This window comes from Silurus meridionalis, chromosome 10, assembly GCF_014805685.1.
Source record: "Silurus meridionalis isolate SWU-2019-XX chromosome 10, ASM1480568v1, whole genome shotgun sequence".
Lineage (NCBI taxonomy): Eukaryota > Metazoa > Chordata > Actinopteri > Siluriformes > Siluridae > Silurus > Silurus meridionalis.
The window spans coordinates 3,370,546-3,502,015 of NC_060893.1; the positions used below are offsets into that span (position 1 = coordinate 3,370,546).

At 40.0% G+C, this 131,470-nt stretch overlaps 5 protein-coding genes across 5 annotated transcripts; 2 read left to right on the forward strand and 3 right to left on the reverse strand.

Moving 5' to 3' along the window:
- Positions 1-15,771: 15,771 nt before the first annotated feature.
- On the reverse strand, positions 15,772-27,171 carry caprin2 (caprin family member 2). Its single transcript, XM_046860153.1, is given in 22 exon segments — positions 15,772-16,698; positions 16,787-16,853; positions 16,937-17,034; positions 17,931-18,122; positions 18,245-18,416; positions 18,489-18,614; positions 19,916-20,005; positions 21,197-21,310; positions 21,386-21,426; positions 21,498-21,579; positions 22,328-22,462; positions 22,535-22,576; positions 22,655-22,909; positions 23,048-23,085; positions 23,157-23,294; positions 24,222-24,304; positions 25,254-25,489; positions 25,573-25,659; positions 25,739-25,801; positions 25,876-26,009; positions 26,012-26,118; positions 27,028-27,171. Coding segments are annotated over 22 exon segments (2,838 nt in total). The 5' UTR covers positions 27,033-27,171; the 3' UTR covers positions 15,772-16,165.
- A 3,485-nt stretch (positions 27,172-30,656) lies between these two features.
- sinhcaf (SIN3-HDAC complex associated factor) lies at positions 30,657-37,820 on the reverse strand. Its single transcript, XM_046860209.1, has 6 exons — positions 37,665-37,820; positions 35,290-35,417; positions 35,076-35,175; positions 34,861-34,984; positions 34,150-34,300; positions 30,657-33,100 (listed from the first exon to the last, which is right to left on the reverse strand). The coding sequence occupies exons 2-6, from the start codon at positions 35,415-35,417 to the stop codon at positions 32,836-32,838; spliced, it is 768 nt and encodes a 255-aa protein (XP_046716165.1). The 5' UTR covers positions 37,665-37,820; the 3' UTR covers positions 30,657-32,835.
- A 4,333-nt stretch (positions 37,821-42,153) lies between these two features.
- On the reverse strand, positions 42,154-86,689 carry dennd5b (DENN/MADD domain containing 5B). The gene is given in 25 exon segments (XM_046859171.1): positions 42,154-44,526; positions 44,614-44,788; positions 45,418-45,544; positions 45,624-45,706; positions 45,783-45,970; positions 49,299-49,417; positions 49,831-49,872; positions 50,699-50,844; positions 51,708-51,829; positions 53,051-53,179; positions 53,365-53,446; positions 55,328-55,406; positions 55,530-55,682; positions 55,831-55,962; positions 56,894-57,001; positions 57,299-57,389; positions 58,559-58,709; positions 59,058-59,289; positions 59,396-59,736; positions 59,739-59,949; positions 62,568-62,755; positions 65,102-65,801; positions 70,951-71,060; positions 75,406-75,465; positions 86,343-86,689. Coding segments are annotated over 25 exon segments (4,050 nt in total). The 5' UTR covers positions 86,440-86,689; the 3' UTR covers positions 42,154-44,342.
- A 3,658-nt stretch (positions 86,690-90,347) lies between these two features.
- pkp2 (plakophilin 2) lies at positions 90,348-115,865 on the forward strand. The gene is given in 14 exon segments (XM_046859625.1): positions 90,348-90,662; positions 96,201-96,265; positions 96,342-96,615; positions 96,617-96,926; positions 97,023-97,158; positions 99,072-99,279; positions 102,277-102,454; positions 102,548-102,665; positions 103,358-103,528; positions 104,614-104,790; positions 105,009-105,162; positions 105,530-105,716; positions 111,838-111,925; positions 113,158-115,865. Coding segments are annotated over 14 exon segments (2,352 nt in total). The 5' UTR covers positions 90,348-90,445; the 3' UTR covers positions 113,227-115,865.
- An 810-nt stretch (positions 115,866-116,675) lies between these two features.
- LOC124392462 lies at positions 116,676-119,181 on the forward strand. The gene is made up of 2 exons (XM_046859534.1): positions 116,676-118,588; positions 118,684-119,181. Exons 1-2 carry the CDS (start codon positions 117,791-117,793, stop codon positions 119,116-119,118), a joined length of 1,233 nt encoding a protein of 410 aa, XP_046715490.1. The 5' UTR covers positions 116,676-117,790; the 3' UTR covers positions 119,119-119,181.
- The last annotated feature ends 12,289 nt before the right edge of the window (positions 119,182-131,470 follow it).

Below are 131,470 nucleotides of genomic sequence, written 5' to 3' on the forward strand. Positions count from 1 at the left end.
ATAGACCCTTTTAACAGTATACACACACATATACACACACACACACACACACACACACACGAGGCTAAACATACAACTAAACGCTCTGACACACGGAAGCGATGAACTAGACTAGAGCTGTCGCAATTCTCCTAAACAAAGATCATGAGTGCAGGATGTTCTTGCTGAATCAACACAGGAATTATCTACAGGGCACTTTTACATCGCTTTAAACGACTCATGTTTTCAGTTTTTTCAGGTTTCTTTTGTATGCAGACTCTCACCTGGCTCATATTGTCCTTCACAGCGATAACGAAAGGAAATGAGAACACGAGAGTGTGTGAGAGAACAATAATACCCCTATTAGATTGTAATGTTTATAACAATAATTGCTGTCCAAAGCAGATGTGTAACACCAAATAGGAACTAAAATGTGGAATGGGATGTTGAAAAAGCTCATACGAGTCTTTCGCTCAGGTGGCCACAAACCTTTGATCATATAGTGTCCGTACAGAATGCAAAAAAAAGTCTTTCAGACATTTCTTCTGTACGTGGTTCATCGTCTTACCGTACGTTAAAATCCTGCATGCCTACGCAATCATTTTAAACAGTAAAACAGACATCGTGGTATTGCCCCTGGTCTAATCCCTGACACGTGCGCTCGTTATAATCGCCATAAGAGGTGTATCTGGGTTATTGTTACAATAGAGGAGAAGGAAAATACTAGAAAGTCCTCTTGGATTTTCCTCCTTGGGTTTTAACACTCTCTGAATTCACTTCTGCAGGAGAACACTCCACAATCGAGGTGGCAGCTCAAAGTCATTAGACTTTGAAACAGGAGGTCATGAATTCAAATCCCAGAACCACCAAGCTACCACTGCTGGGCCCTTGAGCAAAGCTCTTTATGCTTAACTGCTCGTTCTGGATAAGAAAATGTCGTCTGCCAAATGGCGTAAATGTAAACCGTGCATATTCTTTCTGAAACACAGAAACAAACCCAATCGCATACACACAAACTATGTATACAATGTTACCATGGTGTACGATGTTAAAATGGTATAAAATAATTTGGAGACTAGCTCTATTTACAAGAAAGTATAATATTTACCATACGTTTTCACACTGTCACCGTCACATTCATAATAGTCTCCTTGCACAGAAATACAGCATTTCCAGTGTTCCTGACACTTCTGGAATGTGTCCTGGAAGTTTTTTTTTGTGTGTGTGTCAAACACCTTCTGCAATTCGACCTGGATCACCGAATGGGGTACAAAAACGCCAACCTTTAAGCTGGATCTTTATCTTCAGGAAGCGGGTGAAGTCAGCAGGAGGTATATCTGGTCATTGGGGTGGGTGCAGAAGTGAGATCTTGTTGTTTCCAGATAGAAACTCACGGAATCAGAATTGCACCAGATGCACAGCCCCTGATGTACACAGGACAATGTCTTTTGGCACAATGACTTATATAAGTTGGTGTTCCCTGTGACTGTGCGTGCAACCTTGTGCTGCCATCTGTTGGCATGTTATAAAACTAGTCTTAAATCTTTTTGATATCATCTAATACTATCTTGCTTGCTTACTTAATAGTTAAAATAGCATGAAAAAAATATATAGAATTGACTAATGGTTCAAGCCTTCATTCCCATAGCTGGAATTTTTTAGGAAAACTGGCCTCATGGCCAGAGAGCTAGTTTGTGTTTGGCCTTTGTCAATCATGTTATAGCCACTCCCCCAAACGTCACTCAACTCCACCCCATTATTTGCCACATAATTTCATCTTTACTTCAGTGGGAAATGTGGGGAGGGGCTTAGTGTATATGGGCAGAGTTGGGCTAAAAAAAATGAAGAAATAATATTAAACCCATCATATTCAAGAGACCTAATTTAGAAAACTGTTAACAGATCTTAAATAACACACATTTATTTGACCAAAGTGCACATTTTATCATCAGATAATCAAATGCCGGGGCTTTGACCGAGATTTAGACATTACAGAGACAGTCAATATTTATTCAGCACCATCAGGAAAAACTGAACTACGGTCGGTTTTCTTTTGTCCCTGTGAAACCCGTCCATATCTTCATCTCTGTCTGTTTTCTGAGCTCGAGTTGGATATAAAGCTGATGTCATTCACTCGACAAAAGGCTCGGTTTCCGTCCTTCTCACTAATGTGGACCGTTCGATTAGTGTCTTTCAAAAGGCGGACTGGATGTAACCCAAACCTACAAAAGAGATCTAGACTGAAAGCAAATCCTTAAATGGTCTTCCACCAGCAAACAACCACACACACACACACACACACACACACTCACACACACACACACTCGCACACGCACACACTCACACACGCCTCACTCCAATGCTTCTGAAAGGTCATGCTCGGGAAATGCACGCATGAGACAGTGATGTCACTAACAGGATCGATATGAGGGTTTAATGTAACGCTGCCTCAATGTACACACACACACACACACACACACACACACACACACAGATAAATAACCAAAGGAGTTTAAAGGACAGTTTCTACTTCAATCAGCATTCTATCTCGTACATACATAGACATGTTGAAGCAAAGGTTTGTGGATTAGAAGCAGTGTCTACACACACACACACACACACACACACACACACACACACACACACACAACTTAATTAATGCTGCATTTAAAGGTCATAACTCATTTCCTGATTTACAACCAGGGAAAAAACCTCTAAAGGCCTTACTGGTAAAACAGAAATTGCCATCAAATCAACATGGCTGCTCACAACATCAGCAGTAAACACAGCAGCACTTCTCACTTTAAAAAAGGGACATACTGTAAAACACAGCCTCGGCCAATCTCATGTTTATCTTGAGTAGCTGTAGAGTAGTATTCTACCCTTCGTTATGCTTCTCTCTGAAAACTGCCGATCTCCAGGAGGTGTGGCGTGGGTGGCGCTAAAGAGTCACAAACACGTGCAGATTTTGTGATGAGATTGTCTGTGAACGTTTACATCGCCACAAATAAAACAGGAACTTTATAGGCTTAAATTAACCACGACTAACAATCAGATCCAGTCACATATATATACAGTACAGACCAAAAGTTTGGACACACCTTCTCATTCAAAGAGTTTTCTTTATTTTCATGACTATGAAAATTGTAGAGTCACACTGAAGGCATCAAGGGCTATTTGACCAAGAAGGAGAGTGATGGGGTGCTGCGCCAGATGACCTGGCCTCCACAGTCACCAGACCTGAACCCAATCGAGATGGTTTAGGGGTGAGCTGGACCGCAGAGTGAAGGCAAAGGGCCAACAAGTGCCAAGCATCTCGGGAACTCCTTCAAGACTGTTGGAAGACCATTTCAGGTGACTACCTCTTGAAGCTCATCAAGAGAATGCCAAGAGTGTGCAAAGCAGTAATCAAAGCAAAAGGTGGCTACTTTGAAGAACCTAGAATATGACATTTTTCAGTTGTTTCACACTTTTTTGTTATGTATATAATTCCATATATAATTCCACATGTGTTAATTCATAGTTTTGATGCCTTCAGTGTGAATCTACAATTTTCATAGTCATGAAAATAAAGAAAACTCTTTGAATGAGAAGGTGTGTCCAAACTTTTGGTCTGTACTGTATATCTGATCCAGAATCGGACCCTGAGTGTGCATTTGAACATCGAGAACATTGAGAACAACAGCAGCTACGACAACTACAAACGGAAGTGTCTATGTGGTTAGAACAAGGTTCTCCTCCCTTCGCATTCAAAAACTTCTTTGGAGACCAGCGAGTCCTGTACAGTGGGCGCTCTCTTGCTCTTACTGTGGTTTGCTGTGTCTGGGAGAAGTGCCCATACAATGATGTCTTGAAGGGCCACACACACAAAAAAAAAGATTGTATTTTGCATTAGAAAGAATGCAATCATATTTCTAAATCCTATTTTGAAACTTTGGCCATGTTCACGATTAGCACAAGAATCCAACACTTTAACAGTCAATAACTCAGATACATGAAATAACATTAAACCCTCTCCCCCTTTAAATGAGTTATACTGTCTGTTTTAAAATACAAGTAGTCACCAAGTTATGATGGTTCAACTTTACGATCTTGATAACTATGATGATAGCGACGCGACTAAATTGTAAAATAAAAAGTTTACAGGCAAGCAGCACATATTCTGTACAATATCTTAGGATGCTGTCAGGATGTACGCATCTCCTGCCTTGTGAGATGTTTTACTTTCGCCAGTGGTCAACAGAGTTCAGTTGTCTCAGTGTTTAAGCTAATTTTTTTTTCTGTGTTTTTTGTGTTTCAAAGCTCTTGTCTCTTCTTGGCATCACCAGACACAAAAAACAGAGCACATCCAGCTCCACCTTCCACTCGTTAACTGGTGCTCATCTACTCGTCCCCTGTCACATATATATCTACTATATTAGATGATATGGATTATGCATTACAGTACTGTAAATTGCTGTTTTTGACTAAATAATTCGCTGTAATATATTTAATTATGAACAAATTACAGTATACTACCCCACACTGATCGCAATTCTTTAAGATTCCTGGGTAAGCTAGGCCATGTCTTGACTCAACGATAATTTGAAGTTGCATTGGTATCATCAGAACATATCTCCATCATAACTCAGGCAATGCCTGTATTAGAGTCCGATCGAAAAGAATATAGACATATTTACTCGACAGTGTGCTGTTTCTTTTTCACAGAAACGTAAGTCGCTCATCTCATGGAATTTCTCGCAGTTTATTCAATTGTAAATTGTATAATGCTTCTAGCTAACAAGGGCAGCTAAAGACGCTTAGAGGAAGCTGGCTGATTGTTATACACTTGTGCTAGTCATGGTTGCATGCTAGCCTGAACCGCCATGTTTGGAGTCAAAAAGCTTGGAGTTGTTGACATCTGGGGACAGCTTTTTTCACTGTTGTCACAAGTAATCTCGTTGCATGAATGTGGTCTTTCTTATTTTGGATGGGGGCAGGGTGGTCGGGGGCTGAATGGGGCTGTATTTATATTACCTCATTCCACTTTTTTGTCGAAGTCACATTTGGCCATTGGGCATGACCAGGCTATTAAAAATGCACAGGGTCAAAGAGTCCAAGCTGCAGGGGCGAGGACTCCTATTGACCAGCAAGTGCAGACAAAACAACAATGGCCGTCTGTGAGTTGTACTCCATCACGTTACTGCTCCATCTCATGCCAGGACTCATCACAGACTTTTACTGGCATGAACAAAAAACCGAGACAGGCAAAACAAACACAAAAAGCCACACAAAGTGGGCTGGAGAAATTCCAGCCTAGAAAACATGTGACCCACATATAAATGCTGTGACTGAGAAAACAAATCCGATTCCATTACGCAAATGAAGTTTATTACGGCTTTACCATCATACAGTTATCGTATGATGGGTTTCAAAACCCATAAAACTTTTATTTCCTTCTATTATTAAACTGGAAGATAGGGTATGTGTGTGTGTGTGTGTGTGTGTGTGTGTGTGTGTGTGTGTGTGTGTGTTGTCTGGCAAATCTCCGAAAAGCTTGTGCAATACACCATCAACCAATATGAGGAAGTATGTCAGATATTTTCACTTCCTTTCTGAAGATCAAATATATATTTATATATAAAAACAAACAGTCAGCACTCAAACATGTCCGACAGGTGATTTTTATGTTTTCCATCTCCACCCCCAGGTGTGTCATGTAGGTGCATTCAGGGCTTTTGCATGTCTGATCTTATCAGAGGTGTTTGCAGGATAAGTAATCCCTTCCCTAATAAAAACAGGAAATCAACCATAGGCCAAACCTACTTTTATAAAAGTCAGCCAGTGTCTGTCCCCAACCACACACACAAACACACCCATACACATACATATACACACTATTACCACTACTACTTCCTCTCCCAGTGGTTTTGCTGTGCCTATTTCGGGGGTCTTTAGTCCACACACACACACACACACACACACACACACTCCCATAGACACGAGTGAAAGCTGACAAAAAGCAGTGACACAACAGAATGTCCTCACAAATCCACCATTACGTGCTCCAGTAAGCATTATATAGACGCCAGGATAACAGTGAAACCAACAAACCATGAACACATACATTCGCATTCATCCATTCACCCAGTCCACCGGTATGTTTTTGTAAGGCAGGAAGCAACCCGAGCACCCAGAGGAAATCCAAACAAGCACAAGAAGAACATGCAGAGAACATGAGCAGAAAATTCAGCTGAAGATCGAAATAGGGAATCTGAAGCTTTGAGGCATCTATAGTTAAGCCTCACAGAATCTGGGAAAACCAGTCTTCTCCCTCATAAAGAATTTCCCCTTTGGCTTGTTTGACTAACACACAAATTCTCCATTTGTGTTTATTGAAGTTTGCTGAAATGTTCAGGTTGTTGATGAGTTCCATGGTGGATGGCTTACAGCTAAGGGTTAACCCTAACCCTAACCCTAACCCTTTCTTTTCCTGAAGGTAAAGAATGAGCAATGGCTGGTAAATATGGTGGTCTTTAGATGGTCAAATGCAGTGGTATTAGGTTAGATCACAGCTATAAAATAGACAAGCTAGATTTCACGTTTTCATAGTCAGGCATTTGTAAGAGACAATAGATACATGAGGAGCTACGTAAAATTTTATTGAAGAAAAATATGTCTATTGTATATATTCCTCTTGGCAAAATGTAACAATATATCAAATATCTCCCTGCAGTATTGCGCAAAATGGATAACACTCTGATTCACTTAGTAAAACATTTAACCAAATTTAATTGATAAATTGGGTACATTTATACTAGTCACACCAAGATGTAATGAATCTAAACATCACTTGGAACCTAGGAGAAGATTGCTAAAAGGTCTCAACACACAGTGAGGCGATTAAAATAAAAAAGAAACATGGTGTCTGTAAGTTGAAAACAAAGACGTTTCTGAGGTTCTGGGTCTTTAGTGAATGCACAAGAAGAGCCATTATATCCATAATCTTGGAATAGAAGTGGTTGAAATTCTTCCACGAACTTACAGCAGATCCTAGTGGAACATCTAAAAGAACTGCAGGCCTCAGATAAGATCAGAAAGAGACTGGGTAAAAATGGTATTAATGGTTTACAATGTTACAATGGAAAAATAAAACACAGAAACATAAATCTACTCAGATTTACCAGAAACCTTGATGGTCACAGATGTTTGGTGGAGTGATGAGTTTCAAAAAGTCGAGCTTTTTGAAAGAAGTTGGTCCAGTTACATCTGGTGTAGGGAAAACACAGTATTGATACTAACAGTGAAACATGGTGGTGGTAGCTTGATGGTGTGGGGAAGCTCTGCTGTTTCAGGATTGTCAGAATGACAGGTTAACAGTTTGTGAGCGAAAGCTTAAGCACAATTGGTTTAGCACCTTTGAATGTACACCTGGTTTAGGAAAAACTCTGAACCCCAATCAGATGCCACCACAGGCATGTAATTCATACTCCAATGTCCTCCAATGCAAAAAAGATTTTCCAACCATGAACAAAGGGTAGGGGTTTCACAATGCACTGGCATTGTGTTCGTGTGTGTATTTGTGTATGTGTGTGTGTGTGTGTGTGTGTGTGTGTGTGTGTGTGTGTGTGTGTGTGTGTGTTTGTGCTGTTTTGTCACACAATGTATGGCTCAGTAACTATGCCCATGTGACAGACAGCTATTTTACTCAAAGCTGCATTGTCCAGTGAAGCTCCTTAATCCATTCTCCTCCATCTGACATACACACACACGCACACACACACACACACACACACACACACACACACACACACACACACACACATATACACACATAGTGAAAAGGGAGAGAGAAAACTAAGCTGGACCTTTTCTTAGTCTCTGCTACTTCATTAAAGTTTGGCTTGACTCAACACACACCCATGGCCCTGAACATAGACTCGCATTCAGGCTTGTGTGATTACACTGACCTGTGACCTTTGACCTCTGTGCTCTATTCAGGCAGTTGCAACAAACTGGGTCCATGGGTCATCACCATGGAGTCCAAAATGTAAAAGAAATAATTTGTGTGATGTGATGTAACAAGGAGGGGAGTTTATGTGGGACTTAAGTTTCGCCTAATGCACGCACACACACATAAACACACACACACACACACACACACACAATCGTCACCAAGATGAATCATGAAACATGTTCAGACTTTTCTTTTGCACTCGTGCTGATGTAAACATTCTTCCTTCTCTTTTTACTTCTCATTAAAAGTGTGCTCTCAGCATTTTACATCTCTCACTTGGGTGTGTGTGTGTGTGTGTGTGTGTGTGTGTGTGTGTGTGTGTAAACGAGTTTGTGTAACTGCTTCTAGTATTTTAACTTTACCATTCAGGCACCAGGCTGTTTTTTTTCTTCATGACTGATTTATGATTCATGATATTGGCTTAGTATTTACACACAAACACACAAACCCCGAGCATGACCCTTAGTGAGAGCACTGATGTGAATGCACACAAAGCTTTGATGTGTTTCCAGCATTTTCAGAGTGTGTTTTCTGTGTGTAACCTGATGATTGGGTCAACATTAAGCTTTTCCTTGTGTCACAATTTTAGAGTCACATGTCCTCTTTGTTTTGCTTCCTAGTCCACATACCCCCTCCCAGTGCTGCCATTTTCACGTCACCTGATCCCTGCATCCAGCTGTTTCATGTTAGCTCTTAAACATTTGTGCAAACAACTTTAAATGACCTTTTTTCACCATACATTTCGTCACAGGACTGCGAGAACATTTGAGCCAGAACTAATATTCCATGCATTACATGCAAATGCAGTCAATTCCTTTTTATTTGTGCAGCACTTTAATCAATGTCCAATGAAACAATGACACTGTCCCGAAGCAGCTTTACAGAGATAAAGAGGTTATAAAGTTGGAATGTTTGGAAGCGTTTAGTGCCTGTAAGTTATTTATTTATTAATTTAAGTTATTATTAAATAATTATGTTTATCCCTATGTGAGTGAGTGATCCAGTGGGGACTGTGGTGAAGGAAAAACTCACTGAGACTTAATGAAAAAGGAACCTTGAGAGAACCCAAACTCAAAAGGGAACCCATCCTCATTCTCAACACTGATTGCCTATTCATTACAAGTACAAGTACAAACTGCAGTCCTGAGCCATTGTATCAGTTCATTCTGTGCATTACATATAAATCCATCCTCAAAGTTCTTGAGTTGCAAAATTACATGCCCATCTACCCTTTATTAAGTTACTTAATTTCACACCACTTTAATAGGTGTAAATGCTGCTGCATGTTTTTATATCCTGTATTTTCTATTTTTATTTTTGGCCAATGCAACCCTATTCTCTGCTAATTTCGAGGTTGTGGTCATGTCATCGAAAACTCAAACTTTGCAAGCAAAAGTAATCTAAAAAATCCAGGCCGTTTCTGAGAACACATCGGTTTTAAAGGGTACATGAGAGGGTTTTCAACACTGAATCAGGAAACCACTTGTTGATTTGAGTTGGAGGTAAACGGAAGGCGATTTGCAGTAGTCAGCATGTCGGTGTAGTGAAAATAGCATGTATGCTTCAAAAACACAAAATCCATTTCATATAGCAATATTTTGAATAATTTGTAAATAAATCAATAAATATCATGAAACACTAGAAGAGACTCTGAGTTTCCCCTGTGACACTATTAGGACATCACACGACACAACACCCAGTTTGAAAACTCTCGCGTTCGTTCATTTATAGGAATCAGGTTTATTGGCCAAGTGTGTTGACACATGAGGAATTTGGTTCCAGCCATTGGTGACTTTTAAAACTAAAGACATAAATAACAACACAATACATTTAGCTTATGAACAAGACTATAAAAGACTATACAGACAATACAGACTATACAAGACTATATTATAAAATAATAATTCGATAATAAAAATGAATAAATAATAATAATTTCTATTTAGCCTACTTACACTGTGCATGTAAGCCTACTTACACTGTGCACTTTTTTTTTTCTTAGTCTATCATCTATGGTTTTTCTATTTTGGACTGGGGATTGGTGACAGTTTTTCAGGATTTCTGATCATACGTTCAAATCCCACCACCACTGTTTGAGCAAGGCTCTAAATCCTTAAATTCCTAGGTGTGTAAATCGTAAGTCGCTCTGGATAAGGAGGCGTCTGCCAAATGCCGTAAATGTAAGCTATTAACCGTCGAAGCAATTTACTGTAACACATCTGCAAGCACATCTGGATAACAAGAAATGACATGTTCCAATGTTTTGGATCGGTCTTTTCAACAGACCTGACCTTGCTGTTCCAATCATTTTGGACGAAACCACATGTACTTGGCCTGGTGTGGTTTTTTTTTCATTATTTATTTTATAATAATGTTTTGTAGAAATCATTATTGTTCATTATTGTACACTTTACACCAGTTAAGGAAGTATGGTCTGCCACAGGAGCTGTTGAAACAGTTCTACACTGTGCACATCCATCACCATTTGGTTTGGAGCAGCAACAAACCAGGACAGGACAAAGACTGCAGCAAATAGTAAAAAAACAGGAAAATAAATCATTGGTGCTTCCCTGCCCACTCTCCAGGACAAGAACCAGGAAACGGGTAGGAAAAATCACTACTGACCCTTTACACCCTAGACACAACCTCTTTTAAATCCTCCCTTCTGGAAGGCGATACAGATCTATGTTCACCAAAACTGCCAGGCACAGGAACAGTTCTTTCACCCTCATTAACAACTCACCTTCATTATATGCCCTGCTTCATATCTATAAGTACTGCATTATAAACAGTCACTTATCCCTTCATCCCCATATGTGACACACAACACTGCTATTTGCACTACCATGCAGTCTGTCTGTCTTATACTCTGTATATTGTGTTTTTCTTTCATCTGTATTGGCTGTATTGTCTCACATACTCTTAAATAATCGAAGCTAAATGTATAGTGTTATTTATGTCTGTACTTTTGAGAGTCACCCACAGCTAAGACCAAATTCCTTGTGTGTGTCAACACACTTGGGCCAATAAACCTGATTCTGATTCTGAAAACCAGGAGTGTGAACATGATGATGTGCTCACACTACATGTTATGGGATATACACATGAACGAGTCCTGAGATTGTTTTACGTTTTAGGTGCTTTTAGTGTGTTTGTTTAGTTTGGTTTGATTCTGCTTTGGGTGCGCGCGAGTGTGTGTGAGTGTGTGTGTGTGTGTGTGTGTGTGTGTGTGTGTGTGTGTGTGTGTGTGTGTGTGTGTGAAAAACAAAACAAAATCGTCCACACGTCATCATCATCATCATCATCATAATCATGTGCATCATTCACTTTTTAATATTATGCTGACTTAGAACGTCTCGGTGTGAAATTAACGTGCACGGTGAAGTGTTTTGCATCACAGACATCCTCCGCAATGACGAGCTTCAACGTGAGTCAGACACATGTACATGTACACACACACACACACACACACACACACACACACACACACACACGTTCACTTGTTGCCAAGGACCAACCCATTGAAAATATTTTTGAATGTTGATGGTGCAAACATTCACTCATTCCCTAACACACACACACACACACACACACACACACACACACACACACACACACACACACACACACACACACACACACACACACACACACGTAAATTTGGCAGATTTTTATTTTAACAGCCAAATCACCAGAACTAGATCTGCCTGCTGGGTTGCCGTTACACCCTGAACCACACACACACACACACACACATACACACACACACACACACACACACATCTCATTATTAACTGTTACAAGTTCTCCGAATCCATATTCCATCCATGGTACTTCTTGGAGCTAATCATATTGTAAAACAGAATGTGGAAAGCAGGACCAAATGGTTTTGTGTTTGTTCTCCAAATGAGAATGGAGAAGTAATGACGATGATGGTGGCTGTGTGCTGTACACACACGTCCACGATACACGTCTGTTTCTCAGCGTGATAAGTAGGTTGGGGTGATCAGTGCATTTGATTACAGGCTGCAAAGCCACCAATTTAAAGCATAACAACGCAAATCTGGCCAGCTCTGTATGAGCACAGCACACAGAAAGACTACTTATACACGGAAAGCAATCATGAGATTGTTATTGTGTGTGTGTGTGTGTGTGTGTGTGTGTGTGTGTGTGTGTGTGTGTGTGTGATGAGAACAACAACAGGAAATAAAACACACAATCCACATTTAGACTTATCACAAACTCCACTTTAAGCAATGCTCATGAATGATTACAAGGATGCTGAAAGTGTGTGTGTGTGTGTGTGTGTGTGTGTGTGTGTGTGTGTGTGTGTGTGTGTGAGAGAGCAGAAAAAAAGTTCTGGATCATTAATACATGATAAATGCATACAGTACACACCCCAGATCCCTCGATCACTTACACACCTTCTAAGGGCTGTGACATTTTTAGCCACCAGCAGGCCACTCGAGTTACATAAGACCAACCAGACGCAGGCGTGGAATCTAAAACAGGTCTCAATATGTGAAGCTTTAACATGTCTCTGGTTTTGGAGGCAACAGACTTAGAGATGAACAACCAACCAAATGAGCCTGAATGTTTGTGTCTAGGCACGAACGATTGAAGAAAGACCAAAAAGAGATTTTATTGTGGAGCATTCATGGCCTCAACCACCTTCAGGGACCCTGTTTCGAACATAAAGCTCAGTTTCAGTTCCTCCTTTCATGTCCCAAATATAACACATTAAACACAGTATTCCAGTTAGAGTCCTGAGAGGACAGGAAGTGGTATCTCAGCGGTTAATCAATGGGCTACTGATTGAAAGGTCAGGGGTTCAAACCCCAGTACTGCCAAGGTGCCACTTGTGGGCCCTTGAGCAAGGCACTTCAGAGGTGCAACCTTATCCAGAGTGACTTACATTTATCTAATTTGTAAATGTTAAGGGCCTTGGCAGGTTGTTTTGGCTGGGATTTGAACTCACGACCCTCAGATCCAAAGTCCAATGCCTTAACCACTTAGCTACACGACTTAATAATTTTAACACACAATTTAAAAAACAAAGCAATTTACAGTACCACAATGTATAAACTTCAGTGTATGTGCCAACAGGAGCGTGGGCAACACAGGTTCACGAGTGGAGGGCGGAGCCAGACGCGATCTGTTTCAGTGTCCGACAAAGCTGATAAAAAGGAGAAATAGCGTTGATAATGTGGTGATAAAAATGAATAAAATGTTCTTTATAGTTGTAAGTTTGTCCCTGATGAGCGAGCTGGAGGTGACTGCAGCAAGGAAAAACTCCCAGAGATGACATAAGGAAGAAACCTTGAGAGGAACCAGACTCAAGAGGGAACCCATCCTCATCTGGGTTGCACCGAATGTCCATTTATTACAGATAAACGATGTTGCGGGGTGCAGTGATGGAGATCGGAAGCGAACTGTAGTCCTGAGTCAGTGTAGCAGACTGTTGACATTAACTACAGTCCAAATCCATCCTCAAAGTTCCCGTTCTTACTCTGTAATTTCATGCAACCACCCGAGGCGTTGATGAGAAACCGTCCCAAGCTGCACAGAGTGGCCTCCAGTCGAAGAGAACATTATCCAGAGGCAGGCCTGGACGAAGTGGGAAGATCCACGGAGGGAAGAGGGGTGACAGGAAGAAGGATATGGATTATTATATACACAGACAGTATATACATATACACTGCCCTCCACTTTTTTGCTGAATTATGAACTGTACATTTTTTAATTAATAACAAATTACAGTATACTTACTTAAAGACTCTCCTTTTGAAAGTTCCTTTTTAAGGGGAATTGTACATGTACTGTACTGTAAACACAACAACAATTGTGAATTACTTGTCACAAATGTTTTATTTGCTACTTTAAATTAATAATACAATAATAAAATACTTTCGAGCCACTCACGGCTTCTCTGTATATATACATAGGAGGTGTATATGTGAGAGTGAGACAATCCATGCAGAATCACATCTACAATTTACAACAGGCACATTTCGGAGGAAAGTGATATAGACCCAAGAAAATACATCAGATGTTTTGACATCCTACTGTTACTCCAACATTCTTAAGTCTGGACACAGTGTGGAAATATTTCCCTACAGACCTCATCTCCGCTCCACACATACGCCACCCATATGTTCTCCATCCATATACACAAGTGTTGAAGGGACTTATGGGTAAATAAGGCAGCTGCACATGATCTTTACTTACCCGTGAGGTGCCAGACATTAGAGGAGCATCACTAAGATCAGGTACTGATGTAGAATGAGGTGGGGTTCAGTCGGTGTTCCATATTGAGTTCTGAGGAGGTTATGGGTCGGCCCAGACACTCCAGTTCTTCCGCTCCAACTTTCACACCAACAGACATGTCTTAATGGAGCTCGCTTCGGTCGTGCTGGACCAGGTTCCAATCTTTTTCTTTCAGTTTAAAGTGATAATCTATTCAATTTTAAACTTTCAAGTTTGTAGGACCATTCTGGGGAATAAATAAAAGGTGTGATGGACAAAGGAGCACATGGGTCAGTTCCATGCAGCATTTTATCGTTAACTAGATTGAAGACATCAGCTGGGACTCAGTGTGGGTTCAAACTTATGATGTTATGGGACCTGAAATTGGTTAATCTGAACTCAAAACCTCCAACCAGATGTTACTATCACTAATCATATGTTAGCTGATGATCTTTAGCTCCAAACAGGACCAAATAAACTTAGATTTCAAAAAGACTCATCTCGCACATTCTTCTCTACAGGAAGTGATCTAGTAATGAAAATAAATACAAGAAGAATCTTGAGATCCGGTTTGTGGTGTCTGATCATACCAAACATCTTCCAATGGTTTGGAAGATGCCTGGTCATATGCAAAACTCTGAACAGCCATTTAAGTCGCTGACGTGAGACGTTCAACATTAAGCAAACGGTTTTTGTGGAAACGGTGCAACGAAGGACATAAACAAACCAGATCTTTAGTTTCTCAGGTCCACCATATTATTAAAGCATTCCTACAGGACCCATTACAGCATCTCAATAATAGAAATGACATTTTAGACACTGGACTGAGTGACCATTTGGCTTTATTAGTACAGGAAGAAGAAATGGACCATTTGGTTAAGTACCAAAACAGTAAAGTAATTATGTTAAACATCTGTTCAAACTCAATTCAAGTCAAAACACACATTGGACACATTGACCCAAATGAATTGGGGATGTGGTAGCTCAGTAGTCAAGTCTGTGTTGCTCATTAGAAGGTCAGGGGTTCACACCATGATATTGCCAAGTTGCAATGCTTGGGGCCCTTGAGCAAGGCCCCTAACCCTCCGTGCTCTAGGAATGCTGAATCATGGCTGACCCCAGCTTCCTAACATCAACATAATTAAGCTGGACTTCTGTAGCGCACATTTGCTTTAGTGTTTGATGCTGCTGCCCCCTGGTGGACATCACCGATGACTAACATGAAGCGTTTCCAGAAAAAAAAAAAAAAAAAAAAAACCCAGTGGTTCTCAAACTTCTCTCCCATTCGCTTCTTTTTTAATATGCTTATTTAAGCATATGCCAAATTCTTAGAAATCAAGTTTAATAGATAAAATAAAATTGTATTTGGTAGTCAGCTGTTTTAAATGTACTTGCGTTAATGACTTAAATTGTGGTCGCTTTAAGTGTATAAATTATCAATGAATAAATAAACGAATAATGAATAACAAAAAATAATAAACTGCCGTCCAGCCCCTAGTCTATTCTCCACTAGAGGGCACCACCAAAAAAAGAAGCAGCACAATGGACCATAATTTTGCACATCTTTTATTCAGGCACAAAGTAGGAGCATTTGGTTCAGCATTCACAAGTCATCCACCACACACACAGTCACAGTGCCGCCATTTTTTAAAGTGCTCAACGTGTCAAGTATTCAGATAAACTACATTATTTTCAAGCGATTTCAAGTGCTCAGAAACCAAGAAAGAAAAAGGCACAAATCAGCAGACATGGCTTCAAGAGGACGCCGGGATCCAAACGAACGTAAACCGGCTCGGAATTAGCAGACATGAACCTTATCACATTGAGTGCTAGTGTGTGCGAGGAGGATCGAGAAGAGGAGATAAAGTGCGGTGAGTGATTAGCAGGGAAGCCTCAATTTCCCAGTGTACAGTATGTGCCTGTATAGGAGTGACAATATGGAAGTCAATCCATGTAGAGCAGGAAGCCTGAGAAGGTGCTGTACTTCCAGCTGCTTCCGTAGATGGCGCCACGGTGGAGACGAAGCCAGATGTGATCGCCGACGTGCAGAGGCAGAACGGCGTGGTTGCTGGCCGTCTCGTGGTCGGGTGCGCCATCGTTGGCGTATGCCGAAGCCATCACCTCGTCGTTGCGCATCAGATTGACGTACAGCGGGACGCTGATGGCCAGCTTGAGGATGTGGAAAAAGAAAACGTAGGTGCCAGCAGCCGGGCAGGAGAAGTGACCAGAGGGGGCGTCAAACGCACCGCCGAGGTTACTATGGAGCAGGTCGAAGGCAATAGGCTGGTCCAGGGTACCTGGTGCCAGGTTGGTGGCACGGGCGGCTGAAAAGGCCACGCGGAGTTGCGGGTACACGTGCATCAGGGTGTGAGGAGGAGGGCCGGCGATCGACATGGAGTGAGTGTCACCCTGAGCCGAGTCGATGATAAACGTGCCCTCCCGGTCTGGGCTGCTCACCTGGGAGGAGTCACTCCAACCTGCTGAAGAGCAAAAATAAATATTGAACCTGCAATTCACCTTTGATTAAAAATCTCTACCAAACAAGAGGAATTACGCAACACGTACCAACTGAGCTGTTCCTCCGAGGTGCGGTTCCTCCAGGACGTTTATGACTCGGCTGATACCCGTTCTCCTAACAAGCAACAATAATCGATATCAAGTCATTAATTATAAGCTGTGCCACCAATAAACAAAAAGGATGTTTTTTTTTTTTACTTGGGCGGTATAAGGAGCAGATCCAGTCTCACGATGGGTTTGGGCAGCAAAACCTCCTCCTGGAGCACGGATGTTTACCCTGTGCACCTCATAACCACCTGGGGAATGGCCAGAAATGTGACTTGCATCAAATTCAGGGATGGAAAATATCTCAAAAGCATCAGTTTTAAGAAAAGACAGCACCACTGACCGTAAATGAGGTGGCATCAAAAAGATTCGAGACCAAATCCATTTACAATGAAGTATCTACGTTTACGCATCGCCTTCAAAACGATCCGTGTGCGCAGCAATACAGCGCGTCTAGCGTTCCTGCCCCTTCCGGAATGTGTCCTGATGTCTTTTTAAAGCATGTCAAGCACCTTCTTCGAAATCTGGCGAGTAGGGTGGGTGCAGAAGTAAAATCATGGATCATATGGTGATGACAGCTCGGTATAAAGGTGGGCACGTGGTCAGAACAGCACCGGTTGTACACAGGATGATGTCTTATGAAGGTCGGTGCTCCCTGTGACTTTGTGTGCAGCCTTGTGCTGCCCTCTGTTGGCATGTTACAAAACTAGTCTTGAAACTTTTTGATACCGCCTCATTATTGACTTCAAGCAACAGAGGATTGAACAGAAATTGTGTACACTAGGGGTGGAGCAAAATATCGATACACTGAGGATCGCGATATTTTACTGGATAGATTCTCAAAAAATTAATAAAAATTCATTACTTTCCTCTAGAGATCACTAGAAAGATTGTGGTAACTCTCTGAACTTACAATGACAGGAAGTACTACCATAAGGACACGGCCCAAATGTTAGCGTAATAATACAGCGTTAATCCCTTAAGAAATATCCCAATACATCATCTTGCTTACAGTACAATGAATCATATCGCAACCCATTGTATTGCCAGACTCCTGCTGAGACCCAACTCTAGTGTACACCAAAGACCGAAGAGAAGTCCAGGCTTGAGGCACATGCTTAAGGCGGAGAAAAAGAGGAGGTTGTACCTCTGGAAGCCCCAGGTGAGCGAAGTGAGGAGTGGAAGAGCCCTCTTGCACCGTGTGTCATACCTCGAAGTGTACTGCGTGGGTAATACTGCTGGACCAGACTAGACTGAAAGTGAGGGGCTGAATTTGGACCAGGAGACGAATAAACGTGACTGGAAGCACTGATATCACTTTCTGACAGGTATGCACTCTCTGGGAAGAAAAGCAAGAAATGCATGCGTAATTGATATTAAATGTATGATAGCTTGCATTATCTCGATCACGTCTCTCACGGCCAAGTTACTTCATATCGGACCCTTATTTGTTTGCGTTACCCATCTGCAGGTCATCCTGCGGCAGGCTGAGCTCCGGTGGCGTCTGTGTGCTCGCCGTGCTGTGGCTCATGGTGCTCGCTGTACTGTAGCTCAGACACACAGACTCTAAAAAGCCGCTTTCTTCGGTTTTCAGCTCCGAGCTTCTGGTCATAGGAACCTCACCACTGAACACCTGCACACAGCGTAAACGAGTCGCTCGAAAACATGCCCGTGTCAAACACCGCATTTATCTGGGGACACTCACAGAGTGCAGGCTGCTGAAGGATGCGGTGCTGGTCGGAGGTAGAGATCTTCTGTTGGGTGGAGTGGTGAAGGTCTGGGCCAGGACAGGTGTGGGAATCTCTCCATTCGAAAGTGGCTGCTTTCCTGCCTGGAATACGAGACGCGTCAGGATAATTTGGCATCGTTGATTGGATTTGATTTAATCCAAATGCAAAATATGTAAAATTTCTCTTTTTTTTCCCTGTCTGAACGGCTACAGGAGTCCAACACGCATGTTATTCAAAACAGGGGGAATCTCATTTTTTAAGTACATCTTCATGACGCTTGAAATATAAACTAATGAGACGTGTGGATTTTAACCGATTGCTTTTCTGGCTTGCTCCAGGACCGATTTCATGTATTTGTATATGAAAAGTTTATAACATCGGTTTGTCCATGATCATATAATATAGTTAAACCTATAGTTTCCTTTCCAAAGATACCCAAAATTGTGTATGTAACAGTCATTAAGAACTGTTAACATTTTTATTTAGGTAGGTCATTCAGATGCAAGTCCCAAAAGTGGATCATTGCAATTATTTGCAAACCAGAAAGTGCATTTCTCAAAACAGTGTACAAACAGCAACACAATGGATTTCCTGTCAAAGCCTGTTCTTAATCCTCAGTTAATCTCTCAAAAGTATTGGGTCAATGAACATCTCGTTACAATCAGAACATGGTCATTGTTTAAAAAACGAAATCGTCAAAATGGGGTTTTAACATTCCCCGATTTGGTTTAATAAAATTTCCAGTATAATATATTGAAGAACTAGCCATGAGACAAGTTCATCTTGCTTACAGAGCCTGCTAAAAGCTTGGAAACACCTACTCAGATTAGAAGAAATGTGTATGATTCCATGCGAAAGTTCTGTACATGAAATAAATATTGCTCAAGTAAACATTCCTGATTACATCATGTACCTGTAGGTTGAATGGTGGAAGGAATCCTGAACCAATATAGCTACCATTCCATAACATGCAACCCACTACACCATACAAGCAAACATACAAGCAAACGAGGAAAAAGTACCACGAAGTCAGCCAGCTCATAAATGCTGAAGAGCTGTACGGTATAGATGAACCCATCCTCTTCTGATTCCTCCAAAGTGTACATGGTTCATGTCGGAGCAGTATAAGAACTCTACAATATACAACCCTGATCATGACCTTGCTCACATTAAACAGGTGAGCAGATAGACTCATCTTTGCCTTTTAGAGTCATTTCTCCAGCCAGAACACTTAATACAGAGAGCTCGTCCCAGGCCTGGACTGCACGGACGGAGACGAGCAGAACTTGGAGATAATCTTTCAATTAAAGTGTATATAAAATGTTTAGAGGAAATTCGAGATTGAACAGATAATTGAGAAGACAGCTTGATAGTAAGTGGTCTTGTGATGTGAAACACTGACCTGTCTCGTGTTTTTAGTGTCGTGAGTTACGGAGATGCAGGGCTCTCTGCAGTACAGAGGTGGAGACGTGAAGCCTTTATCTTGAGTCACCTAAAAACCAAATGGCACTTCGATTACACCAAACCAAATCCTCATTCAGGTAACTCTCTCTCCTCGAATCAGACGTACATCTCCATTATGAAGGCAGTTGTACACAGGAAGTAAATGTAATTAGTTAGTGTACTTTACTGAAGTATTTCCATTTGGGGAGACTTTTACTTCACATTTCAAAATCAAATATTCCTTTCAACTTGTCTACATTTTGCGTAAAAAAAAAACTTAACGTTCAAACACGACGCAAACCACCAATCAGGGTCGAGCGTGTGCTCTGTTTTGAACTTGCTTTGATTGGCACTTGGTGTATCTACTGATCACAAACCTACATCAGTTCAGCAGCAAGCAGAATTTTTTTTTATATATAAAAGTTGTAAAGGTTTTAGGCTCATGATATTTCATAGATATCCATGTTTGACTCATTAATAGCACAACAATCTATTAATAGAATGATGGGTGTAAAAGTCTTCACATAAGTCAGGTCAAGTTTATTTGTATAGCGCTTTTCACAACGGACATTGCCTCAAAGCAGTTTTACAGAATTTAAGAGTTATGGTGAACGATGTGTATTTATCCCTGATGAGCAGCCATGACGACTGTGACAAAGAAAAACTCCCTTAGATGTTATGAGGAAGAAACCTTAAGAGGAACCAGACTCAAAAGGGGAACCCATCCTCATTTGGGTGACATCAAGAGTGTGATTATAAATCTTTCAACACTACAGAACACTGGAGAGTGAGAACTAACATGAGCACTGGAATGTAAGATGAGTAATGATCTTTCTACAGTCTTATACAGTCATTTGTGGTTATAGAACAAGGAGCTACTGAGCAAATTAAAATAGTTTAACATTTGTGATCATCACAGATCCAACACCAGCTTCTCCATGCCAGAGCCTTTAAACACTCAAAAAGGTCCAATGTCCAACCTCCAATTGGCACTGGTTCGGTTTAAACAGCTGATGAATCAAATAGGAACATTAAAGCCATAGTACTTTAATACTCGAGTACATTTGAAGGCAAATACTTTTGTACATTTACTCAAGTGAAAGTTTAAAAAGGAGCACTTTAAGTTTTACTAAAACAGTAACTTACCAAGTAGCTCCAACTCAAGCATGTGTACTTTGTGCACCACTACATGCAGCTCACGGAAGCACCGTTGTCCTAGACCACGCATAAAACCACTTACATGCAAGCTGTCTTCAGCGTGCAGCTTCAAATCTGAGGTGTCCGTGGGCTGATCTCCATTAGCCAGAGAGCTTTGGGCATCTCCAGGACACTTGTGGCCATGAAGAGGAGTTGACTGGCATATGAAGGAGGAATCAGAATACAAAACAAAAAGAATAACTTTCAAAAGCAAAAAAAAAAAAATCCTTACATTCTGGGATGGAGGCAGGAGGTCAGTCGGGATCGTCTGAGCTGCAAAATTTATATTTCGGTTATACAAGGCCACTGTTCAGTCAGATACAAGTCAAGTCATTATTCTTTACCCAGGGGAGAGGAGCCGGGAGACAGGCGCAGACCTCTGGTACGGCCGTTCCCAGGCGTGGCTTCTCCATCCAGCAGAGAGTCCTGGTGGAGCATAATGACAACTGACTGTTCTTTAGAATTCACATGAAGTGTAAATGTTCACATGAAGGATTTACTTACTCATCATATCCATGTTCGACCTACAGAAAATATTCTATTCTGCTAATAAATTTCATGTATATAATATTGAATTGTATTGTATTGTATAAAAAGAGAATGAAAAGAGAAAAGGAAAGGAAAAGTAAAGAGAAAGAAAGATCACAGCATTACAACATTACAGCACATTGAAATTCTCTTTCCATATCCCATTGATGTTAGGAAGTTGGGGTCAGAGGGCAGGGTCAGTCATGATGCAGCACCCCGGAGCACCAAGGGTTAAGGGCCTTGCTCAAGGGCCACCCCAAGAGTGGTAGCTTTGCCCCCCTGAAAGTCCGATCAGTAACCCAGAGCCTTACTCACTTTTACCTTAATCCAACCACACTTTTTTTTTAGTTTAAAATAACATTTTCTTCTTATATTTACTATAAAAGGAGTGAATAAATTGTGGAAAAACTAAAAATGCAAGAGTAAAAGAAGGATTTTTAATTGGTTCTACATGGAACCAATAAAAACATTCAATATTTGCAATAAAACCAAACAGAGAGAAGACCTGAGAGGAATAATATTTCTATACCAATAAAAGCAGTAATTATATACGACAAAATGCAACAATTTAAAAAAAAAAAAATGTATAAAAAAAAAAGAGGAGGAGGAGAAGGAGGAAGAGCGAGCTCATTGTGCGCTTCTGTACCTGAATAAAGCTGAAGGATCCCGTGATCTGATCCATCAGGTGATCGAGCTGTTGTCTGCGCAGGGCAGGATCTTTAGCCAGAGAGGATGGAGAGTTAAACACCTCCACAGGTACGGCCTTCTTGATCTGGACATCCTAGCGCAGCAAAACGGATTAAACATGTCCAAGCAAACCAAAAATCAGAGCACCAAGAGAGGAAACACCTACAGATTTAAGGCCATGGCTTCCTTTATTTTTCCTTTGACGTTTCTAAAAAAGAAAAAAAAAGATCAAGATCAAGCACAGTTGAATATCGTAATATGAAGTGAAACAACATTAAAGGGCCACCTGTTTAGTCTCGACAGCAGGCTTCAAGGTGACCATGGACTTCGGGATGAATCCTGCAGCTCCTTTCCACGGTTTCTGCAACACCATTTTGGAGGACGCTGGCGGATCTGTAAGCTCCATGTCCCAGGAATCGGGTGGTTCCTGTTCTTTCAGAGCTAAAAACTCCCCTTTCCAGGTGGGAGGCTCCACGTTGAGGTTCACGCCCTGACCGGGTGGTGTGGGGTCACGCTCCTTGACGTAGCGTCTGTTTGAAAACTGGCATCATTCAAAAGTTACTGACCCACTTCAGTCCAAAGACCTGACATTTATGTATTGGAACTGATGCAGAAGCTGATTCAAGAAGACATTTCCAGACTAAAAAAGGCGAAATCTTTGGACATAAGCAGTTCCTACCTGCCGAGAAGTCACGTCCGAGGTCGAACTACTCACAGCTGCAACACAAAAGATCAGATCACACATACATGTGCATACACAATTCTTCTGAATATCCAGCGAGGCTCACCATTTAAGGAGCTTGGTTTTGATGTAGAAGAGTCAGGTTTTTGTACTTCATCCTTTTTTGGATTTTCTTCAGGTTCTGGGAGGTGATCAAATAAACCCGAGTCCACCAGCCTGAGGAGCTTTTCCTTCAGGGATTTGTCTTGGAAAAGGAGGGAGGGGGGAAATAAGTTACAAGCTGATGCATAACGATTTTACAATTTACAAGTTAAGGAAAATTGAAGCTTGGAGGAAAAAAAAAAAAATGTGCACTACAGAATTATTGGTACCCTTCATAAAAACAGGGAAAAAAGGAAAAAAAAAAAAAAGGGTAAAGCAAAAAATGATTTTTTTTTTTTTTTTTTACTTATGTATAAAATTTTTGTTTATTTAATAAAGATTAAATAATCCGTATTTTATCAAATTCCCAGACAATCGCAAAAAGGACACGACATTCTTAAAAAATTCTGGTTTTTGTATTTATTTTATTTGGTCTCAATCTACAGAAGATTTTCCAAAACTTGCTTTTTCCTCCAAAAGATTCAATATAAAATACAAATATGGTGGCTCCAAAGAACCTTCCAGGAAGATCTGAAATGTGCTCATGTGCTATTAAAAAGCCGTTAAGGAAAATTCCGTGCCTGAATGCATTGTGTGCTTCCTAAGATCTAATTTTACCTCCTGCACCATGTTTGGTTAACATGATCAGAGAAAAAAAGCACCAGATACACCACCTGAAAACAGAGGTGGATTCATTGATGCTTCATGTCTGAAGGTTTAGGGGCATTAGGAAAAACAGAAAGCAACCTTGAATCCTGCTGTGATATTATAGCTTAGAAAATCTGGATCCTAGAAAGTTCAGACATGATCTATGAACAAGATGAGCCAATCATCAGCCTGAATAAATAAACCTGTACTCTAAGGAACATCCACATGCACCAGTATGGAAAAGCGGACAAACATCTCCAAGCTTGCTACACAAAATCAGTTTGGTAAAAAAAAAAAAAAAAAAACATTTTAGATCTTCACAAATGGTGATGAGAGTGCAGCAGAACCGACATCACAAGGTGTGTTAGGAGTGTGTACGCACATGTCGAGCCAGCAACTGGTTTGTCTTTGCCATCCAGTAGGTCCATGTAAACAAAAGAGGCCTGTTCCATTTGATCTTCCAAACTGCACACATTTTTTTTAAATAAAATAAATAACTCCATATTTTATTATTCCTTTGACACATGAAGGTGAAGATTTCATTGCTTTATATTACCGTAATTTCCGGACTATTAAGCGCACCCATATATAAGCCACACCCACTGAATTTGACAAAGATTTTTATTTGGAACATAAATAAGCTGCAGGTGTCTACACTGAAACTAATGAACTTTACACAGGCTTTAACGAAAGACAGTGTCTGTTACACGGTGTAACGGGTGAAATATGTTGTGGCTCCTTTAGAGCATAGCGGTATTTTGGGAATAGCCTGCCTCCACATTTTTCCGCTATTACTGCATGTGTGCAAGACCGAGGAATATGTCCTTATCATCTTCTGATGCTCATTTCTAAGTTTCTCTGACTAACCCGTAATGCTGTTGCCAAGAAAAATAAAAAAGCAGGAGTTTTGGAAACCTATCTGTGTTTATATGATTTCTGTTGCAACTGGAGTTAGCGAGCTCTCCCTTCACCCAGACTCAACGCGTTACAACGGCTTGTATCTAAACAGTAGCCTACCAAGAAAGTCATTGTTCACTGCCTTCCTCCTTCCTTTCACAACTATTTCTCTCTGGAGTTTATCTTTTGGCATCGTCGTGCGTTTAAAAAACAAAAAACGTTTTTTTCTCCCGATGCTGTGCAGCTCAGAACACAGGTGAGGTGCGTTTTTTCGTTTCCGTTCGGAAATTTGTTCGGTCTATGTTATGGGGTTCAGTTTTTTGGTTTGAAGTTTGTGAAACCGGGAAAAACCCAGGAAAAAATAATAAATAAGCTTTTTTAAGCTGCGGGGTTCAAAACGTGGGAAAAAGTAGCGGCTTATAGTCTGAAAAATACGGTATGTATTTAATTATGTTTATTTATTATTCGGCATTCAGACGTCCTCACGGCTTTCAATATATTTCCTGCATGTACAAACCTCATCCTCTCGTCCCTCTTGCAGGCCAGCATCGTCGCGAGGTTCAGCAGCTTCTCCACTTCCTGCATGCTTAGGTATCGAGCCTGTTCGCACGTGCTGAAGGTTTTCCTGACGTCGTGCCTCTGGAGACTGCGCAGAACGTATTGGACCTGCAGCATCGTACTGAAACGCCTCTGTTCGCTCTCGGATCTCTGAACCTGCTCGTGCCGCACGGCCTTCCTCTGGGCCTTCAACAGCTTTAAAAAAATAATAATAAAAAAAAGGTTCTGACACATTGAGGAGGGAAAAGAAATGAAGAAAGAGCGAGATCTGTTCTTACATCCTGAGTGAGAGCATGAAGAGTCATCTGTAACTCTTTGGCAAACTTCAGGTTGTGAATCACTTCTTCATACCTCCCAACTGCCTCCTGAAGTTCAAGAGCGAAGACTGCATTATAGCCATCAAATCTCACACTGGTTTAGGAATAGCTCAGGTAGTCTACTCACCAGTTGGTCTGGATTTAGCATGTCCCCGTTCTTTAATCGCGCTTGATAGCCTTCCAGCTTGAGCTGCAACATGAAAACAGCATTTAGCAAGAAATGAAAAACCGAACAAAGCTGAAGGAAAAGATCACGATGCGCACCTTCTTCTTCTCAATGTTGCGGATCTTGTGTCGGAGGCAAAGGAGCCCCTCCTCGATGTAGGTCTCGTATCCATGGTAGACCGTCTCGGATGGGTTCAGGGCCAGCTGGAGAGCCGTGAGGGTGCGAGGAGAGTCGGCGCCGGGCTGCCGTCCAGCTCAGCGTCCCTCTCGTCCATAGACTCGGAGAGCGCCACGGCATCCGAGGCTGGACATGGGAAAAGCTGAACCATGGTTCGTGTCTCTCTGAAGAGGAAAAGAGGAATTTGAGATTTGCGGACATCATGAAATCAGTAGAAACAATCAAAAGGAGAAAACCATCTTAAAGGTCTGGATGAGTTACATCTTAATGGTCCCCCAATTAGTACCAACTGTGCCAAAGGTGTTCATGGAATTTTAAATCCCATTTGTTGACTTCCATTGGTGGAGCACCGTTATGGAGCACCAGAACACTCCTGGCAATCTACTGGTCTCCAGTATGACTCCATATTCTCACCATTAAACGTCCAGTTTTAAAACTGGTTTCTTGGTTTTGATGAACACAGAACCACAAGGAAAATGCATCTGGTGATTGTAATAGTGTTTGTAGTGGAAACCATTAGATTTTCTGTAAATTCTCTAAATTCCAATACTGATGCCTCCAATAGAAGGCAATAATTGACCAGTAGAAACCACCAGGAGCAATAAGAGCATCCATTAAACCAATACAACTTCCATTCAAATCATTAAAATCCATTACGGAGACCATGAGGATTTAATCTCGGGTTTCACTCCTCCTCTTGATTTGACCCTAAAACCCAAAAGGTGGTCCAGTGCATAAATAATGGCACCCAAAACCTGTGCTTTTTGGAAGAAATTGAAGCTCATGGCTCATCAGCTACCACAAAGCTTGGACAATTAGGCAAGAAAGGTAGAAATGTGCAACTTTCTGTGCCTCTGACTAAGCAAAAGTGTGCAAGCTCCTGAAACCTCCATCAAACTGCAGCCCACATGCACACCAGAAACAGACCCCAGTGCCACCGCCCAATGTGCAGGAAAAAAGAAACTCAGAGCTCAAAAGATCTGATCAGATCAGAAGATCTCTGCTGCAGATCATCATCTGCTCTCTGACTGCACACCATAATAAACCCCTTATAAATAAAAGCATGGACTGACCTCATGCGTCTCCCCTGCTGTGAACGCAGCCGTGCAGATCTGCAAAAAAAAAAAAAAAAAGGAAGGGAAAGAAATAGAGTGATTGAGAAAAGGGAAAAGGAGCGAGCGAGAGAGATAAAGCAGGTGTTTGAAAGGAAGGCCCCATGTGAGGCTCCTCTCACCTTTTTATGCACTCTCATCAAGGGAACCTCGGCAGCTGCGAGGGCAATCATGACGTCATCACGCTAATGGAAGCAGCGCGCGACCGCCTGCGTGCGCGCGCGCGCTACACAGCCTACAGACCAGAGGGCGCTATGTGGGAAGCCCAAAAGGTCAGAACCTTCTAAATAACTCAACACTTGGGTGTGAATACACCAGCTTGATGATCTAGAGCAGGGGTCACCAACCTTTTTGAAACTGAGAGCTACTTCCTGGGTACCATTAATGTGAAGGGCTACCAGTTTGATACACAGTTTTCAGTATGATCTGAAATAACAAATTTGTTATTATATGTTATTATTAATAATTAATGATATTCATCTATGTGAAGACACTGATCATGTTAATGATTTCTCATAAGTATCAACAATGATTTAACAAAGTAGGAAACAGCTATTTTTTGAAAAGGCCTGCGGGCTACTCATGTGGTCCTTGCGGGCCACCTGGTGACCCCTGATCTAGAGTTAGGCTTAGGGTTAGATCAAATAATGCATTCTAAACACTGATCAGCCTTCATATTAAAACAACTAACTGGTAAATAACGCTGATGTTCTCGTACTCTGGCTCCGGTGTGGGATATGTTAGATAGCAAGTGAACAGTCAGGTCATGGCTACACAACTGGAACAGAACATGGACAGGCCGTTCCATCATAGATGACAAATGTTTGCTCTCTAATTAACGCTTACAGAGCTTAAACATACGCTTCAGGTCATACGGTTCTAATGTGACTAGTCGGTTCCAATGAGCCGCAGTCCAGAAGGAATTCAATGTGTCTGGACAACAAGTTCTTCTGTTTGAGACGAACATTTCCCATTTGGACTCAACAGAACTTCCTTCCACTTGTTTACTTTCCAATTCTTGTGTTTTTGCCTTTTACTGAATTTGTTGCATAGAAACATGCAGGTGTCTCAAAATCCATACAAATATATATATTTATCCCATAGCTAGTGAACCTTTTAGAACATGTCATAACCTTCAGCATTCCTGCACATTGGCGACTTGTCACTGCTTAACATTTGTAGCGTTTAGCGGATGCTCTTATTCAGAGCAACTTAATAATTATCTTATGCTTCTCCTCTGTAATTCACTGATGATGCATCCAGGACTTCCTACTTCAGTTCCTTCATTAGACTTACCTCTGAAGTGGGAAGTGGGAACTCAACTCCATGCACTTAAACAAAAGTAAGGAGTTGATCTAAAGCCAGAATGTGTATTTAAATGTAAGTAATGCTTCAATGTTGTACTGTTTACTGTTAAACCATCCTCCACCCTCCAATCATCCACCACATGAGAAAAGTGAGCGCTGTGTATCACCGTTTGTATGTTTCAGAAGGACCTTGTTGTTGGTAGTCGATCGGTTGGCGTGATGAAATGCTAGCGGTCATCACATGATTGCTTTATGAGCAGGTGCAGAGTGAAGAGCATTATATGGTCAGAAAGGGGGAGTGGCAGCAAAGCCCTGAGCATGGGTTTTAACAGCTAGCACCAAAAGATTCATCTCTTCTGAAGCTAAATGTTTGTATAATCTCAATTTCATTCACATTTTATTTATTAGAGATCAAAGAAGTAAGGTGAGGAATAAAAATGTATTTTAATATATTTGATAATTTTCTTGCAAAAAAAAGAAGAATTGTAAGATGTATATATATATATATATATATATATATATATATATATATAACTGGACCTCACATTATATTAATATACTGATATAAAATAATTAAATAATTTGTTATCTAGTGAATGTATCCAGACTGAACATCCACCATGTAGAACACAAGCAGAGAAAAGATGATGATGATCATGTGATCAGGAAAGTCTCTGTTCTCAGTCATGTTTACGTCACTGACTCCCTCTGTCTCATCAACGTTAACCACATACTTCTTGTTGCCTTCTGCTTGTTCATTGTTAGCTTTAAAAACTAGCCTACCTGTGGTGTGTGAGAGCCAGGAAATGATAGTGGTAGATTAAAAAAGCTGCAATGAAAGAAAAAGGTTGAAGGGCTCAAAACGACATGCAATGAGAAGAATATTGATCATGTCAACAAATAGATTAAAACTGAAGTAACGAGCCTGTTTTGAAAATGTAAGAAGTAAAAAAATACAGATATTTGTGTAAAAAAATGTAATGAGTGAAAAGTAAAAAGTATAAACAGTGAATTAAAATACTGATACCAGAAAAATCTACTTTGTACTTTCCACCTCTCATCTTGCATCTACTCAAATCTTTTCATTTTCATACATAGATCATATATATATATTTTTTACTTTTTTACTATTAAAGCTTCTACACATTTTCACTGTTCATAGCTTATTGATTTAATGTACACACATTCACGTTTACCTGCACTTTGTTTTGCTATTATTGGCAAACTAACGCACAGCACTAATAACGTCGCAAGCTGTTAATCATCATCCTGCTCAACATATACAATTAATTTCTTTATTTGTGTAGCGCTTTTAACAATGAACATTGTCTCAAAGCAGCTTTACACAGATAATGTGGTGATAAAGAATGAAGATGTTCTTTATGTGTGAGTTTTTCCTTGGTGAGTGAGCCAGGAAAAACTACCCAAGATGGCATGAGGAAGAAACCTTGAGAGGAACCAGATTCAAGAGGGAGACCAGTCCTCATCTGGGTTGCACCGTATGTCTATGTCTATTTATCTATCTATCTGTCAGTCAGTCAGTCACTAAAGCATTTGCTCACTGAATGTCAAATCCCAGAGTTCACCATCAGACACTTTGTTCTCTTTATGGAAAATAAAGTCTTTCAGCTCCAGGTGTAAGTAGCTTGGTGTCATTGATGTAGCGCTCAATAGTTGAATTTCTATTTGACATTTGAGTTGGTTCTTTTTCCCCCCACTAAGATGTTTGAAAAACCATGACATTTTCTGGCATATTTATGACACAAAGGTTTTTTTTTTTTTAGGGTGAATGAACTGAGCTGGAAATGAACTGATCACTGTCCCAGTAGCTCAGAAAAAAAAAACATCTGTTAGCATTAGGGTTTGACACACATTCATATGTTGAACAGGACAACCGAATATCAGCTTGCAATGTGTGGTTTGTTATACGGCGTTTAGACAACGGACAGCACCAAAGCGTAGAACCTCTTCAAAAGGTCATGTTAGGAACTGTATTTGAATTGTAATGAAAATGCTTGTTTTGATGAGGATTGGTTTCCTTTTGAGTCTGGTTCCTCTCAAGGTTCCATCTCAGGGAGTTTTTCCCTCACACCAGTCACCTCTGTGTAGACTAGGACTGATTTATGACCTTAAAAATGTATATGTTTTAATCGAATTATCTCTGTGGCTCTTGTGGCTGAATGAGCAAATCTCCACGAAATCGAGTAGAACATCTTCCTGGAAGGGTGAAGGATATAACAAGAAATTTCACACACACACAAAAAAAACAGCGTACACATCCAATAACATCACAAGCTACATTTATTTAGTTACAAGTAAAAAGTAGAGTATGTAAAAAATTCAAAAAATTAATTTGTTTTTAATCCTAATAAAAGTTCATACAAAGTGCATAGCTACAATACATGCCTGTAAAGAGAACCACCTACTTAGAGGAGAAGAAAACCGAAGCGAAGTAACAGGCAGGTACCGGCATCACGTGACACGATTAAATACAGCCGTCACGATGTGCTTGGAGTGTGAAATCGGAGTAAAAGAACCTCACGGGTTGCGGTGCGATGGTTTTTCCTTAAACGTTCCTAGTTTTTTTTTTTAACTTAAATGCGATGTGTTGAAAAATAAATACGAAATAAATAACAAAGAAATATTATAACCATACAGTTCAAAATATCTTTGATTATGTACAGAGAGACGGACGAGCGCAGAGTCTGGGTAATGAACATGATGAAGGAAAACGTCACGCAGCTGCCAACAGTGAAAGACAAAAACAAAAAATTTTTGTTAATGGAGTGTTTTTCATTTGAAGAAATAAAGAATGTGTTTCTTTGGGGAACAAAAGAAAGAATAAACCGTTCCTTTTGAATCTGAGACATGAAACATGACCTGCAGATGTTTTATTGCTTCTGCTGTACACAAGTTGTGCGATTCTTTACTAGTTCTGATTGAGCTCCAAATACTGATATCACAATAAATGTTTATTATTGATAGACAATTTTTTTATCCATTTTATAGCAAATACTAAACGGACGCATTGATTTTTGACGTCATTCATTTCTTTTTTCATCATGAATCACCATATAATTTTTGGTCAAATCCCATGGACTGCTATTTAGCACCAGCTTTGTGAATAAATGTTTTAGGGGGAGGAGAAAAAAAAAAAAAAAACATTTTTAAACCCTTGTTGTACATTACATCAGAGTGGAATTTTTTTTGTTTTGTTTTGTTTTTTTTAACAGAAAATGTTCAGCATTTTTGATACAAAAGGAAATAAAATAGACAATGCCCTTCAAACAAAGCAAAACAAAAAAGCAATCAATAATCAGAGTGTGAGCGCAAAAAAAAAAGCAAAAAAAAAGCCACGAGAAAATGGATATCGTTCAAACCGTTCAAATAAATTTCACCCACGATACTATTTACAGACTGAAGACAGGAGGTAACTGTATGTTAGAGCGAGTGTCAGTAAATGAGCGTAAATAAATAAAACTTGATATTTTCTTATCAAATTCAAAATCGCTTTTAAAATTAGTTTGACTTTGAATCAAAAAAAAAAAAAAAAAAAAAAAAATTACATCCACAAACACGACGGTGCCATAATTTCTCTTTTTTTTGGTATTTTTTTTTCCCTACAAAAATATATATAGTTATTTATATATATGATTTATTTATTCATTATTGTTGTATCAAAAACTGGCGGAAACAAAAGCGCAATCGATCTCTGTGGCTTTTCCCCCACACGGCCGTGCAAGATTCATGCGGATACTCGTTTTCGGGGTAAAATTGCTTTGCGTGGAGAGCTCATGCAGGCTATGGATATTGCTGGGAAGAAAAATATGAAGATTATAAAATATTAACACATGTACATGTGGTGGTCACTGGGAATACCCCACTGTAATAATGTGAGCACGTTAATGTGAGATACCTGAGGGCATCACAGCTGGGCGACGCAGATGTTCACGTGAATACGCCTGTATATTGCTCGATTGAAAGCGAATATTTTTAAGTATACACACAAGTGCTGCTGTGTCAACTTTGACGCCACTTGCTGGACTCGGGGAGCGTCTCGAGTTGAGCACGAGTTCTAACAACAGAGCGAAAAAAGGGATCGTTACTTCCCGGCTCAGTCGTGTCACTAAAAAAACCCAAAACAACAATAATGACAATAAGAAGATTTTTCTCCACTGACTTGAGCACCTTCTACTTTTTCATGCTGTCCAGAAATCCAGCATCTCGATCAGAAGCTTAAAATAAAAATAAACGCAACTCTTCCCACACACACACACTCGCTAAAAGTAATCTATATGTTGAATTACACACAGTAAGCTTGTTCATTCCACCGGCGAGAAAAGGTTCCAGCTGCTCTTGGATTAAATAAAAAAAAGAAAGAAAAAAGAAAATTGAAAGAGTGAGGACTTCTTTACGAGCGTCTGAACACTTCAGACCCCGTAATTGTCCCTGTGAGTCCGAGTCACCACTCGTCTTCTTCGTCTCGCTCGGGTTTTAGAGGCGGGGGTGGAGATTCGGGCGGAGCGAGCGGAGAAGCCAGCACGCTCCCGTTCTCCTGCCCTTCCTCCTTCTCCAGCTCGGGCTCCTCTTCCTCCTGCTCATCCTCCTCCTCCTCTTCCTCAGGGCTCTGCTCCTGTTTCTTTTGGCAGCAGGGTTTATAGAGATGGGGGTCGATGAGCACTTCTCCAAAGCGACCCTTGTAGATGATGCCGCAGCAAACGCGCTGCCTGAAGAGACATGAATCACATCGTGAATCACATGCTGATGTAGTTGAACAGTTCATACATTTACAGCATTAACCCTTATCCAGAACGACTTAATCACATTAAGCGACAAGGTTAAGGGCCTTGCTCAGGGGCCCTGGGATTTGAACCCACAACCTTCCAATAGAAAATCCAAACCAAAAAAAACCCTGACTTCCCCCCCACATATGCACATATGGACTTTAAGAACACCCTTTAAGAACAATGGACAGCATCAGAACCTCTTCAAAGGATCGTATTTAATTTGTATAGAAGAGATGTTCTGTGATCAGGATGGGTTTCCATTTGAGATTGGTTCTTCAAGACCATCTCAGGGAGTTTTAACTTCACTGCAGACATCACTGAAGAGATGAGGACTAATTTATGGTCCTAAAATACGAGGTGGTAACCAAAAAGTTGAGACTAGCTCTTTGTACAAGAAAGTACTTTATTCATCTACATTTAGCTCCCACTTCTGGAATGTCTCCTGGAAGACTTTAGCACCTTCTGCTATTCATGCCGGATCTCCACAATGATGTCAGAACGGTGAACTTTGTCCTTATCCCGAAGATGGTAGAAGATCCAGCTCAAAGTCAACAGGAGCCAATTCTGGCGAGTATGGTGGGAGCAGAAATGAGAGTAGTTTCCGGTGAGAAACTCATGTGTGAGGAGAGCTCGGTGACAGGGTGCACACGTGGTCAGAATAGCTGCTGCTGTATACAGAACAGATGTCATACGGCACACTGACTTATGAAGGTCGGTGCTCCCTGTGACTGTGCGTGCAGCCTTGTGCTGCCACCTGTTGGCCACCTCATATATATTTTTAATTGATTGAATTATGTTAAGCTGCTTTTCACCAAAGTCCATCATTAAAAGCGAAATATATATAAACAACATTGAACACAGATTGAGCAAACAAATCAGGTGTTCAGGACGCATGTCTGTTACATCAGACAGAAATTACATCATCAACAGTCATTAGTTAGTTAGTAACACTATAATTTCCAGAAACAGTCGTAACAAGGGCAACACACCTTCTCCAGTAGGTCAGGTCCAGGAAGGAGAAGACTGGAGAGCGAGCAGAACCGGGAGCCAACTCGGAGTCCGAACCCTCGTCTGATTGGTTGCTGTAGCTGGGAGACTGGGCGGGACTAGCGCTGGAGGTGGTGCTGTGAGCATCCGAATCTGGACAGAGATATTTACAGACAACGTCGCAATCACGTCTACAGCTTCACAAAATCAAAAAGAAGAAAGAAAGAAAAACGCCTCCTTAAGTCTGAAAAACTAAAACTAACAAGAACTTTAGAAAAAAAATAACCTTTACAGCTAATTGTGAGAGACAAATGTTTACGTATGATTTATTATTAAACGAAAAATACAATTAAAGACTGGCATAATTATACAATTATGGGAATCATTTTTTTAAATATTACATCAAATCATTAAGTGCATTTTCTGCACAAACTTCCCAGTTACAAGCTTAAAATTGTCAATCCAGTGGCAGATTATTTAGTTTCGTTTTAAAAATATATTGATATTATATAAACTGATTTGTAGCATCCAGTGAGTATTTAAATATAAAACGTTCAAAATATTAAAAGAAATTATGATCATTTAAAAACGTAAAATATCGTGGTATTGTTTATCACGATACTAATGTTATGTTGTGGTATCGCCCGGCCCCAAACCCTGACCTCATTCTTGCAATGTATTTAAAAAAAAAAAAAACAAAACCCAACACTCACTGTTTCTCTTCAGCTCGTTCTGCACTCGGTGGATCTGACTCGGCCGGATTCTTCTGGAAAGAGGCTTCACCTTCTTAGACTTCACCGTCATCTTCAGGCTGGGGCCACCTCTCGCATCCACCACCTGCAGATCGGAGCAACGGACGGGTCGCAATCAAACGACTTAACTTTTGTCACATGGTTGGGGTTAGTAATCGTCACGTTAGTGATCTTACGTGATTCCAGTTCTTTTTGGATCCGACAGGAAGCTTCTTCCAACGCTTCACCAACAGCACGCACGCGTTACAGATTTCTCCAGAGCGTGTTTCACAGAGGCTGCAAGAACGTCATACAACAAAGTGAAACCCTGCCCATCTCTGGAGGTCAGTGAACCATCACATCTGGCTCTGAGTTTTAACCCGTACAATCAGTTTAGAAAGGTGTGCTTACCCGAAGCAGCTCTGGAAGTCTCGCTCGTAGCGTTTGCTGTCCGTGAAGCGTGAGCTGGAGGACTTTGCTCTGCAGATACAGCAGCCGTTTAGACTGCGGTACATCTTTGGTTTATGGAAACCAAACATCTGCAAGGACAGGTAGAACAAGAAAAAAAAAATCAAATAAAAATCAATGACTGAAAATGCTGCATTTAACTCAAGACGCTTAAAGCAAATACAAACAAATACATGACAAATTTAAATAGGAATAAAACACTGGTTCGTTAAAACAATTTCAGTCTCAGGAGCAAAGTCTGTCTGATATCTTCAACAGGGTTCAGTCTAGTAGACTGTTTTCTAGATATTAGAGATGTACAACTCCATAACTGAGGAGGATGTGATCCTCATCTCGATGCGTTGTCAAAGATGCGCTACAATAAAGACACATAAAGCAGCTACCAATGCGATTCGCCCCTTTTGCGATGAAGTGGGATCCGATGTAACACACTCTTGAAAGACAATCAACACAAAACACGTATGAACACACTCGGGTAAGAGACCTACACGGGACGGATTTTTCAGTCCGGCAAATATAGTTTTATATTACATTTATTAATTGCGATGCACTGACCGCTTCCTTCAGCTTTGTTTTTGTTTCACTTGCTTCCTATTTGAATACGAATGAAAAATAAACAAAAATTTGGATGTTTCGTTTGATTCGAGTGTGACTTTTGTGTAAATAATTGTTGTGTTGCATGTTTCTTTCTGTATCTTGATACTGGCAATATAGGAAAAAATTTTTTTGCTTTACTTTAAAACACACACACACACACACACACACACACACACACACAGTCACCTTACGTTCGTTTGAAAACCTATTCACCTTACCCTTAGTAACCAATATTAACCAAAAGTGCCACATGGACCAAATAAATGTTTTCCAAAGGGCAAAGTACAGATTTATTATATATATTGGCATATATATTATGGCATCCCGTTCACAATAATCACACGCGCGCGTCCGAATGACCCCATTATAAACGAGCTCGCGCGCGCGCGCACACACACGCGGACAGATCGCGCGCTCGTCACTCGGGGTTGGTGACGTCAATCCAACATGGCGCCGCCCTCCAGCGGACAGAGAAAGGGAAGGAGGAGATGATGGAGGAGCAGGAGGAGGAGGGGGGTTCTCTGTGGTGCGGGCAGAGCGACGGCACAAAGTCCGCGTTCGAAACTTTTTTTACACGTTAATACGTTTCACCAAACGCGGCGTACGGATCCAATATGCTTGTTTTTTTTATTATATAAATTTATAACGCCCTCCCCACACTACCATCATTAGCACTGTGGCCGCCTGAGGGAAGTGAAGTGCATCACAGTGCTCCATTTTGGCTCCTCAGTGCGGAAGCGCGACTCAGTAATCGAGAAAGGTTTCCGGCAGATTCGTTAAAACGCTTGAAATCCGGCGCTAACGACGTTTTTGCGGCGGTATATTTAAAAAAAAGGAGTTACGGCGACGCTCGCGCCCTCTTTTGTCTGTGCGCGCGCGTGTGCGCGTCGCCGACTCCATGCTGCCCCTCTCGCGCGTGCCGCACGCGAACACTTACTCCATCTCACATAACACTAGTTTCCATGCACGCGTCCACTCAAGAGTGTGAACATCTAACTGCACCCTGATCCTCAGAAATAATCAAAAGTTTAGAAACACACTGGAGCGTGTATAATTATATATAATAGTATATAATAGTCTTTTTTTAACCCCAATATCAGTTAGTGCACTGCTATGGTACCGTGAGCGCGCGCAACAGAGATCACAGAGGAGGCAAGTTTGTTTTGAAGCACACCCACCATTAGGAGCAGTGTGCGTGCGCGCTCAAAGTGCGTGCATGTGATTGACAGACCGACCACACACACACACACACACACACACACACACAGAGTTAAAGAGCCGTATGTGCGACATCAAGATTAAAATAAGACCAGTAAAGTGTGAACTTTTCAGTCGCCTGCGCGAGCTTTCGAGACCGAAGCCCTCTGAGAAACATCTGACTCGAGTGAAGTCTACACAATCAGGAGAAATAAAGTCACCAGATACAGGAGAGATGCGCGCGCGTTAAAAAAAAAAAAAAACATGGCACCGCCATGTGCCCAATGCGCAAAAATTAACACCCCCCGAGATGCGCATGTTTTCTTCTGCACGTGTTTAGAAAGTGATCTCCGGGGCAGGGGGTCGCAGAGCATCGTCACAACTACAGGACATGTAAACTTATACCCCCCCCAAAAAAGCGGCCTGATTCTTTTTTTCAAAAGGACTTAAAAAAACACGCATTGCAGTCTTCGACACCTCCACGATTTCGTGTCCCACCCGCCCAAAAAAAGTGTCCCTCTTACCTCGATGAAAGTCGATCAGTTGAACCTAACGCGCTCCGAGGGTTCCTCCTCATTAAACAATGCGCCACCGCTCCACGCACGCCTTCACGTCTCACTTTCCCGTCGCGGCGTAGTAAACGGGGTTGCGCATGCGCCGCCACTGGCGTCCACCATTTTCTGAATTTCTTCAATCAACCTAATTTGCATAGCACCACTGACGTCAAACTGCGTCTGCGTTGTGTTGCCCATATAAGGACGAGAAAATTACGCGGGAAAAGATGGGCGGGGTTTGGTTGCCATGGTGCCTCTTCTGTCTGCCTTTTAAAATCTAGGAGGCGAGACACCCACTGAGCGAGGGGGCGGAGCTACAGGGCTGTAATGCAGCTGCGCGGAAGTGTGTGTGTGTGTGTGTGTGTGTGTGTGTGTGTGTGTGTGTGTGTGTGTTTTAAACGGTATTTTGACATCCAAGAGACTATGAGACCAATATGCTATCTATCTATCTATCTATCTATCTATCTATCTATCTATCTATCTATCTATCTATCTATCAATACACATAAATAAAGTGCAGATGTATGTAAGGAAAGAGATATATAAATTACAATATGCAATGGAGTTGGTCAGGATGCTCTTGATGATGGAGCGTTGAAATCATGAGATGAACATCTCACTCCATTCCACACGTGTTCCCCTCTTTAATGTTAAAGCTCCATTCTCCTGGGAAGACCTTCCACTAGGTCATTCAGCTACAAGAGCATCACTAAGATGCTGGAAAAGAGGAGATTCCTAGTTTCTCGTACGTTTTCCAGGCCATCCCAGAAGGTGTTTGGACTCTGGGCAGGACGTTAAAGTTCTACCAACCTGCTGGCTTTAATAACAGGAGCACCATTATGCTGGAACAGTGACTGGTCCTCCAAGTTCCAGTGAATCATACAGAGATATTGTGTACAATTGTGTAATAATGACTTTGTCGTCACAGTTTTAGGAAGGAAAATACACGGTTGTGCTGGTCAGGGTTGCACATACATTTTATAGAAACAAGGTCATGGACTACATTTCCTTGAAACTATAACACAGGAGAATATGTTCTTACATTGTCACAAAACCAACAATATCTTTTTTAATCTTCTTTAAAAAATTGTTTTGAATATATTCTAATACAAACTATATATATTATATACTATATATTGTATATAATATAATATATATAATAAATAAATAAATAAAACAATAAATAAAATACAAATAAATAAATAAATATAATACAAATATATATAATATAATATATACTATATATTAAATAGAATATAATATATATAATAAATAAATAAAATAAATAAATAAATAAAATTTAAATAAATATATTCTAATATATACTATATATTAAATATATAGTAATATATATTAATATATACAGGACATCCCTTTTTAATCCTTATGTTGACATCCATAAACACCTGTTATGCCCTTTCTTTTGTTTTCTTGTGTTTAACAGAAGTTTTATTCTTAAAATCTTATCAATGACAATAAGAAAACGTTCCTCATCTCCTGCCTGAGCATTTCTTAATGCCCTTATTCAAATAAGTAGAAAAGTGGCTAATAGAGAAACGGAACAGAAATCATAATGTCAGAATAACAATAAAAAAAATACACAAACAAAAAAAACCCAAATATAAAATATCAGCATTGCACAGCAAACTATATCACACAAACAACTCCTTCACTTTAATATTCCCAAAACCAATATATTTTCCTCTTCCCTCCGTGGATCTTCCCACTTCGTCCAGGTCTGCCTCTGGATAGTGTTCTCTTCGACTGGAGGCCGCTCTGTGCAGCTTGGGACGGTTTCTCATCAACACCTTGGGTGGTTCCATGAAATTCCGGAGTAAGAACGGGAGCTTTGAGGATGGATTTGGACTGTAGTTAATGTCAACAGTCTGCTACACTGACTCAGGACTACAGTTCGCTTCTGATCATCATCACTGCACCCCACAACATCGTTTATCTGTAATAAATGGACATTCGGTGCAACCCAGATGAGGATGGGTTTCCCTCTTGAGTCTGGTTCCTCTTAAGGTTTCTTTCTTATGCCATCTCAGGGAGTTTTTCCTCGCCACAGTCGCCACCGGCTCACTCATCAGGGACAAACTTACACTTATAAAGAACATATTAAATTTTATTCACCACATTATCTGTGTAAAGCTGCTTTGAGACAATGTTCATTGTTAAAAGCGCAATACAAATAAAATGAATTGATTGAAATTGAATAATAACTAAACAAGAAATCAGAATATTAAATTGGCTTTTAAACTTTTTCCCATATAGTATAGAATCAGGAAATATACAGAATATTTTAACAAATAGATTAGACCTGAATTCTGTTCGATACAGCAGAATAAAAACGATCCTATTTCTTTCACATCACTGCTGCGTAAGATCTCACTTCCCGTTCCGGTTTTCAGAGATCCAAAATCCGTCCTTGCTTCAGCTTTGTCAGTTTTCCAACTGAGAAATCAGGTAACTAAAACTGACCAAAAACTAAATGCCCTGTCTCTGAGAGAGACAACCATAAGAGTGACCACATTATTCTTTTTTTTTTTTTTTTGCAGTTAATGATAACTGTATAATAATAACTATACAAATAGTAATAGGATATTTTATTGCAGTTGCAATATCACCATATCAAGAACTTCTTATCTGAAGATCAAATCCCAGCACCACTAAGCTTCTGTTCTTGAGCCCCTGAGCAGGGCACTTAACCCTCAACATGCAACAGATATATAATGTTGGTGTGTTTCACATATTCGTATTTAAACAGGAGTGGACATTCAATAAAATTCAGTTTTGTTTGTAGAATTATTTAAACAATGGACATTGTCGCAAAGCAGCTTTACAGAGATAAAGTGTTTATAAAAATGTGGAAAAGAATGTATACATTTAGTGCCTATAAGTTTGTTCCTTATAATTGTAAGTTTGTACATAATGAGTGAGCCAATGGTGACTGTGGTGAAGGAAAAACTCCCTGAGACTTCATGAAGAAGAAACCTTGAGAGGAACTCCAGACTCCAAACGGAACTCATCCTCAACACCGAATGTCCGTTCATTACAGTTTCATCATTGTTGAGGTGTTCAGTGATGGGTGCTGTTCATGCAACCTGTGGTCCTGAAGCACTGGTATATTGTTATTGATATTAATTACAATCCAAATCCATGCTTAAGTTCTTGCTCAATTTGCTCAGGAACCTCACTGATCTTTAGGAAGTTGAGACCATCCCCAGCTGTAGAGTGAAAAAGACAGGATCACTGGTACCTCAGGAACATACACTGCTCTGTGCATTAGTACTTTGTTGCTATACACACACTATTTTGGTGTATTTATATTTGAAATTATTATTATTGAAATGGAATATGTTTAATTACATTTCAATAAACACATAGAAATGCTACACAACTGTAGTTAGCACTACAGCCATTCTGTACATTTGCATTAGATAAGGCATGGGCGGTCAAAGCCTTCTCCACTGGCCCAAACAATATCAGAAGCACTGACCTACATTTACAACCTACATTTAAATATTTGTTCCATGAAATTGTATTAATTTATTCCCAACAGTTTATTCTCTTCATTTTGTAGTGTTTCTCTTGGCTGCACTGCTTCCAGTACGTGTATGTTAGATTTTTTGTCCAATCAGATTCCAGCCTCTATGTGCTGCCATGTCAATCTTATCTGCCCAGGGCCTTTACCATCAGCACTGCTGGCCTTTTTACCTCAGTCTCTAAGGTAAGAGCGGCCCACCACTGAGGCACTGTGCTGTGGAAGGTGAGGAATTGCCCCCCAGACCCTACCTCAGTAAAATGTTTTAGTATGCAGGAGTAAACAAAATATAATTACATGCAGATTAGTTATGCTAATTTGCAAGATTTTGCATTAATTGACTGGTTTCTTCACTTCTCTATGCTAATTGACGGTAAGTCTAGCATCAATTCCAGTAGCTAAGATTTCCTGCTAATCAGTAAGTTTTAAACTTTATTTATACAAACACCACTATTCTAAAAATGCAATTATTAGAGCTAATGTGCACATTGCATCTGAAGAATTGCTCTGAAGCATTGGGTTAAAGACAACATGTGCATATGGTTATTTCATAAAAAGGTACTAGCCTAGACTAGTCCGGTCTCCATTTACTTTTATTATAAGCTCCACTCTTCTGGAAAGAGGTTCTACTACATTTTGTAAAGTACTGATGTAAGTGGGGTAGAGAGGCCTGGGGTGCAGTCAGCATTCACATTTAATAGGGTTGGAGCTCTATAGCAGGAGATTTTCCAACCTTTGGAAAGCAGATCTTAATGGAGCTGGCTTTGTGCACAGGTGCATTGTCATGCTGGAACAGGTTTGGATTTCATGCTACCGCATCCGAAGACAATCGTGGAGTAACCGAATATGGCAAAAAACGTGTCCTAATACTTTTGTCTATATAGTGTTAAAAAATAGTGAGTTCAGAGACGTTAGGATCGTAAACACAGTGATTTTAATGAAAGGTTCCAGAAACAGTATGAATACAGCAGTAACTTCTGACAGATGGGAAAATTAAGTTGCTTCTGTAGATCCAATGAGAAGCATTCACTCTGCAGCAATCAGAAAAAAAGCTCAAAAAAATCACTCAAAAAAAAAAAAAAAAAAGAAAGTGGTCAAGTTCCTGGTCAAAATCAGGACCTAAATTTCAACAAAATTTTCCTAAAATTCCCAGCTTGAGCATGCAGAAGCATTAAGGCCAAGAGGGAATGGATCCAGTGTTATCGCGTGTTTGCGAGCTCCTTTAATGCCTTTTTTTTTTTTTTTTGAACGGAAAACAAAGCGGATTTTACACAGGTAAATATTTACCGATATCACACACAGTCAGAACCAACCAACAATGAGTCGGCAAACACGCGACGTCAGGAAGAGACGTCTCAGTTAAACGAATCGCTTGTACATCCGGCGCTATACACAATTCAACCAGTGTCGCAAAAAAAGCTTCGTTTAAAAAATAAATAAATATACAGAAGTGATCCTGAACGTTAAAAAAAAAAGAAACTATACATCACACATGCTCCTTCCGGCAGATGCACACCATAACAGATTCGAACACTGTATAATGCGAGCTCACTTCCCTGCAGCAAATATCAGTCCGTACATGTCATTAAGCTCTTTCTGTAATACAGATATTACAGTACTGTACAAAGGCTGGGAAAAGTGTGGAGTCTTTTACGGTTTTTCAGCCACATGAACGTTCCTTTAGTTTCTATGCAACAAATGTGAGATGTTTGTCTCTACCAGAAGAACTTGAGTAAGACAGAGAACAGGAGAGAAGATGTGATCAGACTGCCTCACCCCCACAATCCAACATGGAGGTGAAAGCCTCTGGGTTTGAGGTTGTTTTGGATTGGGAAGGCTCCAGGAAGTAAAAAAGAATCCTGAACCAACACGGCTCCCATTCCATACAATTCAGTCTGGACTGCGGTTAATTGGAACCGACTTCAACGTACAACAAGACGATGAGTCTGTAAGCTCTAAAAGCGTCATTTAGAGAGCAGACAGTCGTCTGGAGTGATATCTAAATCCTATTGAACTGCTTTGGGATGAACAAGAAATCTCCAACTAGTGAAGAACATCTTCACTAGTTGGAGATTGCTTTGGGATAAACAAGAAATCTCCAACTAGTGAAGAACATCTTCGAGGCACGGCGAAGTGTTTCGGCTGAACGTTTGGAGAATGCTGAGTGTGTGTAAAGCTGTTTTTATAATAAAAATAAAGTGTCGCGAAGTAAATGTTTGGTGCATAGAAAGAAATCGAACGTGCATGTGTGTCTCACAAACCCATAAAACACTCCTTAGGAAATGAGCTCCAATGAGCAATTGCAGCAGGTCAATTCGATAAATTACAGGGGCTTTCAAATAAGCTCAAAATGTGGGAAAAAAAAAAAACCCTTAAAGAAAAAAAGCTGGTAATTTCAGTGGTTACATTTTTCGTCCAGAAGAAAAATATCATATTATTGCTTTTTCTTCTTCCAGTGTTTCTTTTTTTTTTGTTGATAAATATACGTTTTCTTTCGTCCAACACACAACTCAAGTTAATACTGACCGGCAAAATAAATCACATGCTCCAATTCTCGTCACATGACACTGGAATGTCAGTCACTAATGCAGGTTCATCTAAAAAAAAAAACAAAAAAAAAAGCTGATCCAATCTGTTCACTTTCTTCACTAACTATCCACCTGCCGGAAATCTTCTCACCCGAATAATATAAGATACAGAATCAATCATTTGGTCATTGACTGCACCTGTTAACACGTGTGATTTGGTTCTGATGCTGGTTAATACGAAACTTCTGTAATACTATACAACATATACCTTTTCTACAGGCTCGCATGAAAGGTGTGTTGAAATGCCGTCAGACGTACGGGCGCGGGAAACTGTCCGACCGCAAGCAGGATTCAGAAACCGGGTCAAGGTTCTTCTTTAAAATGCAGCAACTCTCCAAAAAATCTTTCAAAAAAATCTTTTCCATCCTCCCTCGGTGATGTCAGGAGCAGCTGTGTCAGTCTGGAGCAGGTTCGTGTCCCGAACTCCTTAAAAGCAGCAGAGGCAGCAGAGGCAGAAAGATCAGAAGTGGTGGATGAAGCTAGAGATGGAGACATGTTTTGAACTTTTCTTTGAGGCTATAGCTCCACCCCTTTGGTGAGGGAGGTCTCTAGAGTTATGCGGAAGTCGTGCAGAGACTTGAGGACGCTGATGAGAAAGTTGGCGGCGAGGTTGTCGCGCAGCAGCGCCGTCTCCTCGTACATACGCAAGACAATGGGACAGTCGAGCAGCAGGGGGAGCCAGTGAGGCAGCAGGCGATCTCTGAAACAAAACATAGTGTGTAAAGTGAAAACTGGGAGCTCTGCGTGCCTGTGTGTGTGTTAAAACATGCCCATGTATCGTCCCTACCTTGCCCCTAGGCAGACCAGAAGCTGAAATTTGCCATCTTTGCCCAAGTTGCGTGACGTGTTGTTGATAGCATTGGCGTAGCGACAGAGTGAGTTGCGGCTCGACCCGATGGGTTCGGCTAACCGCTGCAGTTCTCCCATCTGATCAGAACTCTCCATATACACCACGGTCTTCTCTGTATAATACACAAATCGCACATACACAAGTCCATAACTATCCGGACATGACACGTTTTCATATTTATATAAAAAAATTTTTTTTATACAATTAAGCAGGTGAGGGTTAAGGGCTTTGCTAAGAGAAACAGCAGTGGCAGCTTGGTAGTGCTGGGATTTAAACTCAACCTTTCAATCCAGCAGTCAAACATCTTGACCACCGAGTTCCATTTTTCCCTTTATTTTTGCCTTCTTGAACCACCAAAATGAGCCTGGCAAAACATCTCAAGATGAAGAAAATAAAATGTCCAGGATTTCCAGACTTGGACTTTCTGATATAAGTTCGTATTAAAAAGTTTCACAACTAGATTTGAACCACGCCAACAGATGGCAGCACAGGGCTGCACGCACAGTCACAGAAAGCGCTGACCTCCATAAGTCAGTGTGCCAAAAGACATGGGGAGCCGTGTAACTGGTGCTAATATGACTACGTGCTCACCCACCCTACTAGCCTGAGGAATTTCTCCCTCTTCCCGAAGATGAAGCTCAAAGATCTGCATTTTGACACCATTTCAAAGATGCAGTGCAAATAACAGAATGACAGACAAAAAAAAATACTTAAATAGGATAAATTCACAGGTGAGCTCACCTATAAAGTCCCAGAGAAAGACGCTTTTCTGGAAGAGACGAGCCGTACGGAAGCCGTGGTAGAAGAACTGCTCTATTGCCCCCACCAGACCTCCGTCTCCACACAGCAGCACGGTCAGACTTCCTCTCTAAACACGAGGGAGAGAAAAAAATAATAAGTCCTAGTCAATTATAACCATCAAAAATAAGTCATGTGTACACACATACCTCCTTCTCTGGTTTGTGGAAATGCTTGACAATGTTGTTGACGGCTTCACTGATGGCTTCCTGAATCTGATCTGCTGTTGGTTCTAAAACGAGGCAAAACAATCGCAGGTTACGGGAAATCACAACAAGTTAACAAGCTAAATTTTGACGGACACTTACTGCTGCCTCGGCCGGTGATGGAACTAATACTGATTCGGCGGATTTGCGTGGGCGAGCGCTGAGGGGGCGGAGTCTTGGACCCTCGGCCCCCCTCCTCCTCGTTGCACGGAGACACCAATTCGCCTATTAGAATTCGCTCGAGACTGCCGTCATCTACACCTTTCCCCAGCCAACGCCCGCACGGGAATCTGGGAATGACATCAGGATCTGAATCATGTATTTATGTCAAACGGGCGAACGGACGTAAAGATACTATACGGTACACGTATTCGCACCAACCCATCTCGGTACAGAGCTTTTGGTACGGTGCATGGGTACCTTTTCCGCGCGGAACATAGTTACAATCAGAGTTCGCTCACAAACGTTTACAGTGGCGGACTGCAAGTTTCTTTAGTCTCCGCCTTGTCCTTTGAGCTCAGGGTCACTGGTTTTTTTTTTAAATAACTATTAAACTGGAAAACATACACAACAATGCCAGGGGTATCAAAAAGAAACTAAAGTTAGCACAGTGTCAATGTGGCTACTCACTCCGTACCAGAAATACGATTTGTTTTGAACATGCACAAAAACTCGGGCGCTTCCTGTGTTTTTACGACAATCTAGCGACATGGATTCGTTAGCGTTTATTGTGGAGCTTGAAGAAAATCCTGACATAATTGGGGGTGTGAACGAAAGAAGGATGAAAGGAAAGAAGATACGCTGAAATAAGTAGAACAGTTAATAAGTAGATCATATCTTAAGAAAATTACATTTTAAACATACACAGTTATACACTTCTGTATTACCAAATTGCAGAGATGCCAAAAGTACACACATCCTTCACTTAAGTAGAAGTACAGATACTCATGGTTTCAAATACTCGGGTAAAAGTACTGAATATACTTTTTTACTGAAGTAAAAGTAAAGAAGTTTGGGCTCTGACATGTACTTAAGTAAGTAGCAGTTATTATTACCACCTGTTTTAGTGTCACACTGGTACCTGAACCTCACATCATATTAATATTAGGGCTGTCAATTGATTTAAATATAAATTTCCATTAAATCGCACATTTTGATCTGCACTAAATGTACCTTAAATTAATACTTTTCAAGTTTTTAATACTCTAATCAACATGGCCAGGGACAAATATTGCTTTATGCAAATGTATGTTTATTATTAGTAAAACCAAACTTAACATGGAGCATGAAAACAAAATATTCTTGTAAATGTTTTTAAGTAATTATGGTGTTTTAAATCACGTAGACATTTCAAGCTTTCTATACATATACAGTGGTACCCCTCTTATCGACCCTAATCCGTTCCTTAAAACTGGTCGAAATGCGAAAAGGTCAAAGAGCGAATGTAATTATCCTATAAGAAATAATGAAAAACCAATTAATCCGTTCCCGACCTATAATACAGGTACATCAATAATACTGTATATAATTGTTATGCAGCATAATGAGCGGAGGCAAAGCCGGAGCACAGTTCACTTTGGTTTAACGAAAACACGGAGAGTTTAACAAAAACACACACACACACACACACACACACACACACACACACACACACACACACACACACACACACACACACACACACACACACACACACACACACACACACACACACACACACGGCAGTCCATAAAATCCTGACAAACAAAAGAGAGATATACGTGGTACGCCCTGGAGGGGAGAGGTCCACGGGCGAACGCACGGGAGGAAAAAGGTAATCCGTGGTGTGCTTTGGAAAGAAAGCGCAGCCGTGGAGAGCGCGTGGAGTCCGGAAAGGAAGAAACGCATAGGAATATGTGTGACAGGGAAAACACAGACAAACATGCACCAAACACCTTCACATACCAACAATAACCGAGTGTGGATGAATGAGGGGTTTATATAGGAGCTGGGGATGAGTGAATAATGAGGCCCAGGTGTGCATTGTTGAAGCTGGGGGCTTCAGGAAAGGGGAGGTTTTGACTGCCCCCGAAGAGGGCATGGCAGGTGGATTTTTGACAATAATACATTAAAAAGTATAAATTAAAAATAATCCAAAAGTAACAAAAAAAAATGCTCCACGTGGGTCGGGGTAAAAAAAAAAAAAAGGTCGATAAGCGGGCATTTGGTCGTTCAGCAGGCGCAAATTTCGCTAAGCGAAAAGGTCGATGTCCGAGACGGTCGATAAGCGGGGTACCACTGTACTTATGTCTGTGAGGCAACATTCACTGAGATTCATGCTGTTTTATTTGTGTGTCTGTGAAGAGAGTTGACAGACGACAGAGAGCCCCCCCGGTGTTTTCTTTATTTTACAAAAGCACAGCGTTTTGTTGTTAGTATGTGTGTGTACAAATAAAAGTAGGCCCTTTACAGATTCGAATGATGTATTGCTCTTAACTGTATGATCATAAAAAAATTATGAGAAAAAAAATGCCACAAAACGCACGGGGGCGTTTGTAGACCCCCAGAGGGCAAATTGTGCGTATCACTGAGTTGATTTCAGTGCTGATTTGAAACTTGGTGCATCAATAAAACAAATATTTAAAAAATATTTATTTATTTATTTTTTATATCTGAGTGAAGAAAAGAATACATATGTTGTGTAAAAGGTTTAAATTTCGCCTCTTTTTATATTTACTTTATATTTTTTATAAAAATAGTCAAACAGAAATGTCTGCATTCATCACACGTTAATGAAATTAGTGCCGTTAAAATTTTTTTGCGTTAACGTGTCAATTTTGACAGCTCTAATCAATCTATTAATACAAAATTTGTTATGTTTGTTATGTAATCAATGTATTCAGGCTGAACATCCTCTATATAGAACACAAGCAGAGAAAAGATGATGATGATCATGTGATCAGGAAAGTCTCTGTTCTCAGTCATGTTTACATCACTGACTCCCTCTGTCTCATCCACATTAACCCCAGAATTTTTACTGCTTTGCTCGTTAATCGTCATCAAATAGATTAACACTGAAGTAACGAGTGTGGATTGAAAATGTAAGAAGTAGAAAGTACAGATATTTGTGAATGATTGAAAAGTAAAAAATTGTCCGTAAAAATAAACAGTGAAGTAAAATACTGATTCCAGAAAAATCTACTTAAGTACAGAAACAAAGTATTTGCACTTCATTACTTCCCTCCTCTGCCCAATTGGGGTCTAATAAATATGTAAACCATTTAATCAAATTTTTCTATTTATTTCATTTTATTTTTTTGAAAATATAATATAATTTATATTAATATAATAATTAATATAATTGTATTTAATCAATATAATAAGTGTATTGCATTAATTCAATTTATTATATTTTATTATTTAAATTATATAATTTTTAAACAAGCATATTCAAAATTATAAAAAATGTAAACTGTTGATGTTCACAAATGTTAATAAAAAAACAACAAGCAATTTTAAGTATTGCATTTCTTCCCCGTAACTGTACCGAAATTGACCCGAACTGTGACTTAAAAACCGAGCTACGTGCCGAAGCATGAATTTTGTGTAGCGTTACCCCTTAAAGACACTGATACTTACTTATAAGTGTGTCCCGTTATCTCGTTGCGAACCATCACGCAGTCCACCAGCCACTTGGCCAGAAGTCCAGCGTTATCGTGGCCCAATTGCACAGTGGTCAGCTTCCCCAGGTTCTGACGCTGCAACAATAAACCACAAACGTCTTCAGATGAACAGATTGGGAAAATCAGTCTATTTTATAAGGAGCACGACACCAGCTAAACCCCAGGAACATCATGCAGCACTCGGAAACTACCCAGCTAATGCACGAAACCTCGCAGTGCTCCAGCAAAAACACTACGCTGGACTTTAATGTCATTTTCATGTACATTCAAACCTTCTAGAATGAAACGAATGGAAGCAGCAGAAACGCCCGGAGAACGGCGTTAAAGCTTATCAAGTTTTCTCAAAAACAAAAAAGAAGCAGCTGCATGAAAATGACAAATGTTGAGCCACTGAAGGAGTGAGGAAAGAAGAGAGAGAAAAAGAGAAAGAGAGGGATGGATGAAGTGAGTAAAAGAGAGAGAGTGGTATGGTAAGATGTTCTCCTGACCTTGAAGGGGATGGAGAGGTGCGTGTGAGCCCTAAAGGCAGACTGGAGAAAGAAACATGATAAGGTTAGGATACACATGACTCAGAAAAAGGGAGTGAGAGCGAGTGGCGCTCCGGAGACTTCTGTGATCGAGCGTGTGATCGAACGCTCTCGTCTCAATCCTCACACTCCCTTACAAGATGTTAACGAGGTCACACAGGTCATTCGTGTAGTCCTTTTGGGCCTGAGACACACGGAGACGATGCTGTGGCTGAAAACTGACCAGCAATGTAGGGCTAATAGTTGGACACCTGAGCAAAACATCATATTTCACATTTATTCTCCATTTACTCTTATATTAAGCTCCACCTTTCTGGGAAGATTTTCCACTAGATTTTATGGAGATTTGTGTTCCTTTCAGTTACAAGGGTGTAAGTAAATTTAAAAATTGATTCATGCAGGAGATCTTCCACATTTTCCAACCCAAGTAAAGCAGATCTTCATAGAGCTTCATTGTGCACAGGGGTATTGTCCTGCTGGAACAGATTTGGGTCTGAAAGTCCAACTAAAGGGAAAATTTCATGCTACAATATCCAAAGATGTCTGATACGATCATGTGTCCCCAAATTTGTTTGGGGAAGAACCACATAGTGCAAGTGTCCAAATACTTTTGCCCATATAGTGTAATGAAGTCATTTATTCAAGGATTCAGGATTTGATCAGATGAAAATTCAATTCCTCTTTGATTTTTTAAAATGTCAAACCAAACCTGCTAAAGGATAACGCAGGAAAAAAAAACACATTCCCGATTGAGGACAGTCATTTTTCAGAACTATTATTAGCACCGAGCATCACGTTGCCGTTAGCCGGTTCTTGTCGGGACACTCACGTCAAACGTCATCTCTAGAACGTTCTTCGGGATCTGCATGACGCCTGAGTCGCCGAGTTCCCCAGAGACGCACACCCAGGGGTTGGATGTGGTCATGGCGTTGCTCAGCTTCTTGATGGGGATGATGACGGCGCGGTACGGAATCACTAAAGAGAAAATCAGAATCAGGTTTACTGGCCAAGTAAGTTGACACACACAAGGAATTTCTTTCCAGCTGTTAGTGACTTTCAAAAGTACAGCTATAAATAACACAATATATTTAGCTTGGACTATAAGACAGACTATACGAGACAATACAGACAATGTGAGACAATATAGACAGTACAAGTATTAAAGAATAAATAGTGAACGACTGATGCAGGGGGTTTGACCTAAAAAATAAATAAAATAAATAAAATAAAAAATTGGTAGAATCATTGTACTGAAAAATGAATTTGAAGAAAAATAAAAAAAATTAATAAGTAAGAAGGTGAAGAAAAATCATACAAGCATGATTTTCAAGGAAAATCTGACATTTGTCATTTGTAACGTCTATTGGGGAAACCTGGGCATTTTCTGGGCAGAATCTATTGATGTAAAATACAATGAATTTCATTTAGAGGGAGAAAAAAATTAATCCCTGGAGATTATTTGTATGCCGTTTCTATGGAGATGCAATTTGACGATTGCATGTAAATCCGTGATGTATTAAATGTTCTAGAACCCTGTGCTAGATGTTGCTGATTGGTTGATTCTCATGTGACATTGTGTAGATGGTTTCCTTATAAGTGTGTGATGCAGGAGGCTCCTGACCTTGACCACAGTGGACACACACACACACACACACACACACACACACACACACACACACACACACACACACACACACACACACACACCTTGAAATTCACAACCTGACCCGGAAAACCCAGGAACCTGCAGGACCTTATTGTAGCTAAAACATCTGGCCAGATTTGGGGTGTTTTAGCACATGTGTGGTGCGTTATCGTGTAGTGCGGTGTGAACGCACTGATTGTGGTGAAGACGCTGGTGAAGCAGAAGTAGTCGACGGTGTTCAGACTCAGAAGGTGGAAAAGAAACTGCTCCTTCTCTTCTTCACACCGTAGGAAGGCATAGCGCTTATACAGCTTCCTGTGGACGAGATACACACTCATTTGACACGCGACAGAATTATTGGCACCCTGCACAAAATTGATAGTATGTGATGAAGTGGTTTTGATCTTTGTTCCAATGAGTAAAACTGGCATTAGATATACTTTAAAACAAAAAGAAATATGTATTTTTTTGACAAAAGTGCACAGCCAATGATACGATACAATAAAGATACATATAAAGGAGCTACTGACGCAGTGCGATCTGATTTCCATTCGATTCAACACTGTGATTTAATGCAAAACAGAAAATATATGATGCTCTGCAATCCAATATGGTGCAGAAAACTCGCTTTTATCTCTTTGGCTCAGACAGACAGCAAATCATCAATGTACTTAAGTGCTTTCTGACTTCTAATGCATGGCCCTTTCACAAACACGCCTTTGTAGTGCAAAAAAGAAAAGAAAATTTTTAAAAAAGGATGTTCTTTTCCTGTACTGTCTCCAGGAAGTTACAGCTCTACCTCTGCCATGTTAATCTGTATTCTATGTGACACGCCTCGGTCTCTGTAGTGTTGTAATACGTCATTCACGTAGCAGCAGTGGTGCTGAGAGAAACTGTTTAGCGAGAAGAAATCAATCTACATATCAAATATTAGTCACAAATTATTGGTCACTTTTTAAATAATAAAAAGTATAGCGCCTACACTAATAATCGTAAAAATGAATCGTTTTTTTTGTGATGCTAATATGATGCAAACAATGCATCGCAATACAAAAGACCAACCTGCACACTTTAAAACGTTAACTTCTACGCGGATGCAGCGATACAATTAGGTGAATCTTACAATCACTTATACACTGATCAGATATAACATTATGACCCCCTGCCTAATATTGTGTTGGACCCCTTTTACTGCTAAAACAGTCCCAACCCGTCGACCATCAACAGCATGAACTTCTTGAGCAGTTTGAGCTACAGGAGCTCGTCTGTTGGATCAAACCACACGGACCAGCCTTCGCTCCTCACGTGCATCAAAGAGCCTCGGCCACCTACGACCCTGCCGCTGGTTCACCACTGTTACTTTCATGGGCCACTTTTGAAAGTTACTGACCACGGCAGACTGGGAACATCCCACAAGAGCGGCGATTTTAGAGATGCTCTGATCGATATCGATCTATCTATCTATCTATCTATCTGAGGGTGATCATTAGTTCTTGAGGGGACTGTATTTGGCTGTGTGTGTGTGTTTTATTTTACTTGGTTATAGCCTGATTAAAAAGCAACTCTCTGAGGTGTTGTGAGAGCAGCTTCTTCTCTAATGACAGACGAATCCAGGCTCGTGCTCTCCCTACATCAGTCTTGATCTCGCCCATGCTCTGGATGTGTCTGTCCGGGAGAGAGAGAAGAGATTTTACAGTCCATCTCCTTGATGGTGCACATGACCTTGTTTTGGTGAGTGTGATCTGCATTGTCTAATACACTTACATTAAGTTTGAGAAGAACACAATAAAGACTGTTTAAACGCAATAATAATGCTTAACTGGTGATCAGACTGGTGTGTGTTCGCTCACCTCATGTCCTGTACAACTGACACTCGCAGCACTGACAGCCCCATACAGGAGTCTGACCTCCGCTTCTCCTGACCATTAGACACTAAAGTAAATGAAACGCACATTGTGATTCATTAATTACCCAATTATGCTGGAAATCCCTCCGATGTGGCTGAATTAAAACAATTCAGCAAAGAGTGGGCCGAAATTCTTCAGCAGGGATGTGACGGACTCATTGCTGGTTTTTGTAAATGCTTGATTGCAGTTGTTGGCACGAAGGGTTGCACAACCAGTTATTAGGTTTAGACAGCTATTACTTTTTCCTCACAGGTTTGTACAGCTTTTTTTGATTAATAAAAAATCATCATACAAAAACTGCATTTTGTTTTTACTCAGGTTATCTTTGTGTAAAAATGTGCTTGAATCAGCGATATGACAATCTAGCACTATGGATTCTTTTGTCCAAGTTCAAGAATTTATCTTAAAAGGAGAAAATTCTGACAATTCCGCATTATTACGCAAATGGAGTCAAACAAGTGCAAAATATTTCATTTCTATTTTCCATTGATTTAATTTTATTTCATCAATTTAACTCATGGCAATTAAACTGATTAATACTTTTTTAAATATAAAAAAATATTTAATAAAATAACATTATTTATTCTATTTTATATTATATAATTTTATATAGAACTTAACCAAGCAGGCATTTAATTTCAAACTGTTTTAAAATGTAAACTGTTGATGTTCACAAATGTTAATAATGAAAAAATAATAATAATAAAAAGGCGTAAATAAGAAACAACAAGCAATTTCTTCCCCCAAACTGTACCGAAATTGAACAGAACAGTGATTTAAAGACTGAGTTACATACCAAACCATGAATTTTGTGTACTGTTACACCCCTATATATACACACACACACACACATATATATATGTACACACAAACACATTCACATTTCAGCAACCATTGTAGTATATCTTCTCAAGAGACAATACTACAGAAATTAAATTTGGATATATTATAGAGTAGTCAATGTGCAGCTTAAACAGATTTATTGTCCTCTAAAAATAACTCAACATACAGCCATTATTGTCAAAATAACTAGCAAAAAGACACAAAAGTGTCAACAATTTTATTTTGTTATCCAGCACTGCCTTAATCCTCCTGGGCATGGAATTCACCAAGCTACACAGGTTGTTGCTGGGAACCTCTTCCAATCCACCATAATGACAACACAGAGCTGCTGGATGTCAGACACATGGTGCTTCTACACCTTCCAGTCGAGGATGTCCCACAGGTGCTCAATAGGGTTCAGGTTTGGAGACATACTTGGCCACTTCATCACCTTCAGGTCCCTTAGCAAAGCAGTTGTCATCTTGGCATTGTGTTTGTGGACATTACTATGTTGGAAACTGCCATTCTTCCCAGTTTCTGAAGGGAGGGAATCATATTCTGCTCCAGAATGTCATAGTACATGTTGAAATCCATGTTTTCCTCAATGAACCGCAGCTCCCCAGTACCAGCAGCACTCATGCAGCCCCAACTGTCATAGAAAACCTCTATATGACCCTGGCCACTGTACTGTAACTTCGTTTCAGGGTGTTACCGATATTCTTATAGCATCATCCATCTTTGTGGAGAGCAACCATTCTAATTCTTAAATCCTTTGAGTTCTTTGCCATGAGGTCCCATGTTCAACATCCAGTGGTCAGTATGAGGGAATTGCACTCAAAGCACCAAATTTCAACTGCTCTAATACAAGATACAAAAATGTATATTGTCTTGTCAAGCAGACAAAAACATGAACATGATGAATAGAATGTGTGGCTTTGCATGGTTACACGATGTTATACTAAAACAGCTGCTGAAACGTGACTTTTGTGAGATACTGTATAAATACACACATGCACACACACACACACACACACACACACACACACACACACACACACACACATATATGTATGTATGTTTGTACCTGATGGCTCCACCTGCTGCTCCATCTTCTCCACTCTGTCCTGGTAATGCCTTAAATGGGACCATAATGCAGACTTTCCCTGCACACATACAGCAAACCTCAACCATAAAGATTACGCAATGAGACATTTTACTCTTTATGTCGCTGTCAATTATTTGTACAAAGCACATAACTGAAACTCCACCAGAGCGGCTCTACTCACCTGTTTGACCTGCAGGCCGTGGCTCCATATCCTCTCCAACAGGTCACACAGACTGGCAATAAGCGTGTTCTCCTCCAGACCGGTGATGTTCGCCTCGCCGTGGCCAAGTTCCACGGCCTCTCGACCCATCTTCTCCACCAGCATGCGCTTAGTCTGAACATGACAAACATGTTCACACAAAACACATCATAGGGTTAGGGTTAGGGTTAGCACAGGGTCACAGTATGTGTGTGTTTGTGTGTAAGAGAGAAAGGAAAACAGAGAGATACTGAATGATCAGTCTACATATATCTATACAAACCTTCATTTTGCATTCCTTCAATAAACCCTCCACAAACTTAGAGTTGGTCTGTGCAATGACCGCAGGAGAAAGGTCAGACAGCTTGGGTTGCCTCAGGTTTTTCCCAAGACTACGTGCCTCCTGCAAGTACTTCTACAAAAGACATATACATGTGTCAGTCTCCCTGATTCTTCTCAAGTGTGTGTGTAATGTAGAAAGCAATGTAGAATTGTAACCTGAATAAGACTTCCTGACAACAGCTAGTTTTACATTGTATGCTATTTAGCCTAGCATGCAAAATCACACTTCACAAAAGACAATACTTCTGTCTGTGTCATTAACTTTTAAATGCTTCTAAAGCCATGTCCACACTAATGGATCTTCGCTGAGCTCCTGGCTGGCTCACCAGGGAAATATGTTTTTGGCCTTCCGTCCACATTGTCAATGAAAATGTGCTTTTTAAAAATGCTCTCCAAAGTGCATAAATTTAGAAACTTTTAGAGTTTGGACTGTAAAACTGGAAGTGTTTTCAAAAACTATTATGGATTTTAATTATTTATTATGATTTTAATCATAATCAGATTAGTGTAGACATAGCCTAAGGGACCATAGTATAATGTCATAATCCATGGCTGGGTGTGAGGCCTTACAGCATTATAATGCTCTTCACTTCACTTCAGGTCGTTCTTTACCTCCACAGAATGCACTAACATTCTGTAATACCTCACACCTCCACCTGCATTATCACTGATTTATAGGTTGCTAAATGCAACTGACAAATCCCATCATCTGGATCATGATCATTTAGTGTCCGTTTTGAACAAAAAATGTATATAAAGATTTTCTGTAACTGATTTCCTGATTGCCAGCCATTTTCTCAAGAAGAACGATGCTGTAATCTGAAAAATTATATTTGAGATGTTTGAAAGCTAAAAGGATAGTGTAGATGATGATCCAGTGAGAGATCGTGTCATCAAAAGGTTTGCTATTTAGGAAGCACTGTCCATGACGCCTTGTGTGAAGGTTGTGTTTGTTGGTCAAACAGGTCACAGGTGGTCACAATGTGACCAGACCAGAAACATACCATGCTGCTGGTCGAGAAGGCTTTTTTTGGTGGTTTTACATGATGGGTTGACACCTTGACCACTTCCCAGGAATCCATAGATCTCACAACCAAACCCACATTGACTGGCTGCGCAGTGGTACAGCCCACAACCCACAGCGTGCAAACGATGGAGGATGCAAACGAAAGAACAATGAAATGGGAATGAAGCAAAAAAAAAAAGAAAAACCCAGCAACATGCAGAAAACACATTTAAACAATATTAGCCATGCAGGTCAGACACTACTGGAATTTATAAGAAATGAGAGAGAAAATTATAGGATCTACATTGATGAAAAGTGATGTCAGAGTGAAAACAATGGGAAAAGGAAAATCAAACAAAGACGACACAGATGATGATGATAAAAGGAGGATGTTGTACTGTACCTCTCTAAGGTCATTGTCCAGGCCTTGGTGGTCTGGTTGCTGTCTCTGAAACTCCCTCCGTTTCTGAGTGGCGCCCGTTCGATTAGACCACCTGCAAACAGAACTGCACGTGAAGATCACAGTGACCTGAGAATGTGCCAGAAAAAAATTTGTAGCTCACATCAAAAGTCGGTGTGCAATTTATAATAATATCATTAGGGTTGCAATACAGAGTATTGGATCGTACATCGTTTGATACGTCTGGGTATAAAAAAAAAAAATTCTTCAGATATTACGTGATTGTGCGAGAAACGAGTTTAAAAATGCCCAAACTCGGTTTTAATAAAAATAGAGATCTTTTTCTACAGGGCTTCTCTGAAGAACACAGATTTTTTCAATGTAATGCCAGCTTCTATGGCTACGTTCATAGCGGGCTCAACCAGAGGTTTTCCAAGACAGGTTCCACTAAGAACAGGCCTCGCAAAGGTCCATCAGAGAATTTGAGTTAAAAAAAAAAATTAAAATATATACTTCCACGAGTCCTGCAGCATTGCTTTAAAGGTTACAGAAGCAGAAGGTCCGCTTGTCAGTGCTTAGACCAGTTCATTAAGGAAAACATGAACTCCAACATGTACTATGACATTCTGAAGCACAACATGATGCCATTATGAAGAAGCGATAAGGATAAGTAGCGGGAAGAGGATCCCAGCAACAATCTGTGCAGCTCTAGTGAATTCCATGCCCAGGAGGATGAATGCAGTGCTGGATAACAAATGGTGCTCACACAAAATATTGACACTTTGGACACAGTTTTGACAGACATACGTTTGTTCCCAGTTATTTTGACAATAATGGCTGTATTTTGAGTTATTTCTGGAGGACAGTAAATTGTTACAGCTGTGGCATCCTTAGAAAAATTTGGATAATTATTAAAAATGCTGGATTAAATCTATTAGAAATATAATAAACCACAATAACGTGTTATTATTATGAATAAGAGATAACGAGATCGAATACACAGACACTCAGCTTTAGCTTTAAGCTTGTTTCACTGTTTAAACATTTAAGGGAATAAAGCAAAGATCGCTGACGACACAATCTTTCTTTCACAATCATCAGCTCCATTCAGGTAATTTGATCCACAGTTAAACTAATTCAACCTGTCAGCTATTCCTCACGCATTCATTAGCGTGTGCTGCAGAGAAGCAGAACAAACAACGTGGGTGGACCAGATGCATGAAAAAGCTAGAAATCCTGGATCTGGATTGGGATCGTACTCACTTGTTGTTAGTGGGCCCTGAGGCCAATACGTCCGACTGGAGCTTAGGGAAGAAGCCCTGCTGGTATTTGCCCTGGCCGATCTTCATGTCTAACAAGTGCGGATGGATGGCAGCATGATCAATTTTCATTAGCCGCTGCTCGATGGCCTGAGCTGGAGAGGAAAATGAAGAGGAAAGAAAAAGTAAATGCTGTAAAGCTTCGTGCCAAAACCCTAAGCTATTAATCTTCTTTGAAATGCTTTAAAACCGCAATAAACTATCAGATTGCAAATAAAATAAAGTGATGCTTCAGTCCAGGAAGTTGACACAATCAAACTTTCTCTCTCACACACACACACACACACACACACACACACACACACACACACACACACACACACACACACACACACACACACACACACACACACACACACACACACAGTTCAACGGGTTTACATTTATGGCATTTGTAGGTGGCTTGTAGGTTTGTGGGTTTACATGAAAGCGTGACGGCTCACCGGATTCATTGAGGATGGTGCACCTCTGGTAGACGGAGGAGCGTAGGCTGGGAGCGCGTACGTTGTATAGGCGGGCCTTCTCGATGCGTCCGTCAAACACGCGCAGCAGGGGTTCCTTCTCCTCCCACTGGGACAAAATTTTATTGTCGATGAAGGTGGCGAACATCTGGGTCTCGATGAAGCGACACAGAAAAGGCAGGTTCGGCTCCGGCTGGTCTGACAGGAAGGAAGCCTAGTGAAAAAAAAAAAGAGAGGAAAGCGTTAGGGAAGGACAAATGTATGTATAAAAAGGTACGTCCTGCCACTTTGACAAGTAATGTAAAGTGATATTTGGTCACCTTGTCAAAGTTGTGCATCTGCTCCCGATTGGACAGCCATGACTCCAGATCTGGCGAGTTCTGAATGACGAACGCCTCGTAATCGGCGAACATCGTGACAAATCGAGCCGCGAACACCTCCCTGAGCTGCACGTTTAACTTGGCGTTTCTTAGCTCCTCTGGCTCGATGCCAGTCCTCAGTGCCCCTGTGTTCTCCTCTGCCAAAGCCTTCTGCCCGGCCACCAGCTCCTCCAGACGTGCCACCTTCACCCCTGTGCGCTTAGCCAGAGCCTGAAGACGCTCCAGAGTCGGGTTTCCCTGCAGCACATCAACGACGTCTAGTGGCAGATTTCCATTCTTCCGTCGTCCACCAAGTCTCTCAGAGCTTCCGTCCCAGTCACGTGTGTTTGAACGGTGGTGGGTGGGGGCGACACCGTGCCTCCTTCGAGAGGCAAGCCATAGCTGGACAGCAGCTCACTCAGCTCCTGGATGAACTCAGCCTTGTTGGGGAACTGTGGAAAATCCTCAGGCAGCTCCAGGCAATGATTGTCAATGTCCACAAAGCAAAGGTTTGCCTATAATGAGAGTGGAAAAAAAAGCTTAAGAATCTTTAGGAGCCTAATAATGTGGTTAATGCAATCATCACATGACCTTTCAGCATGACAATGTCTCTGTGCACAAAGCCAGCTCCATGAAGAGTGAAAGATCTCCTGCTATAGAGATCAACACCTTTGGGATGAATGTGAATGCTGTCCTCCCAGGCCTCCTCACCTCACCTCACCTATCTTCCAAAGCACACTCCAAAATCTAGTGGAACATCTTCCCAGAAGAGTGGAGGTTATTAAAACCGCAAACAGAAACTAAATTTGGATTACAGTGTCCCCAAAAAAACACCATTCATCGATATAGTGTATAATAAATACATACATATTGAAGCTTCCTCAGCACAATCGCCAACTTCTGGACTTCTCATTTATATATTAGCATTAAAATGTTTAAAAGGTGTGTCATAAACATGCCCAAAACTTTAGATAAAATGTTGTCACCCCTGCATTCCAGAGGATTTCTCCTCACGATGTTCAGCCTCTACTGCTTCACAACAGCATGTGAAACTGAGCATGTGAGCAGGTGTCCTTGTCCTACCAAAGTATAAATAAAACACTAGGGCAGAGCAAGAGCATGTCCTCCTGGGATCGAGTGCTGCTGAAATTCACTAATTCACATCATCATGGTTTCAGGATGTACTGTATCTACAAAGAACGCATTTACTCTGAATCATCTGCATGTTGTTTTTTTTTTTTAAACATAATGTTCCTTCTGGAGCTGCTGGAACAAATCACATGACTGAGACATCATTCAATGCAGAACAGAACAAGAAAGGGCATGAGAAACAGAGGAAGGTTGTGAGAGCAGCAGCAGCCATGTTCAGGGTCTGTAAATATTCAGACTTATTAGGGATGACCTGTTTCTTTCTTGTTTCATGACAAATAAGCCAAATCATCTATTTTCTGCATCAATAAAAAAAGGAAGAATGCACTAGGGAGCTCAAAAGGCCTGGAAGAACACCAGAGACCACTATAGTGGATGAACACAATTCTGTTTTTGCTACAGAAAGACCACTTCGTATTTAGGATGCAAACCACTGAAAAACAGAATGGATGGAAACCAAGACTAACTTGCACCAGAATTATACAAGAGTATGAAGAAGGAAAGGAAGGGCTTATGATCCAAAGCACATCACGTCATCTGCCATGCATAGAGGAAATGCTATGGCATGAAGAAAGACGATTTATACTTGTCACACTTTTCTGCACAGTGAAATTCTTATCTTCGTGTATCGTAGTGATTTATAGGAATCTGGGGTCAGCAATGATACAGCATCCGTGGAGCACAGAGGGTTCAGGGCCTTACTTAAATAGCAGCTTGGCAAAACAAAGGCTTGAACCCCCAACCTTCCGATCAGTAACCCAGAGCCTTAATGAATGAACTTTTACCCCATGAGTGGCTAAGATTACTAATAAAACTGAGTTACTGGGGTTATTATTGCGGATGTGGCTTCTGGGGGTAACAAACTGGTTTTACATGAACAAGCAAAACCAATGTGTTACTTTCCTACATTAGCACATCAAAAAGTCCTCTTAAACGAGGGGCGTTCAAGTCCAGGACTTTTGATGTTACAGGTATAAAGATGCTAGCATGGTGGTTAACATTTCAAAGATGGAAGTCAGTGATGGTCCCGATGCAGGTCGTGGTGGTTCCCTAGTGATGAAGTGAAGCAGGCTTTCCTGAAATAATTCGGACATACAGACAAATCTTTCTATGCAGAATTTTTCCAGCCGTTATTTAAATGCTGGGATGAGTGTATGAATGTGGAGTATGTCAAAAGATTAATGCAGTTTCCACTCCCTGAAATTAATTTTTTTTAATTTTATAAAATCAAAAGTCCCAGTTAGACTTGAATGTCCCTCGTATAATGATTACATTTGTTCCTTATTGCAGACAAGAGTATAAATTCTGCTCCACATCACTTTCAGTGGTCACAAAGATGTATGGTTTCTTTCATATTTACCATCACACCTGTAAATTCGAAAATCACTTAATGGTTCACCATATTTTCACTGCATTTACATGCGGAAGAAACTTTTTGCCCAGATTTATATCATAGCCAGAATGAAAAATTAAACACACAGAATGTAGATGCTTGATTTACGTGTGACTTGTATTGAATTTTTACATCCATATTTATGCTGTTTGGTAGATGCCGTTATCCAGAGCGACTTGAGGGTTAAGGGCATTGCTCATGGGCCCAACAGTGGCAGCTTGGTGGTGCTAGGATTTGAACTTGTGACCTTCCAATCAAATGCCTTAACCACTGAGCTACACTCTTAAATGTGGCTCTAACATAAGTTAGAGGTGGGGATGTGGTAGTTTAATGGTTGAAGCATTGGAATGTTGATCCAAAGGTTGTGCGTTCAAATCCCAGCCACACCAAAATGCCACTTTTGGGCCCTGGAGCAAAGCCCTTAACCCTCACCCGCTCAGTTGTATAAATGACATCATTCTTTATTCCATACATTGTGTAGTTTTTCCAGACAAAAACCCTTCTACACAGTGGAAACTAAAGGGAAAGGAGCAGAATGCATGTCTGTACTGAACAATGTGACATCACTGTAGAGTAGTGTAGCAGAGTCACCTCTTGAGGCAGTTCAAGTTTGGAGCGGTCCGTGCCCTCTTTCGACTGCAAGCCCATGACGTAGGGAACAGGGGCATCCAGGAAGTGCAGCAGGGATGCAGGGAGGATGGGGACATACACATGCTGCCACTGGAATGGAAAGAGGAGCGTGGTGATCCCCTCTGCTACCACCATCAGCTTCTGATAATCTACAAAACACACACACAACGTCTCAGCATCTAAACAATTCGACGGAACACTATTCAATAAATAAAAATGACATATTCCAGCATCTAGATCAGGGGTCACCAACATGGTGCCCGCAAGGACCACATGAGTAGCCCACGGGCCTTTTCTAAAAATAGCCGTTTCCTACTTTGTTAAATCATTGTTGATAATTATTATGAGAAATCATTAACATGATCAGTGTCTTCACATAGATGAATATCATTAATTATTAATAATAACATATAATAAAGGGTAAATTGAGCAAATTTGTTATTTTAGGTCAAACTGAAAACTGTGTGTATTAAACTGGTAGCCCTTCAAATTAATCGGTACCCAAGAAGTAGCTCTCCGTTTCAAAAAGGTTGGTGACCCCTCTTTTAGAGCTTCATATTTAAATATCCAGTACAGCAGGATATAATTTAATTAAATGTAATAGAAATGAATGAAAAGTGTGGCGTCTTTTATGGTTTTTAATACACGTTTTCTTTTGTTTCTATGCAACAAACTTGGAAAAAAGTTAAAAACCCATAAGAACCAAACAGTGAATGAATGGAAGTAAATTCTGAAATGGGACATTTCTGTCTCTACCAGAAGAACTTGTGTAAGACGGAGAACAGAAGATCAGACTGCCTCACCCCCACAATCACACATGTAGGTGGAAGGGTAATGGTTTGAGGTTTGTTTTGGCAGGGAAGATTCCAGAAAGTCAAAGGAAACCAATAGGGCTCCCATTTCATACTTCAACACCATTGAATTTCATCTAGAGAGTTCCATCTTTTTCGTCCTGAGTGTTATCCATCATGGGATTACCTGCCCAGTCACCGCACCCAAGTATTATTACACTGCTCTGGGATGAACAAGAAATCTCCAACTAGTGAAGAACATCTTTGAGGCATGGAAAAGTACAGCTAAACCTTTGGAGAAACAAACTGTCCAGATGTTGCATGTGTAAAGCTATTCATCATGCTAAGGGAGGATTTTCAATAGAAATAAAGTGGAAGCATTTTTTTTCCTAACACTTGCACTGCAAGTTAATATCAAGCTAACACTAAGCTAACTTTAGAAAGCATTTTCTCAAAGGAAGTGGTTTAGACAGCAAGACATGCCAACAGATAGGTTAGCACAATTCTGCTGCAACCTTGCAACCTGACATCTACACGTGATTATCTGAGTCAAGAATCAACCAATACCAGTCAAGATGTTAAAAATAATAATAATGAGAATATTTTTGCTATCATCATTATCACTGAAAGATGATGAGTGCTAGCCAGCCAAACAAACATGATCAAATGGTGTCACTTTGTTTTGGTCAGATTGTGGTTTGTCTTCCTGTCAGTGGCTAGATGATGCTAAACAGTGAACTAGCCAGCAATGACTGGCCAAATAAGTGGTGTTATCAAAAGGTTTTGAGACGAGCTCTGTTTACAAGAAAGTACTTTATTTATCTATGTTTACACACCATCATCTTCAAAAAATAGTCAATACCCCCAGTGTTCCTGCCACTTTTAAAACATGTCCTGATCTTCTTTTCTAAACATGTCAAGCACCTATTAGTGTTGGATCTTTGCAATGGTGTCAAAACGGCGACCTTTGAGCTGGATCTTTATCTTCGGGAAGTTTGCAGGTCAGAAGGGCATGTGGAAGTAAGATAATATGAATTGTTCACCGACGATCATCATGCACTAGTTACCTAATGGTTGTGAAATTTTTGGGGGTTAAGCACGTTGAACGATCCGATCTCTCGATGTCTTTCAGTGGTCTTCTTCTGTTCTTGAAGCATGCATGCCGCTCAAGACACCTCGAATGACTCGCTTCAGCATCGGCGTATGTCAAATGTATCATGTCAAATGTGTCTGTGGCAGATTTGGCCAGTTTCCTGCAGAATTTTACATGTGCTCTTTATTCTAACTTGCTGATTAAATCGTAGACGTGGTAATGTCACATGGTCATACGGTATACACAAACACACGTGGAAATCTGTAATATTATTGTCCATTACGAACGATTTATTAAGAAGTTTCTTTGTTAAAGCAATATAAATTAGGCAAATTTTACTAACTATAAAATTTGATCCTTAGTTAACTGATATGACGATTAGCTAATCAGCCACAATTAAATTAATGCTGCAGATCCAGAGCTACTCAGACCTTCAAATTTCCTTCGTAACAGTCTGTATCCATAAACATCTTCATTTCACTACATTTCTTCTAAAGCCTAAATGAGTTGTGTTTGTGGCTTTTCCTGAAGCATAACCCAACCCAGCTGCTGTGAAATCATGGAATATCTATTTAAAAACGACCTTTGCTTTTTATTTATTTGACTCTCACCTTGCGAGTAAAGCAGAACCTGCATCTCGAGCAGGACGCAGGTGAAGAGCTGCACCAGGTTCTCGACGCCCAGCAGCCGAAAAGTCTCACCCAGAGGAAAATCCGCGAGCGGGAGCTCGGCCGGTCCGGGCCGCTGGCACACGATGGGCTCGTAGACACCGTGGAACTTTAAGGACCGTCCTGGGGGCGGAAGCGGGACTTCATACAGCACGTTGTGTACGTAGCTTTCTAACGGCAGGGGCGGGGGTTGCTGGGCTGCGACGGCTCTGTGCAGCTGCGACAGGAAGCGGCGACACGCGTGCATGAAGGGCATGGGCGTGATCAGACACAGTGCTTTTGAGACGTACAGCGTGTCCTGTTCGGCGTTGTAGCTTGACGAGTTACAACAGCTCGGACGCACTGAACACGACAGAGACTCGGTTTCGTCTGAGCTGCTGGTTAACGAGTCCATGCTCGAGGAGGAGGACGAGGACGAAGATGATGATGAAGGGCAGGTGTGGGACGAGGCGTGCTCTGCGTGGTGCATCTGGTGCAAAGTCTGCATGGCTGAGCGGATCTGAGTGCTGGTCACCTCCTCGTAGAAGGTGTGGACGAACCCGTAGGTGCGCGAGCCATCCTCACGCGTGATGAGGAACGAGTGGAACTTCGGAGTCAGGGGGTCCTTCTGAGTGCGGAACGACAGGCCTTTCGGCATGCAGAGCTGGAGAGTAAGTGAGAGAGAGAGAGAGTGAGTGAGAAAGAGAGAGAGAGAGGGATGGGGACATGGAACAACATAACATAAATAGATAACCGAAAACACACATACACCAGATGACCAATGCCCAAATACACTCAAAGGATACACCAAATGTGTTCACTTTTTGGCCATATAGAGAAAGCATGTGTTTTTGGGTACATTATATATGAAACAGCTACCGATGCGATGTGATACGGTACGATTTACCCCTATTACAATGAAGTGATTCAATTTCGATTCCATGGGAAAAATATGATTATGCAATTCAGTATGGTACAGATAGTTCACTTTTAGTTTTTTGGTTCAGACAGTCAACAAATCATCAATTTACATTAGGGATGTCAATTTCGACAAATTCTCATGATCGATCGTCGTTTAAATTAACGATCAATTAATCGATTAATCGTTAACCTTCATACTGCAAGATGCGTCTACAGTAGTTATCGCATGAATTGTTGTGCAATGACACTAAAAACCCAAGCGTCCTCCCACAAAGGAAAGGGTTTTTACTGTAAATAAAAGGCTAGTAGGATTATAAAATGAATCGATTGATCATTTCATATAATTATTTAATTCAAATACAATGACTAATATAACGCAGTCTCAGATGCACTCTGGCATATGAGCTGAGCGAAGCGGAGTGCTAATATTTCCTTAAGAGTGCCTTTCTGAAGATTCCACTCCGCTCGCTCAACCCAGTTCATAATCCAAGCGTTCTAAGTGCATTTTATCTTGTGTGTGCTTTTCACATGCTTTATAATCCATGTGTATTTTGTAAAGATCTACGCACATTTCATCTCGTGTGAGTGTGTGCGTTTGTGTTTTAATGAGCCTATTTTGAATATTCTATTGAACAACAACGGCAGCTATTTTCACGGAAATAAAGTGAATGAAAATCAAATACACTTTTTCAGTTTTTGCATTTTAGGAATGTTTGCTAAGGATAGATTAATATACTTAATACATTTTAATTAATACAATTAAGAAGAATTAAAGAAATTAGTTTGGAAACATAATAATTGCTATTTATCAGCATGCATAATTTTAGACAATTATAAAAGAATTTTGGTACAAACAGTAAACAATTAGGCCTACTAGAAAAACTTTATGTCGGAGCTGGAACTGGTTTACGGCGAGCGTCAGCGGAATATTAACGGATCGCTTGCTCGGGCGGTTAGCGACTGAGTGGGCGCACTTCCATAGAGCGGAAATCGTGGCGGCGTGCGTCCATGTCAGCAAGTTTTTGTTACGGTGACGCTTATAGGCAACATGTCATTTGCAATCATTTTGCACAGTCGTTCTGTTATTTCTTCTGCCTTCTGAGTTCCTACCTTTTTCCCGGCTACAATGGAGGTTATCGTTGGCTGTGTCGAATCAAATCCTGTCCCGGAAACCGCTGGATGCACTTTTTTCAAATATATCATGGTGCTCGTTGATGTATTATATTTTAAAACACAGGCACAATGTTTGCAATTAACATTATCACCATTTGAAATAAAATGATCCCAAACAAAACTCTTGCGTGCTCGCTTCATTTTCCTTCACAACTGCTGTACTTTACATGTTTTGGCATAAGCCGCGGGCGTCGTCCTCTTTTGGCGGTTGGCAAACCAGCTAGCTGCCTACGTCTCAAACTATGCACGTTAATGGTGATCATGCGTAATCGACCGTCGATAAGGTTTATCGATTAAAATATTTATCGACAATTAATCGATCATCGATTAATCGTTGACATCCCTAATTTACATAACTTCTAACGCATGGCCCTTTCACAAACACGTCTTTGTAGTGCAAAAAAAAAAAGATAGAATTAAAACCTTTCCCTGTTCTGTCTCCAGGAAGTTACAGCTCTACCTCTGCCATGTTAATCTGTATTCTATGGGACTCTCAGAACACGCCTCGGTCTCCGTAGGGTTGTGATATGTCATATTCGCGAAGCAGCAGTGGTGCTGAGAGAACGCGTTCTTGTGAAACTAAGATCAAATATTGTTCAGAAAATATTAGTCACTTTCTAACTAATATAGGAACAGCACACTAACTAATAATTAATATATTGAAATAAATCGTGTTCTAACGACGCAAATATGTTAAGAACTTGTATCCGATGCACACTTTTTAAAATTGATCCCACACCTCATGCGAATCGGTGGGTATTTTTATATATATATATATATATATATATATATATATATATATATATATATATATATATATATATATATATATATATATATATACACATACACACACACACACACACACACACACACCTACACACACACACACACACATACATATACAGTACAGACCAAAAGTTTGGACACACCTTCTCATTCAAAGAGTTTTCTTTATTTTCATGACTATGAAAATTGTAGAGTCACACTGAAGGCATCAAGGGCTATTTGACCAAGAAGGAGAGTGATGGGGTGCTGCGCCAGATGACCTGGCCTCCACAGTCACCAGACCTGAACCCAATCGAGATGGTTTAGGGGTGAGCTGGACCGCAGAGTGAAGGCAAAAGGGCCAACAAGTGCCAAGCATCTCTCGGGGAACTCCTTCAAGACTGTTGGAAGACCATTTCAGGTGACTACCTCTTGAAGCTCATCAAGAGAATGCCAAGAGTGTGCAAAGCAGTAATCAAAGCAAAAGGTGGCTACTTTGAAGAACCTAGAATATGACATTTTTCAGTTGTTTCACACTTTTTGTTATGTATATAATTCCACATGTGTTAATTCATAGTTTTGATGCCTTCAGTGTGAATCTACAATTTTCATAGTCATGAAAATAAAAAAAAAAACTCTTTGAATGAGAAGGTGTGTCCAAACTTTTGGTCTGTACTGTGTGTGTGTGTATATATATATATATATATATATATATATATATATATATATATATATATATATATATATATATATATATATATACACATACAGTATATAAATAAATAAAATATGTGCTTTTCTGCTTGTGTCTCCATGTACACATCTGAACATTAAATGAAAATTTAAAGTGTAACAGACACTTTAGAGGTCTGGAAAGAGATAAAAAAAAAAGGAGAGAGAGAGAGAGAGATGCTCTCCAGCCCAGTAGATTAAATGTACAAGAAACACAAAAACTGGTTCAGATCTTTCCTGGTGTTCTGACGTCACTTACGGAGAAACATCAGCACTCTGTTCAGGTGTTGTGTTCTCAGTGCTGACCTAAGCACAGAGAAAAGCCTGAATAATTAATGCCTTCATCAGCAGCATCAGGCTTTTGTCTATGTTGCTTATGGAAAAAACAACCTTGCAGCAGGTCAGGGAGTCCCGTGACGTTCGGCAGTAAAGCGAGCCCTCACTCAGACTCTGAGGCTCTCTCGACGGAGAGCATGGGTTTATAGGTGACGCGTAAAGATCGGGAATGTGCACTTTAGCGTCGTCTTATTGAACACATAAACACGGACTTTTAAAAGCTGAGAGTGAGCGGACATACACAATTCACGTCGCTGGATAATTATGTAATATTATTCTGAATATGAGTCATCTCCAGACTGGTGTTTAGCTGTAGCGGAGTTCATGAAAACTGGAAAGAAGGACTTCATATCCAAAGGAACTGATTAATGTAACTTAATATAGCTAGAGACGAGACATTTATCATGACTAGGGTTGTAAAATTATAGGGATTTTCAAGACTAGAAACCTTCTATAGGAATGAACAGGGAAGGGGAAAAAACAAACAAAAAAAAAAAAAAAAAAAAAAAAAAAAAAAAAACAACACACTATATTGCCAAAAGTATCCAGACACCAGGTCATCAGTATTGTATGTGCCTTTTGAGCATCGCATTCAACATTTAGTCCTAATTTACTCTTAGAATTCCCTTCAATCTTCTGGGAAGATGTTCTGCTAGATTTTAGAGTGTGTTTTTGAAGATTTGTGAAGAATTCATTCAGCCACAAGAGTGTTAATAAAGTCAGGTCCTGAGGTTGGTGAGGTGAGGAGGCCTGGGGTGTTCACATTCATTCATGTTTAGAAGGGTTGGATCTCTATAGCAGGAGATCTTCCACTAAAAACAAATGCAAAGCAGATCTTCATGGGGGTTTGCTTTGTGCATAGGGGCATTGTCATGTTGGAACAGGTTTGGGTCTCCTGGTTCAAGTGAAAGGAAGATTTCATGCAACTGCAGCCAAAGACATCCAACACAATTGTATGCCTTGAAGTTTTGCAAAAACATTTTGGGAAAGAACCACATACGGCTGAGAAAGTCAGTTGTCCCAATACTTTTGTCCATATATTGTATTTAAAATTGTTCTACTTACAATCATGTCATTTTTTTTTTTTTTATCTGAATTAGTTTGCATCCATGTCAGCTTATGACCAAACAAAATTTTGTTTGTATATGATAAAGTTTATATAAATCCCCATAAATTTCTAATTAATTCAAATAAATTCCTGGTAATTTTCCAAATTTTGCAACACACTTGATCATTATGACACACTTAGATGTCAGCTTGGTACAACTATTCTGAAAGTCTGAAACTGTTTCATAAACTTGGACATGAAATATAAGGACAAAAGTATTAAAACACCTGACATTTCCAGCCATATGTGGTTCTTCATCAAAAAGTTGGAGACACACAATAATATAGGATGAGTTCACTTAAACGAGGAGATCCAAACCTGCTCCAGCACAATGATGCCCCTGTGCAGAACGCCTGCTCCATGAAGAAGATCTGCTTTCCATTGGTTGGAGTGGAAGATCTTCTGCTATAGAGCTCTTATGACTGCATCCCAGTCCTCCTCACCAACATCACTACCTGACTTTACTAAAACCCATGTATCACAATGAATCTTGACAAATCTCCACAAAATCTAGTGGAACATCTTCCCAGGAGAGTTTAGCTTATTATAACAGCAGATGGAGACAAAATGTAGAATGGGACGTTCAAAAAGAAGCACAAACCAAACAAAAAAATACTAACTTTTGACCATACAGTGTATCTCTGCAACATGTTGACATTTCCAAATCCTGCTTAACTCCTACACTGAAGCTCTGATCAATGTCCTAAGTTGTCGTCCTGGTTAAACTGAATGCAAAGCATTATGGGATACATTTGGTACGGCACAATTTACCCACCATGTTGACGGCATCCTGGTCAAACGGGTTGCAGTCGACGCTCTCGGGGTAGTGAGCCAGCACTTTGGATTTGAAGGTCCGTTTGAGGGGACTCTGGTCAAAGTTCTCACCTAGAAAGGTGGGGGGAGAAAAATTAAGATAAGTGGAAGATGGGGAATTACCTTCTCAATCACTGTGCTAAACAGTCCTAAAGTGTCTGGAATATCGACTAGAATGATTCAGTTCTTTTCAGACCTTCGGATAAGAGGAGGGACTTTCGAAGCCAGTGGTTTAATGCCCGCATAAATTAGGGTGGAGTCAATGCAAATGAGCTGTATATGAGAAACTGAGCATGTGCATATGAAAAATAATTAGATAATACAGAAGCTTGTTTCTAGAGTATAATTATTCTAAAATACTCACATAATTTCAGTTCATACACTTGTTCATCATTATGCAATCGTTTCTATGGACCTTTGGTAGGAATAGACTGTGTATTGCAGGGGTCCCCAAACTTTTTTCTGTGAGGGCCTCTAAATATTTTCTTACTTTAATGAAGAGCAGGTCGGTCCATAACAGAAAATGAAATGGGCTGGAGTGTCTACCAGTATTATTGGGAGGTTTTATGATGATTTTAAATTATTTTACTTCCTAATTCTAGATTAGTTTATTACATTGTTCGGCACCGTACAGACAAATGAGCTTTACTTTTCAAGAGACATATATATTGCCTGTTAAAAGAGCATTATTACTATCATAATGAAATTTTTTCATATTCATTGCTATTGAAATCAAAACATTTACTTCCTTATGGTTGGTGGGTGAATCTAGCAAATAATTTGGCTACGTTAATAACTAGAGGTTTAACTAATTATACAGCTAGCTAGGTCAAATCGTATTAGCCTATAACTGATTAATCAACTGATAAAAAAAACAAATATATCACTCCATGTAAAATAGTACTGGAGTTTATTTAAAAAATGTAAACAGTACTGAATCATGGAAATGTGCTAAATGAAATAAATATGAATATATTCATTAATAAATATAATTTTATTTATTATTTACAATTTATTAATTATATAATATAGAGGCCGGTCTCATAATGACAGCAGAACCCGGAAAAACCATCGTTATGGATTTTTGCCGAAAGCCAATAGTTCAAGCAATCAAATATCAGTGCCTTTACCTCTATTAATAACTAATATTATTATGAAAGCCAACCTTTATTAACCAATACAGGTATGATATGAGTAAAGCATATATTTAACATTACATTTTCAAAATATGACTCTGGCATGGTTCAAAGGGCCGTTCCAATTGCGGGGGCGTAGGGGCCGTGTTCGGGGACCCCTAGTATATTTGATGTTGCACAAAGTAGAGGAGTTCATTAGTTTGAATGAAATGGAAAGAGACACAAAAACACCAAAAAAAAAAGAGCAGACTGGACAAAATGAGAAGATCAAATTGGAAATGGTGCTAAGAAGAACAGAGGGAATTTCCGGAACATAAAAAAAATAAATAAATAAAAAGAAGAGTGATCTGTCGAGGGTTTCTGGTCATGCTCCAGAGCTCTTATAGAAGCTACTGTTACTGTTGGCTAAAGGAGGAGAAGGAGAAGAGAAAGATGTCTACAGAGACAGCAGGGAAAACAGAAGTGAAAGAGAGAGGAGGTTTGGGTGGGCACTTTAAATGTTGGCACTCAGAGTTAGCTGATATAATGGATCGGAGAAGGGTAGACATTCTGTGTGTTTAAGAGACCAAGTGTAAGAGGAGTAAGGCCATCAACATTGGAGGTGGCTTTTAGCTGTTTTACCATTGTGTGGATAGAAAGAGAAATAGTGTAGGGGTGATCCAGAAGGAAGAGTACAGTAAGAGTGTAGTGGACATGAAGAGAGTTTCTGATAGGTTGATGATAAGTGTGATGGAGGAGAAGGAAAAGTGGAGTGAGTTAGATGACGTGGTGGAGAGTGTACCTAGGAATGAACGATTGGTGATTGGGGCAGATGGGGGAAACTAAAGGAGGAGGACTGTAGTGTAAGGTTCAGAGAAGGGGTCGGATATGGGTGGTGATGAGGTGATGGATGATTGGGCAACTACTGCAGAAATGATAAAGGAGACAGCTAGGAAGGTACTTGGTGTCACATCTGGTAAAAGAAAGGAAGACAAAGAGACATGGTGGTGGAATGAGGAAGTGCAGGAAAGCATAAGGAGACAGAGGTTGGCAAAACAGAATTGAGATCAGCAGAGAGACGAGAAAAGTAGGCAGGAGTACAAGGAGATGCGGCAGCAGGTGAAGAGGGATGTGGCGAAAGCCAAGGAAAAGGCATATGAGAAGTTGGACACTAAGGAAGGAGAAAAGGATTTGTAGCGATTAGCCAGGCAGAGGAACTGAGCTGGGAAGGATGTGCTGCAAGTTAGAGCAATAAAGGATGCAGATGGAAATGTGTTAACTAGTGAGAAGAGTCTGTTGAGAAGATGAAGGGAGTATTTTGAGCAGCTGATGAACGAGGAAAATGAGAGAGAGAGAGAAAGGTTGGATGGTGTGGAGATGGTGAAGCAGGAAAAGGATATAATTTATAAAGAGGAAGTGAGAGCAGCGATTAAGAGGATGAAGACTGGAAAGTAAGTTGGCCCAGATAACATACCAGTAGAAGCGTGGAGATGTTTAGGAGAGATGACAAGATTGTTAAACAGAATTCTGAAAGGTGAGAGGATGCCTGAGGAATAGAGAGGGAGTGTGCTGGTATCAATTTTAAGGAATAAGCGAGATGTTCAGACCTGCAGAAACTACAGGAGAATTAAGTTAATCAGTCACACCATAAAGTTATGGAAAAGAGTAGTGGAAGCCAGGCTGAGAGAAGAGGTGACCATCTGTGAGCTATAGTATGGTTTCATGCCGAGGAAGAGCATATAGATGCACTATTGCTTTGAGAATGTTGATTGAGAAGGTCAGAAGGAGATGCATTGTGTGTTTGTGGATTTAGAGAAAGCGCACGACAGGGTGGGGAGAGGAGTTGTGGTATTGTTTGAGGAAGTCTGGTGTGTCAGAGAAGTATGTGAGGGTGGTGCAGGACATGTATGAGAACAGTGTGACAACAGTGAAGTGTGCAGTAGGAACGACAAACTGGTTCAAGGTGGAGGTTGAATTGCATCAAGGATCGGCTCAGAGCCCTTTCCTGTTTGCAGTGGTGATAGACAGGCTGACGGATGAGGTCAGACAGGAGTCTCCATGGATGTTTGCGGATGATTTGTAATGAAAGTAGGGAGCAGGTGGAGAAGAGTCTGAAGAGGAAGAAGAATGCTGCGGATGGAGCCACCAGGAAGGAGAAAAAGAGAAAGACCAAGGAGGTTTATGGATGTGGTGAGGGAAGACATGCAGGTAGTTGGTTTAAAAGATGAAGATGAAGAGGACAGGGTGGTATGGAGACAGATAAACCGCAGTGGCAACCCTTAACGGAAGCAGACAAAAGAGGAAGAAGAAGAAGAAGACATCGATAGAGAGACAAAGACAGAAAGAACAACCCAAAAAAAACCTGTTCATTGTGGGCAAAAATCTGGCAACCAAGCTCTACATAGGTCATTAGAAACATGTAACCATATGTGTTTCTACTATTGTATATACACGTAGAAGAAAGGAAAAAGAAACAGAAGGTAAATATGCAGCAGAAGCATGAGCAGGTTTACAGAAACAAGACTGGAGCAGTAATGACCCAGATTTGAACGCCGCACCTCATTTAGGAAGTGTAGGAAAAGAGGGAAGGAGAGGTGGAACAATAGAGACTACCGTTGCGTTTACACTTGCAATTTAGCAGGAAAATCTGCCCCAAAAACATAACCTGAAGCACAAGATTTACCAAAGTATCTAATTTATCCATCTTTATAATGCTGTACTGGGTATTCGCATGTATCAGATTAGCAATCCTAGCTAATCTATAATCAAACACCCACTGGGCCTACAGACAGAAAAGAAACCTGGATGAACTTCCATCTTTTACTAGTTAATCACAAATTTCAGAATTTAAACTATACAATAGTCAATAGGAAAGTTCTTGGTTATTTGGTGTACATGGATTGTTGGCTTTGTATTAGCTAGCTATTAGCTGCGTTAGCAGAACTAAGATAACTGTAAACACTCAAAGACAACAGCGATCGCTGCTGCTTCCTAGCTTTTGGTTTCTTCATTATTTCTCTTCACATATTTAACTGTATTTAACAGGTTCGAAAAAAAGACGAATATTTCACATGTGAAAGGATGAATGACAGTTTGTTTGTAGCATTTGTCATTCATCTCATCAAATTTGCAGTACACAGTGAAAGATGCACGCTCGCTGGTGTGAATGCAACATAAAACGAGAGCAGAATTACTTCACTTTAAAAAATAAAAACAAGATTAGAAAGGGGTTAAAGAGAAGTTAGGAGATTAATGGATTAGTAGTGTAGGTTAACGATGGTGATGATGATGGTGGTGGTTACCTGCTGTCACTGCATCTGGGTCTCTGCCCTGACGTTCAGCCTCGAGCCACTGGTACAAAGCTGAGATGAAGCAAAAGCAGACAAACAAAAACAAAAAAAATGCACGTCAAACCAAACACGGATGAAGAAGCAAAACCGAACACATGAATCTAGTGCATTAAAAACAAGTCGACATGAGTGTGAGTATTAAAACAAAAAAGAAAATGGAAGCATGACGTTGCTAAGCTTTAGCTGGTGAGTGAAGTGTTAATGTGGGATGGACATGGACAAGCAGTTTAAGAAGACTTTTTGGGGGAATGGTGATGAGAGGTTCATAAACACATCTTCAGGAAACTGACATGCATGATATATACACACACATACACAAGTTGTGTATTTGTATCACAATGTGTCTTTTGCGTCTGTAAAAAAAAAAAAAAAAAAAAAAATTATCATCATATACAGTGGAACCCACTTATCTCGACCTCGGTTAACTCGACAACCCTATTAAGTCGACGTTTTTGAAGTGGAACCGCCAAATTCTCGCTTTGTCTAAGCATTTTTTATCGGTTATGTCGACTTTTTTATGTCGCCGAACCCTAATATCTCGAGCACAAGGGGGGAAAAATTTGCCATTTAGCGTCAGTTATGTCGATCGGCACTGTGCAGCCGCAGAAGAACTCGCGAAAGTTGCGGAAAAATCCAGCCTTACAGATGTTACAGGTGTTGTATTGTATACTGGTGAATCTCTGCTGTTAGTTAGTGCACATATGCATTTTGTTGTTAAATGTTATGTGATGAACGGGAGGCGAAAGCTGCGCTTGGTAGGGGCGCGGCGCGGGGGAATCCGCGATGCGCATTGGGAAGAAAAGCGCAGCCATTGAGAGAGTGCCGGTGGGAAGACACGTATCGGGATACGCATGTGCGATAACAACGACCGCCGTGAACCAACATATACCAATAATAACGGATGGTGAGAGTGTGGAAGTTTAAATAGGAGCTGGTGATGATGCTAAACGACCACCATATGTGCGCGATTGAAGCCGGGAGCTTCAGAGAAAGCGGCCAAGAAAGCACCTGACACGCTGAAGGGGGCCGTAGGGGCGTGGCAGGTGGATTCCTGACAGTTAACAAACATGTATGTATTTTTATAGCATGCCTTCATCAAACAAATCGCGGCAACGCTGTTGTGTAAAAAAAACCTCCAAAAACACGTGCATGCACATTCTCATTTATTAACGCACATCATGTACATAAAGAAATTTCAAGCACGTTAATATATTGCCGCCATATTGATTCTCGATCATCGGTTATCTCGATGCTTTTTGGCAACCCCCTAGGACATCGACATAACCGGGTTCCACTGTAATTATTAGTAGATACACTATAATTAATTTTTTTTACCAATAATTTGTGACCAATATTTAATAAATATGTTGATTAATTTCTCTACGATCAATTGTTTCTTGAGTGCGTTCTCTTATCACCACTGCTGCTAAGTGAATATGATGCATCACAACACTATGGAGGCCGAGTCTCACATAGAATACAGATTAACATGGCAGAGGTAGAGCTGCATCTTCCTGCAGACAGAACAGGAAAAGAACGTCTGGCTTTATTTTTATCTTTTCTCTTTTTTTTGCACTACAAAGGCCTGTTTATGAAAGGACCATGCGTTAGAAGTCAGTAGGCACTTAAGTAAATGGATGATCTGCTGTCTGTCTGAACCAAAGAAATAAAATCGAACTCTCTGTTGCATTGAAACGCATCGTGTTGAATTGAAATCGGGTCGCACTGCATTGTAATAGTTGTGAATTCCATCACATCGCTAGACACAAGTCTACATGATGCTCGGTAAATTGTATTGTTTATTTAATAGTATTTATAGCTCTTACATCATTAGGAGATATGCGTAGTCAATAGCAAACACAGTAACAACTTGCGAATAAATTAATGGCACGGTTGTTCGGAATGTAACTTGTTCGTAAGGTTAGTGGCGTCTGTATGTGTGTGTCAAGTCAAGTCAAGTTTATTTGTATAGCGCTTTTCACAACAGACATTGTCTCAAAGCAGATTTACAGAAATCAACAGTCAAGGTGAGTGTATGTGTGTGTGTGTGTGTCGAAATTAACGCGTTAACGCAAATTCATTTTCACAGCACTGATTTTATTAATGCAGCATGCATTTCTGTTTGACCATTTTTATTCAAAATATAAATAAATACATATAAAAGAGATGAAATGGTCAATAATGGCTGTATGTTAAGTTATTTTCAGAGGACAGTAAATCTATACTGCTACAAGCTGCACATTGACTACTCTAAAATATATCAAAGTTTTATTTCTATATTATTGTCCCTTGAGAAGATTTACTAAAATGGTTGCTGAAATATGAGTGGTGTACTCACTTTTGCAAGATTCTGTATATATGAATGAATCATTTGTACTTATGAACATGTTTGTACAGCCTTTCATTAAACGGTGACTCAGACCGTGTGTGTGTCTGCTGACTAAGTCGTATACAAAAGCCACTAGGACTAAGTCACTTTGTCCTCGCTGGGAAACTCGTACCAGCAATGTCCATCACATTAACTGTAGGGCTCATTCTTATGGCAGGAGATGTTTAACCAGTGGTCTATAGATCCATAGACTTTAGAGTAGTATGTAGACATAGTAACAATGGTGGTGGATATAGGTATTAAAAAAAAAAAAAAGAAAAGAAAACAGAATCCCGACTCATCAGGTCCTCATGTAGTGTTGCAAAACATCAGAAGACCAGTTTCCAGAAAGCCACGTTCATGCTGGGAAAATTGGCTTCCATCCACCGAACACTAAACACCAATCTGCTCAGAATGTACAAAGCTGGAGTGTGATCAGCGAACATAGTGGGATAAACACACTGAATTAGCATCCGGCTCATATTCACATGCACACCGAGACACACACACACACACGCACACACGCAGCAAATCTAAGAATTTTTCTAATCTGACCCAGAACTCGTGTACAACCTCTTTCAACAAAAGAACGTTTGGTGTAAATTAGAGAGTAAGACGTAATTACTCATCAGGGTATTGATTTCAGTTTCAGACAATCGCTTGATTACAGAGGGAGGAAAAAAAAAAATGTCTGAACGATTTCAATAACAAATCAGTGGTATGTAAAGCAACATGTGGTGTTTACGCAGCCTTATCTGAGCACGATGAGCTGGAGCTCACCAAGTATAAAGAGCAAAGTCGACACAAACATGCAAGTTCACACACGCACAATGACAGAACGTGGCACTACACAACCTTTGACCTTTTGCTTTACTCAGAGCAATCTACAAACCAGGAGCTCCAGAAAGACAGACAAAAAGAAAGAAAGAACGAACAGACAAACAGACAGAAAAAAGCCAAAAGATGACCGATAGACAGAAAGAAAGAACAAAAGATGAGACAGACAGACAAAGAAATCCAGAGAAATCCAGCAAAAGATGAAAGAAAGTTGCTTTATACATGTCACAAGCACATTACAGTAAAAAAGTTTAAAAAATTAATGTCAAGGCTCTGATTTACTGATCGGAAAGTCAGGGGTTCAATCCCCGGTATCGCCTGGCAGACACTCTTGGGCCCTTAAGCTAGGCCCTTAACCTTCTGTTCCAGGGGTGCATATCCCAGTGATGTTAGGAAGCACTGAGGTTTAAGGGCCATGCTGTCTAAAATACACGAACACAATCACAGCGAACGTCCAGATGGACAGACGTCTACGGTCGCGTTTTTTTTTGAGCGTCGGTGCGTTTACTCAGACACACCCAAAGATCAACTGGTCTATCATTATTCCAGTGCTTCATTGCATTCACAGCTGGTATCTGCTTCTGAATCATGCAAACTCATGAAGCAAAGCCGTAAACATCAGCGTTGTGCCAACAAGAACGTCCATAAACGCATCATCATGGTCTTTATTACAGGTATAGAAGAAAACTGAAATTTCTGACAAAAATAATGCATGGAACTGACTGACTATTTATTATGATTATTATTAGGGGGGGGGGGGCCCAAACACCAAAGGTGTGTAGGGACCTGATGGATATTGTGTGACCATCTTTTTCTTCCTAATAGAGGGTCCGTGGAAGACCATGGTAAAATTTGATACACTGCTCAGAACGGACCAATTGCTTCCACAGTTCCAGAAAAATCATCAGGTCAAACTGGGGCTTAATTCACAATTATGTATTTCAATTCAATACATTTTTATTTGTGAAGCACTTATAACAATCGACCTTGTCTGACACAAGCTTTAGAGAGATAAAGTTGTATAAAAATGTATAAGTTCCTAATAAGTTTATTCCTTAAGAGCGACCCAGTGGTGAAGGTATTTGGTCATAAGCTTGCACCATGTTAGAAAAGTAGAACACTCTGGATTCCAGGGATGAGACGAGTTCAATGCGCCGTTTATCTTTTAATCTTGGATTTAAGAGTCACCCAGTGTGATTGCTTGACCCTAAAAATGTTGTTACCATGCAGCAAACTCAATGTTAAAACAGCAGAAAATGAGGCTGAATCCCCAAAGTGTAGATTGCAGTGAGCATAAACTCTTCTGTCCTGAAGACTTTCCTGCGATGGAAATCTTCTGGTCATTAGGCGCCGACACCCGAGACACCTTCTATAAATTATTTATTATTAGTCGTCGGTTATGTGAAGCCTTTCCCCTCAATCCCGGAGTATGGGCTTTAACTATAGAAACCATACATTTTTAAAAACCTATGGAACCGTTTTCCGAGGTTTTCTTTTATAGGAAACGTCTACACTAATTCGGATAAATACAAAAACGCTCCAACACTTTCCTGGTCAACCGTTTACCCAAAAGTATCCGCCGTTTATTTCCTTTCCGCCTCTTTATAACGTTGATTACCAACAATGCCGTCGTTTTCTAATGCCTTCGTTTTCACGCACTTTGTTTAGTCCACACTAAATTTGCTGATGTATGTGTGTTTCACTTCAGTCTTATCAGTGTTCCTCGTGATTCTAACTCTGATATAATAATAGTGGAAAGCAGCTGTTTGGGGAGGTGGTAGCTTAGTGATTAAGACACTGGACTTTGGATACAAAGGTCATGAGTTAAAATCTCAGCCACACAAAGCTGCCACTCTTGGGCCCTTAAGCAGGGCCCTTAACCCCAATAGCTGCTCAGCTCTACAAAACAGATAAATGTAAAGAAGGATAAGGAAGCGTCTGCCAAATGCCGTAAATGTAGAAACGACCGTAGACGACCTGTAGATCTGAGAGGTGTGAGAACATTAGCATAGTCTTTGTAGTCTTTTTAATTCCCCAAAATTCTGAGGCTGAAAGTCAGGCATATAGGACACTCCTGTTTGCTTCACATCTTATACACCGGATGTCCAAAATATAGGGACACCAGACATTTCTAGCCATATCTGGTTCTTCCACAAACTGCTCAGGTGTATAATATATATATATATATATATAAAATAAATAAACAAATAAATAGAAGAGGGCGTTGATGCCGTCAATGCAAACGAGAGCAATAAAACAAATCTCACGGAGCTACTGTGTCTACAGACATTTTAGAAGAGGCGATGACGTGGTACAGGCTGGGCCGAGTGACAAAGAGTCTCAGAGGCGTTCGAGGTGTGAGAGATGGAGACTGTGGATGGAGACAAAAGACCTACCAACTCTGTAGCAGCGTTTATGAGAATGGACCAGGTGTGAAATGGGGAAATGAAAGCAAGGCGAAGAGTCAAATAGTGCAGAAAGTGTAAAGGAAACTGGTGCGGACGGATGGAAGGAAGGAAACCAAATAAGCAATAAAGAAAGAAAATAATGTAATGAATGAGAGAAATCCAAAGAAAAAAAAAAGGAGAAAAAGAAAGAAAGAAAATAAAAAGTAATGATTGAGAGAAATCCAATCGTTACATTATTTTCTTTCATGCTTTCTTTCTTTCTTTGGATTTCTCTCAAAGAAAAAAGAAAGCAAGAAAGAAATCCAGCAAAAGAAAGCAAAAAAAAATCCAGCAATCAAAAAATCCTGCAAAAGAAATCCAGAAAAGCAAGCTATCCAGAAAGAAAGAAATCCAGAAAAAGAAAAATAATTCCAGCGAAAGAAAGCAGGCAAGAAAAGAGAATTCCAGAGAAATCCACAGAAAGAAAACAAACAAACAAAATAAAAAAGAATGAATGAGAAATCCAGAAAAATCCAAAGAAAGAAAGAAAAAGAAAAGAATGAACAAAAGAAAAGAATAAAGAAGAATTAATGAGAGAAATCCAAGGAAGAAAAGCAAAAAAGAACGATCCAGAGAGCAAAAGAAATCCACAGAATCACATCAGTCCCTCAGTGGTGAATGAGGTTTTGCTGAACTTCGTCACCGTGTGTTTTGGTACAAACTCGTTAAAACCATCATGAATATAAAAGCGATCGATGTTTTAGTTATCGATCACTCAACAATAAAACGTTCTCACAGCACGAGAGCTCTGGGAGACTGTATTATTCATTCTGCCTAATTCTGTACGCATGTGCAGCTCCAGTAAGAACACCAACCAGAACGTTCAACTTCTCCAGACGTCACAACGTGTATCCGGTTTCCAAAGACGTCACGCACAGTGACGGTAAAACAAGCGCAGAGGTCAATCTCTCCATGAACTCACTGCTGACGTGGTGATTGGGGTCATGCAGACGTTTTTAGAATTTAAAACCTTAAGCCCTTAAGCCTGACGGTTCCACTATTGGAACCTCCGTCTCCCAGGATGTTGTATTTGTTCATTAACCTGACGGAGAAATGCAGTACAGTTTTGGTGCGAAACGCAGGTGGTAGAAGAGCGTAGCGTATTTAGATCCTGAAACTGAAACTCAAGCGAGCTATGAAAAAGTGAGCAGGTGTGTGATGCAAATGTTCATAGATTTCAATGTTGAAATCAGAGAAACGTGTTTCAAAACACCTGCACCGTAAGTCAAGATTGTATTTTTTTTATATCCTGTATATGCAGGTGTTTTTCCATTTTATAATGATGTTGTGAAACACTTGTGCAGCTACACAGCTCCAGGGCGAGTCTGTTTACGTGAAGCGTGAGAAAACTCCTCCACAGAAATCGGCACTGATTTTTTTTTTCTTTTCTAAGCAAGATTTCTTGTTCATCCCAGAGAAGTTCAATAGGATTTAGGTGCGGTGACTGAGCAGGTCGTTCCACGATAGATATCACTCCAGACGACTGTTTGCTCTATAAATAACCATTAAAGAGCTCCATCGTCTTGTACAGTGAAGACGGTTTCAATTAACCGCAGTTGTTGGAGTATGGAATGGGAGCCATGTTGGTTCAGGATTCCTTTCACTTTCTGGAACCTTCCATGCTTCAAAACAACCCCAAACTATGAGGCTTCTGTTTTCCGTCTTACACAAGTTCTTCTAGTCGAGACAAACATCTCACATTTGGACTCTTGCAGTCATTCACTGTCCAATTCTTGTGTGTTTTTGCCTTCGAGTTTGTTGCATAGAAACAGTCCAAAAAGCCAGAGTGAGATAAAGCGTGTGTGTGTGTGTGTGTGTGTGTGTGTGTGTGTGTGTGTGTGTGTAAGCCCTCTGGTATTTAATGCACGTGTTCAGTCATGCAATGCAGCAAATTGATCAACAGGAAATGTGTGTTCATGGTTTAAACAACGAGAGCAGACAATAACTGCAGTCTGCCGGACAGGAAGGCATCAGGAAATCTCTCTCTCTCTCTCTCTCTCTCTCTCTCTCTCAAGAGGAATGAAAGACTCAATTCAATTTCCTTTAAAAAAAACAAACATCAGTTGAACACATATATACTGGGAACATCTCAATATTTCTTTCAATAATGATATAAAATCATCTATAGACCACAGGTCTCCTGAAGACAAAGAGGAAAGAAACCACCACATGGAGCCTAGAAATAAAATAATAATAATAATACTAATATAATTCATATGCATGTATATATTTATCTTATTCTTCGCCCAGAGTCTTTATATTAACTCACTGTACATTTGTCTACTTATATATTATTCATCTGCACAACTGCGACTATTTGCACTTCTGGTTGATGCAAAGCTGCATTTTGTTGTTGTGTACATGTACTATGAAATTTCAAAGTTCTCTCTCTCTCTAATCCGGAATCAGAGTGAAACTAACGCTTCAACACTTGCGATACGGTTTCAAATTGCACGTAATTCGATGAACCAAAACACACGCGCACACACCCCGAGCCTGGTGATAAACTATTCTGTGCATCACATTACAACCCCTTCATTTTTATTTTTTATTATTTTTTGTTTAGCACAAATATTCATTTGGATCAGCTTGTGTCTCACGTGTACATGAAAACGTCAGCAGGAATACACGTTTGAGGATCAACCGGGAGTCACCCGGACAGAGTCCATTATTTGTCACAGAACAGCACTGTGAAATGTATTTCTTTGAACATCCCAGTCTGGTGGGTAGTTGGTAGGTCAGTATGCAGGATTAACCATGATATGGCGCCCCTGGTGCGCCAACAGTGATTTGAACCCACGACATTCTGATCAGTAACACAAAACCTTAACGGTTGAGTCACCGATCCATAGTAAAACCGACATGTGAGAGATGCAGTGTTTTGGTAGCACCCAAATTTCTCCTCATCATAAAAAAGTATACAATCTCCTAAAAATAACCGGTTTTGTAGTTGTTACTTCCTCTGCTCATATACAGTGTGTACGAACGAGCCTCGCTCACACACTCACAAAGTCATGAGTTTTAATTTTATCACAGAACAAGACACTCGTCTAAAACAAGTGGGTGTGAATGCATCTTGAAAAACAAATGTTTTTTCACCTTCGCACACACACACACACACATACACTTTGAGACTTTGTCTGTCTATGTGACTGTTACAGTTAAATATCTCAATCTATCAAGCCTTAACTTGTACATACCTTCTCTCACACACTCACACTCTCTCACACACACACACACAGTCATGTCTGTACTTATCAGCTTCATCTTTAATTTATTTAATGCCGATGCCAGAAAAGATTTCCGTCAATGAAATACTCATTGAGATTGTCCACATTTGTCCAGATTTTTCTCATTCTTTAATATATTTGTTTATAATCTTAAATATTTCCACTTAAAAACATTCGATGCTAACGCTCAAATCACTCGTTTCTAATACACGTGTTCAAAAGCGCGGTTTGCAGGCCAAGCTTTGTGTAACTGAGGGAAAACAGCGGTAATGGCGCTCAATCTAGAGCGTTTATATAAACAAAAGTATTGAGACACCCGTCTTTCCCACCTGCATGTCCTTCTTCCTCCCACAAACTGTTACCACCACTTTGGAGACACACGTTCCACAGCAAGACTCAAAATGAGCTCCATGAAGATCTGCCTTACATGGGTTGGAAGATCTCCTGCTAGATCGAGCTTCAACCCTATTGTAGAAGAATGAATGTGAACGCTGACTGCACCCCCCCCAGGTCTCCTCACCTTCTCACCTACATCAGTATCTGACTTTAACACCCTTGCGGCTAAATGAGGGCTCACAAATCTCCACAAAATCTACTGGAACATCTTTCCTGAAAAGTGAAGCTTATTATAAGAGCAAATGGAGACTAAATGTGGAATGGGGTGTCCACAAAGTTTTGTCCATGTACGGTACAAAAAAAAAAAAAGGCACAGCAGAAGGTTAGAAGTCCAACCTCCAGGCTAAAGAAAATAATTGGTCTTTGGAAAGCCCTTGATATCTCTGGTTCAGCATGTGATGTTAAATGAGTATGGCTGCTTGTGGCATGAAGCGTGAACACAGCAGCATTTCTGACCTTTTCCTTACTTACATACCAGATCTAATATTCAGGAGACCACAAACTGTGCATTTACAGGCCACCAAATGATCTGATTGAACAGCTTTCGATTAAGCACCTCTAGGATCAGACTGGACCCGAATTGAATTGCGATCAGACTGAAAGGAAATAATACGATAAATATGCAAATAAATAAATCGGATCTTATTTGAAAACTATGGAATCAACCTGTAAATGAATATATGCAATATAAACAATTGCAAGTGATTTTTTTTTTCCTAGAACAAACAAAAACCCTGCACTTCTGGAATCTGAAACGGATTCAATTCATTCAGACTGAAACAGTTGCATGCAAATTATTGAGCAAATAAATAATTATGCATATAACATGAATCCTCATTTATACTCCATAATATTGCATCCAGACTGTTCGGTGTTATGCAACCAACATCTCTTTTTGTGCAATCTCAACATATACTTTCAACCATAACTTTTGCACTTCATTTTAATTTTTAGGGTACAAAGATTTATGCATTTTTTTTTTAAACAGTTTTTATGTTCACAATGCATTTCATTTTTAATATCAGTATTATTTAATGCACAGGCCCTACAGTATCTGTGTGCATGTATAAAAATCCAATACTTGACATTAAAAGCTATTTGTAATGTTGTAAAAAAAAAATGTATATTTTGCATCCTTTTTTGGCTAGATGTCATATTTCAGGGTTATTTACTCCACACAGAGGAAATGCATTTCATGTTTTAATCTCAGTGACATGACCTGTGAAAGTGGAATTTCATGAATTATATCATGCATGTCGTTTTTTCTCAAGCGGAAAAAAAAAAAACATTTAGAAGACCTAGGGTGTGTTTATAGAGTCATTACATTCATGCATATAAACATGGGGAATAATTAAAGGATGAAGATGAAAAATATGAGGGGAAAGGAGTCGCTGGTGCACTCGGAATCCCGCACTGATTTCGTTACCGTTTAATAAATAAATAAATAAACAAACTCCTTTACAAGCAGAACATAAAGCGACCAGCTGTGCACGAGTGAGTGCGCGCGCGCTCGCGTGGAAAGGAAACCAGAAAACCCTGATGCGGCTTTAATCGCGTGCTCCGCGGTTACATTGTAACAATAATAATAACAATAATGAGATAAAGTGTTACCCGTGAGAGTGTCGGGCTCGAGGCCCGTGTCCGTGTCCAGTCCACATAACACGAAGTAATGGGCGAAGCGACACGACGCCGTTGTGCTCGCGCTCATCTTCTCGGCTCGCTTTGTCCGGCTCGCTCCCGTGATCGCGCCGCTCTTATGGGCCGCAGTCCATCCTCACAAACGCGGCTTGCTTTATCAGGGGGGTTTATTATCTTTGGTTTTTTCCGGGTCGTAACAAAGATCAGATTTGCACAACAATCCCAAAAACAAAATCTCACGAGCACGCGAAGCCCCTTTAAGCCGCCGCCACCACCGTTGTGTGTGTGTGTGTGTGTGTGTGTGTGTGTGTGCGCGCGCGCGTGCCTGTGTGTGAGATACAGAGCTCCTCTTACTGACAGCTCGGTCGGTCGCCGCCTGGCGTGAACGCGCACGTGCGCGCCACCCCTGACACGCCTCAACCAATCGCGTTCCACGCTCCGAGACGAAATCACTGCGTGATCGCCAACATACAAACAGACAAACAAACCAAAGAATACATACAAAGATTTAAAAAACAAGTAACAAACAAACAAATCAATATACGAACAACAAACAAAACATGCCAACAGCTAAGCAAAGAACAAACAAACAAACAAAGCGTACGTACAAAGATAAAAAACAAGCAACAAACAAAAAACTATATACGAACAACAAACAAAACATGCAAACAACTAAGCAAAGAACAAAAACAAAACAACTTGCGTACATGCAAACAAACATACAACTAATAAAACGAACAAAAACATAACAACAGCATGCACGCATACAAACAAACAATTACAAATTATACATACAAACAACAACAACAATTTGTAAACAACAAAACGTTTGTAAATGTCATGTGTCCTGGACCTTTAACTTCAGAAACCTTTATCCTGATATGTGGATCTAGAGCTTATAATGTGGGCACTGGTAACACACACACACACACACACACACACACACACTATCCTGGGAACACCATGTTTTAACACCTAGACCACAGGTCCCTCCATCAGCCATATATCCAAAGAACCGACTCTGGTGTTTTCCAAAAACATGAAAAACTGTTTAAAAACCCAGTGATCACCAATGTGGGAAATCTGACTAAAGGCAGGAACTCTGGGTTTGGCCACAGGATTAATCTCACTTCATCTCACCCTTAGAGTATGTGCAAGGTGGACTTATGGCCCAAACAAGCATGTCATGAAGAAGCTCTGAAGTATCTGATATCTTATACTGTTGATGTTTTTCAATTACTAGGATCTCTATGACTCTCATGAAAACAAGTATGAGACTGGACTTTTGAGGGAGAGCACAATTGGGTCTCCTTGGTAGCTTTTTCTGCATTGCCAATGTCACACAGGTTCTTGATCAGATTGAGATCTGGGAAATTTGAAGGCCGGGTTAACACCTTGAACTTTTTGTCATGTTCCTCAAAATGTTCCTGAACATTTTTTGTGGTGTGACGAGGAGCTTTATTCTGTCCGTACAATGAACTTTGAGAACCTGCTGTCTAAATCCCACCTCTTAACAGGTGCCAATGATCACTTCACCCCACAGTGGTTTTAATGTTATGACTGATTGGTGTAAATAGCTACTACTGGATCTAGACTGCACTGCTGCCCTCTATTGGCCAAACAAAAAAAAACATTACCCTGCAGACAGAATATGGTGAGCTCTGTGGTATGAGTGGAAAATCACCAAGATTATATTCTTATAAGTGCATTTGCGAAGGATTTAGGAATATCTTTGGATGAATTCAGATTGATAACTGTAGTCTGGTGTGTCCTGATCTCCACACAGATTTTTATCCACACAGAAAATAAAATGAAATCCTCAAATAAATGAATATTTAACATGCAAAAAAGTTTTTATAACAAAAACTCTCGCTTTCTGAGATTAGGGTCAAACATTAAAATCAGGAAATCTTACAAATGGATGTACTTCAATCAATGAAAGTTATATGAGTGTCCTCCAGACAGCACTGATATGTTTCCTCAGGTTTATCAGAGGGTCTTCACAGCTTGAAAAGCTCACCTTAGATCCTTGGGATCTCTTTACAATTTTATTGCATGGGAATGGAGTTTTTTTTCCTCTAAAAAGAACCAGGTAATTTTTTTCCTGATCTTCATCTGTCCAGGTTTTGTGTTGGATCGCTCTCTCTCTCTCTCTCTCTCTCTCTCTCTTTTACCAGACTTAAATCCAGTTTACATGGTTTGAGATGAGTGGACCAGAGAGCGAAGGAAAAGCAGCTAACAAGCACTCAACACCTCCGGAAAATCATAAAGATAATATTATCTACTTAAAATTATTCCCCTTTTGCTGCGAAAACAGTTTTGACCCATCAAACATTAACATCATGAACTTCTTTGAGCTACAGGAGCTTGTCTGTTGGATCGGACCACACGGACCAGCCTTCGCTCCTCACATGCATCAATGAGCCTCGACCTCCCGTGACCCTGTCACTGGTTCACCACTGATACTTCCTTGGAGCACTTTTGATAGATACTGACCACTGCAGACCAGAAACATCCACAAGAGCTGCAGTTTTGGAGATGCTCTGACCCAGTCGCCTAGACATCACAATTTGGCTCTCATCAAACTCGCTCAAATCCTTTCGCTTGCCCATTTTTCCTGCTTTTAACACGTCAACTTTGAAGACAAAATGTTCACTTGCTGCTAATCCACTGCATTTCATTGGCTCTGTACATGTACCCTGCACAATGACAATAAAGTTGAATCTAATCAAATCTAATCTAATCTAATCTAATCTAATACATATATACACCCACTAACAGGTGCCATTATGAAGAGATAATCAGTGTTCTTCACTTCACCGCTCATAATGTTATAATGTCATAATGTTACACCTGATCAGTGTATATATAGTAGGATGGTTTTATATATCTTCTTCTTTTTCTTCTTTTGGCTTCTCCCAATAGGGGGCACCACAGCAGATCATCCGTCTCCATCTCCATACCACTCTGTCCTCTACATCTGCCTCTTTCAAACCAACTACCTGCATGTCTTCCCTCACCACATCCATGAACCTCCTCTTTGGTTTTCCTCTTTTCCTCCTTCCTGGTGTCTCCATCCTCAGCATTCTCCTACTGATATACCCCATGTCCCTCCTCTGCACATGTCCAAACCATCTCAATCTCACCTCCCTCACCTTGTCTCCAAAACGTCCTACATGCGCTGTCCCTCTAATAAACTCATTTCTAATTCTGTCCATCGTCGTCACTCCCAGCGAAAACCTCAACATCTTCAGCTCTGCTACCTCCAGCTCCACCTCCTTTTAAGTCTTTTACTCAATGCCACTGTCTCTAAACCATACAACATCTCAGGTCTCACCACAGTCCTATAAACTTTCCCTTTCATTCTTGCAGTGATCACAAATCACTCCTGCTATCACTCTTCTCCACCCACTTCACTCTTTTCTTCACTTTTCTAACACACATAAATGAAGTCATATGGATAATAATAAATTGCTCAAATTTTAGATAATATTTTCCCTTTACGTTTAGAAACTATGAGAAATGCATGGTGGTGGAAAAATTATTTGAAATCTAAATCTAAATATAAACAAACTAACCAAAACATTTTGATTATTAATAAATGTATAATTCAATGCATTTTATTGTTTGTTTAGTTTTTTGTTTATATCTGCATTTCATGTATTTAAGTTTTGGTCTGGTTTATGAAGGTCACTTCCACACCTGTGCAGGAGGTTCTGACTCGTAGCTCCGCCCACTTAAGTGGTTTGAAAATCGTTCAGGTGGCAGTGATGTGCGTCTACACGCTTCAAAAACACCTGCCTGATGTTTATACAAGTGCACTAGATCGTTTCATCTAAACCCCTATGTAGGTCTCATATTTAGGAAGTAAGGATGTGTTTGGAAAGTGTCCAGGTGTCTTGTTCAGGTGACGCGGTGGAAGGAGGCCACGCCCTTTGGTAACCACAGGACACTCCCTAAACAGAAAGAGAAACACCTGACGCACAAAGGGACGGAGCTCGGAGAGGTGAGAGAGAGAGAGAGAGAGAGAGAGAGAGAGAAAGCGGCTTTGTATTCCCCGATAAAACGTCGACGATATGGCGGCGGACGAGTCCATGTTCGTGAGGACTGTGCTGGGGCTGAACGAGGCGTTAAAAGCCGAGGATTCGAGCTTGGCGCTGCCGTCGGAGGACAGGCTCACCCGCGCCGCGGATCGGAACCGGGACGAGGACGGAACGCAGCGGCGCAGCCGAGTGGAGCAGCAAGTGCAGCAGCTCACCTTGTCCCGGAAAGCGAAACGCTCCACGGTGAAAGGTAAGGAGCTCTGAAGGAACCCGGTTTATCCACAGGGAACCTTCAAAAGAGTAAGTTCTCTTTTCATTAACTTCAACTTCATGCAGTTTGTGTGTTGGTCCAGAGTCTGTCTCCAGGCCTTCACTAGAAATGGACCAGTTCTGGGATTGTGATTATCTCCTCCTAGTTCTAACATCTCAGAAATCCATTTGGGAAATGACTAAGATGTACTTGTTCAGTAGAGGGAAGTTTCTGAAGGTTGTGGTTTCGAGCCCCATCATTACCACAATTGGGCCCTTGAGCAAGGCCCCTAACCATTTGTGCTCTGTATCATGGCTGACCCTGTGCTCTGACCACAGTTTTCTAACTTCACTGAGATATCTGATGAAAACATTTCAATGTGCTGTAACGTACTTATAGAGTCTATCATTAAAGCTGCAATAAGCATTTTTGGGGCCATGCTTTCAAACTAACTCGGTGGTCCCCAAACTTTTATCTGTGAAGGCTGCATAATTTTTTCTTTCTTTAATTTTGGGTTGATCTGTAAGAGAAAATGTCGTGAGCGGGAGCGACTACCTGTATTATTGTGGAGATTTTATGATTTAAAATTAATTTACCTTTGCCTCTTAATGCTTATTTTTTGTTATTTTGTTTTCAAGAGACGTATCGCCTAATAAAAGAGCATTATTACGATCATAATGAAATTTTTTCATATTGCAATTGAAATAAACAGATTTCTGATTGTTTTTTAAAATAGATATTGGAAAAAAATTTACATTCCATGTAAAATTGTACTGAATTTTATTTAAAAAATTTATTAAAAGGTGCCAATGGAAAAAAATATATTAATTAATAAATATAATTATGAGTAAACAATTTTAAATAATATATATAATATAGCGCTCTCCGTGCAGCGCACAGTCTTGTGTGTTAAAACAAACAGCGCACAGTGTCAGTGATTTACCTCTAGAGGGCGCTTTCATAATGACAGCAGCCCGGAAGCCAGAAAAACTGTCTGTGTGGATTTTTCCGAAATTCGGAAAAGGACTAGCAAAAAAGCAATGACAAAACCAAGAAGAAGCAAATTAAACAACAAAAAAAGATTCTTGCATTGAACTGGAGGATTTCTTGGATTAACAATGTTCAAAGGTTTGGATCATAAAATACCACCAAATTCAGCCCAATGGTGGCGCTAGAGTGTTTGCAGCACTTTGCCCAGGTTTGATCAGAAGGTTGCTCAGGGTCTTTGCCAAATTGTACCGTTCTATGGGTTGCAACTGGCAACACAACCTGCCGAATAATAATGATTGATTCTGATTGGATAGTCTTGTCTTCTCACTGGTAGCCAATGATGTAACAAAACCCAATTCTATACAGATACAACTAATTGAATCCATTTTTTGAACATGTATTATATAGAAGTTTGTGGACACTTTTACACATTTAGTCTCTATTTACTCTTAGGATTATGAACCTTTACTCTTCTGAGAAGATGTTCCACTAGATTATATGAAGGTGCTTATTTTATCCACAAGGGTGTTAGTATAATCAGGTACTGAGGTAGGTGAGGAGGCCTGGGGTGCACTCAGCGTTCACATTCATCATGTCCAATAGGGTTGGAGCTCTATAGCAGGAGATCTTTCAACCCATGGAAAGCAGATCTTAATGGATCTGGCTTTGTGCACAGGGGCATTGTCATGTCACAGGTTTGGGTCTCCTAGTTCAAGTGAAGGAAACATTTCATGCTAATGTGCTTTTCAGTCATGAATCTTATGTAAATTTGCATTTAATTTAGACACAGTATTTCATAATAAAAGTGAAAGCATGTTAGATGTTTAAAAACAAAACCCATGAGATAAGGTTTAATTTTTGTATTTCTTAACAATGTTCCTTCAGTTCATTGAGGTTTGTGGGTATTTGTTTCTGCACAGCACTTTTCATTGTCCTGTTGCATCACCCAATTCGGCCAAGCTTTATCAGTCAGACAGATGGCCTTAAATTTGACTCTAGAATTTGACTTCGGTATACAGAGGAGTTAATGGTCAACTCAAAGTTTACAAGGTTCTCAGGCCCTATACGGTGCAAAACAAGCCCAAATCACCACCCCCTCCATCACTCACATCACTGTGAATCATGACCAAACATCTCCACTTTGGTCTCGTCTGTCCAAAGGACATTGGTCCTGTCTTTAGGTTGGTTCTTTCAAACAAACTATACAATCATGCACATTTAACATGAGGCCTGTAGAGTCTGAGATGTATTTCTTCAGCTTCTTTGAGCTTTGCGTTATCCGACTGTGGGGTGAATTTGCTTCGACTGGGAAGATTGACAGATGTCTTGAATGAATAATGTTCTTTACTGTATGTTAATGGACTTGTGCAGTGAACAATGAACAGTGGCGTTGAGGATGGATTTGGACTGTAGTTAATGTCAACAGTCCGCTACATTGACCTCAGGACTACAGTTTGCTTCTGATCACCGTCACTGCACCCCGCAACATCATTTATCTGTAATAAATGGACATTCGGTGCAACCCAGATGAGGATGGGTTTCCCTCTTGAGTCTGGTTCCTCTCAAGGTTTCTTCCTTATGCCATCTCAGGGAGTTTTTCCTTGCCATGGTCACCAGGGACAAACATACACTTCTAGAGAACATAATTTTTTAAGAGATAAGATAAGATAAGATAAACCTTTATTCGTCCCACAGTGGGGAAATTTCTATGTTACAGCAGCAAGACAAAGAAATAAAAATAGATGCAAATATATATAAAAAAGAAGAATATACAAAAAAATAAAAAACAGAAATAAAAATAAATAATAATAACAATAATAATAATAATAACAAAAATAAAAATAAATGCAAATATCTAAAAATAATATACATATACTACAATACCAGTATATATACAGTACAATGTAATAATACGAATAGGAGAAAAAACAAAAGTACGCTTTTAAGTCGTTTTGAGGTAGTATTGCACGTAAATTGCACGTAATATTGCACATAATATTGTACCTGATTTGTTTAATAATATTTCACACAGATAAAGTTATTGCACATCTTAAAAAGTAATAGCAGTGTTGTATGTTGGTGACTGGTTTTACTGGGAACAGCTTTGGTTGTATAGTCTAATAGCAGCAGGGAGAAAAGACCTTCTGTATCGCTCCTTCAGACACTTGGGATGTATTAGTCTGTTACTAAAAGAGCTGTTTAGCGATGTAACGGTTTCATACAGGGGGTGGGAGGCGTTCTCCAGCAATGATGATAGTTTTGTTACCATCCTCCTTTCTCCCACCTCCTGTACAGTGTCCAGGGGAATCCCCAGGACAGAGCTGGCCTTCCTGATCAGCTTGTCTAGTCTCTTCCTGTCTGCAGTAGATTTGCTGCTGCCCCAGCAGACCACTCCATAGAATATGGCTGAGGCCACCACAGAGTCAAAAAAGGTCTTCAGTAGCTTGGTGATAAAGACCAAAAAAGGTCTTTATCACCACATTATCTGTGTAAAGCTGCATTGAGACACTGTTCATTGTTCAAAGCGCTATGCAAATAAACATGAACTGAATTGAACTTTTCCCAGATTGATGGACTGCAATAATTGCTTCTTAAAGATTTATATCTGATATCTATGGCATTAACACACGCCTGAATACTCCAGACCAGCAAACTACTAAAAAAAATGTAGGCTTTTATTGCTGATGATTAATGAATTCAGTGCATTTAATTGAAGTGCCTCTTAATTCCTATTGAAGCAGTAAAGGTATATGCAGTTATTCACATCTGGCTTTTCTATTTTGGGGTTTATTTTTAGTAATAGCATTGTTTAGTATCTCTTGTATTGTTGTTCTGAGGTTGTATTTATCTCATGTTAAGACCTGAAAAGGACCACCCAATTAATTGTCATGATGTCCTTAAAAACCCTTGATTTCAAAGAGGGTGTACTTTTATTTTCACATGTCTGTAGATTGATAGGCAAAACAATTTATTGTTAAATGCAATCAATTTAAATTTAACTCAAGGGGTCTGAATACCTCTAACTTTTTTGGTTTGTTTCATTCGAAGCATTTTCCAGCCTGCTATTGTCTAAAAAACAAAGCAGAAACCGAGCCAAGCCTTGTTTTGTTGACTTGCCATCAGCATTTGTCACAGACGTTTCAGCAGATCCATGAACTATACAGGATGTCCCTGTTATGAGTCACTGCCTGCTGGCTGGGGAATTTGGCCGTGTGTGTGTGTGTCAGGTTCACATGAACGGATTGTGTGAAATGCATGCAATTTTTCTTTTATACTTCCTTATGCATTTTGCAAACCGTGAATAAAATCACTCCCAGTGCATGATTAAACCTGGGGTAACTGGGTTAGTAAAGCAGCGATGTTTACCCTCTGCACAAATCGACCACAACATGTTCGTTAAACTGGTTTAATGATAAGTTTTTAGGAGAAGAAATAACTATCTGGTACATGTTCATTCAATTAAATTTTATGGATGTTGCACCCCTAACGTGACAATTTGGTAAAGGAAACTCCCGGAGACGATATGAAGGAACCTTGAGAGGAACCAGACTCAATAGTCCCTGATTATGTGATTATAAATAAATTCACTACATAACTGTAGACTCATCATGTATATATTGTGGTCTCAATATGGAGACTAGAGAGCAAAACCCAATGGAGTCCCTTGTAATCCATAGCCCTTGTCATGTTCTCATCTAGTCCAATGCCTTAATCACTATGCTCCCACCTCCCCAGGTGCTGATGTAGGTGAGATGAGGAGGCCTGGGTTGCAGTCAGCATTTACATTAATCATGTTCAATAGGTTTAGAGCTCTATAGCAGGATATCTTACACGTCAATCAATGGAAAGCAGATCTTCATGGAGCTGTCTTTGTACACAGGGGCATTGTCATGCAGAAACAGGTTTTGATCTCCTAGTTTAAGTGAAGGAAAAATTTCATGCCACAACTAGAGGTCGAACAATTCATCGGTTTTGACAATTAATCAGCACTGATAAAATAACACCTACATATCTGTAAAAATCTATGCAGATAGTTTTTCCGGGTTGCATTATACAAATCATTGACACCATGTGCTGTTTATTTAAAGGTGTATTAATTTTGCATGTAAATATTTGTATTTATTTTTGTAGTGTTACTTTTTGTTTTGAGTCTTTTGTTTTTTGCTCAATATTTATTACAGTAATAATTTTCTATTAATGCATTTTCATGACTTACTGCTGTTTTTATTTATTTATTTTTATAATAACGTTCAGTACTATTTTACCTGGAGTGTTATGTTTTTTATCCAGTATCCATTTTAAAAACTATTGGTTGATTTAATCAGTTATCGCCAAGTACAATCCAGCTTCGCTATCAGTATAAGCTAACATCGCTAACATCTACTACCAGTCGACCTCTAGCTACAACATCCAAAGACGTCCTGTACAATTGGAAGCACATGCAGGTGGAAAAGTCGAGTGTCCCAATACTCCATATAGTGTACATACAGATGAAATGGTGCTTAAGAATTTGTATTTGGGACTTATTTTGTTTTATGAATTTTACAGGAAGTACGTCTAGCAGCCAGTTAACCAGCAGAACATCTTTCAGAAGTGGTACAATGCCTATGAAGGTACTTTTATTTTTTTTATTTTCTTTATAAATGAACAAACACGATCAACACGATACTGAAATCACTTTTGCTGCAGCTTTTCCCGTCACATTTTGACCATAATGACGCTTCAGGACTAAGTAGACCGGCGCTTTGGATGAATAAACCTCAGTGGGCAAGTCTGCGGTTTCCTCCAGGGAACAGAGGAGAGTACGGGTTGTACAGGTGTGGCTCTTCAGGAAACGGCTTCAGCTGGAGATCTGGGGGTTTTACTCTCCCTGCCATGCGAGCCGTGTCCTCGGCCGACCGTCTCCACGCGACCTGTCTTCTGCAGAACTCCGCCAGTTCCGAGATGTTTCAAACTGCTCGTCCGTTTTTTCGGTCGCTCGGCTACGCTTAAGCTTCCGAACCAGGTCGTCGATGTGGACAGTCTCGACGACGTCTTTCTGCCTGACAGTCCACACGTCGCTGCACTGACAACAGAACATCAGATGATGTCACAGACTGTCCAGAGAACGCCCAGTCTGCATGAAGACGCAGTGTGGACGTTACCGAACATGCCCCTCATATTTCACGACGTCAGGCAGAGACGGGAATCCTTGAAAAGACAACCTTCAGTGGTGAGCACACAGAAAAAAATCGCTGCAAACAACCAGCAGGAAGCAACAACAAATGCTCTGAAGTAAGGCTTAAGAGTTTCACTCGTTTCTAGGCTTTGGTTTCGTGACTCGCCAGGGATTTAAGGAGTGTAAAAGATCTTTGTGTTTGTGCCACACAGAGACGGAAAGCGAGCTGCACCGACTACGATGAGGATGGCTGTAAATCTCCTCACTGACCACAACCAGGAAATGCAGATCTCTGCTGCAAACTTCATCCAAAACCAGTGTTTCAGCAGCGCAGACGCTAAGATAAGGGTAAGCACTGCTGACCCCGGACCCCTTCTTTCAGAAACATCACACCATTTACAGCTGTTTAAAGGACATGTTGAGGAATTTATATAAGGAGAAACGTTCGAACATAACCTTCAGACGTTCAAACATACCTTTGTCCTTTCAGCATCACGGTATCAGAAGCGTCATTAGAAAAAAGTTTGAGCACTGTGTAAAATGTACATAAAAACAAACCGCAATGATTTGCAAATCTCGCAAACCCATATTTTATTCACAATAGACCATAGAAAACATATCAAATGTATAAACTGAGGAAATACAGTTACAGGCACATTAAAAATAATAATAATAAATTGCTAATTTTGGAATTGATTGCAGCAACACGTCTCAACAAAGGCGTAGCATCATGTCTTCTTTTAACAACGTCTGGGAACCAAGAAAGCCAGTTGCTGGAGTTTTGGGAGAGAAATGTTTTTCCATTCTTTCCTGATACAGGATTCTAACTGCTCAACATTCCTGGGTCTTCTTTGGCGTATTTTTCATGTCAAGATATCTCCTCACCATTCATGTGCTATTGTGAATAAAATGTGGATTTGCGAGATTTGCAAATCATTGCTTTCTGTTTTTTATTTACATTTTACAGTGTCCAATCCTTTTTGGAATTGAGCTGGTACTAAAAATAAAAATGCTACAATTTCTGCTCATAGAAATTCCAATTCATACGTGCATATTAAATAATTTTTTTTATTTAAATGATCATCATTGATTCAACCATCACACCTCACATTTGCATTCCTGGTAATTTATGAACACACCACTCTGTTGCACAAATCCCACCGTAATCCAGAATGATGAATTTCTTTTATCTGCAATATCCTAAAAAGAGGATATTATACAATACAAAGAGGAAAACATCCTCATTTGTTATGTAAATAAAAAAAATGCAAAACCCGTTTGCCATTTATTTCCCCCATATTAAAATGGCTCATTATAACTTCATTTGCATTTTAATTTTCTACATAAGCCAAGTCAGAACTTTCTTTTTCAGGATCTTCATCGGAGCATAATTATTGCATCGTAATTAAACGATTATCTTAAAATATTGTAGATATCAATACAACAACATTCTATGTAAAATAACTTATGCCTAATGAAATAAAATTCTATGTATTACATAGTGCATCTACCTATATAGACCTTATAAGCTCCGCCCACTTCTACTCTGAAACTGTTTTGACGTATTGCTTCTAAGGTTCAGCAATTTAAAACATTATTTTCTGCATAAGCCAAGTCAGTTCTTTGTTTTTCATGATCGCCGTCTGAGCGAAAAAAAGAAAATTGAAACGATACTACTAGTGGGCTGGTTTTTTTTTTTTTTTTTGACTGAGTGGCAAAATGCAAATGAATTCACCTTCATTTTCCAATATTTAAAGAACCCGAGGCCACTTTAGTCCAAATCCATTTTGAATGCTGACCTAAAAAAAGAAAACAATACACAGAATGCGGATGAAGCTCACAGCAGGATGCAGGAGACTTCAGTAGGTAGTCGAGGAAGTGAGATTGTCTGGACGAAGGTTTTGTGTGAAGCTCTAACCAACACTGCGATCTTTCTGACTGATAGGAGCTGAAGTGAAACTGAGCTGTGACTATGGAAAGCCAAAAGTGTCAGACTGTTTCTGTTGTTCCGGGAACCGGATTCAAACGTGCTTCATGATGCTAAAGTCAATACAACTAATTCCAGAAACAGATGATAAGGAGCACACAAACATGCCTGGTTATGTTTTGGCAAACCACAAAATCCTTTGTGTACTTTTTCCCCCCATCATGCACATCATGTCTATAATACTTAACCTTATATATTTGATCTGTATTACCCATTCACAATAAACATGTCATAGAAACATTATTTCTAATCTCCTTTCTCCTCCACACTCCAGCTCTGTACCCTGCAAGGGATCCCAAAGCTTCTGAAGCTCCTGGACTCTGAGAGCAGTGAGGTGCAGCAGGCCGCCTCGGCCGCCTTGAGAAACGTTGTGTATGAGAACAACGATAACAAGATGGAGGTGAAAGACCACGAAGGTGTCGGTGTGATTCTGCGCCTGCTCAAGACGAATCGTGAGGTAGAAACCCGGCGGCAGCTCACGGGTTCGTAACCATCCAGATTTCACTCCAGACTTACTCATAAATCCGAACTCCGTGGTGATTCGTGATTCCTGGTAATTGGAACATCTGCATGTTCATGCAAACACCTGATCATCTATTAGCGTAGAATAGGACAGATTGAAGATTAAAATCAAGCATCAAAATGGGGAAAAACCGTCATCTCAATGATTTTGAAGTGTGATGGTTGTTATTGGATTAGTTCAAGTTTTTTCAGAAGCTGCTGAGTGCCTGCTTTTTTTCCCCCCTATAATAAACTTTAGAGTTTTGCAATGGTGCAGAAAACATCCTGTTCAAGAGAGGTCAGAGAACAATTGGCCAGACTTGATGTTGAGTAATAGTTTTTTTCTTGGAACAAAAAGGTGGATGAGCTACAAGAGCAGAAATGTTGTTATGGGTTCCACTCCTGCCAGCCAAAAACAGGAATCTACGGTTAGATTATATATAAATTATATGTGTATATATATATATATATGTGTGTATATATATATATATATATATATATATATATATATATATATATATATATAATATAAAATATATTATAAATTCTGTATAAACCTTATTCTGTTGTGCCAGTAGCTAATTGTAGACGTCGTAAAATCTTTGGGTTCTTGATCAGAAGATCAGAGGTTCAAGCACCAGTCCTGCCAAGCTGCCACTGTTGGGTCCTTGAGCAAAACCCTTAACCTGCAAATGCTTAGTTGTTTATAATGTAAACATTCATTAAAATAATGAATGTAAGTCCCTCTTTAGAAGAGCCTCTGCCAAATGCCACGAATGTAAATGTGAGAAGCAGCTTCTGGTTTTTACCTCCAACATTTATTGAAGCTTTTAACCTGTTACCTGCTTGGATCTTATGTCCTGTCCTGGATAATTGCTTGAACGTTTTTAGTGTTCCTATTAAAGTGGCAATATACGTACATTATATATAGCACTTTGAATTCTTGCAAATGAAGAAACTCTGATTGTCTCACTGTTTGTCCAACGTGCACTATTGTCAAGATGGTCCAAGATTGCCAGGTCTGCCTTTATGAACTCACCCCCGAGTCCATTCCCATTCCATACATAGTGATGCCACTTGTTGGACGTCTGTGATTGGCTAGCAGCGTAACACGGATCCATTGATGGAAAGACGCAACGTCTAGTCTTTCCCGTCTTTCCAGGCTGTGTGTGCGCTGTTCCCGGTTTCAGCAATCCATCGAAAAATTTTCTTTTCACAAGAAACTTTAAAGCAGTTCTGATTTATTCAAACACTAATGAAAATGAGGTAGATTAGTTTTAGCTTCATTTCTTTTGTGAAATGCAAATAATCTGTATTTAATTTATTTTGTTTGTGCCAAGCCTAAATTTGCATTCGCATTCATGCGTGGTGTCAAAGTAATAGTGTAATTATGTAATAGTGTATGAACATTATATATACGCAGGGTGGCAATTAAAAAAAATTAAGTGTCGTAGTAAGGCATTTGGTTCTCACGCAGTATCAGAACCGCTCTGAAAATGTACTGGTGGGTGAAGATTGTTCCAAAAAACGCAATTCCTGTAGATGATGTTTGAGGATGATGGTGCTGACGATGACGGCGATAACGAATTGCTCCATCTACAATGTCGCTCCCACATGTGTTCCAGCAGCTGCGAAAACCACAGCATGTATTTTCCATAATTTCCATCCTCATTAAACCGTTCCAGCAAGCCCAATAGGTCAATAGAGGTCATGTTCAGACTGAAACTTTCCACTCCCCCAGTATAGAAACATTACATCAGAGGAAAAAAGACGTGTTGATTTTCCATCTAGGGGACCTCATTACAACCACCAGTTTTCCCAGAACTGTAGAAGATTTATAAATGTTATGTTCAACGAACTGGGGTTTGAAAATGTTATTTTAATCACTGACTGGTTCTCTTAAATACAACCTTTACCATGCTGTTGATGTTCCTATTTTAGTACAGGGAAATGCATCTCCAGGTGATCACATTGGTTGTAGAAAGATTGCTTGGGAAAAACTATCATAAGGTTGGAGCTCACCCCACCTCCTCTTTTCCTTATACTGGGATTGGACCCAGTAACAGTTGCAGCTGTTTTTAACAAGACAAGGATGACATTAAGGGTGTACTATTATATATTGTCTCCGATGACGGCGCAATTGTTGTTTTAACTACGCGCAGTTTGTTACGGAGTGAATCGCAAAACCCCAACAAAACACACCTACGGTACAAAGTGCACGCATACGTTACGTGACAAAGTCTAGTAGGTCAGACGAGTGCACGTTTAGTGTCCCCACACGATTCGGTCCACTGAAATAGTAATGACTCATTTATTAACAGTGACTTACTGGTGGGTTTAATTTCACATTTAACATCTTCCTTTTTTTTTTTCTTTATAATCTCGAATATCAGTATTCAACATTTTATGTTTAAGATATCAAAACATTGCTTATAGTATTTATGCTTTTATAACTGCAGGGTAAAGCATCACATGTCTCTCTAAACTGTATTAAACAGTGTCTAATTACATCTAAATGCCACTTCAGATGCGGCTTCTTTTTCCTCTGGATTACGAAGAGGAATTTTGTTGGTACTGATTTGCTTGGTAACAGACAAAATGTCTCATTATTCCAAGTATAAAAATTAGACTTAAAAGACACTTTTAGAAGAAAAAAGGGGTTTGTAACGGTAAAAGTCAATTGAAACTCTGAAAAGATTCTTCTGTGTCTCTGCTGCCCCCCACACACACACACACACACACACACACACACACACACACACACACACACACACAGAATATGAAGACATTTTTAGGAGGCAGCTGTCCAAAGTAGATCTTAAGATACCAGCACAATAACACGCTCAATTTGTCAATACGTGACCCCACGGATAATTCCAGATAATTTTTTTTTTTTAGACACAGTTTATGATCCTACAACTTTGGGGAAATAAAGGCAGCTGTTTAAAAGCTTGTAATAGTTGGTTGTTTTTCCTCAGGGCTGCTGTGGAACTTGTCCTCTCATGATATGCTGAAGGAGCAGTTAGGCAGAGACGCAGTAAAACCCGTCACTGATTCCGTCCTTGTGCCCTGCTCGGGGATCACTGAGGGCGAAGATCCCAAACTGGAGCTTCTGGCAGATCCTGAGGTCTTTCTTAATGCTACAGGCTGCCTAAGGTGTGTGTGTATGTGTGTGAAGTTGACTCAAGCATGGGTCAAGTGTTCTTATGTCCACACTGCTGATGCATGTGATCTATATATATTTGATAGAAACGTGAGTTCAGCTGGACCGAATGCACGCAGGTCTATGAGAGACTGCGATGGCCTCATCGACTGCCTCGTTTATTACGTCCGTGGAACCATCGCCGATTATAAACCTGACGATCAGGTATTTCATGTCCAAACATCTACCCGAGCTCGTGTCTGTTGATCACAAACCTCAGGAATAACGATTTGAATGTTTAATGGTTTTGTGTCAAACTCTAGAATCACACAGTTTTATTGGCAGGTACAGCAAAGGGTTCAGCATTGAGCATTTTACAGTATTATGAAATTGTCTTGGTGTCAGGTGCAAACATATACACAGATACGAAATGTGTACACAGTTTTTAAATAAACTATAATTAATTAAATAAATACTGTATACAGAAAATAGCTTTGCATGAGCAATTTAGAATGTAAAAGTGAAAGTGACTGTCCAAACAAATATACAGACATAAAATATATACACAATCTAGAGAGAAGTAAATATTGTATATAAAAGTGAGTTTGCATGAAAAGTAGTACAATTTAGAATATAAAAGTGACTGTCCATAAGTGTTTTTTTTTTTTTTTTGTTTGGGTTGTTTTTTTTGTTTTGTTTTTTTTTTGGGGGGGGTCATCTGGGGGTAAGTAAGGCTGTGAGGTCCTGAAAGAGTTCGTTTCCAGGATGAGAGGATTCAGCTGCGATCCTGGCTGCAGTCTCCTGGTCCTGGAGACGAACAGCTCCTTACTGTATGAGATTTCTGTTTGTGATGCGGCGCTCAGTTATACTACGTTTCTGTATATTATATGTATACAAATGCACTTTCTCCTTTTTAGGCATTAGAAAACTGCGTATGCATCTTGCATAACCTCACCTACCAGTTCGAGTGTGAGGTGTCCGAGGCGAGCAGGCCCGTGGTGCAGGAGTCCAGACAGAGCGCAGCCACAGAGACCCAGAGACCCGGCTGCTTGGTTATAAGAAACGCCAAACTCACTGAGGCAGACAATGTTAGTCTTTCTCTTTTTTTTTTGTGCTCTCAGACTAGAAATAACCCAAGAGAGTTTTGTGTGCAGTTCATTTTTAGATATTGTGCAAAATACATGCCAGGGTCATGCCAGGGCTCCATGTGCTCACACACTCATTCACACACTCATATGGCAATGTTGAGTTACCAATTTAACTACCGTCATGTTTGTGAGCAGTGGGAGGAAACAGGAGAAGCGTGAAGAATCCGATGTGGAGAAACTCCACACGCACTCGAGTTCAGTTTGTCTCAGGGACTTTTGAGCTGTAAAGTGTAGCACATGCATATAAAATTTCTCTTTCGAATAATAAATTAAGTTCTCTGCATGAGGAGTTTGAGCGAGTGCATGCTCTCACAGGTCTTCTTTAAGTTTTCTGGTTTTTGTCATGCTTCCCCAAAAGCGTTCACAATTTCCAACGTTAATTCGTTTATAGATGTGCGTATTATCAAGGTCGTTTCTGTAGCACTTATTTATTTTTTATTTTATTTTTACACAATGGACATTGTCCTAATGCAGCTTTATAGGATGTGCAAAAAAAAAATGTTTATATAAATGAGTTATATTTATTAACCCCTGATGAGCAGCCTGGGGCGACTGTGGCAAGGAAAACCTCCCTTAGATGGTATGAGGAAGAAACCTTGAGAGGAACTAGACTCAAAACCGAAACCCATCGTCATTTCGGTGATATCAAGAGTGTGATTTATAAATTTTAAACAATATAGAACACTGGAAAGTGAGCAATACCATGAGTGTGTGATTATGATTGATGTCCTTTCTACTGTCTTGTACAGTCAGAAGAACCAGGTGCTCCTGAGCAAAAAAATAGTTCAACATCTGAGATCATTATAGATCCCACACGACATCCTCCGTGCCAGAGCCTACAAGTGTTCAATGATGGAGAACCCACATATGTAGATTAGTTATTTTGAATAGCAATTAAGAGGTTGTATATTCTCAAAGTCCAATTTCCAAAATGTTCTTGAAGTGGGATCAAAGTCGAGGGCTGGTACATAAACATATGTAGAGAAAGTTTATATCATTGTTGTCATTGTCACCGGGTGTTCTAGCACTCGGAGTCTGAATTCCCTCAGCTGGAGGAGAAGTGTAACCCGGGCGGTGTGGAGTGGCTGTGGAGCAGCATCACCATCCGCATGTACCTGTCACTACTTGCTAGAAGCAATCGCCAGCTCACACAGGAGGCGGCTATAGGAGGCATGCAGAACCTGACCGCAGGAAACGGAGAGGTAAAGGCCTTTTTTATTTTTTTTTGTATGTATGTACAAAAATGATTCCTATATAATGTAAATAAGATAAAGAAATTACATCTGTAACCCCTCATTGGATTATATAGTGTTACTGTTCTGGTTCTCATCACTTGAAGATCTTCCAGTGACTTTAATGCAGGTTAGTTCGGGCTCCGGTGTTTCGCTCTTATGACCCTAACCCTTTCCACTGTGTTCAGGTGTCACAAGCCATGGCCCACACCATCATACAGAGAGAAGGAGGCCTGCAGCAGGTAAAGAAGGTGCTCCAGAATGGAGAGGACGATGTGAAAAGAGCTGCCGTTTATCTGCTCAAAAACCTGTCACGCTACAAGGAGCTCCATTCTGATATAAGTAAGCGTTTCGTCTACATCGCGCGCACACAGTCTGTGGAAGTCCAAAAGACTGTGGGCTATTTCTTTATTTTCTGGTGATCTGATGATTATGTAAATAAAATTATATATCTGTCTGTCTACCCATGATCTTTGATACAGTGCATTGCAAAAGTATTCATACCCCTTGAACATTTCCACAATTTTTGTCACGTTATAAACACAAACTTTAAATATTTATTTTATTGGGATTTCATGTGAGGGACCAACACAGAGCGTCGCACAGTAACCAAAGAGTGCTTGCATTTATTCCAGTTTTTGGAACAGAAACCTTTTCTGTATCATGTCTAAATTGAAACATTGCATTAATGGTATTGATTTCTCTCTAGTTAACGAGGTGTTGCCCGAGCTGGTTGTGATGCTTCACACTTCAGACACGGACAGACCGCGGACCGCCGAGGTCACATCTCTCTGTCAGATTCTCAACAACCTGAGCCAGGCGTCCCTACACAATGCCCGCACTGTCCTCAACAACGGCATCCTTCCAAGGATCATCAAAATTAGCAGCAAAGAGAGGTAGTGCATCTCTCTATCAAACGCAACACATACAGTATCTCACAAAATTGAGTACACCCCTCACATTTCAGCAACCATTGTAGTAGACCTTCTCAATGGACAATATTATAGAAATGAAACTTGGATATATTTTAGTGTAGTCAATGTGCAGCTTGTACAGATTTACTATCCTCTAAAAACAACTCAAAATACAGCCATTATTGTCTAAATAACTGTGAACAACAGTGAGTTCACCCTCAGTGCACATGTCAAATCTGTGTAAAAAGTGTAAATATTTTGTGTGAGCACCATTTTTTATCCAGCACTGCCTTCATCCTCCTGAGCATGAAATTCACCAGAGCTGCACAGGTTGCTGCTGGGATCCTTCACTCTTCCATAATGACATCACAGAACTGCTGGATGTTAGACACATGGCACTTCTAAACCTTCTGCTTGAGGATCCCCACAGCTGCTCAGTAGGGTTCAGGTTTGGAGACATACCTGGCCACTCGATCACCTTCAGCTTCCGCAGCAAAGCAGTTGTCATCTTGGCATTGTGTTTAGGGTCATTATTATGTTGGAAAACTGCTGTTTTGCCAGTTTCTGAAGGGCGGGCATCATCTTCTGCTTCAGATTGTCACAGTAAATGTTGGAATTCATGTTTTGTTCAATGAACTGCAGCTCCACAGTACCAGCAGCACCCACGCGCTCTGACCATGATGCTACCACCACCATGCTTGATTGTAGGCAAGACACATTTTTCTTGTTTCTCCTAACCAGGGTGTCGCCACACAAGCTGGACACCATCTGAATTAAGCAAATTTATCTTAGTCGCATCAGACCACAGGACATGGTTCCAGTAATTCATGCTTTTGGACAGGTTGTCTTCAGCAAACTGTTTGTGGGCTTTCTTGTGAGCCAGCTTTAGAAGAGGCTTCCTTCTGAGACGTCGGCTTGTTGCAGTCTGCAGCTGATGGTCTAAGCATTGACAAGCAGACTTTTAGCTTCTGCAACCTCTAAAGCAATGCTGCAGCACTCGTGTGTCTGTTTTGTGAAACCAGCTTCTGCACCTGACGCATCGCACTAGAACCTAACATCTTTGATGGACCCTTGCGAGGCCTGTTCCGAGTGGAACCAGTGTTGTAAAACCTCTGTATAACCCTGGTCACTGAACTGTAACTCATTTTCAGGGTGTTACCGATCTTCTCAAAGCCTCAGCATCTTTGTGGAGAGCAAGAATTTTGATACTCAAACCTTTAGAGTGTTTTTGCCATGAGGTGCCATGTTGAACATTCACTAGTCAGTATGAGAGAATTGTACTCAAAGCATCAAATTATAACTACTAAAATACAAGATGGTCCCGTCAAGCAGACAAAAACATGAACATAAAAAAAATATGATGTGGCTTTGCATGGTTACACAACGTAGAGAAATGTAGCTATCTGTAAAATCCACTATTGGTTGATAATGGGTAATGGTTGATAATACAATTTTTACATTAAGTTCATTTAAATTTTATCTGTTAACTGAAGTTGATGCACTACGAACTAACAAACAAGATGCAGCACACAATCACACGCCAAAATCAACAGCATGTGGCATCAGAAATTTGCCTCTAGAGGCCGCTCTTTTAATGACAGCGGGCCAGAAGCCAGAAAAAATATTGACTACATAGTCAATATAAACTATATAGAGGCTGCTTTCCTCCTGTATAGTGACCGCTCCAGCACCAGATGCGATCCGGAAAAACTATTGGTATGTATTGGATATCGGCCTATAGTTCCAGCGATCAATAATCTGTGCCAATTAATCTCCAATGCTGTTACCACACGTTCTGAGGCACACAGTTATATTTGGATTCCAGAGCATGGAATTTTTCCTTCACTTAAACTAGGAGTTCCATAAAGGTCTGTTTTACAAGATATCCTGCTATAGAGCTCCAATCCTATCAAACAACTTTGGGATGAAGGTGAATGCTGACTGCACCTCAGACCTCCTCACCTCACCAACATAAGTACCTGACTTTACTAACACTGAATGAATCTCCACAAAACCTAGTGGAACATATTTCCAGAAAGAGAGGAGGGTATTGTAAGAAAGATCAGAACAACGATGATCGCAATGAAGAAGTTTATAATTGTGTAGCAGTCACAAAATACATGAAGTACTTTGGGTTCATCAAAAAGAAAAGAACACATTACACATTTTTTATACTGTTCTTCCTTTTGAAGTGTAAATAGGATTTAGCCTTTAAATGTAAATTAAGTGTAGGAAATGGGTAAAGGTCCACATGGCTGGGAGATAATACTATCTAGCCAGAGGTCAGCAGATGCTTTGGGGTATTGTTTAAATGATAATCATGGGCTCGTATACTTCTCCCAGAATGATTAAATTAAGGCTATGAGTAAGAGTGATTCAGCTGAAATTCTTAACTACATAACTACCGCTTCTTCTTCTTTCGGCTGCTTCCATTAGGGGTCGCCACAGCCGTCTCCATACCCCCCTGTCCTTTACATCTTCCTCTTTCAAACTAACTACCTACGTGTCTTCCCTCACCACAACCATAAACCTTCTCCTTGGCCTTTCCCTTTCCTTCCTTCCTGGTGGCTACATCCTCAGCATTCTCCTACCGATATACCCCATGTCCCTCCCCTGCACATGTCCAAACCATCTCAATCGCGCCTCGTTCACTTTGTCTCCAAAACGTCCCACATGCGCTGACCCTCTAATAAACTCATTTCTAATCCTGTCCATCCTTGTCACTCCCAACGAAAACCTCAACATCTTCAGCTCTGCCACTGTCTCTAAACCATACAACATTTCAGGTCTCACCACAGTCATATACACTTTCCCTTTCACTATTGCAGATACTCTTCTATCACAAATCACTCCTGCTATCACTCTTCTCCACCCTGCCTGCACTATTTTCTTCACTTCTCTATCACACTCTCAATTACTTTGCACTGTTGACCCCAGGTACCTGAACTCCTCCACCTTCTCCACCTCTCCCTGAAACTGCACCACTCCAACCCCCCTCCCTCTAATTCACACACATGTACTCTTACTCCTAATGACTTTCATTCCCCTTCTCTCCAGCACGTACCTCCACTTTTCCAGGCTCTTCTCAACCTACTCTCACCACAAATAATAATATCCGCAAACATCATGGTCCATGGAGACTTGTGTCTGACCTCGTTCAACCTGTCTATCACCACTGCAAACAGGAAAGGGCTCAGAGCCAATCCTTGATGCAGTCCAACCGCCAACTTGAACCAGTCTGTTGTTCCTACTGCACACTTCACTGCTGTAACACTGTCCTCATACATGTTCTGCACCACCCTCACATACTTCTCTGACACACCTGACTTCCTCATACAATACAACAACTCGTCTCTCGGCACCCTATCGTAGGAAATCGTACTGTTGCTTACATATAGTCACCTCTTCTCTCAGCCTGGCTTCCACTACTCTTTCCCATAACTTCATGGTGTGACTGATCAACTTAATCCCCTGTAGTTCCTGCAGGTCTGCACATCTCCCTTGTCCTTAAAGATTGGTACCAGCACACTCCTTCTCCATTCCTCAGGCATTCTCTCACCTTACAAAATCTTGTTAAATAATCTGATTAAAAACTCCACTGCCATCTCTCCTAAACATCTCCATACTTCTACTCATCTGGTCCAACCGACTTTCCACTCTTCATTGCTGCTCTCACTTCCTGCTTCACCATCTCCACATGATCAAACCCTCTCTCTCTCTCTCTCTCTCTCATTTTCCTCATTCATCAGCTGCTAAAAAAACTCCCTCCACCTTCTCAACACACTCTCCTCACTAGTTAACACATTTCCATCTCCATCCTTTATTGCTCTAACTTGCAGTACATCCTTCCCAGCTCGGTCCCTCTGTCTGGCCAATCGCTACAAATCCTTTTCTCCTTCCTTAGTGTCCAACTTCTCCTACAGCTCCTTATGTCTATTCCTTTGCTTTTGCCACATCCCTCTTCACCTGCTGCCGCAACTCCTTGTACTCCTGTCTACTTTTTTCATCACTCTGTCGATCCCAATTCTGTTTTGCCAACCTCTTTCTCCTTATGCTCTCCTGCACTTCCTCATTTTAACACCACGTCTCTTTGTCTTTTTTCTATTTCCAGATGTCACACCAAGTACCTTTCTAGCTGTCTCCCTTATCACTTCTGCAGTCATCCAGCACCTCTTCACCACCACCGAGCCCCTGTCTGACTTCTTCCCTGAATCTCACACTACAGTCTTCCTCCTTCAGTTTCCACCATCTTATTCTTCTTTCAGTCCTCACTCTCCACCTCTTCTTCTTCACCTCCAAAACCACCCTACAGACCACCTACACTGTCTCCTGCCAACACTTTACAGTCTCCAATCTCTTTCAGATGCATCTCCTACATAGAACATAGTCCACCTGTGTGCACCTTCCTCCACTCTTATACGTCACCCTATGCTCCTTTTTCTTTTTAAAATAGATATTCACCACTGCCATTTCCATCCTTTTAGCAAAATCTACCACCATATGCCCTTCCACATACCCATCACCTCCTCATCACCTCTGTTCCCTTCACCTACATGCCCATTAAAGTCTGCCCCAATCACCAATCATTCTTTTCTAGGTACACCTTCTACCACTCCATCTAATTTACTCCTGAATTTTTCCTTCTCCTTCATCTCATAGCCCACTTGTGGAGCATAGGCACTGATGACATTTATCATCACCCCTTCAACTTCCAGCTCCATGTTCATCACCCTATCAGAAACTCTCTTCACCTCCACTACACTCTTACTGTACTCTTCCTTCAGAATCACCCCTACACCATGTCTCTTTCCATCCACACCATGAAAGAACAGTTTAAACACCTCCAATGTTCCTGGCCTTTCCACCTGGTCTCCTAAACACACAACATATCTACCTTTCTTCTCTCCATCATATCAGCTATCTCTTTGCCTTTACCAGTCATAGTACCAACATTTAAAGTACCAACCCAAACCTCCACTCTCCTACACTTCTCTTTTTCCAGCTGTCTCTGTAGACGTCTTCCTCCCCTCCTTTTCCTCCTTCGGCCAACAGTAGCCCAATTTCCACTAGTACCCTGTTGGCTAACGATACCTGTGGCGGTCGTTGGTAACCCGGGCATCAACCGATCCGGTATGAAACTCTTATTTGTGATCCGCATATTTGATTTGGCACATGTTTTACGCTGGATGCCCTTCATAACACTACCTTCCCCGTTTATCCAGGCTTGAGACCGACACTAAGAATGAACTGGCTTGTGCAACCCTAATGGATGTGTTAGGAACAACTACATAAATACTTTTGTCATATTTAAGCCTTTTTGTGGATGAACTCATTCCGATTTATCTTGGTGTGGAATCTGGGTTGAGGCAGTCTGTAAATTCCCACAGTGTTATAACAGCAAATAAGAAGTACATGTGGAATGGAATGTTAAAAAAACACTAATCTTACGGTCAGGTGTCCACAATTATCCATTGTCTCGCTTTAAAATAAACATGGTTTGAAATGGTGTTGCAGCTACAGTGCTGGAAAAACACACCCCTCAATGTTTGTTTTTAAGCACTAAGTGAGTTAGCTAACCATGATGAGTGACAGTTTTAACATGCAAAAACGTGTGTTAAATTTCACTCTGGAATGAATATAGTGATCTGTCTAAATATAGCTATGTCTATCCAGTGATTGGTTTCAAAAGTGTTGTGTTTACTGTTCATGCTGTAGGCAGCTATGTTGATTTCATGTCATTGCTGAACTCCAGGTTAAGAGTTCCCAAATAATCTGTCTTGTCTTTGGTGTCAGAGATTTTCATACTCATTGTTACACACATCAGACTTGCTGTTGAACAGTGCCAACTTCTACAGCTCATCTGAAATCAGTGAAAAGATCTGCTATTTGTCAAAACTCTCTCTTATGCTCCAGGCCATGAATGCAAATGCAGTGCTTGTTGTTTTCTTCAGCTCAGATCACAGGGATCTGTTCGCTGAAAACAACTTGCTTCTTAATGTTTAAAATGCAGGCAACAAAACAAACAGTTTCTCATTAGTGTACCATAATTAATCCCTAAGCCTAAATGTATATTTACTGTTTGTCTGTTTTTGTCACTGTGTAGGCATGGATCCACAAAGGCTGGCCAGGCTGCTAGTGTTCTCCTGCACACACTCTGGAGACATTCTGAGCTTCATGGCAGCTACAAGAAGGTCAGTGAGTTTAAAGTTTAGGCCACTTATTTTATATGAACAAGTATACTGTATTGATGTATTGCAAATGTGTTATATTAGGACAACTAGTGCATCTGGAATCTGGTCCATATTGATTTATTCTGGGCTCTTTCTTGAACCAAGATTTCTCCAATTTAAGACCTACAGAACACTTTTCACTTGAGATGGAATCAGTTTGATGACAAGGAAATAAAAATTAGTAGTTTTAAAGGTTGGTAAAACCGCAGGGTTTTACATTAGTGCAATTACGGGTGGAATGATTTAATATATCATATCAATATCATATCGATGTCAACATACAATATCAAAATATATCAAGAACCCAAGGCAAGGCAAAGTAAGATTAGGTAAGGTAAGATAAGGCAAGATAAGATAAGGTAAGATTAGAATAGGTAAGGTAAAGAAAGGCTAGGTATAGTAAGGTAAGAATAGGTAAGGTAAGATTAGGTAAGGTATGGTAAGATAAGAAGGCTAGGTAAGGTATGAATAGGAAAGGTAAGGCTAGGTAAGATAAGAATAGTTTAGGTAAGGTCAGGCTAGGTAAATTCCGATTAGGCTAGGTAAGGTATGGTAAGGCTAGGTAAGGTAAAGAAAGGCTAGGTATGGTAAGGCTAGGTAAGATAAGTCTAGGTAAGGTAAGATAAGGCTGGGCAAGATTAGAATAGGTAAGGCTAGGTAAGATAAAAATAGGTAAGGTAAGGTTAGGCTAGGTAAGATTAGAATAGGTATGGTAAGGTAAGGCTAGGTAAATTCAGATTAGGCTAGGTAAGGTATGGTAAGGCTAGGGTAAGGTAAGGTAAAGAAAGGCTAGGTAAGTAAAGGCTAGGTAAGGTAAAAAAAAAAAAAGGCTAGGTATAGAAAAATAAAGCTAGGTAAAGTAAGATTATATCAAATAGAACTCGAGGAAATTATTTTGCTAGAGTCTGCTTCAGATTACAAGGAAAAATAAATCTAATGAAATATAATTAAAAAATAAATTACATTTTCTATATATACAAATGTATCCAAAAAAAAAGGTGCTTGGGAACATACCTTACAAAAGTTACATAATTTACTGTGTATCATGATATAATGGTTTTGAGACAATCTGCAAGTCATGCTGCAAAAAGGTGGTTTGTTTGTTTTATAAAAGAATGTTTATAAACTTTTGTCTTGCTGTGTGGGTGTGGGTGTGTGGGTGTAACTGTTTAATTTGTGTGCATATGCTACAGGCTGGTTACAGGAAGACAGATTTCGTCAACAACAGGACGGTGAAGGCGGTAAATTCAGCTCGTAACTGACCTCAAGTGGAAGGCAGAAGAACTTCACAAAAGAAAATTCTAAGCTATAACAAGTCGAGACTCATTGTTCCTGCGCTGCACTTCCGTGGCTCTGCTCCGGTCTCATTGCATCTCCTACAGGGTGGTAGAATTGGACTGGTATTCTTATCTTACTGCTGAGAAAAACTTATCAGTGTCTTCACCTCTGATGGCTTGTAGACTATTCTGCTGCATTCAGCATCTGGGGATACACGAATAAGCACTTCCGTGGAGTTGCGTTGCAACCATGTTCCAAAAAAACACCATTTGTGTGTGTTACATTCAAACAACACAAATTATATATGTAAATGTTATATATGTTAAAAATAATTGATGGCTCAAAGGCAATTGAAAACTGTATTGTATAAATTTCAGCAGGAATAAACCTGTAGAGTTCAATGTGAATGAACGTCAAAAAAGAGTAGATGAATAATGTGGTTTAGAAGGAAACTTTTGAGGTAACTTGCCTAAGCAATTTACTGAGGTAACATGCTGAGGTTACATTTCTACGCACCAACTGAGGTAGCGTGGAGAAGTAACATACTGAGATAACATTCCTAGGCACCAATTAAAGTAATGTACTGAGGTAACATTTTATTTCTAGAACATTCTTTTTACAATACTAGTGTAAAATGTCTAGTCAACTTACTGATGCAACGTCTTGGTAACATGCCTAAGTTACATATTGAGGTAACGTGCCCAAGCAACTTCCTGAGGTAGGATCCTGAGGTAACATGTCTATGTAATGTGCCACTGTTACATATTGATGTAAAATGACAAAGTAACAAGCCTATGTAACAGACTGAGGTAATGTTCCACGGTAACATTCTAATGTAACATGCCTAGGCACCAACTGAGGTAATGTACTTGGGTAAAGTGCCTAGGCAACTTACTGATTTAATGTCTTGATGACAGGCATATGCTACACATTGAGGTAACATGGCTATGGCATCAACTGAGGTTACCTCTGGAAGTTGCCTAGGCATGTTACCTCAGGACCTTACATGTCTAGTTAATGTGCTACCGTTACATATTAAGGTAACATACTGAGGTACCATTTCCAAGAAATGTACTGAGGTAACATACTGTCGTGGTAACAGGCTAATGCTCCATTCAGCAGGGTTTGTATTTACTCTACTTCCCATTTCAAAACTTATTTTAGAAATCCTGAGTTGACATGAAGTTGGCAGCATGGAAGAACTCCATCAATTAGGAACCTGGCAAATATTCCGTAATTTAGTAAATTAGTAATTTATCAACATGTCTCTTGGAAAGTTGAAAAATTCCTGGTGATTTTGTCTTGTGCAAATACATTTAAAGGCTGCAATCTCGGTTTTAATCTCAGCTACAGCATAGTTCATGTTCTCTGCATTTACTGATCTCCAGATTTGATGTTCTGCCTCCACGTCCAGCCCTATTTCCTGATCTGTGCATAATGTTCTGTATTTTTATTCTGTTTTTAAATGCTTTTTGTTCTCCTTTGTAATAGTTTCATACAATTTAAAGGTTAGGGAAACGTTCCTTACTTCACTGAGCATTTCAGTCATCTCATTATTCTAGATCTTAGATTTCCCCTTATTGTGGAATGTTTGCAGGACATTAGTGTATTATTTATTATGTGTAGTGAAGTTTGCATGGACGTCCCAGGCAGCTCCAGTTAATTTCAGCAGTGAGGTTTTGACGATTTCTCCAGCCTGCTTGGCCATTTGGAGCAACATGAAGTAAAAACTTTAGTAAATTCAGGATGCACTTCATTTTTTTTTTAGGGCTTTTTTTATTATCAATATTCTTTTTTACCTTTTTATTACAGTCTTGGATATGTCAAAGATTAGTAACAACATTGACTTTTGATGCATTGTTATTTTTGGTGCAGCATCAGATTTTATTTTTTTCCTCATTCATTTACAGTTTGTGGATGTTTCTGCCCTATTGACTGCAATTATACCGAAATTTATTGACTGCTCAGCCATGACGCTATATAATCATGCATTCTTGATTGTTGGTGGTTTCTATAGAAGACCTAAGCAGCAATGCATAATGATGTTATAAAATGGCTGAGTTTTCTTGTGATTCATGTACCCGCTGCAAATAATGGTTATGGTTATTATCCATAATGCTGCCGCTAGAAAATGCTTCTATGCCGAATACACAGAAAAAATAAGTACTGATCACGAGGAAACAATGTTTGTCAAGATCATGAGAAAATTAAGTCATGATAACTAGAAAACAAGAAGATTTATGCAGTTTCAAAGAGGAAAATTTCATTAAAACTTTTGCATAGATTTTTTGCAGCTAAAGAATATTGAAAGAGAATCAAGTCAGACATAGACACGAGCTGTTCCTTTTTGTGACGCCAGAATAAATCAGCTCTGCATATTTTTCAAATTGTGACTTGCTTTCAGATTCCTCTCTTCCTTTAAGGATGTTTTGTTTGGTTTCTATAATTTGAGAGGTAAAAAGCAAACATGATGAACACTTTTTTTTATTATTGTTGTTTTATTACTGATTGCCAAATCTCATATTCATTGTTTTTTGTAAAGTAAGTCCAGCAAGCTATATCCAAGCTATTTCATCCTCAAAGAACTCAAAAGCTGTTAAGACAATAAACCTGTTGAACCGTTTTCATTTGTTTTTGCTTATTTTTAGGTTTACATTCTGTCATTTATTTATCATTTTATGTACTTCTGCACTTGCTTTGGTATGTATAATTTGGTGACGGGCCGTCTGGGCCAGCAAAGGCTTCTCTGCTCGCCTAAACACTATCAAAATCACTGAACTACATTTACAACCTAAATTCTAAAATTGCCTTCCTGAAATTGTATTAATTTATTCCCTACAGTTTATTCTCTTATTTTCATAGCATTTCTTTTGGCTGCATTGCTTCCAGTACGTGTATGTGGATGTTAGATTTATTTGTCCAATCAGATTTCAGCCTCTGTGCTGCCATGTCAATCTAATCTGCCCAGGGCCTTCACAATCAGTACTGCTGGCCTTTTTACCTTAGTCTCTATCAGCAATGGATCTGTTTCTTTTGGATTGGATTCTGCATCTCTGTGAGTAGGTTGTATTTAATTACAATTTTTATGGTTTTGCCATGTTATTTGATAAATATAGATTCTGAACTGCTCCAGATGATGTAGGTGGTACAGTTGTGGTTGTAGTGTAGAGGTTTGGAGTCTTCACTGGGTTTCTTGCTTTAGTAAAATGGTATTTCACCCTCCATATGAGAAAATGTCGCTCTCTCTGTAATGCCACGCGTTGTTATATTGCGCTTTTGCATTGTATTGATGGTTACTATAATTGTGACGTGATAATGGGGGTATTAAGAGGTGGATTAAGTCGGGTAAATCCCCACTGAAGGCCCACGTACCAAATGCACGGCATGCCATTTGTATAATTTGAGAAAATATAAAAGGGGAGGGGGGGGTTTTAAAAAAAAAAACGGCGGGCGGAAATATCGAAGCCTGTTATGTGCGCATGCGCAGTACAGGGACGTAATCTTTTTCAGTCTTCATTGCGGGTTCAGTTTAGACGGAAGCGTTGCTTTGTTTGATGTTTTGTTTAAGCGTTTCCCTTTCGCATTTGTCCTGTATCGATATATATATATTTGTATGTACTTCCTTACTTGCTTTGGGTATGTATAATTTGAAAAAGAAAAGGCGGAAAGTAAAACGGCGGGCGGAAATATCGCAGTTCGAAGCGTGTTGTGTGCGCATGCGCAGAATAGGGACGTAAGCTTTTAATTTCAGTTTAGACGGAAGCGGTTTCAATTTTATTGGGATTATTGTAGATGTTGAGATCTTTGCGACCTTGATTTATCAAAAAAAAAAAACAAGGATCTGCACTGCAGCTCTCAGAACTACAGCCCCTGCACGGAGTAAACACAAAGTGTGCGTGTGTAAATTTATGCACGTGCTGTCTCGTGTGTAAGGTTATGCACGTGCTGTCTCGTGTGTAAGTTTATGCACGTGCTGTCTTGTGTTTACGTTTATGCACGTGCTGTCTCGTGTGTAAGTTTATGAACGTCTTATGGACTAAAAGAACTGAACAAAGTGAGTGAATTAAACCCGTGTGTGCTGTCCTGCTGATCATGTGATGCCGTGATTGCTTGCTTGCTGCAAATCACGTGTACCGACGTCATGGAAACGAGCATGCAGCAGGACCCCTCCAGCGAGCTGCCTATGTCGTCATGTTCCTCCTCAGGCAGCGAATCAGGAGAGTCCGATTGTGTTGCGTCATCCTCATCGTCCTCTTCTGCAAGTGAAAGCTATGATGAATCAGAGGATCATGGATCTGGATGGGTTGCAAAAAACAACCAGGTGTGGTTTCCCACCAACGAGGAGACGATTCCCTTCGTGCAGCCTGACACAAGCGTGATTCCAGGGCCGACGGGTTACGCCACCTCGAGCGTCACCAACGTGGAATCTGCGTTCGACCTCTTTTTCACCGAGGAGATGATTGACCTCGTTGTCAGAATGACCAACCTAACGGGCAGCGCACAGTGAAAAACTGGACCGCGGTGGACTCCACGGATTTCCGTGCCTACATGGGGCTACTGATTTTGGCTGGAGTGTACCGGTCCAGGGGGGAGTCCAAGCGCAGTTTGTGGAATTGTCACAGTGGTCGTCCGATTTTCAGAGCCACCATGTCTTTCAATAGATTTTGCGAAATTAACGGAAGCCTGTGTTTTGACGACGAGCTGCAGACACCGGCACGTCTTCGAGACGACAAACTCGCCCCCATCAGATCCCTGTGGGACATGTGGACGCAACGCCTTCCCCTCCTATTCACCCCCGGGAGAGATGTCACAGTGGATGAGCAGCTTGTTTCATTCAAAGGCAGGTGCAGGTCGGAAAAAGCGTGCGGATACGGTCTAAAAATGTGGGTGACCACCGATGTCGCCACATCGTATGCCTGGAAGTGTGACGTTAACATGGGAAAGACAGATGATGCCACAGAGGTGGACCAGGGCAAGCGTATCATCCTGGAGATGACAAAAAAACTCCGGGGCGTCACGGTCACTTGCAACAACTTTTTTACCTCCTACTCACTCGGTCAGAAGCTTCTGAAGAAGAAGAAAACCTTGGTCGGGATGATCAGGAATAATAAAAACCCAGAGCTGCCACCCAAGCTGCTGCAGGTTAAAGAACGAGCTCCCTTCTCCTCCATCTTCGCCTTCACAAAGAACACCACGGCAGTGAGTTACGTTCCAAAACGCGGGAAGAACATGGTCCTCATCAGTACAAGGCACCGACAAGCGGAGTTGACCGAGGGACTAAGAAAGAAGCCAGAGATCTTCACCTACTACAACCGCTGTAAAGGCGTCTTCAACACTCTAGCTAAGGTATGGGCCATTACGTATTTGTTACTAGGTGCATGATTATTCTCGTTGCCGTGTGCAGCTTTAGAATGAAAGCACTGTTCTTTTATCCTTTGTAGGTTGTCGGCACCTACAGCTGCAGAACGAGGGCCAAACATTGGTCGCAAACGTTATTCATGAATATGATTGACATCTCGGCATCTAACGCGTACGTCATCTTCAAAGCTGTGCATCCCTCCTGTAACAAAAAAAAGCGCTATAGGAGGAGACGTTTCCTGGAAGAGCTGGGAAGTGCTCTGGTCTCTTCTGAAATGTTGAAGAGAGAGCGCCTCCCTCGCTCACCATTTGCAGCTGCACTGGTAAAAGAGATCCGGTCTTCTGCCACTCCAGACAAGGAGACATCAGAAGACACCAACAGCTCAGGAATGAAGAGGGGACTTTGCATAAGGTGCACAAAACAAAGAAAAAAAACTATTACTACTTGTATCTGTTGCGGCGAATACATTTGCAAAGCCCACCAGGTGATATGCTGCGAGTCCTGCTGTAAAAGCTGAACACACGTTTGTAAACAAGCATTGTTTTTTTTGTTTTTTTATAAATCCTTTATTTTTGTACCATTTGCTCAATTTATTTGAAGTTTTTATTTCATTTTTAGTTTTTTAATAAATTATGTTCACAGGAGTTGATGGTAGATTTTGTACAGAACAAATGGAAAATGATTTTACGGTGGTTTCAAACTGGATTTATCATCAAGAAAAGACAAGCATTTCATAGATCCCAATGGGAAATTTACAGCTTCCAGCAGTATTCACAAACAGGCAATAAACTTTCTTTTGGTTTCTCTCATTAGGGGTCGCCACAGCAGATCATCTGTATTTATGATCCGCATGTTTGATTTGGCCCATGTTTTTACGCTGGATGCCCTTCCTAATGCAACCCTCCCCATTTATCTGGGCTTGGGACCGGCACCAAGAGTGACCTGGCTTGTGCAACCCTAATGGCTGGGGTTGGTTCCTTGACCCGGGATCAAACCCGGGCCGCAGCGGTGAGAGCACCGCATCCTAACCACTAGACCACCAGGGAACCTAAAATGTATTGGGTACGTAAAAAAAGAGGGGGTTTTGGGCCTATGTAAAGGGATAATGGGGCCACAAATCTTACCTTTTCCCAACAGGGGGCGCCACTAACAGTCAAAAATGCGGTCAAAGAATGCCGTAAGAATGGCAGTCAATAGGGCAAAAACATCCACAAACAGTACATTAGTGAGAAAAATTTTTAAATCTGATGCTGCACAAAAACTAATAATGCATTAAATACAATACATTTTACTTTGACATATCCAAAAGTGCGCTAAAAGGTAAAAAAAAAATCCAGTCAATAGTCACTTTGTATATTAAAAATAAATCATTTTGTGGGGTTTTTTTTTTTTAAATTCCCAAATTTTTTGTCAAAAGTTTTGATCAGAAATGAGGTTAACATATTTAAACAATTTTTTTTTTTTTTAACAGCAGTTTATTTTAGTGGATGTTCTGATCCTGGACATAACATAAGGGTAGTAAAGGGCAGTGTATTATGGAAAAAAAAAAAATTCAATCATTTCCAAAATTTATGTTAAATTAAGGTTTGTCACCAAAAACTTCCCATTTGCTGAAATACGGTGAAAGTTATTGCCAAAGTAAGTGAAAACGTCCCCCCACAGTACATAAAAAATATTTGGGTTTGTTAATTTTAACATTTACTAACAATAAACACTTCCACAGCAATTATTAACTTCGGTTCATGTTACAAATGGAATCTTACTTCAAAGCGTTACCATTTCACATAAATTTGCTTATGTAGCAAAGCATTGAAATGTATTTATTTTGATTTTATATTTTTGTAATAAAGTTATCAGTAAAATATACTATTGGGTGACATTTCACATGGATACTTATTAAATGGTGTTTTTATAACAAATTTGTCCTGTGTTTATGCCAGGTCAGAAGATCTCATTTCACATAGCGTATATATGCAGCCATATGAGTTTCTTCCCCAAACTGTTAGCACAAAATCTGAGGCACAATTTGATAAGACGTCCTTGAATGCGGTAACATTTCATTTTCTCTTCACTTGAACAAAGGGAGACCCGATGTGGAATGGGATGTTCAGAAAGCACCAATCTTATGCTCAGGTGTACACAAACATCTCAATAGCAGGAGAGCTTCCACTCCAAACCGTGTAAAGCATATCTTCATGGAGTTGGCTTTGTGCACAGGGGTATTGTCATACTGGAACAGGTTTGGGTCTCCTTTTTCTTTTTTTTTTTTTTTTTTAACAAAAGTCAGGTGTCCCATTAGATAATATCTCAATATGTGTACCATGCTCAGGTAACATATTCATAAAATAAGGTAGCATGCCGAGGTAAATTATTTGAGAGAAAATCCTGAGGTAATATTGCCAGTTCTGCCTTGATGATAGACAATAAAGGGGTGGGATTACCATTAAGACCTTTTTTGTTTTTAATTTTAATACCATTAGTGGTTCATGGTCAGGTGTGCGAGTGAAAAACGTCTTAGTGAATAGAATTCTTAAAATGGAAATGTGGCCCTTTGCTGCCTAATGACTTTCCACCTCGTGTCCTGCCGTTTAGATCACATTAATGGCATCTAGAACAACTTGCAATTATCTCAAGGTTTCAGCTTGGTGGTGCTGGGATTTGAAGTCGCACCCTTCCGATCAGAAGTACAACATCTTAACCGGGCAGAGGGCATCAGTGTGCCTTTGCTTGCCACCGCCGCCTCTGGTTTGCCTGTCAGTCTTGATTCTGGATGTCTGACATCTGTTGTTAATTTGAATAAAACAAGTGAATTGATTTCTGAGCAGGTCATAAAAGAGTAAGAGTAGTGTCCTCTCAGAGTCGCCGATCTTCTGATGAACTGAGAACGGCATGTTCTGATCTCATGTCCTTACCTCAGCCAGGCAGAGAAACTTCTAGAAGCTACATAGTTTTCTCCATAATCCTGAGAATTTTCCTCATTATAATAAGATTGAGATTCCATTCCTTTATGAAGTGTTCAAACATGAAGGAACATGAAAGCATGTACTACTACTTCTCACCCTACCTTTCCTCTGATCTCTCTTTCTTTCTCTCTTCTGATTTATGAACGGATTATCATGTAACCTGACTTCTCTGCAGGGTTTTTTTTAGGAAGTCCAAGTCATCGTGTCTGAATGCTGTGTACATAACCTAGTTTGTTGGGATTGATGACACCTGTTGCAGAATTAGCCCTATTGCTCCTCTAGATTAGTTTCAGTGGTCATGAAACTGAAAAAAATCAGTCGTCTAATTAATAATATTCCACATTAAACCAGGAATGAATCAGACGGTTCTCACAAGCCTGTGGTTATGACGCATGTAATACCGATATTTCTCTCTGTCATACTTTCCCACAATCTGAATGACACCATCTCCGAGAAGTGTGTTTGTGTCTCTAACTAAAAGCTTGACGTGATTACACACAGCTTTAATCTCCACCCGTTGTGTTCTGAAGCACAAGGTCTCATTAGGAATGATCCGACACTTGGCTATACTGTAATGTCTCTTTTTTTTTTTTTTTTTTTTTTTTGGATGTACGACTTATCCCGTACTCATAAACAGTGCTTAATGTCTTAGCTTGTCGCAGGCATGACTGGTACCAAGCATAAGAAAAGAAAATGATCCTTTCTCCATTTTACCTCAGAGCATAACATGTCATTATGTGTATACCTACTGTAGGTGTTAAATAATGAATGGTATTAACAATTTTAGAGTTTTCTCAGTCATACCTTTTAATTTGAGCACTGTTTTCATTGTTGAGTTCATATTGTTAAATCTGGTCCTAATCCTATACACTACACAGCCCCATCCAAAACTATTGGAACAGATTCAAAAATCTTTACACTATGTTGATGTGTTGAATGTCATTGTACTTTGCACATTTTGTGTCAGACCACCCAATTTTAGCTGTGCAAAAATATTGGAACATGTGGATGGTGTATCCTGTTCTCTCTGAAAGTATACCTCTTGGGTTTTTGCCTCCTGTGAAGATTGCATTTGTTGTTGAAAAAGGATAAACCACACAAAGACCAGAAAGCTATGGAAGAAAAAGAATGTAAAAACAAATCAGAGCCTTTGGATGATCTTAAATTATACAACAACGTCCAAAGTTTGGCAAAGAAAAGAACAACAGTTGATGATGAACAGTCTGAGAGCCACGTCCACGCTAATGCGTTTTGTTTAAAAACATATTTTTGTTCACACTGAGACTTGAGTTTTCAGTCAACGAAAATGTAGCATTTTGAAAATGCTTTCCAAAGTGGATAATTTTGAAAACGGAGGTTTTTCTAAAACAATGACACATTTTTAGTCATCAGCGCAACGTTTTAAAGAGCGCTAAAGTAAATAAACCCCAGGCGGAAATGACGCAGGTGGAAGTGTCTTTCGTTTTGCTTGTGCACAGTTCAGGGACGTGAGCGTTTCCAGACCTTTCAGTGTAGAAAAGCCACTTTTGGCGGGGGAGAAAGATTGAAAATGAAAGTGTATATGTGGAGCATGTCTTAGATGAAAATGACATTTTCAAATTTATGAGCAGAAATATAGCGGCCATATTACACGATACAAATCTGCTCATTCGCAGAAGAATCTGAAGACCAGCTTTGGAATTTGCAATATAGAGAAACACAGAAAAGGGGCCACAAAACTTATGGGCCAAAAATGAACCTCAACCAAAGTGATAGAAAGACCAAAAGAGTGGAGAAGGAAAGGATCTGCTTATTAACCAAAGGGCACAAGTTGATCTGTGAAAAATAGTAGAGATGCTGCAAGCTTGGGCTTGCATGGTTTCTCTTGGAACAACTTCACTAATCTTTATTGATGATGGAACTAATTATGGTAGCAGCAGAAAGAATTCTGAAGTGTACGAAAACATCTGTCTGTCAAATTACTAAGAAATGCGTCCAATCTAATTTAGAGACACTTCATTGTTCGGCAAAACAAAGAAGATTGAGAAAAGGCAAAAGTTTTAGCTTGGCCAAAACGATGGAAAGGAGAACCCCATACACCCTCTCCCCCACCCCAAATACATAACAACAAAAAGAAAGTCAGGAAAAAGCATAGAAACCAAATAAAATAAAGAAACCAACAATTTGGACAATCACTGAGTCGTAAACTTGATGCAGTTATTAAAAGCAACCGAATACAATCATTTACATAAGTTGAGATTTAAGATCTGTTCCGATGCTTCACTGCAAACCCAAGGGTCTCTAGTCAAAAGCAAAACTTATTAATTAACCTTGGCCTTGTACGCAACCACGATTGCAGGAAAACAACTTTAATGAAGGCTTCCTCCAAGCAACTCTCTCCACGGAGCTCCATAACAGTGCAGATTACCGTTTACATTCGTCGCTGTAATGTTTTTAAGGTGAACAGATTAGATGTTAAAATTCCATCAGCGTTACAGCCGGCAGTGTTCGGAACCAGCTATTAAACATCATGACAGACTCGAGATCCACAGACGTGACGGCAGATAGTGGGACAAATTTTAATAAACAGATTACTGCACAAGACCGATGGGGTCGATTGCCAAGAGGAACATCGGGGAGCTTTATTTGTGTCAGGTATGCTCTATCACAGGCTTGAACTTGCAAGGATGAGTGCGGAGTCTGAACTGACATCTTACTCAGCATCTCACTCAGCATGGTTCGAATCAGAAGGAATTCACTGCTCTTTATCCATGGATGGATAAGTGTGTTTTTATTACTACAAGGTGGTCTCAAAAAGTAATGAGACTCAAGAAAGTACTTTATTTATCTATGTTTGCACCCTATCACCTTCAAAATATTCCCCTTGTACAGCAATACAGCACCCCAGTGTTCCTGCCACTTCTGAAATGTGTCCTGGAAGTCTTCTTTTCGAAGGGCACCTTCTGTGATTCGCGCTGGAACTCCGCAATGGTGTCAAAAAGGCGACCTTTAAGCTGCATCTTCATCTGCAGGAAGAGGGCAAAGTCCACAAATCTGACGAGTAGGTTGGGTACGCAAGTGAGATCATGTGGATTGTTCTCCGACGATCATCATGCACAAGTTGCTGAATGGTTTTGACATTTTCGGGGGGGTTGAGCTCATTTGATCTCTCCGGTGATGTTCTCCCGCTCTCGAAGTGCACGAGCCACTCAAAACACCTCGAACGACTCGTTGCAAAAAGTATGTCATGTTAAACGTCTGTGTGGCAGATTTGCCCGGTTTCATGCAGAATTTCACATTTGTTCTTTGTTGCTAACCAAAGGTGATAACGCATGTGGTCAGAAAAGCACCAGTTTGTTACTATTAGTCTCGAAACTTTTTAATACCATCATATCATATATGATTATATATGATTTCCTGGTGTTGTTCAATGCTTATTTGTTAATATTGGTGTTTGATGCTTCATTAAATGGTCCATCCTACCAATATGTGGTTCTTCTTCGTCTTGCTATTGTAGTGAAAGCAATTTCCTTTGACTGGAACTAAGAAACACTTTTCCAGTACGTGAGCTCCATGACATGGTGTGTGAAGGTTGGAGTGGAATCATATAAGTGTCCTGCATGGAGTCATGACCTTCCAGACCCAAATGAGCACCTGTAGTGAACTGGAAAACCAACTGAACCCAACATCGATACCTGAGCTCACTAGTGCTCTTGTAGCTGAATGATCACTAATCTCTACAGCCAAACCCCAAAATCTAGTAAACAGCCTTCCCAGAAGAGTGGAGCAACTGAGGAGATATACAACGAGCATGTCTTTTAACACTATCCATGAAGAAGAGATGCTTTTGCACTGCAAACATCTAGACAAGACAAAATAAGAGATTGTTTCAAAATTATTTATCTTCTTTTCATACTTAAAGTTTAAAGTTAGATATTTTAACTACAAATTAAGCTCAACACCAAACACATTATTTGTGGCCTTGTATCTATTAAGAATTTATATAATTACTGTAAAAACTGGTTTTAAGGTTGCCCAATAAAAAATGCTCAATCACAATTAGGACAAGTTCATTAGTATTATTTATTACAAATGCTTGATTTATGTCAACACCAACACATTTATTTACAATCTAATAACAAATGATAAACGTCTGCAGTATGATGTCACCACACTCTTTCATTATCAGGTTGGTTATTATTTTTTGGAACTTTGTTCTTTAGACAAAGTACTTATGACTTTTTACTAAGTTGTTCTGTAGTTTGATTTTAGTTCTCATGTTGAATATTTGTTTAGTGTTCAGTAATGACAAAATAATGTTTATTTAATAATGTTTTATGTTGCAATAAGTATATTGAGAAGCAGCAAGTAATGATTTTGCTTTGTGTTTGTGTCAGAACTACTGTGTTACAAGAACATCTTCATTTGAATAAACTGCTGTTGACTGTACTCATGTATATTTTATCTTGATTTTAATGGTAATCTTGTTTTTAGTGTCAATGCTTTGTCTCAGATGTTTTCACACAGATGAAGAAAAGCAAACTGTTTCATTAATCAAAAAATCATTAACAAGCTTGTTTTGAGATAATTAAATTAAATTGACTGCCTGGAATAAGTGTTTTATTGCTTATTTTAAGACATTTTGTTCTTTTCAAAAGCCTAGATATGTAAGAAAAATCTTACCAGGTGTAAATTATCTTACATGTTTCCTGTCTGTATCTTTTTAAATCATGCTTTTATTTCTTATATTTAGACAGTTCTTCATTTGTGCACTGTGATATCTAGTAGAGTGATGTGTTATTCCAGGGACCAGGTATTCATGCTGTTTGCAGGCTGAGGTGATGGCAGGGTTCCTCATGGTGTCATCCCTCCATAAGAGCTCTTTAGCAGGCCACACAACATCTTTCTCTCCAAACCATGTAATGCAGATCTTCATGGAGCTCTTTTCCTGCACAGGGGCATTGCCATGCTGGAACATGTTTGGGTTTCCAAGTTCAAGTGGATGAAAAATTGTATTATAGTGTATTCTCTTGGGGGATATATGGTTCCTGGGCAGAGTGTACTTTGTACCATGGTATCATCCCCATTAGGACTTATTGTGAAGCTTTTCTGGAGGGTGGCGACTACCATGTGATCTTCTCCTTTCCTACCATTGATGCATCTGACATTCCCAAATTCCCAAAAGGGTAGATCAGGTTTGTTGGGTATCATTGGGCAAGACCACTCAAATTATTTCTATTTCTATATAAAGCCTTTAGTTATAGGTAGAGTAAAGACATGGGATTGGTAATGAAACTGCCACGTCAAGTACGACTCCAATCTCTACCTAGAATCTGCGACTCTGGTTTACAAAAGATCTTGTTTCCCCGCGTGAAGTGTCTCCCAGTATTTTTTAAGGCTTTTTAGTCGAACGTTAATGCAGGGCCTTTTCCAGGGTTTTTTGCACTCTAGGCAAGAGTCGTTTTGTCACCCCTTTCCCATGGCTCCAAACTCCCACAACAATGCGCCATCCCCAAACCATACAAATCATTCAGGATGAACGGAGAGTCAGCAGTGTGATGGGTGTATGTATGTGGTTCAGAGTGACAGACTCAGTGAGGTAGTGTGGCTCAATAAATTCTGCTAATCTCATCAATGCTAATGAAGGATACAAAATTCCTGCTTATTTCTGTTTCATTTACTCGGATCTCCACCAAAAAAGGATTAGCAGATACTCTGAGGACAGAGAATATCTAACTGATTGATTGACTGTGCTTTCTTATTACTGATTGATTACCTGTGTTATCTGTAGATAGACTTTAGTTTTTTGCATGAGGAATTAGGAGTTAATGTTTGTCTGTAAAACCTAGTCATTAATGGCTTTGTTACAAAGGTATTAGGACACATGACTTTTCCAGCCAGATGTGTTTTTCTCCAAACTGTTACACAAAGTTGTAGACACACATTTGTATCAGATGTCTTTGAATGCTGCACGAAATTTTCCGTTCACTTAAATGAGGAGACTTAAACCTGTTCCAGAACAATAATGCACCTGTGCACAAAGCCAGCTACATGAAGATCTGCTTTCTCCGGGTTGAATGATGTGGAAGATCTTCTGCTATAGAGCTCCAACCCTATTTAACATAAATGAATGTGAACACTGACTGCACCCCAGAACCTCCTCACCTTCTCACCTACATCAGTACGTGACTTTGAATGAATCGCTAAAAATCTCCGCAAAATCTAGTGGAACATCGTCCCAGAAGAGTGGATCTTATTATAACAGAAAATGGAGAATTATTAAACCTATTCTGTTTTTTTGGTTTTATTTATGACTTATTTTAAGCTTAAATTTTTTTTCTATTATATTGCCAGATTTTGACTTGTCTATTAACATGATTTATATTATATTTAAATAATTATTAATCAATGTATTACAATGTTTTAATCTCTATTTTTATTATTACTCGTTGTATTTTTATGAATATTTGAGTATGGCTTGTTTTAATGTTGTAGTATGAGACTCACTGACAGTACATTCACTATTTAACCAGAGGTACAGTTAAGTGAGAGTTTGTTATTTTTGCTTTACTTGTAATTTCCTATTTCTGTTTTTTCTTTGAGTCAACACTGAGGAGGCGAGGATTTAAGCACAGACCTGCTACTAATATAAAGCCCAAAACTTTAAACCAAGTAATGCAAAATCAATTCCCTGCCTAGCAGCTGGTCTAAATGGACTTATTTTGTTGTTTGACACAAAGCATTAGAACTTCAAGACACAAAAGAGTTCTTTTCTCAGACAATCCACCTTCATTAGTTCATTAGTGGCTGTAAAATGGTCAGCTTGCACATTTGGAAAGGCTCCATCAATTCTGAACGGTATATACTGGTTTTACAGCAACATATTGACTTATCAATTTAGAAAATGTCTTTTTCAGGACAGGCCTTGCATATTTGAGCAAAAACATGCTTACTATCTATTACAATAACACGACTTTATAGTAGAAGAGTCCAGGTGCTGAACTTGAAATCATTTAGTGCATCATGAAACGAAAAACACAACAAAGGACACCCAGAAGTGTAAAACAGCTAGAATCCTGTTTTAGACAAATATGGAACAGCATTCCTTTCCCAACTTCAGCAACCGGTTTCCTCAGTTTTCCCAAGATTTTTATGCACTTCTTTCCACTTGCACATATCTGTGTACAATATCGTTATATTTTGTGTATGGCATCCTGATCTATCCTAGTGTGTGCGCACACTGCAATAAAACCCATTCTAAATCTAACATATAAGGAGCATTAAACAGCTCACAGAGTGGGTCGTTCTCATATTCTCATGTCAGAGCAGCCCATGATCCATGATTATTTCTTTTACATTTTTTTCTTTTATTTCTTTTTCTCTTATTACAAAAACACTGCACTTTTTGTTGTTGTTTTTTGTCTCATGATCAATCCCTCGGTTTTAGAGAAGTGTCTTACCAGCAGTGTTCACTGTTTAGTAAATACAGGTCGATCCTCCAGGCTATTATTGATTGTTTACCGTCTTACACCACAGCTAGAATGCACAGTGGTCAAACTGCTCGATTGGGTAAACAAGGAAAAAATAGTGTAGACTACTCACAAAACCTTGTGCAACTCCTCCGTATTCATGTCCTGCACCTCGAACGGGTTTTTTTTTTTCCTCGAGGTTTCGGTTATAGTCCAGTGGAAACTCTCGACCAACCACAATGGCAGCTTTTCCATTTTCTGAGAAGCTTTACATCCAAACATTTGGTCGTTTTGGAAAGTTTTGCATCGTGTATATGTATGCACGAGACGAAAATACTAAAAACGAGGAGACGTGCGGTAAACAATTTTACACGAGTCATTTTAGATGGAACTTCCTAGATCAGAGGTTCTTTTAGGAGAACATACTGTCTTGGTGGTGCTCTTGGAGTTTGAATCAGTGTTCAGAGATACACTATATGGACATAAAAAAGTATGTGGAAATGTAAATAGTATGTGCTTCTTTTTGAACATCCCATTCCACATTTAGTCTTCATTTGCGCTTATAATATCCTCCAATCTTCTGGGAAGATGTTCCACTGGATTTTGTGAAGATTTGAGGAGATTCATTCAAAAGTGTTAGTAAAGTCTAAAAGGTACTGAAAGTGAGGAGGTTTGCGGTGCAGTCAGCCTTCACAGTCATTTATGTTCTGTATGGTTGCAGCCCTTTAGCAGGAGATCTTCTACATCTTCCAACCCATGGAAAGCAGATCTTCATGGAGCTGGCTATAATGCAACCCTACACCTTGGACTTATTTGGGAAAAAGATTCACTGCCCCACTTTCATTATTATTATTTGCACTGCCTCCCTTTACATACTCTGGACAAACTTTATAGTTAATGTCTTAATTATTATTTATTCTTTTATTCTTTTATTTTCCTGTTTTTTATATTTTTTTATTTTCTATTTTTATAGCACAGCACACCATGTCAAATTCCTCGTCCATGCAACTTGATACTTGGCAATAAAGATTCGTCTAGAACAGGTTCGGGTCTCCTAGTTTAAGTGAAGGAGAAAATTTCATGCTACTGCATTCAAAGACGTCCGATACCATTGTGTGTCTTAACAGTTTGGGAAAAGGAGCACATAGGGCTGGAATAGTCAGGTGTCCCAATACTTATGTCAATACAGTGTAGCTGTTGGATTATATATATTCATATACATACAGTAAAGACCAAAAGTTTGGACACACCTTCTCATTCAAAGAGTTTTCTTTATTTTCATGACTATGAAAATTGTAGATTCACACTGAAGGCATCAAAACTATGAATTAACACGTGGAATTATATACATAACAAAAAAGTGTGAAACAACTGAAAATATGTCATATTGTAGGTTCTTCAAAGTAGCCACCTTTTGCTTTGATTACTGCTTTGCACACTCTTGGCATTCTCTTGATGCCTACTTTGAAGAACCTACAATATGACATATTTTCAGTTCACTTTATGTATATAATTCCATGTGTTAATTCATGGTTTTGATGCCTTCAGTGACTCTACAATTTTCATAGTCATGAAAATAAAGAAAACTCTTTGAATGAGAAGGTGTGTCCAAACTTTTGGTCTGTACTGTATATATAATATATATAAACTTTTGGTCTGTACTGTATGTATAAAATCCATTAACGATCCAGACACGAACGACAATCAGGAAGCCTACATTGTCATAAGGAAGATTTTTCGTGTACAAAAAACAACAACCTCAGGCTGAAATCTGCTGTTTCCTTCTGACTACAGGCCGCAAACGTTTTATGTGTCAAATACACTGAAATCAGAAAGCTTTGAATAAATTTCTCTGTGATCCTGTAGAGCGATTGCACTTTTCCTGCGATGATCCAGCTCTATAATTTCCTTGGAATCCTCGTATCGCACAGATCAAGTATCTCGAGTATCTAGGCTAGCAAGAGCGGCGTGGATCTATTTTAAGGCTACAGCGCAAGTGTTTTCAGTTGTTGTGTATGAGCTCATGCTCAAAAATTACGTGTGTGTGTATATGTGTATGTGTGTGTACGCTTATTATTCATCTCCAACGAATATATCTTCTCAATCAGGCTGTGTGATATGTGCTATAGGACTTTATAAACACATGCACAAAGTGTTTCTAGTGGAAAAATCTTTAATGAAGTTTCTCTATTAAACCACATTCCTGTACACTTACAGATAAGGAGACGTTTCGAAAGCACTTTCGTGCAATAACGTCGTCATCTAAGGGTCCGGATCGATAGGTACCTCTAAAACTTCCGTTTGTGTAGAGGATAAAGTCCACTTTAACTCGAAATCCTGTTTCGAAGCAAAACAAAGGTCAGAAAGGATCTTTAGAAAAAACCTCACTGAACTACACATGTATCAAACATTTTCAGTAAAGAACTTTTTATTTAACAATCTTTGATTAGTTTCTTTA

What these genes read in the sequence shown, in the direction of transcription:
- sinhcaf (XM_046860209.1), bottom strand. Translation starts at nt 35,417, where the DNA reads ATGTTTGGTTTCCATAAACCAAAGATGTACCGCAGTCTAAACGGCTGC. An exon ending in GACTTCCAGAGCTGCTTCGG is followed by an intron (nt 35,176 to 35,289) that starts GTAAGCACACCT and finishes ACGTTCTTGCAG; the next exon opens with CCTCTGTGAAACACGCTCTG. An exon ending in GACCTGACCTACTGGAGAAG is followed by an intron (nt 33,101 to 34,149) that starts GTGTGTTGCCCT and finishes ATGTCTCTTCAG; the next exon opens with GCAGCGCGTTTGCTGCGGCA.
- LOC124392462 (XM_046859534.1), top strand. Translation starts at nt 117,791, where the DNA reads ATGGGGCTACTGATTTTGGCTGGAGTGTACCGGTCCAGGGGGGAGTCC. An exon ending in TCTTCAACACTCTAGCTAAG is followed by an intron (nt 118,589 to 118,683) that starts GTATGGGCCATT and finishes TATCCTTTGTAG; the next exon opens with GTTGTCGGCACCTACAGCTG.